Genomic DNA, 144,179 nt, shown 5'->3' with positions numbered 1-144,179 from the left:
TTTGGGAAACACTGCTCTAGGCAAAGCAGGAAAACAAAACAAAATGGTAGCACAAAGCACAGTACTTCTGATAACGGGGTTCCTCCGCTCACACTTAGCAGAACACACACGGTTCAGGTTGGTTTCAGATCAACCAATTCTCTGGAGTGTTCCTCTCCAGACACTGAACACTGACTACCTTTGGAGGCCAATATTTAAGCTCCAAACTATACCCTGGGATGGAGAGAAGGTGGACCACTTCCCACCCGCTCTATGGTTGTCCACAAAAAACCCAGCCCATTAAACAAATTAGCTTTTAACTTCTCGCAGCACTTATGTGCTGGAGGAAAATCTCTGGGTTTTACATCACTGACGCCATGAAGCGCAGCAAAACATATCTTCCAAAACATATCCACAAAATTGAGAGTTATATGTTATTCGGGAGGGTCCTTTGATATTTGGTTGACATCTATGGTTATTGAACTACCTAACAATTGTTATCATCTTTTGAAAGCTATCATAAGTTAGCCCACTGCTACCCAACTGGGGCTCCATTTAAAGAGTAACTGTCTCCAAGACAAAAGGAGCCAGTTTTACTCTTATTTTATCCCTGCTGCTACTTGATTATTCTAGTTTTCTTCTTTTTTTTTTTTCTCTTTTCAAATCTACCATACGGTGCCAGAGATACAGTATGGGCCTTTTTATTTAGTGCTAATTTTTATGGTCTTTACCATAAAGACAATATAAACATGAAGAGCAGCCTAAAGACAACTCCAAGAATCCTGTGAGCAATTCCCCTTTGGTAAAGACCCTAAAAATTAGCGCATGGAGCACAGCAACTTAAAAGTATCTTTAGAACCATATGGTGGACTTTAAAAAAAATCTAAGAAACAAGCAAAATACTCAGGGAAGCAGTGAGAATAAAATAAAAGCTCAAACTGGCTGCTTTTGACTTGGTGACATGTCCTCTTTAAATCTGGTAAGAGTAGGACAAGCTCAGTTGGAGAATGTCCCTTCACACAATTGGTCCGGGAGGTTCTCTATGGTACTTATCAAAGATGGACAATCATTTAATTGTCTTCTGTTGTATCTTTCTCATCCATTCCTTTATGTTCCTAGCAATCACTTTCTTTGTGCCCTAGATAACTGCCAACATTGAATTCCCCTCGTTAAGCCCCTAAACTCTGGTGTCCCTGAATATCCAGTCAAATTTTTTCTGGATGAACACTGTAGGCTTAATTTTTGGGTTAACTATTCTTGACACAACACAACAAAATATATAAAGAAAATCTTAGCTCTTTAAAGTGATTGTTCAAATCAAGAACGAGCTATCAATGCAGAAGGATCAAACAGTTCGGTGCACCATTCCACCTACTTGTTATCCATCTATATTTGCCTTTTCTTCCTTGTTTGACAGCTCTGGATTTATAGGAGCCAAAGTAGGGGGGAGATACATGAACACAAGATGGTGATAGGCTGCGTTGAACTGTTCGGCCAGGCCAAGGGTGCACTTTTTCAATGGGTGAAAATGTTTTAATCCTTCTCGGCAGCACATTGTCCTGTGTAAACTGAAGATATGCTGCAGAGAACATGATGCTCTCTGTGCACAAAATGATTGCATTAACAATTATTCCGTGCACATAGAAGTCCACTCGACCTGTTAAAACAGGCTGTTAAATAGCGTTAATCATTAAAGCAAAACAATCATCAACAGTCCTCATAAGGATTCTGGTGAAGATTATTCCATTACATTTTTGGGTCTTGTTAATAGGTTTGACCACCACAAGGCTAAAGATGAGTTGTCTTTTTTGCTGGGTAAACTCACGCATTATCATTCCAAGTGTTCACAATATAGCTCGGAGCAGCACTGCAAGAACATTACTTTGATGTATGCTGGTGATGATAATGGTAATTCTGCCAGTCAAATAATACTCGAGAAGTTGCTTTCATCTTTCTGTCCACTCGGACCATGTCTCTGGGACCATCCAAGAATTCACTCTTTCTGTAATACGTTTCTTAGGAGGCAGTTCGCATGGCACCCGTCGTGCGGCCACTGGACCAGGGTCCTGCGTAATGATTCCCTCATCTTTAGTACCTTGCAGATCCATTACCCTTATCTACAAAGCGGTGATTCTACCAGGGTACTTTTATTCTCTGTATTATTACTACATTATCCTAAGGATAGTTGTTGTGGATAACCTTTATAAGACTTCAACTTTATAAAAATATCAGTGGTTTAGGCAGAAATCAATGTTGAAGCTCATGGGCACTAATGTCATAGCAAGTACAGGACCACTACGTATATGAACTTTATAATACTGGGGTCTTGCACTAGTACTTTTAGTAAATATAGTTATGGCCTATGCTTATCTCATTTTACATTGTTTTGTTTATTGAGATAAGACCAATAGAATGTACAATACAAAAAAATCTAATGGCCAAATTAACCCCTCCATTCATATATCTCACAGCTCATATATTTATATTTACAGATATTTTTTATTTTGGATAAAATATGTATGACTCATAGAATGTACAGTATTATACAAAAGTTTTGGGCATGTGTAGAAAAAAAAGCTGCAAAGTAAAAATACTTTAAAAAAATAAAAGTGTTAGTTTATTGTTATCAATTAATAGAATGAAAAGTGCACAAACAAAAGAGAAATCTAAATCAAATCAAGATTTGGTGTGACCGCCCCTTGCCTTCAAAACAGCATAAATTCTTCTAGATACACTTGCACAAAATCAGGAATTTTGTCAGATTATAGTTATTATTATTATTTATTATTATAGCGCCATTTATTCCATGGTGCTTTACATGTGAGGAGGGGTATACATAATAAAAAACAAGTACAAGAATCTTAATCAATACAAGTCACAACTGGTATATGAGGAGAGAGGACCCTGCCCGGGAGGGCTCACAATCTACAAGGGATGGGTGAGAATATGGCAGGCGAGGGTAGAGCTGGTTGTGCAGCGGTTTGGTCTCTCGGTGGTTACTGCAGATTGTAGGCTTGTCGGAAGAGGTTGGTCTTCAGGTTCTTTTTGAAGGTTTCTATGGTAGGCGAGAGTCTGATTTGTTGGGGTAGAGAGTTCCAGAGTAGGGCCGATGCGCGGGAGAAATCTTGTATGCGATTGTGGGAAGAGGAGATAAGAGGGGAGCAGAGAAGGAGATCCTGTGAGGATTGGAGGTTGCGTGCAGGTAAATACAGGGAGACGAGGTCACAGATGTATGGAGGAGACAGGTTGTGGATGGCTTTGTATGCCATGGTTAGGGTTTTGAACTGGAGTCTTTGGGTAATGGGAAGCCATTGCAGGGATTGACAGAAAGGAGAGGCTGGGGAATAGCGGGGGGACAGGTGGATTAGTCGGGTAGCAGAGTTTAGAATAGATTGGAGTGGTGCGAGAGTGTTAGAGGGGAGGCCACAGAGCAGGAGGTTGTAGTAGTCAAGGCGGGAGATGATGAGGGCATGGACTAGGGTTTTTGCAGATTCTTGGTTGAGGAATGTACGGATCCGTGAAATATTTTTGAGTTGAAGTCGGCAGGAAGTGGAAAGGGCTTGGATATGTGGTTTGAAGGAGAGATCAGTGTCAAGGATTACATCGAGACAGTAAGCTTGTGGGACTGGGGAGAGTTGGCAGCCATTTACTTTAATGGATAGGTCTGTTGGGGGAGTCAAGTGAGATGGGGGAAAGATGATGAATTCTGTTTTGTCCATGTGAAGTTTTAGAAATTTAGCGGAGAAAAAGGATGAAATAGCAGACAGACATTGTGGGATTCTGGTTAGTAGGGTGGTGATATCTGGTCCACAGAGATGTAGATCTGTGTGTCATTGGCATAGAGATGATACTGAAAGCCGTGAGATTCTATGAGCTGTCCCAGGCCGAAGGTGTAAATGGAGAAGAGCAGGAGCCTTAGAACTGAACCTTGCGGGACTCTGACAGATAGGGGGCGCGGTGAGTGTATGTGCATCCAATTATGCCAAACAAGTAATAATGATCATAATTTTTATATCTAGGTTGAATCACAATCATTACCTCAAACAGAAACAGCTAGGTAAATGTTACACACACTAGGTGAGGTGGATTCACCAAGCCCACCGTGCGGTTGAGTGTTGGTGCAGCAGCTAGGTAGGGCACGCGTGACGCGGTCAGCCAATGGAAACGAGATCAGAGGCAAGCGGAGGACATCAGGAAACTGCAGGCAAGTGGAAGGAGTGCAGGAATTCACAAGCAGACAGAGGACGTCAGGAAACCGAAGGCAAGTAGGTGGCGTGCAGGAAACAGCAGGCAGATGGATGACATCAGGAAACCGCAGGCAGGTAGGAGGAGTGCAGGAAATCGCAGGTAGATGGTGGACGTCAGGAAACCGCATGCAATATGGTGAAGTGCAGGCAATCGCAGGGAGGTAGCAGATAACACTCTGGGGTAATGGGAAATTCAGCAACCAAGGAAGCTGCAGGCAGTCAGAAAGACGTCCTGAAATTTGAAGGCGGGCACAGTGAAGAGATCCAGGAATCACAGGGACAGGTAGCCATCAGAACTCTGGAGTTGCTAAAAGCTGCAGATTAGTAGGAAGAGGGACTAGAAACTGCTAGTCTACTGGAGAAGTCATGGCCTGCAGTCAGGTTGCTGTGCACACACAAACTGCAAGTCTAGTTTCAGATTCAATACCAAGGTCTGAGTGTGTGTCTTTTATGCCCTTAAACAGATCCAGGCAGTTCATCACATGGAGGCCACCTGCAAAGCCTGACATAGAGCACAAGAAAGTTCAACAGACCTGGGACAGATGTAATAGAGCCCAGACCAGGCATGGTTATGTAAAAGGCTTACAATTGAGTAAGGAACAGCAAAACTGTTTCAAAGGTGAGGGTGTGGAAGATTATATACAATGGCAAGTTTGAACACAGCAGCAAAATACCAGGCAGTTATACTGCATCAACAAGATCTCTTCCAGGTAAATATTTCAAAGCAGCATGGGGTTTTAAAAGGACCAAAGATGCAGTGGTCGGCCAAGGAAACCTAGTGCAGCAAATGAAAGACACATCATGGTTACTTCCCATTGAAACTGGAAGATGTTCAGCAGTGTCATCAGCTCAGAACTGACACCAACCAGTGAGACCCCATCTACTGTTCAGAAAGTTCTGGCCAAAAGTGGTTTTCATGGAAGAATTGCAGTCCAAAAGTATTACCTTTGACATGGAAACAAAGCAAAGCGACTCAAAACATAGGAATTGGGGAGTAGATAAATGTCAGCAGGTGTTAGGGACTGACAAATCAATAATTGAAACATTTGGCTGAAACAAAAACTAATTTTGTTCACCAAAGGGTTTTAGAGTGGTACAATAATGAGTGTCTGCAGACAACAGTGAAGCATGATGGAGACTCCCCGTATGTTTTGGGCTACATTCCAACAAACAGAGCTGCAGATTTGGTCAGGATATTGGTGCCCTCAATGCTGAAAACTAAGGTGATTCATTTGCTTCAAATTTATTCTGAAGCAGGACCACAATCCAAACATGCAATCAATGTCATTAATGTATAACTATCCTCATCGCAAAGAGGAACATGAAGTCCTGGAAGTGATGATATGGCTCCCATAGAGCCCTGATCTCAACATCATTGAGTTTGTGTGCGATTACGTGAAGAGTTAGAAGGATTTGCATAAGCCTACATCCAAAGAAGATCTGTGGTTCATTCCCCAAGATGTTTGGAACAATCTTCCTGCAAGTACCTTCAAAAATTGTGTGCAAGTGTGCCTAGAAGAAATAATGTTGTATTAAAGGGAAAAGGTGGTCATTTCAAATATGAATTTGATTTTGATTTCCCTTTTGTTAGTTCACTTTGCATTTTGTTAACTACTTTGCATCATTTTTACCACACATACCTAAAACTGTTGTTCAATACTATAGTTACTTTGGCATTGTGGAATCTGGAAAATAACTCATTCTGGAAAAGATTCGTATAAAATATACTTTTGAGTTTACTAACTGAGGGATAGAGATTTCTGATTCCAATGATGTGTCACTTATTGGGTTTCTTGCTGTAATTTTTATAATGTCACTGTTGTATCTACAGCAGTTCTGCTAGTTGTCTCGATGATGAGCTCTAGGTATTGTCACTACTCAATTGACTCCATGTACAGTGTGCATAGATAGAAGCTGCCAATTAATAGTGGGTCCATGAATTGTGCAAGCTCATAAATATTGTGCGCTACTCAACAGCGGGTCACCATTGAGATTATTAGCAGAACTGTAGCAGATTTATTATTCTTTGCTTTTATAGGACCATCTTACTCGACGATGCTTTATCATCATTGTCCCCAATGGGGCTCATAATCTAAATTCCCCATCAGTATGTCTTTGGAGTGTGGGAGGAAACCGGAGACCCCAGAAGAAACCCACATAAAACAGTCTTTTAGCAAAATTACAGCAAGAAGCCCAATAAATGACACACCAATGGAACCAGATGGTGCAGCAAAAACGTGATGGCTTATTCTATTTTATAGAATCATAGAATGGTAGAGTTGGAAGGGACCTCCTGGGTCATCTGTGCAGGGTTCACTAAATCATCCCAGACAGATATCTGTGCAGCCTCTGTTTGAAGACTTCCATTGAAGGAGAACTCGCCACTAGGGTTGAGCGACCTTCAGTTTTGTAGGGTCGAGTCGGGTTTTGTGAAACCCGACTGTCTTAAAAGTCGAGTCGAGTGAAATCGGCCGACAACCGTGAAAAATCGGGTTTCGGCCGAAGGAAACATTTTTTTCTCTCCCTCTCTCCCTCTCTCTCCCTCTCTCTCCCTCTCTCTCCCTCTCTCTCCCTCTCTCTCCCTCTCTCTCCCTCTCTCTCCCTCTCTCTCCCTCTCTCCCTCTCTCTCCCTCTCTCTCCCCTCTCTCTCTCTCTCTCTCTCTCTCTCTCTCTCTCTCTCTCTCTCTCTCTCTCTCTCTCTCTCTCTCTCTCTCTCTCTCTCTCTCTCTCTCTCTCTCTCTCTCTCTCTCTCTCTCTCCCCTCCGTCCCAGAACAGAAAATTTCGATTTGCACATTCCAAATCACTACTGCGCACAAGCGACATGACGATAGGCGTTCACTCCCCTAACACCTATGTCATCACTCTGCCCACGCTCATTCATTGGCTGAAAAAATGGCGCTAATCGCGTCATACGAAACGCGACTTTGGCGCCAAGATCGCGTACCGCATGGCCGACCCCACACAGGGATCGGGTCGGGTTTCATGAGACGCCGACTTTGCCAAAAGTCGGCGACTTATGAAAATGAACGACCCGTTTCGCTCAACCCTACTCGCTACCTCTCGTGGCAGCCTGTTCCTCTCATTGATCACCCTGTCAAAAAGTTTTCTTTCTAATATTTAATCTGTGTCTCCTCCTTTACGTTTTGCAATTTCTGCACTTACAGTACATAAAATAAGCACCAATTTTAAAATTACACACATAAACTTATTCCAGGTTGAGATATGTGAAGCATGACACTGAGCAATAAATCCCTCATCAATTTATATGCTTTATATACTACATGTGTGTTTTGTGGGCACTTGTACTTGCGGGTATGTGTGAAAGCCTGTTTGTTTGTGTGTAGCCATACAGTATTTAATACTCATTCAGAGATGGTGATGACATGGCTGATGGGTCTCAATACTGACAGCTTGGGTTTGAAACTGCTAGAGCTGTTGTGTAATGAGAAGCAGAAATGCCAGTAATATTTAGCTTCTTGGAGCCCGTGTAGCACATTACTTGGCTGATGTCCTCAAATCTAATTATTATCACTTGTATAGAAGTTACAGAAAGCTGCAAAGAAATCAAGAAGAAGGCATAAACCATAAATATATGAACAGGGCTAAGGTAAGTAGCATTACTATACAGGCAGTCCCGACTTACGAACATTCAATTTACATATGACTGATCGTTACAAACACATGATGTAAAAAAACAAAAACAAAAAACAACTAATACTCACCTTCGCCTTGCTGCACGATGGAAGTCACTGCCTGTTTTAGGCTATGTGCACACATTACGGATTGATGTGCCGATTTTTCCGCACTGTTTTTGCAAAATCTGCAGGTAAACCGCACTGCGGATTACCCTCGCATTTGCCGCGGATTTACCACGGTTTTTGTGCGGATTCCACCTGCGGTTTTACACCTGCGGATTCCTATTCAGGAGCAGGTGTAAACTGCAGCGGAATCCGCACAAAGAATTGACATGCTGCGGGAAAAACATGCTGCGTTTCCGTGCGTTTTTTTCCGCATCATGTGCACTGCGGATTTTGTTTTCCATACGTTTACATGGTCCTGTACAACGCATGGAAAACTGCTGCGGATCCGCAGCGGCCAATCCGCTGCAGATCCGCAGCAAAATCTGCAACGTGTGTGTGGCACCCCAGGAGTCCGGGTACCACAGTAGTGCTGTCTTCCTCTTGGGGAGGGTAGTGCTATGCCTGGAGATAAGTGAGATTCCCTTTGGCAGGTTATCACACACACAACACCTTCCAAATCCAGGCTAGGAGGGGGAGCTCAAAACCCTGTTTTAGGACAGCTTCACTGGATAAAGATCCTGGTTTGGAGGAGCGGGTTCAGTTTGTACAGACAGTCTGTGAGCGAGGACAGACAGGAAAGGAGCAGAGGAGAGATTCAGGGCTCAAAGAGGCTGAGAATAGGCCTCTGAGGACTCAGTGCGCAGAGACCGGGTACCGGGAACCCGAGGCTAGAGTGGAACTACAGGACACTCAGCAAAACCAGAGGGCATAAGATCATACACACATTGCCCAAATTACGCTTGTGGCACAGCAGCATCCTGGAACCTGGAGTCACCATGTAGAGACCCCAGAAAGTACGGCTCAAGCTGCCTGCCATACAAGTACCTGTCCCAGGACAGGAGAAAGAACTGAAAGAATTAGGACCTTGTTTGGACCACTTCAGGCAGCATGGGACTTTAGCAAGAGCAGAGTGGAAGGCTCCTAACCTGACTTGCCAAGGGGATTCCGCTTGTTTCCGGGCTGCCAGGACTCCTATGTATCTGTTGCCGGTGCCCTGGACTGTGGCCTGTCAACTACAGTAAACCAGGTAAAGACGTACAACTTGTGTCCTTTACTCATTTATTGGCAACCGTCATCACTATCATACACCTTAGGACCCCTGGGGACCCCGTGTCACCTGTGGGAAGTGTACCATCAGTGCTGCAATAACATCCCCCAGAGGACCCCTTTAACGCAGCGTCGGTCCCACTATTGACTGAACACCACAGGTGGCATCACGACAGACTTATAAGCACTTTTCCCTTAAAAGACCGTCCCCTTTATTGGGCGCCCAGGGCTATGGACCGGGTCGGAGCCTCCATGACTTCCCCATTAATACCGGACCTGGTACCGAGTACCTCGCTGCCCTGGTGGGCGATTCAACTTCACATAGCCTGAAGCTCATGACATACGTCGTGACATTATGGCATTCAGTGATCAGTGAAGATGCTGGAGATGAGCACAAAATGGCGGAAAGAAGAGGACCAGACGATGGGCATCTTGAGAGGTGATTGATGCATTTTTTTCCTTCTTGTAGCATTGTGTTCAAACCAAGTTTAAGAACACACTTGGGTTTGAAAAGTGTCTGATATCTTCATTGCATTTTTTCCCATGTCCCCCCTACTACACGTTTATCATAGATGTTCTTTGCCTTATGTATTTTGTACTTTTTGAACTTATCTACGAATTTGTAATTATTGGAACTTAAGACTTCATGATTATTTTAACGTCTTTTTGAACAGTGGATCAGAACTTGGATCAACTTCTCCTTTATCTAATATCCCCATGCAGTGTCGTGGATCGCGGGCTTCTGTGCAGATTGAGCTACACTGAGGGGTGAGCTGGTTTCCTTCACTATCCATTCCCTGTTAAAACAAATTTGACATCCCCTCCTTCTGCAGTCACACTCCCTGAGATCACTATTCTTTCAGTGACAAAAGTGTACATGATCTCACTCAAGAAGTGTAAATGTATCTATGGTTCTATCATTGTATCCTTTTTTATATAGTCCTGTTAAGGTGGGACTGGCCCACCATTATAAAAGAAGATTCTCGCATATGGTTGTTGCTCATGATTTTATGCTTTAAAGGAATCTATAGAAATATATGCAGCTGTCATGTTATGCTCGAGAGAGCCACCGGCCAGTCTGTGAATTGCGGGCAGATTTCGGTCCTATTTGGCTGTCTGACAATAAGTCTCAAAGGGTACAGGAGGAGGCAACCCAATATGAACCTCAAGTCAAAGACCTATTAGTCCTTAGACAAGTCCATCACCTCCTCCATTTGAAAAACACCTCAGATGGGGAAGCTGCTTTTCGGTGGAGGAGGATGATGAACAGGTCTGGTCACATGTTCCTCAACCAGTGGCCATTGTGTGGACATGAATCTTGTAGTGAGAAAAGCTGCGCTAATAAGTGAAGGAAAACCTGTAACACTTACTGTATTAAATAGTAAGTGCCACAAAGTCATGTCCTCAACCAATTTAATGAATAATTACAAAGGGAAGCTTCCACTGATTGTTGTCCAGGTAGGTGCTTATTTTCTTCCACCTTCTATTCATAGTAAGCTGGGAGCGGTTTGACACTCTATTCACAGGTTGACATTTATGAGTAGCACCTGTGACTTGCTTTTGGCCATATATTGGGAGTGGTGAACAACAGTACTCAGAAGCGCCAAACGTACTTTGCTTTTAAGTCATTTCCTTCGTTTGTGTACTAAACAGTTGCTTGTAGCAATGTATGACTAAATGAATTCCTCAGACTATCCATATTGATGTGCGTAAATCTTTTCCTGTATGTCTTCTCTGTGTTTTAATGACTAAAATATGACCAGTCTAATGGGTTGTTCATGTCAATATATATATATATATATATATATATATATATATATATATATATATATATATATATATATATATATATATACTGTATATACACACACGTATAAACACACACATATATATATATATATATATATATATATATATATATATATATATATATATATATATATATATATATATATATATATATATATATATATATATATATATATATATATATATTTATATATATTTTTTGCAGGCCAAATGTCCTCAACATAAATTATATATGTCTGTTTTTTTTCTGAGTTCCACATTAACCTTGCCAATGCAAGTCTAAGGGTCTGTGAAGTACTTGGACACAACATTGATGGCATTTCAGTTCAGTTTTCGCTGACTGTTTGCTAGGAGAAGCAGAAACGAATGTGTGGTTAAAGCCTAAGTCTATTCATCCACTAAAGGTGCAGGATTTGAACAGTTGAACAGTGGTGCAGTTACTTATAAATGCATAAGGCCACGTTCACACTAGCAGTATTTGGTGAATTATTTACCTCAGTATTTGTAAGCCAAAACCAGGAGTGGGTGATAAATGCAGGAGTGGTGCATATGTTTCTGTTATACTTTTCCTCTGATTGTCCCACTCCTGGTTTTGGCTTACAAATACTGAGGTAAAATACTGATTAAATACTGAACATGGACTTATAATGTAACTTAAAGACGTTGTTTATTATTATATTTTTGTAATTCATTGGCTTCCTGTGCATAAAGCGAATTAATATAGCTGTACATAGCCACTAACGATGCAGCTCAGGCTCTGGTATTTGTTGATGTGGCTGCATTGCTGACGTCACGACTGCTGCAGTCAATCACTGAGATTCAGCACTGGAGAAATTGTGGTTAGGTATCGCTTTATTTATTATTTTTATGCGAAGGGAAGCAAAGGATTAAAAATAAATACATAATTAAAATGGACCACAGCTTTAACCTATCTCTCCATAATAATGGGCCCAGAATATCTAAGCTTATGCCTCTAACGTTTTAAATAATACTTCATTAGATACAACTGTTATTCACATGATTTTACCTTTTATCCAGGAACATTCTAAAGTGAGTAACAGTAGTTTTTCCAGTAAGGTTATGTGCACATGAACCCACCTAAAAAAGCGCTACCAAAAGTGAACATAATGCACGACAATGAAAAACCACATTGCTGTGCACATGCTCAGTCTTTTGTTACGTCTTTTAAACACTTAAGGGTATGTGTCCACGTTCAGGATTGCATCAGGATTTGGTCAGGATTTTTCATCAGTATTTGTAAGCCAAAACCAGGAGTGGGTGATAAATGCAGAAGTGGTGCATATGTTTCTATTATACTTTTCCTCTAATTGTTCCACTCCTGGTTTTGGCTTACAAATACTGATGAAACATCCTGACCAAATCCTGATGCAATCCTGAACGTGGACACATTCCCTTTGGGTATGGAAACTGTGAAGCGGTCAAAATACTGTAAGTAACATGTTCAACGAGTTGTACCTTGGCAAGTGCACCTTGTGTGCCAATACCCTTGGGCTATTTGAACATAGAGTTTTTAAGGGGCTTTTGCAGCAGAAACTGAGCGGAAATGCTCCAAATCCTCCTCCAAATATCAAAACTCTTTAAAACTTTAAGTTTCTGCTGTGAAATCTTATTCCAAGGGTGTGTTCACACTGATTCTGAGGAACTCAAGTTTTTGAGGTGTTTTGAGTTTTTAGGAGTATTTGGAGAGATCCTGCTCCACTTCTGCTCCAAAAGATCCCCAAAATACAAATCCTAAGACTATGTGCACGCAGAATTTTCTGAGTTTTTGTAGTAGAAACTGTTCGGAAACTGTCAAAATCCTTCTGAAAAATGCAAAATTCTTCAAGAACGTTAGTCTCCGCTCTAAAACACAACAAGAAAACTTAATGAGCACATCGCCTTTGGCACTGAGTTTTTCGAGAAATTTTTGAAGCAGAACTGAGCCTAAATTCTCCAAATTTTCATCCAAATCTCAAAATTCCTCAAAAACTTTGGCCATGATTCATCAAGACCTGTAGGTTCACATTGGTCTACATGATAGGGCAGGGGGGAGTGCAAATCTCCTAATTCATTAATAGTTTAATGCAAAGGGTCTTGAACCTCGCCACAAATCATACTCTAGTCCTTGTTATAGTGAGATTTGTGGCATAGCTGCCGCTTGTCGTGAATTTGACATGCGGGAATTGTCATGCTCAAGTCCCACACACTTTGTCGGAACTATCCTAAAATGGCGCGAAAACACAAAGAATAGAGTGACAGGTTCTTTTAATGGTTCAAATGGGGATAACTGTTTCTAGGTCCTGGTCACCAGACATGGGTTTACAAAAACAAAGAAATGAAGGTGGGTCACGGAGACAGTATAGAGCTATGGTGTTTCCATGATTTGGGAGTTATTCCAACAGCGTAGCTTGCTTTGCTATAAGTTTCTATATTTCCCACTCATTTCGATGGGAGTTAAGCAAACAGCACAGCACATCTGCGTTCAGCTGCTTTTGCAACCTTGTCTTTGCTGGCCAGGACCTAAAAACAGTTCTCCTCATCTCAGCCATGAAAAGTAGAGTTAGCAATAACCCTTTACAGCACATTTGTGGTTTTTGAAATCTCAATACCTTTTACCAGAATATTTACTATTAATACCATAATACTACCATCTTTATGATTAAAGGAAATCTGTCATTAGATTTATGTGGCCTAAACCACAGGCAGCATGAATCTCCACTGCAAGACTGCAGCCAAGTACCGTATGTTTTTCCTTAAACTGCTTTGACATTTCGGAGAATACATAGGAGCTGATTTATCGGGACTGGCATAGCACACGCTATCACTGCTCCAGTTTTGATGGAGTACAAGGCACCAAATTCATAGAGAGGTGCATGTCACTTAATGAATTAGATGCAAGTGGCATGCACTGTGCCAGAAATGCTACTCCTGTCAAAAACACCATCATTTTTAATGAATTTAATGGGAGGCCATGACCATGCCCTGTACCAGCTCATCCTTAGCGCCGCCCATTTTGGCAGAGCAGATTTAAACTGACATGATAAGGGCCAAACGCTCCATTTTTGTACAACTCTGTGTTCAAACTTTTTATTACTCCAGTTATGCCAGTTTTTTTGCGTAAAAGCTGCAGTGAATTGGCTCCATAGTTCAAAGATCTGTCTGGGGAACATAGCTGGAGATGAATCTATTCTGGTGTCACCCTGGCCAACTTCACCCCTCACCTCTCTAGTTGATCTTTCCCTTTATAATGAAAACATTATAACAAGTTTATTAAACAAAAACATAAATTGAGAATCCTGAGAAAATGGTATCAAATAGGGACCTGAAGATCAAGTTGATACGAGTTTGGATCCCTATTTGATACCATTTTCTCAGGATTATCAATCTATGTTTTTGTTTAATAAACTTGTTATTATATTTTTATTATTTTTCCTATAGTTGTGCAAATATTCTGGAAGTTTGTTTTGTGAAGCAGTAAGCTCAGATGCTTTTTGACTATTTATTTTGATTTTTATGTCTGCTCTTAGTATGTAGTAGTGATGAACTTTGACATTGCCGTGTTTGGTGTGTTTTTTTTTTTTTTAAAAGACCGCATATAAGACAATCATCTTTGACAGTTGCAATTAGGTTTTGTCCTGATGAAGAGGTCGTGTGCTGTCCTCGAAACGCGTTGACCTATAAAATCTGTCTAAAAGTGTTAAAAGCATACTGTCTGGCCGTCTATATCCATCAACAGCGCAACAAATGACTGACTATGTTACTCTGGTCATTACTTGGGTGAACTATAGACATAGCATAATGTGACCTGATTCTTTACATTAGAAGTATAGGGGTTATTTTCTGCTGCATGGCCGCAGTAGATGTGCTAATTTGGGTGTGATTTAATATTTTCCGAGTCATTGTGAAAGTGTTCAGTGAGGAGTGCCCTTATGCCTAGATGAGGCATCTGTTGTGAATTTGGATTCTGGGCTCCCCCGGTGGCTACTGGTGGAATTGAACTTGTGACATCATCTTCCCTGTTCACCTGTTCTGATTAGATCTGGGTGTCGCTATATAACCTGGCTTCTCTGTTAGATGCTTGCCGGTCAACAATGTTATCAGAAGCCTCTCTGTGCTTGTTCCTGCTTCCAGACATCTACTAGATAAGTTGGACATTCGTCCATGTTTTGTTTTTGTATTTTGGTTCCAGTTCACAGCTGCAGTTTCGTTACTGTGTCTGGAAAGCTCTTGTTGATCAGGAATTGCCACTCTGGTATTATGAGTTAATGCCAGAGTCCTAAAGTAATTTCTGGATGTGTTTGTTAGGGTTTTCTACTGACCATGAAAGTATGCTTTCTGTCTTCTGCTATCTAGAAAGCGGACCTCAAATTTGCTAAAACTATTTTCCTGCTGCGTTTGTTGTTTCATCTCATATCACCGCCAATATATGTGGGGGGCTTCTGTCTCCTTTTGGGCATTTCTCTAGAGGTGAGTCAGGTCTTATATTTCCCTCTGCTAGCATTATTTAGTTCTCCGGCCGGCGCTGGGCATATAGGGATAAAAAGTAGGACATGCTACCTGGCTACTTCTAGATGATGCGGTAGGTTTAGTTCATGGTCAGTACAGTTACATCTTCCAAGAGCTTGTTCCTATAGAGGCTTATGCTAGTTCTCTGGCCATGGAGATCATGACAGTTTGACCGGCCCACTAAAGGGTTAAAATCCTTGGCTGAGAAAGGAGAGAAATAAGAAGTCTGCTGAGAGTTTTTTTTTTTTTTTTTTTTTCCCTCTGTGCTCTTAATTGGATCACTTGCCAGTCTGTCTATGCTGCAGTCTTTCTTTTTTTTCTCTCTCCTTATAATCTTTGAATGGCTTTGTGTTCACCTGTTAATAATGGATCTTCAGAGTGTAACTGCAGGTTTGAATAATCTCACCACGAAAGTACAAAATTTGCAAGATTTTATTATTCATGCTCCGGTATCTGAGCCGAGAATTCCTTTGCCGGAATTCTTCTCAGGGAATAGATCTAGCTTTCAGAATTTTAGAAATAATTGTAAGCTATTTTTGTCCCTGAAATCTCGTTCTGCTGGAGACTCTGCACAGCAGGTTGGGATTGTGATTTCCTTGCTCCGCGGCGACCCTCAAGACTGGGCTTTTTCATTGGCACCAGGGGATCCTGCGTTGCGCAATGTGGATGCGTTTTTTTTGGCCTTGGGCTTGCTGTATGAGGAACCTCATTTGGAACTTCAGGCAGAAAAAACTTTGATGTCCCTATCGCAGGGGCAAGATGAAGCTGAAATTTACTGCCAAAGATTCCGTAAATGGTCTGTGCTTACTCAGTGGAATGAGTGTGCCTTGGCGGCTACTTTCAGAGAGGGTCTCTCTGATGCCATTAAGGATGTTATGGTGGGGTTCCCTGTGCCTGCGGGTCTGAATGAGTCCATGACAATGGCCATTCAGATCGATAGGCGTCTGCGGGAGCGCAAACCTGTGCACCATCTGGCGGTGTCCACTGAGAAGACGCCAGAAAGCATGCAGTGTGATAGAATTCTGTCCAGAAGCGAGCGGCAGAATTTTAGACGGAAAAATGGGTTGTGTTTCTATTGTGGGGATTCTACTCATGTTATATCAGCGTGCTCTAAGCGTACTAAAAAGCTTGATAAATCCGTTTCCATTGGCACTTTACAGTCTAAATTTATTTTGTCTGTGACCCTGATTTGCTCTTTGTCATCTATTACTACTGACGCCTATATCGACTCTGGCGCCGCTTTGAGTCTTATGGATTGGTCCTTTGCCAATCGTTGTGGGTATGATTTAGAGCCTTTGGAAACTCTTATTCCTCTGAAGAGGATTGACTCCACCCCATTGGCTAATAATAAACCACAATACTGGACACAAGTGACTATGTGTATTAATCCGGATCACCAGGAGACTATTCGTTTTCTAGTGCTGTATAATCTACATGAGGATTTGGTGCTGGGATTGCCATGGCTGCAGTCTCACAACCCAGTCCTTGACTGGAGAGCTATGTCTGTGTTGAGCTGGGGATGTAAGGGGACTCATGGGGACGTACCTTTGGTGTCCATTTCATCATCTATTCCCTCTGAAATCCCTGAGTTCCTGTCTGATTATCGTGACGTCTTTGAAGAACCCAAGCTGGGTTCACTACCTCCGCACCGTGAGTGCGATTGTGCTATAGATTTAATTCCGGGTAGTAAATACCCAAAGGGTCGTTTATTTAATCTGTCTGTGCCTGAACATACTGCTATGCGAGAATATATAAAGGAGTCCTTGGAAAAGGGACATATTCGTCCATCGTCATCTCCCTTAGGAGCCGGTTTTTTCTTTGTGTCAAAAAAAGACGGCTCTTTGAGACCATGTATTGATTATCGGCTTTTGAATAAAATCACGGTTAAATATCAATACCCATTGCCGTTGCTGACTGATTTGTTTGCTCGCATAAAGGGGGCCAAGTGGTTCTCTAAGATTGATCTCCGTGGGGCGTATAATTTGGTGCGGATCAGGCAGGGGGATGAGTGGAAAACCGCATTTAATACGCCCGAGGGCCACTTTGAGTATTTGGTGATGCCTTTTGGTCTTTCTAATGCCCCTTCAGTCTTCCAGTCCTTTATGCATGATATTTTCCGCGATTTTTTGGATAAATTTATGATAGTGTATCTGGATGATATTCTGATTTTTTCGGATGACTGGGACTCTCATGTCCGGCAAGTTAAGAGGGTTTTTCAGGTTTTGCGGTCTAATTCTCTGTGTGTCAAGGGTTCTAAGTGCGTTTTTGGGGTTCGGAGAATTTCCTTTTTGGGATATATTTTTTCTCCCTCTTCCATTGAGATGGATCCTGTCAAGGTTCAAGCTATTTGTGATTGGACGCAGCCCTCTTCTCTTAAAAGTCTTCAGAAATTTTTGGGCTTTGCCAACTTTTATCGTCGATTTATTTCTGGTTTTTCGGATGTCGTTAAGCCATTGACCGATTTGACTAGACAGGGTGCTGATGTTGCTAATTGGTCCCCTGATGCTGTGGAGGCCTTTATTATTATTATTATTATTATTTATTGTTATAGCGCCATTTATTCCATGGCGCTTTACAAGTGAGGAGGGGTATACATAATAAAAACAAGTACAATAATCTTGAACAATACAAGTCATAACTGGTACAGGAGGAGTGAGGACCCTGCCCGCGAGGGCTCACAATCTACAAGGGATGGGTGAGAATACAGTAGGTGAGGATAGAGCTGATCGTGCAGCGGTTGGTTGATCGGTGGTTACTGCAGGTTGTAGGCTTGTCGGAAGAGGTGGGTCTTCAGATTCTTTTTGAAGGAGCTTAAGCGCCGTTTTTCTTCTGCCCCTGTGTTGCGTCAGCCTGATGTGACTCTTCCTTTTCAGGTTGAGGTCGACGCTTCTGAGATCGGAGCTGGGGCAGTGTTGTCGCAGAAAAGTTCTGACTGCGCCGTGATGAGGCCTTGTGCCTTCTTTTCCCGTAAATTTTCGCCCGCTGAGCGGAATTATGATGTTGGGAATCGGGAGCTTTTGGCCATGAAGTGGGCGTTTGAGGAGTGGCGCCATTGGCTCGAGGGGGCCAGACATCAGGTGGTGGTATTGACTGACCACAAAAATTTGATTTATCTTGAGACCGCCAGGCGCCTGAATCCTAGACAGGCACGCTGGTCATTATTTTTTTCTCGGTTTAATTTTGTGGTATCGTACCTACCAGGTTCTAAGAATGTTAAGGCGGATGCCCTTTCTAGGAGTTTTGAGCCTGATTTACCTGGCAACTCTGACCCCACAGGTATTCTTAAGGAGGGAGTTATCTTGTCAGCTGTTTCTCCAGACCTGCGGCGGGCCTTGCAGGAGTTTCAGGCGGATAGACCGGATCGTTGTCCGCCTGATAGGCTGTTTGTTCCTGATGATTGGACCAGTAAAGTCATCTCTGAGGTGCATTCTTCTGCGTTGGCAGGTCATCCTGGAATTTTTGGTACCAGGGATTTGGTGGCAAGATCCTTCTGGTGGCCTTCCCTGTCACGAGATGTGCGAGGCTTTGTGCAGTCTTGTGACGTTTGTGCTCGGGCCAAGCCTTGTTGTTCTCGGGCTAGTGGATTATTGTTGCCCTTGCCTATTCCTAAGAGGCCTTGGACACACATCTCGATGGATTTTATTTCAGATCTGCCTGTTTCTCAGAAGATGTCTGTCATCTGGGTGGTGTGTGACCGTTTTTCTAAGATGGTTCATTTGGTTCCCCTGCCCAAATTGCCTTCTTCTTCCGAGTTGGTGCCCCTGTTTTTTCAAAATGTTGTTCGTTTGCATGGTATTCCTGAGAATATCGTTTCTGACAGAGGAACCCAATTTGTGTCTAGATTTTGGCGGGCATTTTGTGCTAGTATGGGCATAGATTTGTCTTTTTCGTCTGCTTTTCACCCTCAGACTAATGGCCAGACTGAGCGGACTAATCAGACCCTGGAGACATATCTGAGGTGTTTTGTGTCTGCTGACCAGGATGATTGGGTTGCTTTTTTGCCATTGGCGGAGTTCGCCCTCAATAATCGGGCCAGCTCTGCCACCTTGGTTTCCCCGTTTTTCTGTAATTCGGGGTTCCATCCTCGATTTTCCTCCGGTCAGATGGAATCCTCGGATTGTCCTGGAGTGGATGCGGTGGTGGAGAGATTGCATCATATCTGGGGGCAGGTGATGGACAATTTAAAGTTGTCCCAGGAGAAGACTCAGCTTTTTGCCAACCGTCACCGTCGTGTTGGTCCTCGGCTTTGTGTTGGAGATTTGGTGTGGTTGTCTTCTCGTTTTGTCCCTATGAGGGTCTCATCTCCTAAGTTTAAGCCTCGGTTCATCGGTCCGTATAAAATATTGGAGATTCTTAACCCTGTTTCCTTCCGTTTGGACCTCCCTGCATCCTTTTCTATTCATAACGTTTTTCATCGGTCGTTATTGCGCAGGTATGAGGCACCGGTTGTGCCTTCCGTTGAGCCTCCTGCTCCGGTGTTGGTTGAGGGTGAGTTGGAGTACGTTGTGGAAAAAATCCTAGACTCCCGTGTTTCCAGACGGAGACTCCAGTATCTGGTCAAGTGGAAGGGATACGGCCAGGAGGATAATTCTTGGGTCACTGCATCTGATGTTCATGCCTCTGATCTGGTTCGTGCCTTTCATAGGGCCCATCCTGATTGCCCTGGTGGTTCTGGTGAGGGTTCGGTGCCCCCTCCTTGAGGGGGGGGTACTGTTGTGAATTTGGATTCTGGGCTCCCCCGGTGGCTACTGGTGGAATTGAACTTGTGACATCATCTTCCCTGTTCACCTGTTCTGATTAGATCTGGGTGTCGCTATATAACCTGGCTTCTCTGTTAGATGCTTGCCGGTCAACAATGTTATCAGAAGCCTCTCTGTGCTTGTTCCTGCTTCCAGACATCTACTAGATAAGTTGGACATTCGTCCATGTTTTGTTTTTGTATTTTGGTTCCAGTTCACAGCTGCAGTTTCGTTACTGTGTCTGGAAAGCTCTTGTTGATCAGGAATTGCCACTCTGGTATTATGAGTTAATGCCAGAGTCCTAAAGTAATTTCTGGATGTGTTTGTTAGGGTTTTCTACTGACCATGAAAGTATGCTTTCTGTCTTCTGCTATCTAGAAAGCGGACCTCAAATTTGCTAAAACTATTTTCCTGCTGCGTTTGTTGTTTCATCTCATATCACCGCCAATATATGTGGGGGGCTTCTGTCTCCTTTTGGGCATTTCTCTAGAGGTGAGTCAGGTCTTATATTTCCCTCTGCTAGCATTATTTAGTTCTCCGGCCGGCGCTGGGCATATAGGGATAAAAAGTAGGACATGCTACCTGGCTACTTCTAGATGATGCGGTAGGTTTAGTTCATGGTCAGTACAGTTACATCTTCCAAGAGCTTGTTCCTATAGAGGCTTATGCTAGTTCTCTGGCCATGGAGATCATGACAGGCATCCACCTCCTCAAAGAATAGCATTTAGAAGCAAGATGCTTAGATTAGACAGTGAGGCTCCATATGCCAGAATGCAACATCCATAAGGGAGTAAACAGAAATGCACAAATTTAAAATGAAGAAGTGTGGATGAAACGCGCGTCGGGGTAGAGGGACACGGCACCAGCCCCACACATTGTAAGTATATCCAGCACTATTTCAGTCTACATTGCTATATTTATTCTGGGGAGTTTTTAATCGGTTTCAGACATATGAGGATCAGGGACATCTTGATACTTAACCCCTTTCTGACCTCGGACGGGATAGTACGTCCGAGGTCAGAACCCCCGCTTTGATGCTGGCTCCGGCGGTGAGCCCACATCGAAGCCGGGACATGTCAGCTGTTTTGAACAGCTGACATGTGCCCGCAATAGCAGCGGGTGAAATTGCGATCCACCCGCCACTATTAACTAGATAAATGCCGCTGTCAAACGCAGACAGCGGCATTTAACTACCGCTTCCGGCCGCGCGGCAGGAAATGCGAGCATCGCCGACCCCCGTCACATGATCGGGGGTCAGCGATGCTTCTGCATTGTAACCATAGAGGTCCTTGAGACCTCTATGGTTACTGATCCTGGCTAGCTGTGAGCACCACCCTGTGGTCGGCGCTCATAGCACACCTGCAATTCAGCTACATAGCAGCGATCTGATGATCACTGCTATGTAGCAGAGCCGATCGAGTTGTGCCAGCTTCTAGCCTCCCATGGAGGCTATTGAAGCATGGCAAAAGTTAAAAAAAAAGTAAAAAAAAGTGAAAAAAAATAAAAAAATATAAAGTTTAAATCACCCCCCTTTCACCCCATTCAAAATAAAACAATAAAAAAAATCAAACCTACACATATTTGGTATTGTCGCGTTCAGAATCGCCCTATCTATCAATAAAAAAAAGGGAAATTAGACTTACTGGTAATTCCATTTCCAGATAGTCCCTCAGGACAGCACCATGGAGGACGTCCTTCCTTGACCTATAGCGGGACAGGATCATAGAGAGGTTAAAAGGACCCTCCCACCTCCACCCTCCAGTGTTGTTTCAAAGTACCACCGAGGATGAAAATAAATGGTCCAAATGTGCCCTTACAAACATGTCTGTAATAACCATTAAACTGCTTCATCTTAATTTCGAGCCATGGTGACCCGAAGGATAAACGATCTGCCGGTAGATTAATCCCGAATAATCCTAAAAAAACAGAAACATAAGGGAGGGAACTATGGGTGCTGTCCTGAGGGACTATCTGGAAATGGAATTACCAGTAAGTCTAATTTCCCTTTTTCCATTACGTCCCTCAGGACAGCACCATGGAGAATACCAAAGTAACTCTCCCAGGGTGGGTACAGAAGCCCAGGAATCAAAGTCCCAGGCAAAAACCAGACTAAATATATAGAGGATCTGAAAGATAAGAAAAACCATAGATATCTAAAGAGATCCGCAAAGAAAATCACCGTAGTGAGTGTCTGGTATACATCTATAATGGCCAATTTCAGTATGAATGTGGTAAATGAAATAAGCATCAGGAGCAGAGAGTGAGATTCACCCATTGTACCCCAATACCAATAATGAACCACAGCAAGTTATTTATTGTGATAGATACTTATAGACATCACCGCCCCAGAATAGGGTTAGAGAACCTTACTGCCCAGCAAAATATAGTGAAAGTCACAGCCACCACACAATGAGGACTGTACCGACCAATAATAAGCTGCATGTGCTTATAACCCAGGGTTGTTCCTTTATCGGTCCTTCTGGGCTCAGGTTAAGCCTTGGTTACAGACCAGCTTACCGTACTACAAGGAGACCTGCAGGACAGAGGCCCTGGACTGCGGGAAGATCAAACCAATAAGTTAGTACATGGATAATGGCAGAGCATTGGGATGTACGCACAGTACTCATCCAGGAGATCACGTCTATTCCAAATCCTTAGATGTCTAACCCCAAGAAGGGTTATATATTATTGAAACTAAGGAATACACCCTCCGGCAGGTAATATCTCCTGCCACTACCAACGTCTGGCTTCTATTAGAAGCGCTGAAAGAGAAACGTGGGTCATCACTCCTGTATTACTTGATGTTAGACACAGGGAGTCAGGACTCTGAATCAATGAATGTGGTGGTGCTAGTAAAAATCTTCCGACACTTTAAATTATTCGGAACTGCATTTATACGAGTCATTAGTCCAGGCATTATAAGTATGTCAACTTATTTGTCCATATATGCATATTATGCTCATACATATCCCAAGAGGCAATCGTCTCAGGGATCTTTATACACCCAGACTGCCATTGTGGGAGTAACCATATTCCATGGCTGGAAAAAAGTAGGTCTCTTCCCCATTACGGAGGGAGATTATCTACTGTGAGGCAGTGAGACTATGGGGTCTGAACAGTAAGAGCCCTGGATACGGTTTCATTTATCTTAGGAGCCGTGACTGCTGTAAGAGCCGTGAGTATGGGATCCTCTGCCACACGACACAGTGCTGCTGCTTCACCACAAGGTACAGAAGCCAGTGCTGATGTCCCTGGTAACATAACGCAACAGACTTATGGGACAAGAATCTGTCTGATTGCCGAATGTAGAGTTTGGGATGGATTAATAATAACAACAATAATAAACTTTATTTATATAGCGTCAATATATTTTGCAGCGCTTTACAGTTTGACAGTTTCAAACACAACGGTCATAAGTAACAACCATATAATAATTAAAGCAAAATAAGACGACCCTGCTCTTGAAAGCTTACAATCTACAATGAGGCGGGAAAGATACAAAGTACAGGTGTGTATCAATATTTTATTTACAATGATGGCACAACCATCTCAGGGGGTGGGGGATAGATGGAGACAGTGAATGGGCTACACACACACACACAAACATAAAATGACTGATTAGGGAACGTGATAGGCCGCTCTGAACAAATGTGTCTTAAGGGAGCGCCCAAAACTATGCAAATTGTAGATGGTCCTAATATCTTAGGGCAAAGCATTCCGAGGCGCAAGGAATCCTTCCTTTCAACTCGTGGGATTTTCCGCTCCCGGGACAGTAGTATGTCCTTCTATAGGATTATAGAATGTATCAAAATGACGTATGTCATCTTTTAAAGCTAATTATGAAATAGACTTGCCTTTAGCACTCAAGGTAGAACCTACCTGAGAGACCTGTTCCAAACAGAAGAAATGCAGATTTTACTAAGCCAATTCAAGCATATCTGTCTGCTTGACTAAGCCCTGTTGTAAAGAATGAAGTAACAGAAGCTGGATCTGGGTCTAAAACACAAGGACTCCATATCCAGAGTTGAGGCCTAAGACAAAAATGTGAAGTGGTAGGCCAATGATACAATGTGCGGCCACACAACAAGGCACCAGACAGAAGGTCTGATCCAGTGGCTCACAGCCAGAGGCGAAAAAGGCACGAAGCCCGACACTGATACCCCCTGCCTTGCAAAAGGGCACCGAAACCTTATAATGCAAAATGATGCATACAGGACCTATGAAACATATAGGAACTATGAAGCAATATAATGCAATATGATGTACAAATTACTATGAAGCGCTATGATGCATATAGCAACTATGAAGAAATATGGTGCACAAAGGCAATTTGAAGCACTATGATGCATATAGGAACAATGAAACAATATGATGTAAATAATGAAGCAGTATGATGCAATATGATGCATGAAGTAACTATGAAGCGCTATGGTGCATATAGGAACAATGAAGCAATATGATGAATATAGGGACTATGAAGCAATATGCTGTAATATAATGCGCAAAGTCACTATGAAGCGTTATGATGCATATAGGAACCATGAAGCAATATGCTGTAATATAATGCACAAAGGCAATATGAAGCGCTGATGTGTATAGGAACCATGAAGCAATATGCTGTAATATAATGCACAGAGGCAATATGAAGCGCTGATGCGTATAGGAACCATGAAGCAATATGCTGTAATATAATGCACAAAGGCAATATGAAGCGCTGATGCGTATAGGAACCATGAAGCAATATGCTGTAATATAATGCTCAAAGGCAATATGAAGCGCTGATGCGTATAGCAACCATGAAGCAATATGCTGTAATATAATGCACAAAGGCAATATGAAGCGCTATGATGCACATAGGAAACCTGAAGCAATATGATGCACAAAGGCAATACGAGCACTATGATGCATATAGGAACAGTGATGCAATATGACGCACAGAGTCACTATGAAGCGCTATGATGCAGATAGGAACCATGAAGCAATATGATGCAATAGGATACACAAAGTAACTATGAAGCGCTATGATGCATATCGGAACAATGAAGCACCTTGATGCATATAGGAACCATGAAGCAATATGATGCAATATGATACATGAAGTAACTATGAAACAGTATGATGCCACAGAGGCACTCAATATGATGCATAGATGTGCTATGATGCAGTATCATGCACAGAGGCACCCAATATGATGCATAGAGGCACTATTATGCAGTATTATGCACGGAGGCACTCAATATGATGCATAGAGGCAGTATTATGCACGGAGGCACTCAATATGATGCATAGAGGCAGTATTATGCACGGAGGCACTCAATATGATGCATAGAGGCAGTATTATGCACGGAGGCACTCAATGTGATGCATAGAGGAACTATTATGCAGTATTATGCCCGGAGGCACTCAATATGATGCATAGAGGCAGTATTATGCACGGAGGCACTCAATATGATACATAGAGGCAGTATGACTAGGCCATGCCTGAAGGTGCCAAACAAGAGACCAGACTTACACTTTTAAGCAAAAGAGCAATCTATCAGAGTTCCAGATAAATCTCCACTCTGAACAATACATCTCATTTGTCAGACTGACTCCACCCGAAGGAGCTAATTAATGAGCCGCAGCTGGAGGGCAGTCTTCATGGAGACAATGTGCTGAATTAACACCTTGTGTCCTCCTATGGATGGAGTAGTTAGGTTGCAAAGAAAAGTGAAACACTTGCTTATTGAACCAGAAAATGGAAAGCATGCTTCCAAAGTCACTCTGAAGCCCGATCATAAGGCTCTGTGCAGACAAGACCTGCAACTAACTAAATTCCAGTCATGAGATGTAGCCTGGACATATGGCCCCACCATAGCCTAGAGGTCCAAGGCCTAGCTGCAAATGGGTTCCAGGTACAGCTTTGGCACAAAGGCCTGAGACTAGAGTCAGTCCAGAGGCCCCGGCCATCGATGCAACATTAAACCAAGCACTCACCTGTGCTGGCTCCATACCTGCTAGAAGACAGGGGGAGCTGGTAACGCCGAGAGCCTACCGTGGAAGGAAGCGGCGTCCATGCTGCATTACTGCCTGTGCCCCCTTCCGTGTTCCATTGTGGAACGCACGCCGATCAAATGTGCCGGCGCTCCTCTCTGACGTCACTGGGAGTGCAACGGCCTTCTCCACCACACGACTTTTCGGAAGAAGCGGTGTTTTGCCGGTCAGCATCCGAGCCGAGAGCCCCCCCACTGGGAGGAAGCGGCTCTGCCCAGGAGCCCGTCCGCTCGACTGGTCTCTGGGGCTGAGGGACTCCCCACTGGGGAGTTTCCACCCTGGGCTACTTGACAGGGGGAAGGGTTGGACCTGCCGCACGATCCCCCTAAGCCCATTACACAGGCTGATGGCTGAGAAACCTCTCAAAGAGGAGTCGGCCATGGTCCGTCTGACCGGGAAAAGGGAAGGCTGAGATCCCCGAACTCTGAGTCCATCTGGTACAGCACTGATAGCTGAGGGACCTCTACCCAGTGAGGTGTCGGCCACGGACCACTTGACAGGGGGAAGAGAATCCACAGGATATCTTCGCTCTAGGAGCAACCTCTCATACAACCGTCCCTGTAGGGACAGGAAAAAACACTGGAGGGTGGAGGTGGGAGGGTCCTTTTAACCTCTCTATGATCCTGTCCCGCTATAGGTCAAGGAAGGACGTCCTCCATGGTGCTGTCCTGAGGGACGTAATGGAAAAAGCATTAACCTGATCGCTAAACAGCATAGCGAGAAAAAAATTAGAAACGCCAGAATTACGTTTTTTGGTCGCCGCGTTAAAATGCAATAACGGGCGATCAAAAGAACGTATCTGCACAAAAGTGGCATCAATAAAAACATCAGCTTGGAACGCAAAAAATAAGCCCTCAACCGACCCCAGATCATGAAAAATGGAGACGCTACGGGTATCGGAAATGGCGCAATTTTTTTTTTCTTTAGCAAAGCTTGGAATTTTTTTTTCACCACTTAGATAAAACATAACATAGTCATGTTTGGTGTCTATGAGCTCGTAATGACCTGGAGAATCATAATATCAGGTCGGTTTTAGCATTTAGTGAACCTAGCAAAAAAGTCAAACAAAAAACAAGTATGGGATTGCACTTTTTTTTGCAATTTCACCGCACTTGGAATTTTTTTCCCCGTTTTCTAGTACGCGACATGGTAAAACCAATGATGTTGTTCAAAAGTACAACTCGTCCCGCAAAAAATAAGCCCTCACATGGCCATATTGATGGAAAAATAAAAACGTTATGCCTCTGGGAAGGAGGGGAACGAAAAACGAACACGGAAAAACGGAAAATCCCAAGGTCATGAAGGGGTTAAACATAAGGAACTAGGAATTTAGCCAGCCTATGCGCACTGTTAAAAAAAAATCGAAGGTGAGGTAAGCCCACCGGCATCAGGGGCTTATCTACAGGGGAATGCTGTAGATAAGCCCCCGATGTATCCTGAAGACGAGAAAAAGACGTTAGATTATACTCACCCAGGGGCGGTCCCGCTGCTGGTCCGGGTCCTCCCATCTTCATCAGATGACGTCCTCTTCTTGTCTTCACGCTGCGGCTCCTGCGCAAGCGTACTTTGTCTGCCCTCTCTGACCTTTCCGGGCGCCTGCGCGCTGCAGTACTTTGCAGAATGCTGTAGATAAGCCCATGATGCCAGTGCGCTTACCTCACCCACGATTTTGGGGGTGACAGGTTCCCTTTAATCTATTTGTGCAGACTGTTTCTGGTATTTCTTGACACGTTTTGTAATCAGTGTGGTTAAAGGAGTGGGTAGCATATTGTGTCCCTATTGTCCTATTATCTCCATAATTTTAAGAATTTAATAAAATACAATTTTATAATTTTGAATTTTTGCATTTCTGTTCACTCCCTTATGGACATTGCAGTGTAACAGACGGAATAATATAGTATACTTAGCACATTATGATTAGTGGATCATATATTGATAAATGTCCATATGCCATAACACTGCCTGCACCATGTGAGACAGGTAATATGAGATGTCTTGGATCATGAACCCATCCGTTCCTTCTCCATATTGTTCTCTTCCAATCATTCTGGTGTAGGTTAATCTTGGTTTAATCTCTCTATTGAATCTTGTAACAAAACTGGGCGGCTTTTTTCAGTTGCTTTCTAGGGATGAGCGAGCGTGCTCAGATAAGGTGTTATTTGAGCATGCTCGGGTGCTAACCGAGTGACTTCGGCGTGCTCAAATTATATGTTCGAGTCCCTGCTGTTGCATGTCTCGTGGCTGTTCGACAGCTGCAACACATGCAGGCCTAACAAACAGGCAATCCCTGCATGTGTTGCGACTGTTTAACAGCAGTGAGACGTGCAACAGCCGTGACCCCAACATGCTTTTCGAGCACGCCGAAGTCACCCGGTTAGCACCCGAGCATGCTCAGATAATGCCTGATCCAAGCACATTCGCTCATCACTATTGCTGTCCGCTCTGTCCTTCCTGTTCCTAAGTGATACCAGTAGTTTGCATCCTGAGATAAACCTGCTGGATTTCCAACAAAGAAGGCGTCTTTTGATTGTTGACCTTGACAATGATACATCCATCTCCTTGAGAGTGTTCTTGACTTGGCAAGATGCTGTGAATGGAAAGGATTCTGTGCTGATCCACTTTACTTGTGTTCTGTGCGCTTATCTCATATGTAATAATAGCTGTAATTCGTAAACCGTTAATGCAGTATTTTGTAAATGTATTTATTTATTGTACTGACTTGTACAGCGCCATTAATTCCACCGCGCTTTACAGACATTATCCTCCATGAATTAAAGCTGAAGGTCTACACTTCATTCACATCTTGATGCTCTTAGTTTCAGTTCTGCTGTAAATATTGTACAGAGACTAAATTATAAAAATGCTGTCTGGACCTGACGGTACCTAATAATTATATGGTGCCCGTATTTATCGGTTATGAGAGCACATCATATTTATAGTTATTCATGTGCAATGTTCATATTTTATCACTGGAGTTACTACTAAGGAGATGCCCTTACACATTCCTTGGTAAATGTCTTCTGTGTGCAGCTATTAGATGTTTCACTGTATTTAGGTCTTGCTATTAATATAGCTTGTAGTGTCCTCTTCTGCGAGCAGCTATTAGGTGTTATACGACATTCCAGTTCTCCCAGTATTATCACTGCAGTAGTTCAGCTATTGGGATTTGTAGATACTGTATATGGCATGTGGTGTCAGTGTATATGTGGGGAAGGGATGTGTATTTACAGTTAAAGGGACTATCCTTGACTTTTTTTTTTTTTTTACTATGGACCTAAGAACTAACAGGCACTGTTTGTTAGTTGCTAACTACCTGCTTGTTGTGCCGCCACTGATCTCTGCTGGCACAGAGTGGTCACAAACCGCTCCATCGAGAGATTCTACAGATTCCAGTGACATCACGTCAATGGAGCAGCTCTTCCTCCTCCGCTCTGTTGATGGGGCGTCCCTGCCAATGTCATGCTGATTGACAACCGGCTCCCCGCTGCCTAACTGCTGGGAGCCAACTGTTAATCAGCATGATGTCGGAAGTCACGCCTCATACACAGAGCAGAGCAGAAGAGCTGCTCTGCTGACGTGATGCAGATGAATCTCCGGCAGGAGCAGTTAGTGACCACTCTGAGCCAGCATCAGGATGAACAGGCAGGTAGTTAGCAACTACTGGCCTGTTAAGTTTTAACCTCATAGTAAAAAAAAATTAATTAGTCCAAGATAACACCTTTAAGAGTTCCCATTGTGGATGTAAGGAGAGAAATCTAAGCCTCCACTGGTGTACAGGAGAGTAGGCTATATACCTATGTACTAATACATATGTGAGGAATTGAGGGTGTCTGCACCAGCAGACCTTATACATGTCAATTCAGCAGCAGTCGCACCCGAACACTGGAGCACAGGAACGCCCATATGAGAAAACATATACTAATAAAGATCCGGGATAGATGGGTGCCCTGTTGGAAATTTTAATTGGGGCATACGGGCTCAGACTGGCCTTAAAGGGAAACATTAAGGGAACCATCTGCCATTCATCTTCTCTCTCACACCTCCTCCACCCTTTCACAGCTTTCATACGCATGAGAGCAGGAATATGCTGGATCTGGTCTTCTCCTGTCTCTGTTCAGTGCATGACTTTACTAACTCCCCTCTCCCACTCTCTGACCACAAACTGCTTTCCTTCTCTGTCAAGAACCGTCTCCAAACCCAGTACACTCCCACTTACCACACATACAGAAATCTATGTGCCATCAATGCCCAGGAGCTTATGCACAATATACAGTCATCTTTAGCTCCATCTCGTCCCTCTCTTGTCCAGATTCAGTAATGTCAAATTACAATAATATATTGCAGAGTGCTCCAGATGAGACAGGAACAGCTACATGCAGAAAGACCTGACATAGCCAGCGGCAACCCTGGCACATGCTGCAAACACGTTTTCTCCAGTGCTGCTCAAGGTGTGCTGAGGGTCTATGGAGAAAATCACTTTCAGACTTCATCCACTAAAAGTTCATGTTCAAATTGTATAACTATGCTCTCCATTTGGCAAAACAAGTCAACTTTACCACCTTCATCACATCACTATTAGTGATGGCCGAACCCGTGGATGTTCGAGTCCAGCCGAACATCTAAAAAAGTTTGATTCGGATACCCAGATCCTATTCAGATGAACAGGGGGCCCCAACATCCGTTGTTTGCTATGCTGTCATCTGCGTGACAACGTGGTAAACATGGGCTCTGATTGGCTGTAAGATAATTACCGCCGGTCAGAAAGCTGTGGTTCCCACGCTGTCAGTTGACAGTGTGAGCCAGCAGCTGTGGCCAGCAGTAAAAAGGTTACCGCCAGTCACAGGCGTTGGCTGTTGACAGAGTACTAGATAACAGAGAGAGCAGTCACAGCTGATGGGAGTATTCATCAGCCGACACCTATGCTATAAAGTTCTCATGCAGCGATGGGTGCAGTAAGTGAGGTCACCGTAGTTCATCAGCTATGAACTCCGGTGACCTTTCTCATGGGAGCTGAGCGCTACACACTGCAGGAGCATGATTACAATCCTGTCTCCGTGTGAGCCAGCTGGCGTGGATAGCGGTCGCATCACTGATGTGACCGCTATCCAAAATCATCCTGTTCTTCGTGGGAAAGATATGGATTATCTTCACGTAGGACAGGTGAGGAATATAGTTGCTTATTATTTTTATTCTTTTACAGGGGACATGAGCTTCAATGGATTAGTATAACTGCTTTTTTATTTAAAATAAAGATGTCAGGTGTATTTATTTCAATTAAAGGGCTTTATTCTGGCTGTATCGTTTTTAAAATCTACCTATGGGGTTAGTAATGGGGGTGTCTTATACTGTAGATACTTCCACATTACTAACTCCTGGGCTTGATGTTAGTGGCCATAAAACAGATAAAATCAACCCCAAACCTGTTATCAGCGACAGCAGGCATTCGCTGATAACATATTTACCTCCGGTCACAGCTGCTTGCTCACGCTGTCATCTGACAATGTAGGAACCGCAGCTCCCTGACCGGTGGTAACTAAGGCTGCTTTCACACTAGCGTCGGTACGGGGCCGTCGCACTGCGTCGGCCCGACGTACCGACGCATACTGTGAAAAAAATGCCCGACGTGGGCAGCGGAAGCAGTTTTACGACGCTTCCACTGCCCCATTGCAAGGTCCGGGGAGGAGGGGGCGGAGTTTCAGCCACGCATGCGCGGTCGAAAATGGCAGACTAGACGCACAAAAAACGTTACATGTAACGTTTTTTTGTGCCGGCGGTGCACCAAAACACGACGCAACCGTCGCACGACAGTTGCGACGTGTGGCACTGCGTCGCTATGCGTCGCTAATAAAAGTCTATGGAGAAAAAACGCATCCTGCGAGCAACTTTGCGGGATGCGTTTTTTCTCCACAACGACGCATTGCGACGTGCAGTGCCCGACGCTAGTGTGAAAGTAGCCTAACTTGCCACTGATCATAGCCAGCAGTGTTTCTCACGCTGCCACACAGATGACAGCGTGGGAAACAGCCGATGTTCGGAGCGCCAGTGGTGACATCATCGAGGTCGGGATGAACTGTGGTGACCTCAGGACTGTGGGAAAATGCTCATTGATGATGTCACCACTGGTGAATGATGCTGCGCTCTCAGCGGCTCATTCACCAGTGGTTTTCAACCAGGAGGGTCGAATCTTGGCACTGTCCAGGTTGAAAACTATTTAGTCCCCAGACATGGATTATGGTGTGGGACAGAACGACGGACAGGTATGGTATATTGTTGTTTTTTTAATTTTATTTTTATTGCAGGAGATCGAGAGATTCTGGGAATTAGGTGTTGCAGTAAGTATGGTTTAATTCATAATATTAACCCCTTCCCGACCTTTGACGCCACGTAGGCGTCATGAAAACCCGTGCCAATCCGACCCATGACGCCTATGTGGCGTCATGGAATGATCGCGTCGCTGCAGAGCGGGTGAAAGGGTTAACTCCGATTTCACCCGTTCTGCAGGGACAGGGGGAGTGGTACTTCAGCCCAGGGGGGATGGCTTCACCCCCCCGTGGCTACGATCGCTCTGATTGGCTGTTGAAAGTGAAACTGCCAATCAGAGCGATTTGTAATATTTCACCTAAAAAACTGGTGAAATATTACAATCCAGCCATGGCCGATGCTGCAATATCATCGGCCATGGCTGGAAATACTGAAGTGACCCCCCCCACCCCACCGATCGCCCCCCCAAGCCACCGATCTGTCCCATAGTCCCCTCCGTCCTGTGCTCCGCTCCCCCGTCCTCCTGTCCGCTCCCCCCGTGCTCCTATGTCACTCCCCCGTGCTCCGACGCCCCCCCCGTGCCCCGATCTCCCCCCCTTATACTTACCGAGGCTCCCGGTGCCCGTCCGCCTCCTCCATTGGCGCCGCCATCTTCCAAAATGGCGGGCGCATGCTCAGTGCGCCCGCCGAATCTGCCGGCCGGCAGATTCATTACAAAGTACATTTTGATCGCTGTGGTAGGTTCTATCACAGCGATCAAAATAAAAAAAATAATAAATAAACCCCCCCCCTCTATCACCCCCATAGGTAGGGACAATAATAAAATAAAGAAAATATTTTTTTTTCTTTTTCCACTAGGGTTAGGGTTAGAACTAGGGTTAGAACTAGGGGTAGGGTTAGGGGTAGGGTTAGGGTTACGGGTAGGGTTAGGGGTAGGGTTAGGGTTATGGCATGTGCACACAGTGCGGATTTGGCTGCGGATCCGCAGCGGATTGGCCGCGGATCCGCAGCGGATTGGCCGCGGATCTGCAGCGGATTGGCCGCGGATCCGCAGCGGATTGGCCGCTGCGAATTCGTACCAGTTTTCCATCAGGTTTACAGTACCATGTACACCTATGGAAAACCTGTGCCCATGGTGCGGAAAATTCCGTGCAGAAACGCTGCGTTGTATTTTCCGCAGCATGTCAATTCTTTGTGCGGATTCCGCAGCGTTTTACACCTGTTCCTCAATAGGAATCCGCAGGTGAAATCCGCACAAAAAAACACTGGAAATCTGCTGTAAATCCGCAGGTAAAACGCAGTGCCTTTTACCTGCAGATTTTTCAAAAATCGTGCGGAAAAATCTCACACGAATCCGCAACGTGGGCACATAGCCTTAGGGTTAGGGTTGGAATTAGAGTTAGGGTTGGAATTAGGGCTAGGGTTGGAAATAGGGTTAAGATTAGGCTTGTGGTTAGGGTTACGGATAGGGTTAGGGGTGCGTTGGGGTTACAGTTGTGGTTAGGGTTGGGATTAGGGTTAGGGTTGGGATTAGGGTTAGGATTAGGGTTGGAATTAGGGTTACGGGTGTGTTGCGGTTAGGGTTGTGGTTAGGGGTGTGTTGGGGTTAGGGTTGTGATTAGGGTTATGGCTACAGTTGGGATTAGGATTAGGGGTGTGCTGGGGTTAGTGTTGAAGTTAGAATTGAGAGGTTTCCACTGTTTAGGCACATCAGGGGTCTCCAAACGCAACATGGCGCCACCATTGATTCCAGCCAATCTTGCGTTCAAAAAGTCAAATGGTGCTCCCTCCCTTCCAAGCACCGACGTGCGCCCAAACAGTGGTTTACCCCCACATTTGGGGTACCAGCGTACTCAGGACAAACTGGGCAACAACTGTTGGGGTCCAATTTCTCCTGTTACCCTTGCAAAAATAAAAAATTACTTGCTAAAACATAATTTTTGAGGAAAGAACAATTATTTTTTTATTTTCACGGCTCTGCGTTATAAACTTCTGTGAAGCACTTGGGGGTTGAAAGTGCTCACCACACATCTAGATAAGTTCCTTCGGGGGTCTAGTTTCCAAAATGGGGTCACTTGTGGGGTGTTTCTACTGTTTAGGCACATCAGGGGCTCTGCAAATGCAACGTGATGCCCGCAGACCATTCCATCAAAGTCTGCATTTCAAATGTCACTACTTCCCTTCCGAGCCCTGACGTGTGCCCAAACAGTGGTTTACCCCCACATATGGGGTACCAGCACACTCACAACAAACTGGGCAACAAATATTGGGGCCCAATTTCTCCTGTTACCCTTGTGAAAATAAAAAATTGCTTGCTAAAACATCTTTTTTGAGGAAAGAAAAATGATTTTTTATTTTCACGGCTCTGCGTTGTAAACTTCTGTGAAGCACTTGGGGGTTGAACGTGCTCATCACACATCTAGATAAGTTCCTTGGGGGGGTCTAGTTTCCAAAATGGGGTCACTTGTGGGGTGTTTCTACTGTTTAGGCACATCAGGGGCTCTGCAAATGCAATGTGACGCCCGCAGACCATTCCATCAAAGTCTGCATTTCAAATGTCACTACTTCCCTTCCGAGCCCTGACGTGTGCCCAAACAGTGGTTTACCCCCACATATGGGGTACCAGCACACTCACAACAAACTGGGCAACAAATATTGGGGCCCAATTTCTCCTGTTACCCTTGTGAAAATAAAAAATTGCTTGCTAAAACATCTTTTTTGAGGAAAGAAAAATGATTTTTTATTTTCACGGCTCTGCGTTGTAAACTTCTGTGAAGCACTTGGGGGTTGAACGTGCTCACCACACATCTAGATAAGTTCCTTGGGGGGTCTAGTTTCCAAAATGGGGTCACTTGTGGGGGGTTTCTACTGTTTAGGCATATCAGGGGCTCTGCAAACGCAACATGATGCCCGCAGACCATTCCATCAAAGTCTGCATTCCAAAACGTCACTACTTCCCTTCCGAGCCCCGGCATGTGCCCAAACAGTGGTTTACCCCCATATATGGGGTATCAGCGTACTCAGGAGAAACTGGACAACAACTTTTGGGTCCAATTTCTCCTGTTACTCTTGCAAAAATAAAAAATTATGGGCTAAAAAAATATTTTTGAGGAAAGGAAACACATTTATTATTTTCACGGCTCTGCGTTATAAACTTCTGTGAAGCACTTGGGGGTTCAAAGTGCTCACCACACATCTAGATAAGTTCCCTTGGGGGTCTAGTTTCCAAAATGGAGTCACTTGTGGGGAGTTCCTACTGTTTAGGCACATCAGGGGCTCTGCAAAAGCAACCTGACGCCCGCAGAGCATTCCATCAAAGTCTGCATTTCAAAACGTCACTACTTCCCTTCCGAACCCCGACGTGTGCCAAAACAGTGGTTTACCCCCACATATGGGGTATCAGCGTACTCAGGAGAAACTGGACAACAACTTTTGGGGTCAAATTTCTCCTGTTACCCTTGGGAAAATAAAAAATTGTGGGCTAAAAAATCATTTTTGAGAAAAGAAAAATTATTTTTTATTTTCATGGCTCTGCGTTATAAACTTTTGTGAAGCACTTGGGGGTTCAAAGTGCTCACCACACATCTAGGTTAGTTCCTTGGGAGGTCTAGTTTCCAAAATGGGGTCCCTTGTGCGGGAGCTCCAATGTTTAGGCACACAGGGGCTCTCCAAACGCGACATGGTGTCCGCTAATGATTGGAGCTAATTTTCGATTCAAAAAGCCAAATGGCGTGCCTTCCCTTCCGAGCCCTGCCGTGCGCCCAAACAGTGGTTTACCCTCACATATGGGGTATCATCGTACTCAGGACAAACTGGACAACAACATTTGGGGTCCAATTTCTCCTATTACCCTTGGGAAAATAAAAAATTCTGGGCTAAAAATCATTTTTGAGGAAAGAAAAATTATTTTTTATTTTCACGGCTCTGCGTTATAAACTTCTGTGAAGCACCTGGGGGTTATAAGTGCTCACTATGCATCTAGATAAGTTCCTTGGGGGGTCTAGTTTCCAAAATGGGGTCACTTGTAGGGGATCTCCAATGTTTAGGCACACAGGGGCTCTCCAAACGCGACATGGTGTCCGCTAACGATTGGAGCTAATTTTCCATTCAAAAAGTCAAATGGCACGCCTCCCCTTCCGAGCCTTGCCGTGCACCCAAACAGTGGTTTACCCCCACATATGAGGTATCGGCGTACTCAGGAGAAATTGCCCAACAAATTTTAGGATCCATTTTATCCTGTTGCCCATGTGAAAATGAAAGAATTGAGGCTAAAAGAAATTTTGTGTGAAAAAAAAGTACTTTTTCATTTTTGCGGATCAATTTGTGAAGCACCTGGGGGTTTAAAGTGCTCACTATGCCTCTAGATAAGTTCCTTGGGGAGTCTAGTTTCCAAAATGGGGTCACTTGTGGAGGAGCTCTAATGTTTAGGCACACAGGGGCATTCCAAAAGCGACATGGTGTCCGCTAACGATGGAGATAATTTTTCATTCAAAAAGTCAAATGGAGCTCCTTCCCTTCCGAGCCTTACCATCTGCCCAAACAGTGGTTTACCCCCACATGTGAGGTATCGGTGTACTCAGGAGAAATTGCACAACAAAATTTAGGATCCATTTTATCCTGTTGCCCATGTGAAAATGAAAAAATTGAGGCAAAAATATTTTTTGGGGGAAAAAAAAGTACTTTTTCTTTTTTACGGATCAATTTGTGAAGCACCTGGGGGTTTAAAGTGCTCGCTATGCTTCTAGATAAGTTCCTTGGGGGGTCTAGTTTCCAAAATGTGGTCACTTGTGGGGGAGCTTCAATGTTTAGGCACACGGGGGCTCTCCAAACGCGACATGGTGTCCGCTAAAGATTGGAGCCAATTTTTCATTCAAAAAGTCAAATGGCGCTCCTTGCCTTCCGAGCCCTGCCGTGCGCCCAAACAGTGGTTTACCCCCACATATAAGGTATCAGCGTACTCAGGACAAATTGGACAACAACGTCCGTGGTCCAGTTTCTCCTTTTACCCTTGGGAAAATAAAAAAATTGTTGCTAAAAGATCATTTTTGTGACTAAAAAGTTAAATGTTCATTTTTTACTTCCATGTTGCTTCTGCTGCTGTGAAACACCTGAAGGGTTAATAAACTTCTTGAATGTGGTTTTGAGCACCTTGAGGGGTGCAGTTTTTAGAATGGTGTCACTTTTGGGTATTTTCAGCCATATAGAACCCTCAAAATGACTTCAAATGTGAGGTGGTCCCTAAAAAAAATGGTTTTGTAAATTTTGTTGTAAAAATGAGAAATCACTGGTCAAATTTTAACCCTTATAACTTCCTAGCAAAAAAAAAATTTGTTTCCAAAATTGTGCTGATGTAAAGTAGACATGTGGGAAACGTTATTTATTAACTATTTTGTGTCACATAACTCTCTAGTTTAACAGAATAAAAATTCAAAATGTGAAAATTGCGAAATTTCCTTTTTTTTCACAAATAAACTCAGAAATTATCGACCTAAATTTACCACTAACATGAAGCCCAATATGTCACGAAAAAACAGTCTCAGAATCGCTAGGATCCGTTGAAGCGTTCCTGAGTTATTACCTCATAAAGGGACACTGGTCAGAATTGCAAAAAACGGCAAGGTCATTAAGGCCAAAATAGGCTGGGTCATGAAGTGGTTAAAGGAGTCTGTGTAATTTTTTCAAATAAAGGATTTTATTCTGACTCTGTATTAACATATAACTACAGGATTAGTAATGGATAGGTGTCTTAAAGACACCTCTCCGTTATTAAGCCGTGGGCTTGATGTCACCTGACAATACAGAGGTGACATCAACCCCACAAATATTAACCCCACTTGCCCCCGCTACAAGGCAAGTGGGAAAATCCGGGCAAAATGCCAGAATTGGTGCATCTAATAGATGCGCCTTTTATGGGCTGCTGTTTTTAGGCTGGGGGGGGGCCTATATCAATGGCCCCTTACCAGACTGAGAATAGCAGCACCCAGCTGTGAGCTTTAGCAAGGCTGGTTGTCAAAATGGGGGGATCCCACTCCGTTTTTTTAAATTATTTAAATATTAAAAAAACAGGGCAGGACCCCTCTATTCTTGATAACCAACCTTGCTGAAACTGACAGCTGAGGGTTTTGCCTGGTTGGTTAAAAAAAAAATAGGGGAGAATCCACGTCGGGTTTTTCATTCATTTCCTTAGATCACAGGCGGCATTATTAGCGGCAGCAGGTGTCGGATGATGGGAGTAACAGTCCCAAAAGCCCCCACCTGCTGTGATTGTTTAGACTTTATTATAATTCTCATCATTCTCCTCTGCTCACGACGATCACCGGCAGAGCAGGGGAGAATGATGAGAGCCAACTTCAGCACCAGCCACCGGGGAACAGCGCTTACTGTAGCGCTTCTTCCCCGGCGGCTGTCTGTGTGGTACTGATGCGGCGCATAGTTGCCACACATGTGCCACACGTATTACACACACGGACACGGATATCTCCGGTACCGGAAATAAACGGACTTGTGAAACCGGCCTAAAGGGTTGTCGTCTACTAGAAGAACTCCTTCTCTTTCCCCACGCTTGGTCTCGATTCAATAAAAAAGCCTATACTCCCCTCCCCGTGCTTTTCCTGTGGAGTCGGCACTCGCGGTCCCAGGGCTCTCATGCGACTGTATGACACATGACCCCGATGCCCAATCCGCGCTGGCGTCACTTTCCCCGCCTACGTATGAATTGAACATGAAGAAGTCTGGGCTGCAGCTGATCTCTGACTTCCTTTTCATGAATGGAAGGGGAGACAGTGACGCCAGCGCTGATTTGGAGCCAGGCACCGCATGTCATACAGCCGCACAAGAACCCGGGGACCGCGAGTTCTGACAATGCAGGAATGGCGCCGGCATGGGAGGTGAGCTTTATTATTTTATCAGGGCCAAGCGTGGGAAATGAGAAGTTTTCCTAGTAGTTGACAACTGGTTTAAGGGTCCGATTCTTTAAGATCGGCGTTGCACACATCAATCTTAATGACGGGGGTCACTGGAGGTAATGCACCAAGCAGCTCATGTCACAGAAAGAATTGGGCACCTCTGTTACCCGGCATGTGCGGCCACCAGCAATATACTGCAGTTAGGAACTGTAATACTTTTCTATAGTAAGCTACGATTGGCGCAATTACCACGAATCTGATGGGCCCTGTCCATATTGGCATAGCTGGCGGGGACTGGTGTGTTAGCTTCCAAGTTGCGCAAAAATATTGCACCGTCTTAAGGTTTGTTACCACAGAAAAGGCCCCTACATGTTCAGAGGTGTCATATCATAATCCCCATCTTTCCGCTGATGGTTGCATGTTGGAGTTCAGTCCGGCCCTGGCTGTCTTCTTCTGTCCTACACAGTAGGTGTCCTGGATTGTCTCTACACCATACTCCAGAGACCTCTGCACCTTGCAGGACCCTGTGACAACTGCTTCCCATTATTGTCCGCTGTTCTCTGCAGCTTTGCTCAGTAGTAGGCTGTGCAGGGTCTCATTGCTCCAGGGAAGGAGATTTAACCTAACAGTAATGGCGCAGTCAGACGGTCCTAGAAATGGGAACACTGTGCCCGGTTGGCGGCTCTCTTGACCCGAGTGTGACGGCGTCATGTGTCTCTATACAGCTGGGATTCTCAGAGCCACCGGCCAGTCCGTGCACCGCGTTCCGGTTTATACCACCGTCTGACTGCGCCCAACTATATAGGATTTAATACTTACCACGTTTAACTAGGGTGCAGGGGTGGCGCTGACATCTGGGCCCTAGAGCCTAAAATGCCCCAATGGTCCCTTTGGCCCATATGAGACCTGTTGAAGATTTTGCATTGGGGTCAGGAGCTTTATGTTACATCACTGCTACTTACAGAGGTAGATACAAACCACAGGTCCACCCCTCCTTGTGCCATGTGACCAGCCCTGCTGCGGGGGCCAGTACAGTGGGCTAGTCCCGACCACCAGGCTTTATTATGGCAGCTAGTAAATAGGACCCAGCGCACACTGACACCGCGCCGGGCAAGGCAGACAGCTGGGGGCGGAGCCGGCCTGTGTACTCGCTGGCGCTCATTGGCTGCACGCTGTAGGCTGGGACAGGCTCGGCCAATGGCTGCAGGCCGTGCGCTCAGTAATGCAGCAGCAGCCTGCTCTCCTCATCCCTAGGAGTCTATTGTAAGGGAGCAGCACAAAGAACACACTGCACTGCTCACTGCATCACACACTGCACTGCCCGCTGCACAGCATCACATCGCGGACCATGAGCACCAGCATCAGGTACAAGAGCAAGCTGCTGAAGACAGGTGAGATGGGGCCCGGGGGCGTGCGGGGAGCGTGCGGGGCCCCTGTGCTCACAGCCCTGACCTGTCTGTTTCCTCTCTCCCCTCTCTCTGCTGGATGCCGTGCGGCCTCCCGGGTCCCCCACAGAGGAGAAGGAGGTAAGGGCCCCGTTATGTGTGACTGTGCATGCATAGTGCTGCCACGGCTGCGGCTCCGGTACAAGCCCAGGGTGGCGGGCTGCGGTGACAGGTAGACATGGCAGCAGATCACGGCTCCCATCCTAGTGTGCAGCATGGCAGCAGCGGCTCCTCTCCACAGCCCGTCATCTGCCCGGTGCTCGGGGCGTGTGGCCTCCTCACAGGCATACATACTGGCTGAGTGAGGAGAAGCTGTCATCTGGACGAGGACTTAACCCATTGTGCATCTGCTAGGGGGGAGTCAGACTGGGAGGGGCTCAGCGTGCTGGGGTCCCCTAATATTCACACACCGAAGATCCATCTATTATCTATCTATATTTCTATATATCTCGGTCTCTGCACAGTTATATTGCCACTCCGGCCTTTATGACAATAATAGAAGTAACTGCAAACAGTAATATTTAGAATATAATAAAGTTCCGTATACACCTACATTCTATACATACCGCAACAACCCGGCTGTACACCCCGATAATATGGACCCAGACAGAAGAGGCCGCGGTGCAAGAACAGGATCTGGGCCCTTGGCCGCCCAACAGCTCATCCTAAAGCACCACTCCACCTGCATTAGAGATGTTATTGGGCCCCCTTACCTCTTGGGCCCCTGCTCTGTATACATAGTAACATCTTCTGCAACGTGTTCAGTGTTGTCATCACACCCCTAATAATATATTGCCAAGCATACATTGTAACACCATTATCATATATATATACACTCACCGGCCACTTTATTAGGTACACCATGCTAGTAACGGGTTGGACCCCCTTTTGCCTTCAGAACTGCCTCAATTCTTCGTGGCATAGATTCAACAAGGTGCTGGAAGCATTCCTCAGAGATTTTGGTCCATATTGACATGATGGCATCACACAGTTGCCGCAGATTTGTCGGCTGCACATCCCAAAGATGCTCCATACAAGGCAGGATGGATCCATGCTTTCATGTTTACGCCAAATTCTGACCCTACCATCCGAATGTCGCAGCAGAAATCGAGACTCATCAGACCAAGCAACGTTTTTCCAATCTTCTACTGTCCAATTTCGATGAGCTTGTACAAATTGTAGCCTCAGTTTCCTGTTCTTAGCTGAAAGGAGTGGTACCCGGTGTGGTCTTCTGCTGCTGTAGCCCATCTGCCTCAAAGTTCGACGCACTGTGCGTTCAGAGATGCTCTTAGGCCTACCTTGGTTGTAACGGGTGGCGATTTGAGTCACTGTTGCCTTTCTATCAGCTCGAACCAGTCTGCCCATTCTCCTCTGACCTCTGGCATCAACAAGGCATTTCCGCCCACAGAACTGCCGCTCACTGGATTTTTTTTCTTTTTCGGACCATTCTCTGTAAACCCTAGAGATGGTTGTGCGTGAAAATCCCAGTAGATCAGCAGTTTCTGAAATACTCAGACCAGCCCTTCTGGCACCAACAACCATGCCACGTTCAAAGGCACTCAAATCACCTTTCTTCCCCATACTAATGCTCGGTTTGAACTGCAGGAGATTGTCTTGACCATGTCTACATGCCTAAATGCACTGAGTTGCCGCCATGTGATTGGCTGATTAGAAATTAAGTGTTAACAAGAAGTTGGACAGGTGTACCTAATAAAGTGGCCGGTGAGTGTATATAGCTAGATAGATAGTCCTTACTGTTAATACTTCACATTGTTAGGATTTAGGATGTTAAATGGTATAGATAGATGAAGCATATATGTATATTTTTATCTATTTATACTGCTTTACATCCCAAAACCTAACAATCTGAACTATTAAGAGTATGGACTTAGTTGTTTCTTCTACCTCCCAATAAGGCACCTGCTTTGTTCCCTTTGTTGCTGTAGGCTCTAAGCTTTTGCTCAGATTCAGAGCCGGGTTATTATTTATTTTTTATTATTTATTTATATAGCACCATTGGTTCCATGGTGCTGTACATGAGAAGGGGTTACATACAAATTACAGATATCACTTACAGTAAATAAACTAACAGTGATAGACTGGTACAGAAGGAAGAGGACTCTGCCCTTGCGGGCTTACATTCTACAGGATGGTGAGGAAGGAGACAGCAGGTCGGGGTGGTGCGGTAGCTCCGGTGGGGTTGAGGTGGCAGTGTGGTCATAGCAGGCTGTAAGCTTTCTTGAAGAGATGGGTTCTCAGGTTCCTGAAGGATCGGAATGTGGGGGATAATCGGACATGTTGGGGCACAGAATTCCAGGGGAAGGGGTACATTCGGGAGAAGTCTTGAAGGCGATTGGGTGAGGAACAAACAAGTGGGGAGGAGAGAAGGAGGTCTTGGGAGGATCTGAGATTACGTGAGGAAAAATATCGAAAGATTAGTTTGACGATGTACCCAAGAGAAAGGTTATGGATGGCTTTCTAGGTCAGTGTTAGTAGTTTGAACTGGATACGCTGGGGAATTGGGAGCCAATAAAGGGATTTGCAAAGAGGAGAAGCTGAGGAGTAGGGAGGAAAGAGATGGATTGGTCCGGCAGCAGAGTTAAGGACAGAATGGAGAGTTGCAAGAACACTAGAAGGTAGGCCACAGAGGAGGATGTTGCAGTAGTCGAGGTGGGAGATGACAAGGGCATGCACAAGCATTTTAGTAGAGTGAGGATTGAGGAAAGGATGGATTCTGGAAATATTTTTGAGCTGGAGGCGACAGGAGGTAGTGAGGGCTTGGATGTGAATTTGAAGGACAGCAGAGAGGTGATGCCTGGGCCAGAGAGGTAGATCTGAGTGTCATCAGCGTACAGAGGGTACTGGAATCCATGGGACTTTATGAATTGTTCCAGGCCAAGGGTATAGATGGAGACGAGTAGGGTTCCTAGGACAGAGCCTTGAGGGACTCCAACAGAGAGAGGGTGGGATAAGAAGGTAGTGTATGAGTGGGAGATGCAAAATGTGCAGTTGGTAAGGTATGAGGAGATCCTGGATAGGGCAAGGTCTTTGACACCAAAGGAAGAGAGGATCTGTAGTAGGAGGCAGTGGTCTACTGTGTTGAAGGCAGAGGACAGGTCTAGAAGGAGGACTATAGAGAATTGTCTGTTAGCTTTGGCTGTAAGTCATGGGTGGAAGACAGATTGTACTTTGTTGAAGAGCGAATTACATGAGAGGTGGGAGGAAAGTTCAGCGTGAACATGCTGCTTAAGGAGTTTGGAAGTGAATGGGAGTGATGGGGGCGATAGCTGGACATAGCTTTTGGGTCGAGATAATAGTTTTTGAGGATAGGTATTGTTGTGGCATGTTTGAAAACAGAAGGGAAGGTATCAAAAGTTAGTGATAGGTTGAAAAGATGGGATAAGTGTGGTGGTGAGCTTGGGGAGGAGCTGGAATGGGGTCAAGTTCACAAGTGGTGAGGTATGTAGGTAGTTTCTGTTACTTCACCGATGCCAGCGTACATGGTCATTCTAGACAGCATTGTCATGTATAGGAGCCCACTCTCGATACACTGTGCAGGTTCTGTGCATGGGTATCTGCACACAACAGTGTCCAGTATGTAGTATATACAGTATATACATACAAAATATTTCTACACACATACATCTGTACTATCTGCAATATTAGGCACTGTAATAGTTAGTCCAGTTCCAATCTATTGCTTGTATATAGATATCATATCTCGGGAATGTCTTGGATGAAAGAATGGATGTTTGTAGTGACGGAAATGTGCAGATACGAGGTCATACACATTTGGTATCTTTTAGTAAGATACAGGTGGTGTATTGTTTGGATCTATTACTAATATAATGCATGTGTTGAGCAGAAATGCCAAACCGTTTATCATTAGCAGGAATGTGGGCCCTGGAGCTATATCACTCATCGAAAACATTATGGATAGGGCCAGAGCTGGGCTATACGTGCTAATCTCTATGTAGCAGTGGCATTATATCACTTACTGGGTATTATAGCCTGCGGTACGAGGTGAGGCCTTGATGGCCGGGTGTAGTGATGCCGTCACATTGTCCTTGAGTTATCATATCTTCAGCTATGCCTGTTTTCTTTTTCCTCTATTTGTAGCCTTTTTTTTGGTCCAAATAACAATGTCAGTTCGATTTCTAAGTGTTGCAGTAAAATTTGCATTGCTTAAAATAAAACCGCACAGTACCAGCCGCAAAGTTGTTTTCTCTATATATTGGTTTATTACAACTGCTGTCTATGTGAACATTTATATGAGACAGTCAGAATTCATCCAATATCACAAGGATGTGTGCAGTTTTAATGTGAATGGTCACAATGTGGTTTAAACCACATGGTCAAAAAAGCCTCATATAAATATACCCTCTATGCTCAATAAATATCTCCCTATGAGACAGAGCGTTGGGATGCTGCAAACAGCATCTCTCGCTCTGCTGGACCTGGCCCAGCGCCCTATGATACCATCTGATCACTAGAGGATGAAGCCAGACCTGCAGCGATCAGCTGACTGCCGGGCCAGCTTTAGGATAGAAAGTGTCAAGCTCAGACGGCCTCATGCTCAGCTATGTCCATGCATGAATGGTTGCCCAGCACTAGCTTTATGCTGGTGGGTAAATCTCGTACTGCAGAGCTGTATTTGCCTCTTCTAACAAATGTGGATCCTTATTTCAGCATTTAAAGCGTTATTCCCAAAATAACTAATTATCCTTTATTCATAACAAAGTGGATAAACCTAATGATGTAGTCTCGTCATGAATATAGTTAAAGCGCACATTCTTGACCTCTGCTCCATTGATTGTCTATGGCACTGCTGGAAGAAGCAGAGTACACCACTCAGCTGTTTCCAGCAGTCCCATAGACAATAAGTGGAGCAGAGGCTGAACATGCGTATTTCTAATCCATTCAAATCAGTACTGCATGGGCCCTGCTCAGAACTGTGGGATTTCCAGTTGTCATATAAATAGGATGAAATTATTCACAATATTTTGAGATATGTCTGAGTTATATCTTATGTGCTTATGCTTACATTTTTCCATGGTTTTGTATAATATTGTGTCTGCACACTGGTGTCTTAAGTTTTTAAAGGGTTTTCCCAAGATTTGGTTAAAGTAAACCGTGACCTGTGGGAGGGCTGAAGTGGCAGCCGTAGAACTGGGGTCACGTTTGGTAGATGGCACATCAATACTTCAACCAAGAAAACAATAACTGGAGTCAGGGACAGTAGCAGCAGTGCTGGATATGCATCGATTTAGCAGCTTAATACTTGGTGTTTTATTATTTTATCATATGGCCCCAACTCTGGTAAAATGTTAAACCCTGGAAAGCTCCTTTAGGATATAAGTGCAAAACTGTGTTGAAGACTGCAACCTCTCGTGTTTTTAACGCAATCAAAATAGTATTGCAAATCAGCAAAAACATGCTTTTTATTCCAGCCGCGATGGATACATATGGCCTCACCCCTATACAAGTCTTAGCCATTCAGACTTGTCTAATTCACAATTATTTATACTATTTTTCTCCAAAATGTAGATCTAAAGCGTTTGTGAAACTACAACTCCCAGCATGTTGTGGTTGTCACAAGTTGGAAAACTTCAATTGGGGAAAAACCACACATATTACTTAGGCCTTCTTCACACACTCTATTTTTATATAGCTGTAAAAGCTTGAAAAAACACTCGTGGCGTCTTCATGGTCATTTTTGGCAGTGTTTTTTTATTTTGCAATACTTGAAAAACTCCAGAATAAATATGTTTTAAGTCCTATAGAGAAGCTTTAAAGGGAACCTGTCACCCCCAAAATCGAAGGTGAGCTAAGCCCACCAGCATCAGGGGCTTATCTACAGCATTCTGGAATGCTGTAGATAAGCCCCCGATGTATCCTGAAAGATGAGAAAAAGAGGTTAGATTATACTCACCTGGGCGTTTCACACACTTGCTTCCACTTGCTTCCCCCAAGGAAGCAAGTGTGCGAAACGCGCATTGGGGTCCTTCTCACCGCATTCAGGTACAGGCTGGCTCAATATATTGTCCTCTTTCTATTCCCCTATGTTGCAAATTTGCTCTATGTGTCCTTACGTTGGTTGCATATAGTGCTGCACAATCTCTGTATCTACTAATACCCTATTAGGCAACATCGGCTGTGTATTCCCCAATTTGGGGGTTTACTGATGAATACTAGTCATGTAGGTCGGTTCTCTTGGGTGTCTATATTTACTATTTACTGCACTTTAGCACTATGCACTTTGTAGTGATAGGACTATTTAGAGGATATTTCGAGTCGGCTGCCATTTTTTAGGCTACATTCTGTATTGTACTTTGGCACTTGGCACTTGTCTCAATTATCTGTTGGACATATTAAGTCCGCATTTATATATATTTCATCTTATCCTCACCAATTAGGCCATTGGGACTTCTTTATGACTGTATTAATTTGATTTTCTGTACAAACTACTTACCAGTATCCTGTGGTTTTTTGTCAGTGCCTTTTGTATTGTCTATTTGTTGCTTTCCTGATGCGGTACCAGGTTGTTCTCTATCACTTTTTCTGTTGCATCTATTACCCCTTCTTTTATTATGGTCTTCTAAATATTTATAATTAAAGTTCATATTACCTTTAATTAGCTCTTGTGTCCATTTGTTTTCGGTTTTCTGTATTGTATATGGCAGAGCGTGGATAATTGTTTTGCCCCCTTTTTTGGATTATGAATATGTAGACGCTATAAAAATAAAATGATTATTATGTTTGCGCAGGTAAGCTACTCTGTGGATTTTCTGGAAGGGAAAAAAACGGAAATCTTATCCAACCATCTAAAAAAAAAAACCTCCTCAGTATCAGGCTGCATTCACACATCCATGTGACACGTCTGTGTGCTGTTTTTTTTTTCTCTCAAGCAACGTATAAACCCATAAAGTTTTGTACATCCATACACTCATCCATTTTAAAAATGGATCCATGTGTCCCAGGCATGAGCCTTAAGGTACCTTCACACTAAACGATTTACCAACGATCACGACCAGCGATACGACCTGGCCGTGATCGTTGGTAAGTCGTTGTGTGGTCGCTGGGGAGCTGTCACACAGACAGCTCTCCAGCGACCAACGATGCCGAGGTCCCCAGGTAACCAGGGTAAACATCGGGTTACCAAGCACAGGGCCGCGCTTAGTAACCCGATGTTTACCCTGGTTACCATTGTAAATGTAAAAAAAACCAAACAGTACATACTCACCTTCTGCTGTCTGTCACACGTCCCTCGCCGTCTGCTTCCCGCACTGACTGTGAGTGCCGGCCGTAAAGCACAGCACAGCGGTGACGTCACCGCTGTGCTCTGCTTTTACTTTACGGCCGGCGCTCACAGTCAGTGCGGGAAGCAGACGGCGAGGGACGTGACGGACATCAGAAGGTGAGTATGTAGTGTTTTTTTTTTTACATTTACAATGGTAACCAGGGTAAACATCGGGTTACTAAGCGCGGCCCTGCGCTTAGTAACTCGATGTTTACCCTGGTTACCCGGGGACTTCGGCATCGTTGGTCGCTGGAGAGCTGTCTGTGTGACAGCTCCCCAGCGACCACACAACGACGAAACAGCAACGCTGCAGCGATCGGCATTGTTGTCGATATCGCTGCAGCGTTGCTTAATGTGACGGTACCTTTAGTGTGAAGGTACCTTTAGAGAATGTACTATTCTTATCAGTTTAGTGCATCAGACACGGCCATTAAAGCCTATATGGATCCATTAAACGTGGGTTTTTTACCTGCTGCCGCATCTAATGCAAGTCTATCTGCACATAAAACTAAGGGTACGAACAAGAGAAATTGACATGTTATGGATTTGAAACGCGCGTCGCAGGTCAGCTTATGCTGAGTAAATAAGAAGCACAGTGAGCATGCTTTTCTTTAAATCTCATCTACTTTAATGCAACTATAAGACGTGGCGTTTTTGACACCTTAAAAATACACAGCGTCAGAAACTCATCATGGGCGCACAGCCTTAATTGAACGGTGCTATGGATTTGACATCTGCATTATGTCAATTTATACTATAGATTTTTTTTACTGTGAATATTACCTTTTGCAAGGAAGAGGATAAATCTAGAGTAACCAGCTCCAAAATCTGCAAAATATGTGACCTGTTTGGATGTAGCCTAAGTCCTTCTGCATACAGGCAATAATGTAAGATTTTTCGTAGTGTTTATGTTATTCTCTTACATTTGCATCTGTTTTTTTTCTGTCGTTTTTGAAGTCCTATAGGAAAGCTTAGAAGAAAAAAAAAATTAAAAAATCTTATATCTAGAAAATGCGGGGCCAAAAGTGATGCCAAAATGCCAGAAACCAAATTCATTGCATGTAGTGCGTTTTATATTTCAACACATCTGGATGCAAGATAACTCGCAAAAACATGAAAAAATGGCCCAAATAATGGGATGTTCCTCTAAAAAAAAAAAAAAAAAAAAATTGTGTATGAAAGCAGTCTATAACTGGAAACAGAAGTGGATTGGATGTATGCAGGGAGAGCTAATACGCCTTCCACGCTTGGCATGGCTCCACGAATGGCATTTCTTTCCAACCTTTCCATATGCATGGAGTAGTTCTATGGATTCTCCATGTGGGAAAATGATTTGTGTAGTTTTTTCTCTTCGCCACGACAGCACCCACTGAGAGAGGGGATCCGCCCCTAGGAACAGGAAACCCTACGGAGAGATAAAAGGGGCGGTCCCCCTCGCTCCCACAGTTTGGTTTCCTGTTCCTATGGGAATCCACGGAGAAGAGGATGCCTAGCCTGGATGCCGCTTGCGCGGTTTACCTGTGAGGACGGCAAGGGCTCCAGAGCTGGAAGCAGCGTCGGGGGTCCTGGTGTCAGCTTCCCCCCTCTGCTGGCAGACGCTGTGAGGCCAGGGCTGGAGAGTGCTGGCTCACAGAAATTCATCCGGAACGTCTGCGGGGAGTTAGCGCTGTAGTTGGGGAACGCTGCGCCGTCCTCGGCGAGCGCTTATACAGCGTGGAGCCCCAGTATGCCCCCCGGAAGTATAAGCTAAAAGCTTCCGAGGAGAGGGAGGAGACGGCGCCGGCACTGGTGCCGGTGACAGCGCGGGCATATGGAATATGGCCGCGACCCGGAAGTGATTAGCACTTCCGGGTTCAACAGGAAGAAGATGGCGGCCCCCATGTGAAAAGGACGCCGGCAGTAACGCTCCGGCGTCCAATATGGATTCGGCACAGGACCCTGCGATGTCTTCTATTGAGGCCACCGCAACTACTCCTCACAGCCATACCAGCAGCAGCAGCCACTCCAAGCGGAGCGGATCTTCTAAAAAGAGCAAGCCTCTGCAGTCTCCTCCTCGTCAGCCGGTACCTTCACAGACGCTTCACTGGGGTGAGTGTACATCTACCCTATTAAGCTGATTGCTGTCCCCTCTTCTCTAACACTCTAGGCAAAATGTACTGAAAAAACGAAACACAAACAGTGTGCGATATGTCTTCAGCCCCTTCCGGATAGTTACACAAAGAAACGCGTCCTAAGGGGACAAGAGAGTATGTTTCACCCATATCTGACCAATCTTCCGAATTAGAGAATGCAGATTCGGATATTTCTAGGGATTATGTTTCCTCGGATGAGGATCAAGATACGTGCTTCCCCACCGACAGTATAGATAACCTGGTGAAATCCGTCTGTAACACTATGGGCATCGAGGATTCTAAGACCCCTAAAACACAGCAGGACATAATGTTCGCTGGGCTGTCCGAAAGGAAAAGACCCTCCTTTCCGGTGATAGCAGCAGTAAAAAATTTAATTAAAAAAGAGTGGGAAAACCAGGGGCAGAAGGGATTACCACCATCTTCAAAGAGACGTTATCCCTTTAATGATGAGGAATTCTCGACCTGGTCAAAAGCCCCAAAAGTAGACGCAGCAGTGGCTTCCACATCTAAAAAATCCCTGCTACCTGTGGAGGATTCAGGTTCACTACAAGATCCTCTGGACCGTAAAGCCGACTCTCTCCTTAAAAGAGCGTGGGAATCTTGTGCGGGAGCCCTAAAACCGGCTGTGTCAGCTACATGCACCGCTAGGTCCATGCTAGTCTGGCTAAGTGACTTGGAAGAAGGACTTAAAAACGGTCTCTCTAGAGACAAGTTGAGAGCCTCTATACCTTTAATTAGGGGTGCTGCAGCCTTCCTGGCAGACTCATCTGCTGACTCAATACGTTTAGCGGCCAAGTCGGCGGGGCTGACTAATGCAGCACGTAGAGCCCTGTGGCTTAAGGGCTGGAAAGGCGATCCCCAGACAAAATCCAAATTGTGTGGTCTTCCATGTCAGGGTGAGTACCTATTTGGTACTAAGCTGGACGAGATCCTGACTAAAGCAGGGGAGAGGAAAAAGGGCTTCCCTAATAATAATTACCTTCCATCTTATAGGAGGGCGTTCCGAAAGCCCATGTTTAACAAGAGGAAGGATTTCAAGAACCAAGATCGCTGGGCCACTAGAGACACCAGACAGAGAGGAGCACTTTTTGGGAAGCGCCCTTACAAAACTGAGGAAAAACCCCGTTAGAACAGATCTGCCTGTCGGAGGTAGATTGTCTTCCTTCTCAGATCAATGGCAGAAAATAACTTCGAACATTTGGGCAAATAGTATCATCACCTTCGGCCTAAAATTAAAATTTTCCCGAGTCCCGCCGGACTCATTTCTATTGACTTCTTTAAAAACCCAGTTACAACAGGAGGCTTTGGAGCAGGAGGTAATGAACCTTCTAGCCAAAGGGGTTTTGGTGGAAGTCCCATTTCTTCAGCAAAAAAAGGGGTTCTATTCCCCTCTATTTTTAATCCCAAAGCCAGATGGATCTTTCAGAACCATATTGAACCTTAAAAAATTGAACACCTTTTTGCAGAATCAAACCTTTAAAATGGAGTCTATCCGATCCACCATAAAACTGTTGTCTCCCCATTGTTTTATGACGGTACTCGACCTAAAAGATGCGTATTACCATCTGCCAATTTTTATAGAACATCAACAATATCTCCGCGTGGCGATTGTGTTGAATGGACGTATACGACACTTTCAGTATACAGCAATGCCCTTTGGACTATCAATAGCTCCAAGGGTATTCACTAAGTTAATGTCGGAAGTAATGTCATACCTAAGAGTAAAAGATACCCTCATAATTCCGTACCTTGATGATCTTTTAGTGGTAGGAAGTTCCCCTTCACAATGTCACCAACGATTGTGTAATATGGTCTCGTCCCTGCAGAGGCTAGGGTGGTTGGTGAATTGGGAAAAGTCTAGACTTCTTCCAACTACTCGACAAACATTCTTGGGAATTATAATAGACTCCATAAGCCAAAAATGTTTCCTACCACAATCCAAGCAATTGACAATAAGAAATAAGGTACAGTCGGTAATAGATAAACCTCTAATATCTTTAAGACAAGGCATGTCCCTCCTTGGCTCCTTCACGTCATGTATCCCAGCAGTACCATGGGCCCAATTTCATTCAAGGTGTTTACAATATGCAATTTTACATGAGGAAATAAAATTACAAGGTCATCTAGACGGTAAAATTTCCCTTTCTGAAGACGTAATTAAATCTCTATCCTGGTGGCTAGAACCAGATCACTTGGTTAGTGGGGTCCCCTGGGTAGTTAAACCTTCAAACACAATATTCACGGATGCCAGTCCTAGTGGTTGGGGAGCACATATGAGAGATCAGGTAGCCCAAGGTCTATGGTCGGTTACGGAGTCAGACGACTCATCTAATATAAGAGAGCTGAAAGCTATCCATCACGCTCTTTGTGAATTCCTTCCGCAGCTACACGGAACACATACAAGGATTCTGTCAGACAACATGACATCAGTAGCGTATATCAATCATCAAGGAGGAACAAGATCAGGAACACTCATGTCTATAGTCGAAGACATCCTAACTATAGCCGAGAAACATCTACTGTCTCTATCAGCACTACATGTCAGAGGAGTGGACAATTCAAAAGCGGACTTCCTCAGTCGCCATACCCTCCACCAAGGGGAGTGGGTTTTAAATCATCGAATCTTCAAAATGATAACCGTAAAATGGGGTTTACCAGAGGTAGATCTCTTCGCTACAAGAGACAACAGGCAATTAAAAAAGTTCGCTTCAATGTTCCAATCCGACAAACCCGATTTTCTCGATGCTCTCCAGGTACCATGGACATTTCGGAAAGCGTATGCCTTTCCTCCTCTGATACTTCTACCAACAGTAATCAGGAAGATAAGAGAGGACAAAGCCAATATAATCCTGATTGCCCCATTTTGGCCAAAGAGACCATGGTTCTCCCTGCTCAGAGCTATGTCCATCTCAGATCCATGGATTCTCCCAGAGGATCAGGATCTTCTCTTCCAGGGGCCATTCAACCACCCTCATGTGAAGGGTCTACGGTTGACAGCCTGGAATTTGAGAGGCAATTGTTGAAATTAAGGGGTTTCTCTGATCAAGTGATTAATACTCTATTATTAAGTAGGAAAAGATCCACTACTTCTATATATGTAAGAGTATGGAGGAAGTTTCTAAGTCTTTATCCATTGGCCTTGTCAAACGAAATTCCTATACTTAACATTTTAGAATTTCTCCAGAAAGGACGTGACTTAGGTCTTTCAGTTAATACCTTAAAAGTACAAGTCTCTGCTCTAGGGGCATTGTATAGTCACAATGTAGCGGGTGATAGGTGGATAACTAGATTTATTTCAGCCTGCCAGAGGTCAGAACCAGTTCAGATTCCCCGCATACCGCCTTGGGATGTTAATCTAGTCCTTGAAGCCTTGACAGGTCACCCATTTGAGCCACTACACTCAGCTCACATTAAACACGTTACTCTCAAAACTACTCTTCTTGTCGCATTAGTGTCGGCAAGAAGAGTAAGTGACATGCAGGCACTATCAGTAGATCCTCCCTTTCTGTCAATATTTCCAGATAGAATCGTCCTGAAAACAGACCCTTCCTACCTACCTAAGAGGTGTACTCAATTTCATAGATCTCAAGAAATTCTTCTTCCTACTTTTTATGATAATCCTACAAATCAGGAAGAGGAGAAATACCATACCTTAGATGTGAAAAGGGCTGTAATGACTTACTTAGACAGGACTAGCGCCTGGAGGAAGAGCAGGGCTCTCTTTGTTTCCTTCCAGGGTCAAAGGAAAGGAGCTGGTGTTACTAAAGGCACATTATCCCGATGGATTCGGGAGGCGATATACCTGGCCTATTCGTCTAAAGGGGAAGATCCACCTGAGACTGTAAAGGCACATTCCACCCGGGCGATAGCATCATCCTGGGCAGAGCGAGCAGAGGTTCCAATAGAACTCATATGTAAGGCCGCAACCTGGTCTTCGCCTGTTACCTTCTATAGTCACTATAGATTAGATCTATCTGCTTCCACTGATTTGTGTTTCGGTAGATCAGTTCTTAACACGATAATCCCCCCCAAATAACTATCTCTGAAAGTCTCTCAGTGGGTGCTGTCGTGGCGAAGAGAAAACACCGGATTACGTACCGGTAATGCTCTTTTATAGAGCCACGACAGCACCCCTTCACTTCCCTCCCTTATATATATTAATTTGCATATGAGCACTGATAAGGGTGATTGGTTCTTGTAAATATACGTGATTAAGTCAAAGATGAAATGTTAATATAGAATGACCTACTAAAACTTGTGGGCGGTTCCTCGCAATCTCTGTAACCCAAACTGTGGGAGCGAGGGGGACCGCCCCTTTTATCTCTCCGTAGGGTTTCCTGTTCCTAGGGGCGGATCCCCTCTCTCAGTGGGTGCTGTCGTGGCTCTATAAAAGAGCATTACCGGTACGTAATCCGGTGTTTTCTATGTTAAAGGATTGGAAATTACCACTTTATAACCTTATAAAAGAGATTTACTAGATGTACTGAAGCAACGCAGCCCATTCTAAAATAGGTGTGGTACCCCCCGACCAGCCCATGAATGCTCTCCTGCTTACATTGGCAGAGGAGCCAGGATGGAGCTCCATAGCTCTATTACACATGCGGAGCTGAAGTATTGTGTGTGCCGTAAAAAGTCTTGTATGTAAATAATTGACAAAATGAAGTTATTTTTGGAATAAACATTGTTGTATTTGTCAATTACAAAGCATTATTATCATTGGACACGTTACACCTTTCACAGGCTTTGATGGGTCAGAGCGGCTGTTCCTGATTATCCAGCCAGCGCTCACTGTTTATCTGGCACGACAGCATTACTCCATGACTTGTCTCATTGTAGTATCCCGAGAAGAGCTGGGTAACACCTAGAGAGCTGTGTCGGGGCACGTACGTAGGGGAGCCTGGCCATGAGGATCATATACGGAGTTTTATAGGGAAGAGGTTCTATATGTCATTATAGGTTACCCCTTGTCTTCATTTTACATTGTTTTTATTATATTATTATTTTATTCCTTTTATTTTTATAGAGATGACTTTTTAAACTCTTTGATACATCGATTTTTTTTGTCTAGAATGACAGATATTTCCTGCTTCATGTGAATGAAACAATTATTAAAACATATGGGGAAATGCTTTGGTGCTTCTCCTTTAGTCAGAAGAGCAGATTTAAGGCTTTGAGACTATAGGTTGTATTATAGTTATTTCCTGTTCGACTGAGGCCATGTTCACACATTCAGTATTTGGTCAGTATTTTACATCAGTATTTATAAGCCAAAACCACGAGTGGAACAATCAGAGGAAAAGTATAACAGAAACATATGCACCACTTCTGCATTTATCACCCACTCCTGGTTTTGGCTTACAAATACTGAGGTAAGTTCTCACCAAATACTGACCGTGTGACAGTAGCCTATGTTATTGAACTTCTGTTATAGATTAGGGGTTAAATGGAAACCAAATGTAGAGGTGGCCGTGAGACGATCTGACCACAGATAGGATATTTGGGTGAAATCGAAGTGGAGCTTCGATTTCTCAAACGCTTGTGATGTTTTCCTATACACTAGGAATTGCCTCTCCAACAATGGCTTGTATCCTAAAATTTAATGGAAATAGAGGTCTATGAAAAATGTAATGCGGATAGCAACCCCCTCGTCTTCTCTCCTTGTACCTTGTTTCTCACGTATAGATTACATTTCGGTACTAATATATACAGACAGGCCCAAAACATCACTGATCTAGAGGAGATCTGCATGGAGGAATGGGCCAACATACCACCAACAGTGTGTGCCAACCTTGTGAAGACTTACAGAAAATGTTTGACCTCTGTCATTGCCAACAAAGGATATATTACAAAGTATTGAGATGAACTTTTGTTAATAACCAAATACTTATTTTCCACCATAACTTGCAAAATAAATCAGACATGGTGATTTTCTGGATTTGTTTTCTCATTTTCACTCTCTTAGGCTACGTTCACATTTGCATTGTTGTGTGCTGCGTCGGCGACTCAACGCACAATGCACGTAAAAACGCATGCAAAACGCAGCGTTTTGTGACGCATGCGTTCATTAGCGCAAAAAAAATGCTACATGCTGCGTCCTATGCGCCCTGACGCTTGCGCCAAAGAAACGCATGCGTCACAAAACGCAACACAACGCATGTCCATGCGCCCCCCATGTTAAATATAGGGGCGCATGACGCATGCGTCGCCGCGGCTGCGCCCGACGCAACGCAAATGTGAACGTAGCCTTAGTTGTGGTCTGCCTATGATGTCAGTTACAGGCCTCTCACATCTCTTTAAGTGGGAGAACATGCACTTTTTTTTCCCCACTGTACATTTGAGTTAACTATTTGCCAACATCCATTTCACCATATGCAAATGGAACAAATAGAGAGGAACGATAGGGTGTGTTGAAATGCAACATTCTCAATCAGTCTCCGTGAACATCTGCCATTGAGGGAGATTGGAGAGACCCCTATACACAATGGCATTTATGTAAAGGGGATGACCAGTTTAAGGTGGATTTACAGATCCGTGTATGAACTGGCTGCGGATCTCCTGATCCAAACTCAACGGTTTCATAGGCCAATTTGAATATCTCTGTCCGCACTTGGACCATGAATCATAAATGTATTAACAGGGCTCACTTGAGTGTTTTTCCTTCCTGGGAGGGGCAGGTGTGGTTGATGTGCTAGGTTTTATGTTCACAAAAATGATCTGATTAAAATAAAAAAAGGGTTGTCTGAGATTAGTAGAAGGTGTCTTTTTTTCAGGCACAGCATTAATCAGTCCATGATTCTGTTTGGTATTACAGCTTATCTTCGTTCAAGTCAGTGAGTATCAGTTCTAGAAGCGGCCCATGGACAAGTGTTGCCTGTTCCTGGACAACCCTTTTAACATTTCAGAGACAGTTGGACAATTTCTATAACATTATATACAATCTAAGCCTATGGGTTCATGTATGATACAGTAATAGGACTTCAATAAAGGTGCATAGGACCGCTAATGTTTCTCAATATACAGTGCCTAAAAGTAGTATTCAACCCCCTGCAGATTTAGCAGGTTTAATAAGATGCAAATAAGTTAGAGCCTTCAAACTTCAAGCAAGAGCAGGATTTATTAACAGATGCATAAATCTTACAAACCAAAAAGTTTTGTTGCTCAGTTAAATTTTTATAAATTTTAAATCTAAAATTGTGGGTCAATTATTATTCAACCCCTAGGTTTAATATTTTGTGGAATAACCTTTGTTTGCAATTACAGCTAATAATCATCTTTTATAAGATCTGATCAGGCCGGCACAGGTCTCTGGAGTTATCTTGGCCCACTCCTCCATGCAGATCTTCTCCAAGTTATCTAGGTTCTTTGGGTGTCTCATGTGGACTTTAATCTTGAGCTCCTTCCACAAGTTTTCAATTGGGTTAAGGTCAGGAGACTGACTAGGCCACTGCAACACCTTGATTTTTTGCCTCTTGAACCAGGCCTTGGTTTTCTTGGCTGTGTGCTTTGGGTCGTTGTCTTGTTGGAAGATGAAATGACGACCCATCTTAAGATCCTTGATGGAGGAGCGGAGGTTCTTGGCCAAAATCTCCAGGTAGGCCGTGCTATCCATCTTCCCATGGATGCGGACCAGATGGCCAGGCCCCTTGGCTGAGAAACAGCCCCACAGCATGATGCTGCCACCACCATGCTTGACTGTAGGGATGTATTCTGGGGGTCGTATGCAGTGCCATCCAGTCTCCAAACGTCACGTGTGTGGTTGGCACCAAAGATCTCGATCTTGGTCTCATCAGACCAGAGAACCTTGAACCAGTCAGTCTCAGAGTCCTCCAAGTGATCATGAGCAAACTGTAGATGAGCCTTGACATGACGCTTTGAAAGTAAAGGTACCTTACGGGCTCGTCTGGAACGGAGACCATTGCGGTGGAGTACGTTACTTATGGTATTGACTGAAACCAATGTCCCCACTGCCATGAGATCTTCCCGGAGCTCCTTCCTTGTTGTCCTTGGGTTAGCCTTGACTCTTCGGACAAGCCTGGCCTCGGCACGGGAGGAAACTTTCAAAGGCTGTAAAGGCCGTGGAAGGCTAACAGTAGTTCCATAAGCCTTCCACTTCCGGATGATGCTCCCAACATTTAGCATATTGGCTTTTTCCTCATCCTCATCCACCATTTCCCCCAGACTATTTTTAAGGGGGCCAACACTTTCATTTTTTAGTTTCTTACTATTTATGTAGTTAAAGAATATTTTGGGATTATTTTTACTCTCTCTGGCAATGAGTCTCTCTGTCTCAATCTTTGCTGCCTTGATTTGCTTTTTACAGAATTTATTTAATTTTCTGTATTTATTTAATGCCTCATCACTACCTACTTCCTTTAATTCTCTAAATGCTGTCTTTTTGTCACTAATTGCGACCCTTACAGCTCTATTTAGCCATATTGGTTTCCTCCTATTTCTAGTATGCTTATTCCCATACGGTATATACTGTGCACAGGTCCTATCCAGGATGCTAATAAACGTCTCCCATTTTCTTTGTGTATTTTTATGTCTCAGGATATCGTCCCAGTTAATTGCACCAAGATAATCTCTCATCCGTTGGAAATTTGCCCTCCTGAAGTTTAGTGTCCTTGTCACCCCTCTACTACACATCTTATTAAAGGATACACGAAAACTTATTATTTTGTGATCACTATTCCCCAAGTGACCCCCAACCCTTATATTTGATATGCGGTCTGGCCCGTTGGTTAATATTAGGTCTAGCAGTGCCCCCCTTCTTGTTGGGTCCTGAACCAGTTGTGAAAGGTAATTGTCTCATAGTTGTAAAAAACCGATTACCTTTGCTGGAACTGCTGGTTTCTGTTCCCCAATCTATTTCAGGGTAGTTGAAGTCCCCCATAATAATGACTTCTCCTTGAGTCGCAGCTTCATCTATTTGCTTTACGAGGATATTCTCCATTGCTTCCATTATTTTTGGAGATTTATAACAAACCCCTATCAGTAATTTATTATTTTTCCCCCCTCCCCTTATCTCCACCCACAGGGACTCTACATTTTCATTAAATTCACCTATATTATCACGCCTGATGGGTTTTAAGGACGATTTTACATACAGACACACCCCTCCCCCTCGCTTATCTGTACGGTCATTTCTGAAAAGGCTATAGCCCTGCAAGTTAACAGCCCAGTCATGGCTCTCATCCAGCCATGTTTCAGATATCCCCACCATGTCATAATTATGCTCCAAAAACATTAGTTCTAATTCATCCGTTTTGTTGGCGAGGCTTCTGGCATTAGTATACATGCACTTGATGTTCCTCTCTGTACCTCTATTCTTTCTTAAATTATTAACTGTTCTAACCCCACCCCCCATGCCACCGCCTCCCCCAACTTCCTTATTTGTGCCCAGGTCTCTATCTGCCCTATCTTCCCCTCCTATAAATTGAATACCCTCCCCCCCAATCCCTAGTTTAAACACTGATTTGTCTTTATCCTGAATGAACCGGACCAGAAATGAAAAAATTCGATGTTTTGAAGTATTCAACCCTAGAACACTTGATTCTGTTACCTTATGGAGCCTTCACGACTGCACAAGAAGGTTGGGAAGCCATGTAATGGAGAGCCAAATGACCTCCACACCACATTTGGGCATAATTAGTTGAGACATGTTTTATTATCCCTGACAAAAAAAAATTTATACTGCAAGCAGCTGTATTGAATAATGTGGCAGGTGTGAAAGAGGCCTAAGGGTATGTGCGTCAGTAGGTGACAGATTGCAAAAATGAGTTTTTTTTTTAGATAATTGCTGGACAAGAAAAATCAGAATCGAAATATGAACATAAATGTTATGACCAGATAGTGGTGGGTCCCATGTTATTCAGTGGTAATTCATCCCCCTGCACGATTTATATACCGGCAACATAAATGTGAGGTTTAATTAGATGCATTTTAGATTCAAGATTGTACTGTGGACTGAAAGGTTTGTCTCATGAGGACAAGTTTCGTCATGGGATGACTAGAATATGTATTGTAAATATGACATTGCAAAAGGTTTATCTAGGAAATTCTTAATGCAATAAACATTGATCGCCTCCTGGAACAGCTCCACTTCCCTGGTGGACTCCTCGGTCATTGTTGATTTCCCATGAAACCAACTAGCTACGTAAATTTATGGCCTCCGTGGTCTTGTGCCTCACATATAAGCATCACCGCGGAGGCCATTGATAACATGGTTAGGCGGTAGGTGGTCAACTCCAGGGAAGTAAGCAGAGACCGACAGTGACCACTGAAGCAGTGATGCTGGAACAGAATGGGTTTGATGCGTAAGCAATATTTATTTTTTTATATTGAAGCATTTCTTGGATTACCAAAAAATAACTGCGTTATATTCTGGACAACCTGTTTAATTTTATTTCTAAAGCTCTTTAAAATATTCTAATAGATCTTAAAAAAAATTTGCTTCCAGAGTGAGATAAGTACACAAACAAAAGCATCAAAATTGGCGACCCTGTGATCGGAATAGTTACCAACCACCATGTTCTACACGTGGAAGTCATGTGGACTTCTTGAGACTCCCTGTTATTGTCCAGAGCAGAGAACGACTCATAAAGAGCAGCTCTGTCTCTGTAGACCAGGAGTGGGGAACATTAGGCCCCAGGGCCATTATTTACAGCCCTCGATGACCTTTTATCAGGCCCCCGAGCAGATTCTCATGGACCGCATTCTTTGGCAAGGAGCTGTATTTTGATTGCCACAAGTTCATTAATTTCTTCTTTCTCTGTTTGCACACACACGCAGTGTTCACTACTGAACATTGAAGGACATGCAATGAAAGATTACATCCTGAGACCAGGGCCAGAATCAGGATGTACTTTGTGGGTGGAGTTTGTATGGCCCCCGGAGGATGGTATAAATATCCAAATGGCCCTTGGCAGATAAAAGATTCCCCACCCCTGCTGTAGACCATCCCATCCTTGGGAAAATAGTGTGAAACACAACTTGAGAGCTTAGGGGGCTACGATTGTTTCCCTTACTGCCCAAAACAACTACATGACGGCATGGTTGAACATATGTTTGAATGACTGGCTTGTAATATTTGGCTTTTCCAGAATTGGTGTTACTGCCGGTTTCAGAAGACAGCACATTGGTGACAGTCCTTTTGAAGATCTACATGAAAAATTGCATCTTTTATGACAAATGAAAAAAGTGCATCTCATAAATATCCCCTTATGGAAATCAACTTTCTATGTAAAGCCTTTATAGTGACCTTTAGTGCACATAGGCCCCAGTATAAAGCATTAAGTAGAGAAAAAGCACCCTGAGCCTATGAATAGTCAGACGATGGACATCCACTAACGCCCCCCAGGGTTTCTCTAGACTCGTAGAGTATAATGACCTGTGGTTATGGACCAAGGTTGTGACTGGGCGCCAACATTGAAGGAAATAAAGTTATATGAAAAAGTTTGGGCACACCTATTAATCTTAAGCTTAATGTTTTATAAAAATTGTTTTTTTTTGCAACAGCTATTTCAGTTTCATATATCTTATAACTGTTGGACACAGTAATGTTTCTGCCTTGAAATGAGGTTTATTGTAGTAACAGAAAATGTGCAATCTGCATTCAAACAAAATTTGACAGGTGCATAAGTATGGGCACTGTGGTGTAGTGACCCCTGTGGCAACCAGGGGGTGCTGTGTGTGCGCTGCAAGATGCACTTAGAGGCATAATTCTGATGAGACAAAGTCCGGCAGTGTTGTGAATGGCCGATATGTGTCACAGAGGGAGTCTGCGTGGTAAGTCTGATGCAATGTTGTTGTTCTGGGACCTGTAGTCCCTCAAGAGTTTGTATAGTTGTAAGGGAGACTTACTAGGCTAGTTGTGTGAGATGGGCGGGACAAACTAGCCACACATCCACACTCCCACCTGTGGGAGTGGTTAGTACTATATAATGTGACTGAGGTCTGGTCACATGGTCTTGGAGTGTGGACCTGAATGGTCTATGCCGGAAGGTCCTGGAAGCCTGTGTTGGAAGTCCTGGAGAATAGGATTCCTGAAGAGCACATGGCAGGGCTCTGGACCTAGCACATGCCAGTGTGTGGGACGGATGGAGATCCGTGTTGTACTGACCGGTGTCAGAGTAAGAAACGTCTGAAGGATACCTCTGTGGAGGAGAGGTATCCGAGAAACCTGTGCGGCACCAACAGGTAACGGAAAGGGATCCGTGTTATGCTAACCGGGTTTAGAAGAGAGAGACATTGTGTATGGGGCACCTCTGAGGCCAAGAGGTGTCCAGGAACCTGTGAAGGTCGCCAGCAGGTAACGGACGAGGTCTGTGTCGTATGCTGACTGGGGTCAGAGACGAACTGTGGTGAAGTTGAATACGTCCAGATGCTGTTCAAACTGTTACTAAGTTCCTGTGGATGTGGTTTATGTTGTGAGAAATAAACCTAAAAGACTCTGTTTTGATAGAAAACCGTGCCTGAGTGCATTAATCCCGTGCCAAGCGAGTGTCCCCCAAGACACGTAGTAGGCGCTATGCTACAGCACCCTTATCATTTTCTTGTTTTAGATACTCCTACCTACTTTTTACTGACTTACTAAAGCACTTTTTTTTGTTTTGTAACCTCATTGAGCTTTGAACTTCATAGCCAGGTGTATGCAATCACGAGAAAAGCTACTTAAAGTGGCCACTTGCAAGTTGTTCTCCTGTTTGAATCTCCTCTGAAGAGTGGCATCATGGGCTCCCAAAAACAACTGTCAAATGATCTGAAAACAAAGATTATTCAACATAGTTGTTCAGGGGAAGGATACAAAAAGCTGTCTACGAGATTTAACCTGTCAATTTCCACTGTGAGGAACATAGTAAGGAAATGGAAGAACACAGGTACAGTTCTTGTTAAGGCCAGAAGTGGCAGGCCAAGAAAAACATCAGAAAGGCAGAGAAGAAGAATGGTGAGATCAGTCAAGGACAATCCTCAGACCACCTCCAGAGAGCTGCAGCATCAACTTGCTGCAGATGGTGTCACTGTGCATCGGTCAACTATACAACGCACTTTGCACAAGGAGAAGCTGTATGGGAGAGTGATGCGAATGAAGCCGTTTCTGCAAGCACGCCACAAACAGCGTCGGCTGAGGTATGCAAAAGCACATTTGGAGAAGCCAATTTCTTTTTGGAAGAAGGTCCTGTGGACTGATGAAACCAAGATTGAGTTGTTTGGTCATACAAAAAGGCGTTATGCATGGTGGCAAAAAAACACAGCATTCCAAGAAAAACACTTGCTACCCACAGTAAAATTTGGTGGAGGTTCCATCATGCTTTGGTGCTGTGTGGCCAATGCCGGCACCGGGAATCTTGTTAAGGTTGAGGGACTCATGGATTCCTCTCAGTATCAGCAGATTCTTGACAATAATGTTCATGAATCAGTGACAAAGTTGAAGTTATGCAGGGGATGGATCTTTCAGCAAGACAATGATCCAAAACACCGCTCCAAATCTACTCAGGCATTCATGCAGAGGAACAATTACACTGTTCTGGAATGGCCATCCCAGTCCCCAGACCTGAATATCATTGAACATCTGTGGGATCATTTGAAGAGGGCTGTCTATGCTCGGCGACCATCAAACTTAACTGAACTGGAATTGTTTTGTAAAGAGGAATGGTCAAAAATACCTTCATCCAGGAACTCATTAAAAGCTACAGGAAGCGACTAGAGGCTGTTATTTTTGCAAAAGGAGGATCTACTGGCACCTGGTGAGGTGCCCATACTTTATGCACCTGTCAAATTTTGTTTGAAGGCAGATTGCATATTTTCTGTTAGTACAATAAACCTCTTTTCAAGGCAGAAACATTACTGTGTCCAACAGTTATTAGATATATGAAACTGAAATAGCTGTTGCAAAAAAAACAATTTTTATAAAACATTAAGCTTAAGATTAATAGGGGTGCCCAAACTTTTTCATATAACTGTAAATGGAAGATGAGGTAAGTATTGCTCATAGGTGGTGAAATACCTCTCTGTTTTCACATTCCTGGTAGCTAGTTGTTAATTAGACTTGTCCAAGGTCTCGTCTTTTGTGTACAGGAACACCTGAGGAAAAGTGATGCTACAATTGATGACATAGATTTCTATAGGATAATTCCCAGTCATCCTGCTCAGCAGTTGCTGTGCCAGATTGGTCCTATAGCCAGGTAATTAAAAACATATTTTGGTAAGGCTATGAACCCTGGACTGATCTACAAAGTGCACAACTTTTCATCAGTTGTGTCCAACTCAAGCATGAAACAACCAGCTCAATAAAGCTGATAGATGTAAACCCAGTCTTAGTTTCTCAATCCCAAAAATGAGATTGAGCCTTTACTCCCATGCCTAGATTATCCAACCTCTATAGTAATACTGTATAATTGTATTGATAGTTGTGGTGTCAAATGTGAAAAATTTATGGGTTTCTACAGAGTTTGGAGTTGATGTCAGATATGATAAGTGTAGTTTGCAATTCTAGTGCAACCTGCCTAGCAGCAAAGTCTTCCTGGAAGTTTCCTTCAGAAGTTGGTCGGCGTGATAAGTTTTAGCCTTGTTATAAGTTTACAGTGCACACGTTCACACAATCATGTAACTTCATTATTACTGACAGTTGCTAGAGGGCTGCCAATGACCCAAGTACTGACACGTCGGAATCATTTTCTTTCAGCATAAATGTGAAGTAACACCAATGGCTTTTACTCATCGCTAATAAGCTGGAAGTTCAGGATTGGCAACCTTTCATGTGCTGATCGCTCCATTGTGACATTCAATATGAAAATCATATAGCACTAATGTCCATTGGACTTACACCTTCCGAGCTTGGGTCGGCTGTGTACTTGTGTTGTAGTTGTGTTGACACTTCTCTTTGCAAGCTTTGTAATTGTTGTTTCCTACATTTTGGGGACTCCGGAAAGGCACTGACCTTTGATTTATGTAACGTAATTTATAAATGAAAGCTGTCATGAGTGCATAGCCAATATTATTTAGACTTTGTATATAAGTTACTTAGAAGACTAAAGCGCTCAATGCCAGGCAAAGTGTTGCTTCATATATTGGCTCTACCACCTTACCAGCCAAGCCTTGGCCACACTTGCTCAATATATACCTTGGCATTCTCCTATTACATTTATTTGGGTAATAATGAACATTGCCAGCCTGGTTATTCTACTGATAAAGATTGCCAGAACATGGACTGGCTTTTGCTACAGTCCAAATCCCCTCTCATGGACGGTCAATGGCTTCAGGTTAAAACTTCAAAATAATGTGCATTGATGCGACTTTGGGTGGGAGACATTTCAGCCATTGGGCTAAACGTTTCCACCTGCAGTTTCGCCAGCGGCTACATGATTTCAGGTGCATGCTAACGGCCAGCACGGAGGGTTCACATGTGCCAAGAGGTACCCTGTTATTATTTGTACTATTTTACAGCTTTATTATTTCAAATTCCTGAGAACTTGCCTAGATTGTCCTGTCTAGACAGTTATAGCTCATACTTCCCATACCCCACATCAAGCTGATTACAGCGCTCCTGCTGAAGGGCAAATGTGTAATGTGCTAGTCGGCATAGAAGCCATAACTGAAATAAATTACCTTTCATTACTATCTAGATCACTACCGTGAGATTGGCCATAGCCCCAGAGTAATTGTTCTTGACTACTTTCGAAGCTCTCCTTCAAAGAACTCCTTTAAGGAGCTACATACTCCCCTCTACCCCTTTCATGCATTCTAGGCCGAAACAAGCGCGTGTGTGACTTGGTTGGGAGGAATAGTTGTTAGCAGACAACTGTCTAATGTGTATGGCCACATTTATATGATCCTCTGCGCCTTCATTCTGTCCAAATACTCCAGGATGTATAGAGACCTTGTAGTTTCAGTGGTGAATTGAGTGTGCCCCATGTTCATAAATTAAGAGCAGTCCCAGATCTTCCTGTAAGCTTGTGCCTATATGTATAGAGACCGTTTTTGTTAAAAGGGCATACATAAAGCACATAGTAATAATTATTGAGATTATGAGATTTAATTACTCCATGTAATCATCCATTAAGGTGAAGTAGGTGATTGGTGTACCCTTCAGTGCATAGTTATAATGTAGTCACATAAACACAATAAATATCCTTCTTCGTGTACCCAGATGTTTTGCATTCCAGGAAGAAAGTACAACCATGAAATAAATTGTGTCATGCTGGTATGATAACAATGTATGCAGCATCAGGGCATAACCGGTGTGGGAGGAAGAGTGTATGGAAGGTGAAGAGGTACATACACTGGGAGAGGAGGCCTGATTCTAGTCTGGGCATGATATACAAGTAAAGTCATTGAAGCTTAGCGACTTCTACTGGCATTGTCTGTTTGTATAGTTTTGGTTCATTGTTTTTGTGGGTAAAGTGTTAAGTTGTTTGTTGGGTATGTTTATAAGGTCAACCATGTATGCAGATACAACCCCAATTCCCAAAAGGTTGGCTCGCGGTGTAAAATGTAAAAAGAAAGTAATGATTTGGAAATCTCTTATAGTCATATTTTATTCACAGTAGAACAAATACGGTATTAGAAGTAGAAAGTTAGACATTTGTCCTTTACATTATTAAAAAGTAACTCATGTAGAAATTGATGGCAGCATATTCACGCAAAAGCTGCCAGCGTATACCTAAAGGGGTTAAACCGTCCATTGCTTGAACAACCCCTTTGTCTCTAACACTTATACTCACCTTCTAGTGGTGTCCACCGTCTCCCCCAGGGATTGCGTAACATTATTATGTCATGCAATCCTTGCAGCCAATCAGCGCTGACTTCACTATCCCCGCCTTTGGATGTGTCATATATCCGGAGGAAGTGAGAGAGCAGCAGCTCTGACTTCCACCGCATGTATGTGATTTGTCCTAAGGTAGGGATAGTGAAGCCAGCGCTGATTGGCCACAGGGATTGCATGACCTAATAATGTTATGCGATCCCTGAGAGAGCCAGTGCCGACACTGCTGGAACAGCAGCGGTATCGGAGGTGAGTACAAGTGTTATTATTTTACAAGGGGGAAACATAGGGAGTAGTAGTGGACAGCCACTTTATCCATTCATATAGGCACCCATTCACCCGACGGAGGCCAAAACAGTGTTTTCTTGGTTTCTGCTTGGCTGGTAAGCATTGGAAAACCTTTCATTTGCTTGGGAGCCATAGCAAATTACTTTTTTAAACAGAAGACCACTGCAAAACATTTACCAGTGAATCTCTATGGTGAACAGATACCATGTCTGTAGTCATACCTAATCAGCATATATGCCTAACACTGATAACAAACAGTGTGCACTTATCCTAATTCGCTGACTCTTTCTGCAAACCACCAAGATGCAAAATTACAGAATCTTATGCATAATTACCTCTGTTTTAGTATAATGAAAGCGTCCTTTATATCATGGCTTTAATGTGAATCTATCACCGAGTTTTAGCCTTCTAATATCCGAGAGGAGCATGATATAGAGAGACCCTGATTCTAGTTATGCCTCACTTACTGGGCAGCTTGTGTGTAGTTTTAATAAAATCATTGAGATTATCACGAGAGGAGCAGTAAGGGTATGTGCACACGTTGCGGTTTTTACTGCGGATCCGCAGCGTTTTTGATGCTGCGGATCTGCAGCAGTTTTCCATGCGGTGTACAGTACCATGTTAACCTATGGAAAATAAAAACCGCTGTGCACATGCTGCAGAAAAAAACGTGCGGAAACGCAGCGGTTTTTTTTCCGGAGCATGTCAATTCTTTGTGCGGAATCCGCAGTGGTTTGACACCTGCTCCATATTGAAAAACAGGTGTAAAACCGCAGTAGAATCTGTACAAAAACCACGGAAAATCCGCAGTAAAACCGCAGGAAAAACGCAGTGTTTTTGCCCTGCGGATTTATCAAAATCAGTGTGGAAAAATCCACACACGAGTCCGCAGCGTGTGCACATAGCCTAAATCTACTACCATGTAGTCCTCCATATTCATGAGCTCTCTATAACCCTGTCTTCACCACATGATCAGAGGTGTGGGTGAGGTACAGATCTCCGCATTCAGAGAACTGCTAGATCTGCAGCAAATAAAACAGGGATTTTATCAAAACTGATGCAAACAGTCCAGTAAGTGACACATTGCTGGAATCAGGGTCTCTACCCCTGCATCATATTGCTGTCGTATGGGGTAGCAAAAACTTGATGATAAATTTCCCTAAATAGTGAATATACACATGCCTTACCATTATCAACCATTTAACTCACGTTGTAATCGTCCAAGACCTTAAACTCCTTTACACAAAATCCCTAATCCCCTCTTTATATGTCTGGGTTTCCGAGTTCTGCTGTCATTTTAAAGGAATTTGTACTTGATGTGACTTTCTTAGTAAGGGAATGTAGGATTTCCTGCTCCTTGTCCTGGCATTGTTTATCCATAGATATAGATATATAGCAATCGGCTTTCTAGGTTGTCACCCCTTAAGAATGCACTAAGTAGACCTAGACTTCCGTAACTTCATTCATTTGCCAAATAAGTACTAATGGGATTGTATAAATAGCAAAACGGGCCTGACTGCAAGGAAAGCAATCTGCACATTAATAAATGCACTGCACAGGAGGTACATGACTTTACTTACCAGCACAATCTGCCCCAAATGTTACCTCCTAATTTGTTCATTTGCTGCAATTGGACAGGTTTGTAGGCCAGGCTTTAATAAACCAGAAACTCCATAGCAACAACTGTATCTATAGCGATAGTGATAAACTTTTCATGATTGCAGAGTTATTAGGGTGGAGATGCAATTTTAGATAGGATATTTTGACTGGAGTCGTCTATTGTTCTTGGCAGGCAGCTGGAAAAAGAAGTGCGGTAGAGGAAAGAAAGGTATAATCTGGAAAGAAGAACCGTATATTCAAACAAAGGAGCGCAGCCATATACAGAGCCATACACTGTATGCTGAGATTCACAAACTGTAGTTTGTAGGAAAAAGTGTAGTAAAAATTTGAATATTACAATGTGACCAGGAATGGAACAAGTCACAGCTCAAATCCGCAAAATGTCAATTTCTCTTGTGAGTACAGTGAGTTTTATCTGCAGATTTTGCAATTAGACTCGCATTAGGTGTGGAGAATTCACAGGTAAAAAATTCATGGACGTTTTTAGTGTGTTTCTTCTTTTGAAGCGCACATGTAAACCACACATGGCCGTATCAATAAAGCTTTGTCAAAGCCAAATACCAGGATATATCAAAAACACAAAGACGCTTTATTTAAAACAATACATGCCAAAACATGACAAGAACCACAGAGTCAAAAATAGAGTCAAAATGCTTGAAAAAATGCAGTCAAAAACTCACTGGAAAACCACAAGTAACCTAATTTAGCAATTAGGTGTAGGAAATCTGCAACATGAAAAACTCAGCAAATACTCACCTTGTGAATTTTACTCTACTTTCTTCAGCTTTTGCTGAGTTTTTGATGTTGCTGGTTTTCTGCCGCATTTTTGCACCTGTTAGATAAAATAGGTTACTTGCATTTTTTTGAAAATACATAGCTTAAAAAACTCAGCAAAAACTCATTGTGGGAACTTAGCATAAGGCCATGTGCATACGGTCAGTATTTGTTTTAATTTTTTTACCTCAGTATTTGTAAGCCAAAACTAAGAGTGGGTGATAAATGCAGAAGTGGTGACGTGTTTCTATTCTACTTTTCCTCTCATTGTTCCACTCCTGGATTTGGCTTACAAATACTGAGGTAAAAAATTGACCAAATACTGAACGTGTGTCTGTGGCCTCATGGTCCCAGACCTAAAAACTTGACTTAAATTCAGTCGTAGGCCAGATTCACGCTGCTTTCAGGGCCTCCATCTGAATCCCTTTAGACTTGCCCTTATGGAGCCAATCAATGGGACAAATGGGAGTACAAACGTTTTCCTTTCCTTTTTTTTGGCGATGTTTTTCATTGCAGATGGACACTAGATCGTAGTTGACTACTCTGAAAAAACGGAGAGCAGATGGAGTTTGTCTCTTTGTAAACAATGGCTCCATTAGGTATAAAGCTGAATTTCAGCTTCCAGGGATTTACCTTGAAGCCATGACGGCATGGTAGAGAAGAGTTTGCTTTATTTCGGGAAAGATATTTAGAATTGAGAGTCCTGAGTGGTTGATACCTTTTAATGGCTAACTAAAAAGATGGTAACAAATAACAAGCTTTCGAGACTACTCAGTTCTTCATCAGGCATAGACTAAAGAAATTCTGGAGAATCACATATTTATGCACAACACATCACAGAAAAAAAAAACATGGATGAGACAGGTGACCTGTAGCAGAATTACCATGGGTGATAAACAGTTATGTCCATAAATATTGGACCAGTTCTTAGATATGGAATGTTTTATTGTCCTCTGATTGGGGTCTGGTTCTGATGTGATGACCCCACATGGTCCAAGGGGCAAATTCCTTAGTTGATATAAAAAGACATAAATCCATGCGACACATTAATTCCTGCACTAAGACTGTCAAAGGTCATCATCAGTTTATATTCTCCTGTCTCTCTGAGATTTGAAGTTACCTTTTAAAACAAGTAATTTCATGTCCATGGTGCTATGATCGGAGAATATGGGAATATAAACTGATGATGACCTTTGACAGTCTTAGTGCAGGAATGAATGTGTCCCATGGATTTATGTCTTTTTACATCAACTAAGGAACTAAGGAATTTGCCTCTTGGACCATGTGGGGTCATCACAACAGAACCAGACCCCAATCAGAGGACAATAAAACATTCCTTATCTAAGAACTGGTCCAATATTTATGGACATAACTGTTTATCACCCATTGTAATTCTGTTTCATGTCACCTGTCTTATCTATGTTTTTTTTTTGTGATGTGTTGTGCAGAAATATGTGATTCCCCAGAATTTCTTTTAGTCTATGCCTGATGAAGAGACTTGAGTAGTCTCGAAAGCTTGCAATTTGTTACCATCTTTTTAGTTAGTCATTAAAAGGCATCAACCACTGAGGACTCTCAATTCTAAATATTTTTCTGTCTACTGGCTAACACGGTACCAAGATATATATCTTTCCTGTATCTTTATTTCGGGTGAATTTTGCCTGAGTTGTATTGGGAATATAACCTTATGGATAGAGCACTCTCCGAATCCTTTCCTATATTCTGGACTCACACCCACTAATTAGCGTGACCACATTACTTCAGCCATTGTGCTTTGAAGCCAGCCACTTGTATATAAGGTTCTTAATTTGGGAAGTCATTATTCTTTTGGAAATGAGGTGTGGCTGTGCGGTCGTCTCCTAAGTCACACTGCCAAGTGGAAGTAAACATTCAGCTCTGCAGGTTCTGCATTCCTCTCACCGCCACTTGGGGAATGCTGTGTTATTGCTGTCAGAGGAATCTCCTTAGAAGTTCTTTGCGCTGGCCTCCAGCATGGACAGAAGAGGAAACTGTAGCTTTGTTGGATTTGTAAATCCAGATATCCCACCCAAATACTAAAAGGAATGAACCCATTTGGTAGTAATTATAATAATTTACAATTCAGAGAAGTGTCCAAAATTCATAATGTAAAAAAGGTGTCTAGCTATGCACATGCATAGATCTGCATTATTGCAACGTTATGGATAATAGCAGCCCCAAAAGGTCCTCTCACACATTAGATAGCCATCATTGTAGGAATTATCAGTAGATCACAAACCTCATAGTCCATTATGTTGTAGATAGGACAAAAATCCATAAAAGCTGTATGGCAGCCCACCTGAACAAATAATAACTTAAAGAGTAATTTCATCACTGGAGAGTAAAGGCCCAATTCATGAAGGTGATCACATCACAATTCTGGTTTAATCAATTTCAAATATCGCCACATTTTTGCTTATCTCTAAACAGTCAAATATTTAGCAACTTTTGGAGTTTTTAGGCCAGTTTCGTACAGATTTGTCAAAATGGACAGAGTTTGGGTGGATCATGGCGAAGCTGGCCAGCAACTTCTTCAATATTTATGCAGAAATTCCACCAGGAATGTACTCCGGTCCCTGAGTGTAGTAACCTTCCTTCCAGAGGTGAACGGCACAAGTAAAATGCACTTTATTCATTAAGAGGCATGTGGCTTTTAATGTATTTAGCGGACCTTACTCCAGCAGTGTCTTCATAAAAGAGAACCTGACAGCACAATTTTGTAATGCAAAGTCACTGTAGTACAGATTTTATTGAAACCTTTGGTGAGGTAATCCGCTTTGCTGTTCTTCTTTAATCACAATTTGAAGCAGAGCGATGGAGTCTGTGTCCATTTTGTTGGCGTTAGAATAAAAAGGACTGACTCCACACCTAAAATATATAATAAATTGGGTACAGTAGTACAATGCAGGATGTGCTGTAAATGTTTTCAGAATAATTTGGGAAAGTTATGAAATGTCCTATTAAGGTCTGTTCTGTTCCTGATCTAAGGATCTTGGCTTTTAGTTGGGATGAATCTGTGCTGCACTTTATGTACATGCTCAGTAGTGACTAGTGCTGTGGGGTCGAAGTCAGGGAAATTGAGGAGTGTGAGTCAGTGGTTTGGCTTACCGACTCGATAGCCCTAGTTTGAAATTTTCTGTTAATTAGGTTTCGGTGCACAGTGGCCAGACTGTACACTGGGTCTTCTCCTCCCTGTCTATGATTCCCCGCCCCTCCATCTGCCTCTGGTCTTTGAATAACCGGTCACTACTTTTTCAGTGACCTGCCTCCTCTGTTCTGAAAGAGGTGGCAGGCGGAGGGGCTGAGGAATCATAGACAGGAAGGACAAGACCCAGTGCACAGTCCAACCCTTGTGCGCCAAAATCTAATGAACAGAAAACTTGAAATGTTGATTAAAAAAAGAACAGCATAGTGGATTTCTTCTCCAAAAGTATCAATTTAATCAGTATTATAGCACCAATATGGCCACGTCTTTACTTTACAATACAAAATTGTGCTGTCGGGTTCTCTTTAAGACTGGAGTATGCAATGCCATTCTTAATTAGCCCAATGTATAGAAAAAAGACTTTTCAAATAGCCCTAATTAAAAAAAACTTGAATGTTTTGTGTCTACAGCTCCTGTTCAGATCTGTGCATTTCATTGATAACAAGCTACAAATAACCCCGATGTAATCTTATATACATAGTGGTCCATTACTTGTAGTATTGCCCCCGATGACGCCACATAACCACAGCGATACGCATGGGGTCTAACCGCCCTGACGTGTTTCATCGTATACATTTGGTTCTTGGATCTCATATTATGGACCTGATCTGGGTGTATTGGCTAATTACCTATAGATACTTTCTACACATATATGGACCTTTCATTTATATAGTTATACTTCTCTCATCTAGTGGACTGTATTGTTGTTGATATTTTTTTCCATATGATCTATATACGCCATACACTTTTTGCTTGCACCTTATTTATGCATCGCTTTTATTATGTACCGTATATGTCAGTTTTGGCGGCATCTTGTTTTTATATTAGTGCTTGTATTTCGGTCTCAACAAAATTTGTATATTTTTATACAGGTGTGCTTATCATTGTGTCATGCTCTTTTCTTTTGGTTGTACGTTAATTTTTGATTACTGATTTAGCACCCATTTCATTATTAGCTGTTTTGTAATTGATCAAGAGGTACACGTCTCTTATTGGATTTGTTTCATCTTACAGATGGATTGTAGCAGCAGACTATACCGGGTTTGTTTGTAGGCTGTTACTATGGGGACGCATAGATCTGAATGGGAGCTGTAGAGACAAAACAGGAGATTCCAATTTAAAGAGGATGTCCAGTACTTAGGATTGATGGCCTAACCTTAGGTAGGTCATTAATGTCTGATTGGTCGGGTCCGACATCCAACACCCCCGCCGATCAGCTGTTATCGGTATCATTGGGGGCCGACTGCTGGAAATACTCACTTGTGAAGCTCCTCCATCTTCTGATAGTGGCTGAGGCTTGGTACTGCACATCCGCCTCCTATTCAAATCAATAAAAGGCGTATGAGTAGTACCCTGCGGTGGCCACTATCAGAAGACAACAGCTCCACAAATTAGTATTTACGGCCACCACCTCCGATAATAGCTGATCGGGGGTGCCGGGTGACGGACCCCATCTAATCAGACATTGATGACTTACCTTAATGATAGATCATCAATACTAAAGTAGTGGACAACCTCTTTAAGGATGTATGAAAATCCACATAATTTTTCACTTCCTTTTGAAAGTGGCTCCGGTTTTTATTCTGTAATCATCATAAACATGTACAACCTTTTCATATCACTGATCTTTGGATTTCATTTTGTGCTGTAGGACAGCTATGGATGATTTCTTGGTCTATATCTCCCAGCTGATAAGAGTGATGATGCTACATTGAGGTCCTTTATATATCCTTTTCACCCCATACGGATGTGTCACACAGGAGCTGGCTTCATGAATGGCTTCCTTTTTTAGTACAGACATCCATCCATACTTCGGAGTCAGGACACTTGGAGCACCTGGCTGTACTGAGAGGCAGCTTTGTGTTATGTTCCTGTGCCTGTCGCTGCAGCTGCTCGGCTCTTATGCAGCGCCTGTCACCCACTGTCCCTGTCCTATAATGCTCCAGTGTTGTAGTCTGAGGCATCTTGTCTTCTTCACTATGGATGTGGGCGAATACTAACAAGGCTACAGATGATGATGATCATTGCTGAGGACATTTCTGAGTGTACACATTACTAGCTTTCTCAGGGTATACTGGTCTGTGAACTATACGCCCAAGGCTTCTGTAACCTGTATATTACTGCTTAGATGCCATATTGGCTTCTGGTTTCTTGCCAGGGATACTCCTGCACCATAAATTTCAGGAGATGCCACCGTCCTTGTCTTGAGGTGTGTCCATTTGCTGGAGGGTAAGGTGTCTTATTTATTCAAGTTTCAATGTCATATCATAAAAAGGAGCTCTCCTGACAGATCTCTCTTATGAAGTATTTCTATTTTCCCAATTAAATAAAATTTCTAAACCATCTTTTCTTATAACTCTGGATAGTGCTCTTGTCCTGTTATTCCTCTTGTCAATTTCGCAATGATTGGACAGTGTCAGTGTATAGGACACAACCCCAACATCATCCAGCTCATACATTTCTAGGAGGAAAAATAGAGGAATGGAGAGATCTAAGAAAAGGATGATTCGGAATTGTTATTTTAGAGGGAACTGAATTATTAAAGGGAATCTGTCACCTACTTTTTCTCATATAAGATGCGGCCACTGCCATTAGGGGCTTATCTTCAGCATTCTTTAATGCTGTAGATGAGCCCCCGATGTAACCTGAAAGATAAGAAAAACAAGTTGTATATTATACTTACCTGGGGGGTCCGATGGGCGTCACGGTTCGGGGCCTCCCATCTTCATGCGATGACGTCCTCTTCTTTGCTTCCTGTCGCAGCTCCTGCGCAGGCGTACTTTATCTGCTCTGCTGAGGGAAAAGTAAAGTACTGCAGTGCGCAGGCGCTAGGCTTGTCGGACCTTTCCCGCCGCCTGCGCACTGCAGTGCTTTGCTCCTCCCTCAACAGGGTAGATAAAGTACGCCTGCGCAGGAACGCGACAGGAAGCAAAGAAGAGGACGTCATCGCATGAAGATGGAAGGCGCCGGACCGCGATGCCCATCGGATCGGACCGCACCCCCAGGTGAGTATAATCTAACTTGTTTTTATTCTTTTTCAGGATACATCGGGGGCTTATCTACAGCATTACAGAATGCTGTAGATAAGCCCCTAATGGCGGTGGCCGCAGCTTATATACGAAAAAGTAGGTGACAGATTCTCTTTAACTAAACAGCAGAGATGATCAGAAAGGTTCACATGGTCCTTGTCAAGCAGCCACTTTGGTAGTCCATGTCTGCCGCTCAGACCCTTGTGAACTTCCTCCTACCTGCCGGAATCCTTGGTGCCTCTTCTGATTTGTATATTATATAAATACCACAGGACAGAAATATTTGCAAGTGAAACAAGTGTGATTTATTGGTGCAGCCAAAATGATCTGTACATGAAACAGGCCGATGTTTCTGTCAAAATATGAGAAGGGACCGCTACATGAAGGGTCTTGATCAAGCAGCCACTTCGGTAGTCCATGGCTGCCAATCAGACTCCTATAGACTTTCACCTACTGTCTGGAATCCTTGGTGCCTCGTCTGATTTGTAGGCCTAGAACGAAATCTTTGTTGTGTTGTGATGAACTCTTGACATTGTGCTGAGCCTACTAAGTGAAAGAGGCACTGGGGATACCAGCCATGTGGATGAGGGTCGCAGGGATCTGGTCAGTTGCCACAGACTACTGACATGGTGGCTAGACCAGGGTCCTTCAAATCTTTTTCATCATCTCTACTATACAGACATATGTATAGAGAGCTGACAGGTTGTTCCAATTCCTTGTAATCTCTGACAAGACTGATTTCATGATACTTGTTCATAAGATGACTGAAGCTTGGTGGCTCAATGGATAGCACTGCAGTCTTGCAGCGCTGGGGTCATGGGTTCAAATCCCACCAAAGATAACATTTGTTTGTATGTTCTCCCCATGTTTGCGTGGAGAGTGGATTTCCTCCCACACTCCAAAACCATACTGATGTGGAATCTAGATTGGTCCAGTGGCAATAATGTCTGTGAAGCGCTGTGGAATTGAGAAGTGAGAAAAATAAACAAAATCTTCAGGAATAGTGTATTCCATTAGTAATAGTTTTAGTGCCGCATGGTTATCAGTTGCTATCACTGTTGCTATTAACACATCTACTGTACATGGGTTGTAAATTTCCAAATACTTTAATGTTTTAGGCTGGTTAATTGGTGCTCCCCTTGAATTATCTTTCTATGAACTTGGCCTTAATGTGAGAAATATAAATTAGATTGTGAGCCGAATTTGGGACACTATCGACATAAAGAAAATATGTTTCTCTTTGAAAAGTTGGGTGTTATCTGGCCCTCAATAATTCTATATGATACATGTTTACAAATTTTGTTTGGTTTTAATTATTAATCTACACATCTGGTAGGAAGTTATTGGTGATCCTCATTTCTTAACCTACTCCTTGGAAGCACAATTTATGTCTGCACATACACATTAAATTGCTTTTGGCAAAAAAAAAAAATACTTGTTTAGTCAACAGCTTCTCCTCTTGACCTCCTGTTATATTTCAAGTAGAGTAAGGCGTTGCTGGACAGTTCTGGCGGCGGCCTATCTCCTTTAGGATAAAGAAGGCTTGGGCACAATCCTTTTGTTATTGACATCTGCGGTTGGGGGAAACGTACCAATTTATGTTTATTTCATTAATTCACTGCCTGTTTTGGATATTATGGGCTAATTCATTGTTGAATTTTGTAAGCAGTGAGTGGAGGTGGATATCGTCCTCTCCATGCAGTCTTCGTATACAGCCTATGAACGCCATGTTGTTAATCTCTTGCAGACTGCAGGGTTTGATGGCTTCGGAAGTGGTTTGAAATTGGGCTCTCACGAGGGCCGCCCTCAGACCCTTACTACGGTAAGAAGACCCATGTCCACCTGCTCCTTGACTCTGGGTCATCCCCTTGGCTCGGCAGGACCTTTTACCTTCTACTGAGCACCTGTTCCTTCCCTGCACAGCTTTCCTTTTTTACCCTAGGTTGTAATGCTGCACTGCGAATTGCTCCAGCATACAACGTCTCCCTTCTTCTAGCATGATGTTCACACCTATCTTCCTTAGTCTTATACCACACTGCACTTCCTAAATGTTTGCTTTGTATTAGCCTGTGCGTTCTCTTTTGGTGGTGCGTACCTTCTACTTACCTTATGTCTTTTCTATGACCATTACTTAACACATTTTGATTCTAGGTTGCGGCAATGAATTTCACTTGGTCTAATGAAATGGCAATGTATGCTGAGTACTCTACATTCTATACATGGAGAATACTGTGGATTTGCTTGTTAAAAATAAAATAGGTCAAGAATGAATGAGCCGCTTTTAAAATGCTGATATGATCTAATATTGTTGCGGTATATGAGAGATGACTAGATTGAGTATGTATAATAGTAGTAAACCATGCGATTCTGTGTCATAACCTTCCCTGGGGATACAACACCTTTTTAGGTAGAAAGCTTTAAGATCTTATGTAAAGACTGGATACTGTCTTTGTGCTTCTTTATAAGTATTCGTACCAGTTAAGTGGAAAGAAACACCACAGTTAAACCAGTGTGCAATGGTGCCCAAGGAGTGGGATGCATACAAGGGTACAGTAAGGCCCTGTGCCCCTCTGAGAACCCCATTGTGGCTTGTGCCACATTGTACTGTACTACAGACATGTCTGTGAGGCCTATGATCCATATTCATATATCATTGGCCTGTGCATAGTTATCAGTGCTTTGGACTTCTATTTCCCTAGTAGACTCGGGGTATGTGCACACTACGTCTTTTTCAGCCTGGAATCCGTCTGGGAAAAAAATGTGCGAAAACCACAGCGAAAAATAAACATAATGCACATCAATATAAAAATGACATTACTGTGCACATGTCCAGTCTTTTGTTATTTCTCGTAACTGCTTTGAAAACCATGAAGCAGTTAATAGAAGCAGCATGTTAATTTTTCACCATACAGCATCATGTTATCCATAGTACTTCCCGTTTACATTCAGTGATGTGCTAATGCTAACGATTTAGTTATTCCAGCATAAATGGTCCAATTACCCAATGTGCCATTGTTTTGCTTGTTCATAGCGTGATTACCGGCATATTTACATGGGGCTGATCATCGGGAATGAACCCTCTTACGAATGCTGGTTTGCCAATTGTCAGCTCATCTAAATGTACCTTAAAGAGGTTTACCAGAACCTTAACATTGATGGCCTAACCTTAGGATAGATCATCAATGTCTGATCGGTGGGGGTCAGCTGTTCCCGGTGCCTGTATAGTGGCCCCACCTGGGTACTGCATATGTGTGCCCCAATACTAGGCCGCAGCCACTATTCTGTTGACAGAGCTGTGCTTTGCCGCCCTGCAACTGAGCAGTTCCAGCTGTCACCGGGAACGGCTGGTCAGCGGGGATGCCAAGTGTTGCACCCCCACCGATCAGACATTGATGACCTATCCTATGTATAGGCCATCAATGTTAAAGCAAGGGCTCATTAAAAAGGTTGTCCAGGACTTTGAGTTGCACAATAGGGGAGGACAATACACAACACTGATCACCTATTTGGGCTACTCTATGTCTATAAGTGGACATCAAAAGTTAGCCCCAAATTAGTCCTCTGTACTCAGTATACAGTAGATGCAGTTTCTTAGGGCAAATGTGGGGCAGGAATTTCATTGACATGAAAGAATAGTTACTTTTAGGCTGTTAGAGATACCATTTCCAATAATAAATTCCTCCTGGACCTTTCTCGGTGCAATCTGTTATGATGGTACTGCCCTGACACAGTGGGATAGGAAACTATGTAGCAAACCCATAACTCATATCATTGAAAAAGATTCAGGAGGAGTAATACCCTTGAAAAAAGTGCATGAGGACTGAAATGTGTGTTCTGTAGTATCTCTAACTTTGCAACAAAGTATCGGATTAATGATGCTTATGACTAACCACTAATTGGAGGTTTCCGTCATGGTCACTATTTTCCCCTTTGCCCTGTCCATTTTTTTATGTTATATTTGAGGTTGCACCTATACTGAGTGTCGGGAATTTTTTTTTGCTATCTGGTGAGACCCAAACAAGTCATCATGTGGCACCTAACAGGGGGATTAGACGGATGAAGTGCCGAACATATTGTTATTGGCCCGAACTTAAGGTAACCACTTGGAGAGGTAAATGCAGCTCATGGGAAAATGTCTCAGGCAGCTGAGCCAGAAGTCTATGACAACAGTCATTATCACTGGAATGCCGGTGCAATAGAGAACCAGCTCAGAAATGAGAGGATGCACAGCTAATTATTATTATTTTTAGCTTCATGCTGCCAGAAAAATGCGGTACTTGTAAAGCAGTTTATGTAAAGTGCCGTGTTACAAACCTGCACTGCATGACAATAGCTTGACTGTCAGACCAGTATGGCGGCCTTCTTTATGTTTGCCTGACTATTTGTCATATATGCTGGTTTTCTGTGGAAAGATGTATAGCGAAGTAGAATCCTATTCCTGGCATGTAATAGTGCTGCCCTCTATAGTACAAATCTTACATTGCGGTAATCATTAGGTAAACCTGTCATGTAAAAAAAACCCACCATTAACCTGTAGATATGGGGTTAATCTGCAGGTTAATAGCGTTCTGAAGCCATGCAGCCGTCACACAGAAAGTCCGGCTGCTGGGAGGAAGTTAACTTTTCCTTCTGGCAGCCTTCGGCTTTCAATCAGAGTCACCACTCAGGACATAGTTAGTGATGGCTGTAAGACTCCTCAGGCACTGACTGACCGCCGCCTCTGCAATGTATCACCACAGAGCTGGCTGTCAGTTCTCAGTTCCTCTGGGCGTATGTGTTTTGTCTGAAGGTGAGGCGAGTGAAGCGGCCGCCGATTGTCTGCAGGGGTCATGTGACGTAGTTTGTGCGATTAGCACAGACACAGAAAATGTAGAAGATGGGGAAATTCCTTTGTCTTCTCTGCATCTGTGCTGCGAGAGAATCAGAGCACAGCACCCTGACCCCGGCCTAACAGTTGCACCCATCTGCCTTTCCCAACAGTTCGATACCTGCTGTTGAGCTGTACATAGAGAAATCCCTTCGTCCCTTGGTTTATAGCTTGTTGCAGATGTTAGAATTTTCTAGGCAAATCTTTTGTAGTGTGAGCAGAAACCGACGTAAACATGGGGAGAACATACAAACTCCTTACAGATGTTGTCCTTGTCAGATTCAGTCACAGGATCACATGCTCGATACAGATGTGAAATAAAACTAGAAATCAGACATTTTCACGGCAATTAAATTTCAGACTATGGCTCCCATTCATGAAGCTGTTTTTGACAGAATACTTTTGCAAAACTTGAAATATCACAACATTTTTAACAAAAATGTACTCTAGCCTCTGAATTTGGGGCATCTTATACCAGAGATCCCTTCATAACAACTAGAGCATAAAATGCCGATCTTAAAGGAGTCAACTGGAACTAGTTTATTTATTTTTCTACAATGGGCCTAAGAACTAACAGGCAGATAGTTGCTAACTACCTGCCTGTTTTTCCTGGCGTCGGCTCAGAGTGGTCACGGACTGCTCCTGCCAGCGATTTTGCTGCTTCACGTCAACAGAACAGCTCTTTCTCTTCTTTACTGCTGTGTCGACATGGGGAGACTGTCAACCTCATGCTGATTGACATCTGGCTTCCTGCAGTTAGGCAGCATGGGAGTCGGCTGTCAATCAACATGTCATCAACAGTGATGCCCCATCAACAGAGCAGAGCGGAAGCAGCTGCTGTCAGGATGACGTCAGAGTAAGCCGCAGAATTGCCAGCAGCAGCGATCTGTGACCACTGAGTCGGCTGAGATTGGCAACCAGCAGGTAATTAGAAACTACTTGCTTGTTAATTCTTAAGCCCATAGTAAAAAAGTAAAATAGTCCTCGATAACCCCTTTAAAGACTTATATATTTACAAGGTGGGGCCCTGTTTTTCCTATAAAGAACTGTGAACTACCTGTTTCCTTTAAACTAGCTGTACTCCATGATAAAATGCCACCTGCAGCTGAAGCATCCTGAATACAGTCTCCATAAAACTCCATGCTACCCACAAATCTGTCGGCAGTGAGATTCTCCTATTAGTAGAAGCCCCCCTTTATGGTCTGGGCAATGAGATTCTCCGATTAGTAGAAGCCCCCCTTATTCTTTGGGCAATGAGATTCTCGTATTAGTAGAAGCCCCCTTATGCTCTGGGCAATAAGATTCTCCTATTAGTAGAGCCCCCCCTTATGCCCTGGGCAATGATATTCTCGTATTAGTAAATGCCCAGAGCATAACGGGGGCTATGAGATTCTCCTATTAGTAGAAGCCCCCCTTATTCTCTGGGCAATGAGATTCTCGTATTAGTAGACGCTCCCTTATGCTCTGGGCAATGAGATTCTCCCATTAGTAGAAGCCCCCTTATTCTTTGGGCAATGAGATTCTCGTATTGGTAGAAGCCCCCCTTATGCTCTGGGCAATGAGATTCTCGTATTAGTGGAAGCCCCCCTTATGCTCTGGGCAGTGAGACTCTCCGATTAGTAGGAGCCCCCCTTATGCTCTGGGCAATGAGATTCTCCGATTAGTAGAAGCCCCCCTTATTCTTTGGGCAATGAGATTCTCGTATTAGTAGAAGCCCCCTTATGCTCTGGGCAATAAGATTCTCCTATTAGTAGAGCCCCCCCTTATGCTCTGGGCAATGATATTCTCGTACTAGTAAATGCCCAGAGCATAACGGGGGCTATGAGATTCTCCTATTAGTAGAAGCCCCCCTTATTCTCTGGGCAATGAGATTTTCGTATTAGTAGACGCTCCCTTATGCTCTGGGCAATGATATTCTCCTATCAGTAGAAGCCCCCTTATTCTTTAGGCAATGAGATTCTCCTATTAGTGGAAACCTCCCTTATTCTCGGGGCTATGAGATTCTCCTATTAGTAGAAGCCCCCCTTATTCTCTGGGCAATGAGATTCTCCGATTAGTAGAAGCCCCCCTTATTCTCTGGGCAATGACATTCTCCTATTAGTAGAAGCCCTCCTTATACTCTGGGTAATTAGATGCTCCTATTAGTAGAAGCCCCCCTTATGCTCTGGGCAATGAGATTCTCCTATTAGTAGAAGCCCCCCTTATGCTCTGGGCAATGACATTCTCCTATTAGTAGAAGCCCCCTTATGCTCTGGGCAATGACATTCTCCTATTAGTAGAAGCCCCCTTATGCTCTGGGTAATTAGATGCTCCTATTAGTAGAAGCCCCCTTATGCTCTGGGCAATGAGATTCTCCTATTAGTTGAAGCCCCCCTTATGCTCTAGGCAATGAGATTCTCCTATTAGTAGAAGCCCCCCTTATGCTCTGGGCAATGAGATTCTCCTATTAGTAGAAGCCCCCCTTATGCTCTGGGCAATGAGATTCTCCTATTAGTAGAAGCCCCCCTTATGCTCTGGGCAATGAGATTCTCCTATTAGTAGAAGCCCCCCTTATGCTCTGGGCAATGAGATTCTCCTATTAGTAGAAGCCCCCCTTATGCTCTGGGCAATGACATTCTCCTATTAGTAGAAGCCCCCCGTATGCTCTGGGCAATGAGATTCTCCTATTAGTAGAAGCCCCCCTTATACTCTGGGTAATTAGATGCTCCTATTAGTAGAAGCCCCCCTTATGCTCTGGGCAATGAGATTCTCCTATTAGTAGAAGCTCCCCTTATGCTCTGGGCAATGACATTCTCCTATTAGTAGAAGCCCCCTTATGCTCTGGGTAATTAGATGCTCCTATTAGTAGAAGCCCCCTTATGCTCTGGGCAATGAGATTCTCCTATTAGTTGAAGCCCCCCTTATGCTCTAGGCAATGAGATTCTCCTATTAGTAGAAGCCCCCCTTATGCTCTGGGCAATGAGATTCTCCTATTAGTAGAAGCCCCCCTTATGCTCTGGGCAATGAGATTCTCCTATTAGTAGAAGCCCCCCTTATGCTCTGGGCAATGAGATTCTCCTATTAGTAGAAGCCCCCCTTATGCTCTGGGCAATGACATTCTCCTATTAGTAGAAGCCCCCCCTTATGCTCTGGGCAATGAGATTCTCCGATTAGTAGAAGCCCCCCTTATTCTCTGGGCAATGAGATTCTCCTATTAGTAGAAGCCCCCCTTATGCTCTGGGCAATGACATTCTCCTATTAGTAGAAGTCCCCCCTTATGCTCTGGGCAATGAGATTCTCCGATTAGTAGAAGCCCCCCTTATTCTCTGGGCAATGACATTCTCCTATTAGTAGAAGCCCCCCTTATGCTCTGGGCAATGAGATTCTCCTATTAGTAGAAGCCCCCCTTATGCTCTGGGCAATGAGATTCTCCTATTAGTAGAAGCCCCCCTTATTCTCTGGGCAATGAGATTCTCGTATTAGTAGACGCTCCCTTATGCTCTGGGCAATGAGATTCTCCCATTAGTAGAAGCCCCCTTATTTTTTGGGCAATGAGATTCTCGTATTGGTAGAAGCCCCCCTTATGCTCTGGGCAATGAGATTCTCGTATTAGTGGAAGCCCCCCTTATGCTCTGGGCAATGAGACTCTCCGATTAGTAGGAGCCCCCCTTATGCTCTGGGCAATGAGACTCCTATTAGTAGAAGCCCCCCTTTATGGTCTGGGCAATGAGATTCTCCGATTAGTAGAAGCCCCCCTTATTCTTTGGGCAATGAGATTCTCGTATTAGTAGAAGCCCCCTTATGCTCTGGGCAATAAGATTCTCCTATTAGTAGAGCCCCCCCTTATGCCCTGGGCAATGATATTCTCGTATTAGTAAATGCCCAGAGCATAACGGGGGCTATGAGATTCTCCTATTAGTAGAAGCCCCCCTTATTCTCTGGGCAATGAGATTTTCGTATTAGTAGACGCTCCCTTATGATCTGGGCAATGATATTCTCCTATCAGTAGAAGCCCCCTTATTCTTTAGGCAATGAGATTCTCCTATTAGTGTAAACCTCCCTTATTCTCTGGGCAATGAGATTCTCGTATTAGTAGACGCTCCCTTATGCTCTGGGCAATGAGATTCTCCCATTAGTAGAAGCCCCCTTATTCTTTGGGCAATGAGATTCTCGTATTGGTAGAAGCCCCCCTTATGCTCTGGGCAATGAGATTCTCGTATTAGTGGAAGCCCCCCTTATGCTCTGGGCAGTGAGACTCTCCGATTAGTAGGAGCCCCCCTTATGCTCTGGGCAGTGAGATTCTCCGATTAGTAGAAGCCCCCCTTATTCTTTGGGCAATGAGATTCTCGTATTAGTAGAAGCCCCCTTATGCTCTGGGCAATAAGATTCTCCTATTAGTAGAGCCCCCCCTTATGCTCTGGGCAATGATATTCTCGTACTAGTAAATGCCCAGAGCATAACGGGGGCTATGAGATTCTCCTATTAGTAGAAGCCCCCCTTATTCTCTGGGCAATGAGATTTTCGTATTAGTAGACGCTCCCTTATGCTCTGGGCAATGATATTCTCCTATCAGTAGAAGCCCCCTTATTCTTTAGGCAATGAGATTCTCCTATTAGTGGAAACCTCCCTTATTCTCGGGGCTATGAGATTCTCCTATTAGTAGAAGCCCCCCTTATTCTCTGGGCAATGAGATTCTCCGATTAGTAGAAGCCCCCCTTATTCTCTGGGCAATGACATTCTCCTATTAGTAGAAGCCCTCCTTATACTCTGGGTAATTAGATGCTCCTATTAGTAGAAGCCCCCCTTATGCTCTGGGCAATGAGATTCTCCTATTAGTAGAAGCCCCCCTTATGCTCTGGGCAATGACATTCTCCTATTAGTAGAAGCCCCCTTATGCTCTGGGCAATGACATTCTCCTATTAGTAGAAGCCCCCTTATGCTCTGGGTAATTAGATGCTCCTATTAGTAGAAGCCCCCTTATGCTCTGGGCAATGAGATTCTCCTATTAGTTGAAGCCCCCCTTATGCTCTAGGCAATGAGATTCTCCTATTAGTAGAAGCCCCCCTTATGCTCTGGGCAATGAGATTCTCCTATTAGTAGAAGCCCCCCTTATGCTCTGGGCAATGAGATTCTCCTATTAGTAGAAGCCCCCCTTATGCTCTGGGCAATGAGATTCTCCTATTAGTAGAAGCCCCCCTTATGCTCTGGGCAATGAGATTCTCCTATTAGTAGAAGCCCCCCTTATGCTCTGGGCAATGACATTCTCCTATTAGTAGAAGCCCCCCGTATGCTCTGGGCAATGAGATTCTCCTATTAGTAGAAGCCCCCCTTATACTCTGGGTAATTAGATGCTCCTATTAGTAGAAGCCCCCCTTATGCTCTGGGCAATGAGATTCTCCTATTAGTAGAAGCTCCCCTTATGCTCTGGGCAATGACATTCTCCTATTAGTAGAAGCCCCCTTATGCTCTGGGTAATTAGATGCTCCTATTAGTAGAAGCCCCCTTATGCTCTGGGCAATGAGATTCTCCTATTAGTTGAAGCCCCCCTTATGCTCTAGGCAATGAGATTCTCCTATTAGTAGAAGCCCCCCTTATGCTCTGGGCAATGAGATTCTCCTATTAGTAGAAGCCCCCCTTATGCTCTGGGCAATGAGATTCTCCTATTAGTAGAAGCCCCCCTTATGCTCTGGGCAATGAGATTCTCCTATTAGTAGAAGCCCCCCTTATGCTCTGGGCAATGACATTCTCCTATTAGTAGAAGCCCCCCCTTATGCTCTGGGCAATGAGATTCTCCGATTAGTAGAAGCCCCCCTTATTCTCTGGGCAATGACATTCTCCTATTAGTAGAAGCCCCCCTTATGCTCTGGGCAATGAGATTCTCCTATTAGTAGAAGCCCCCCTTATGCTCTGGGCAATGAGATTCTCCTATTAGTAGAAGCCCCCCTTATGCTCTGGGCAATGAGATTCTCCTATTAGTAGAAGCCCCCCTTATGCTCTGGGCAATGACATTCTCCTATTAGTAGAAGCCCCCCGTATGCTCTGGGCAATGAGATTCTCCTATTAGTAGAAGCCCCCTTATGCTCTGGGTAATTAGATGCTCCTGTTAGTAGAAGCCCCCTTATGCTCGGGCTCTCAGCAGTGTCTGAATAGTTATCCCACCCTGAGTGCTCTTGAATGTGGAATTCAAATAAACATTTCTCATGACTCGTAGATTTGCATTCTGCTCTGGTGACCCTTGAAATTATTACCAAAAAATCATTGTACGTATTTAGACATCACTATTCTCTGTGGGAAAAAGCTGCTGAATTGTGAATGTACTGTGCAGTCTGTTTCATATGTGGAATTTAGCAGTTTGCAGTTCATTTATATGAAGCAATGAATAGCTTGTAAAGTTAATTATTATATTTTTGGCATTGCTGCATTAAGAGAAGCAAAAGAAAAAGCAGTTGGCAACTGACCTGACCGCAACTGTGCAAATCGCAATTAAACGGTTACGTGATGACTGCTGGAAATGTGAGACGTAGCGTAATCCTAATAATGTGTACATCACACACTGGTAAGATTCCCCATATTAGGCCACGTTCACATATTCAGTTTTTTACCTCAGTATTTATAAGCCAAAACCAGGAGTGGAACAATCAGAGGAAAACTATAATAGAAACATATGCACCACTTCTGCATTTATCACCCACTCCTGGTTTTGGCTTACAAATACTGAGGTAAAATACTGACCAAATACTGCTAGTATGAACTTAGACTTCCTACCTAATTTCATATCTGGCTTAAAAAAGGTAGTCTGTCAGGTGATTTTCAGTGATGTATGCTTTACATAGTGCTTGCTGATCTTTTTCTGTACAAGTAATTTTATTGTTGTACTCTCCCACTTTTGCCTGCTATGAGCTTGTGAAGCTCTAAGTACTCTGCTCGCTATATCGTGTGCCTCCTAGCCTTCCATATGCTGATGAATCTGTGAGCTGCAGGCCCATCTGTGCCTTTACTTGGTCTTACAAACCAACCCTGCCGCTCTAGCACATACATGTTACAGAGAGCACGGCGCATGCGCTGTGATTCTCCCATTGAAGTGCTCACACTATGTCCTGTCACAGCGCCTGCGTACTATACTCCCAATTTGTAGGTGTGATCAGCTCAGTCCTCAGATGCTTCTGTTGGGAGTATATACTATTTCAGACATATATTACTTACATCCCTGAAAATGACCTGACAGAATAATTTGAATTATTTTGAGGCAATGGAACTTTCTTAATAGCAGCTGAACGTACAAGGAGGGTGGACCTCCGCCATGTTGGTGGTGGTGTCTTCACTAGGGTTGAGCGAAACGGGTCGTTCATTTTCATAAGTCGCCGACTTTTGGCAAAGTCGGCGTCTCATGAAACCCGATCCGATCCCAGTGTGGGTCGGCCACGTGGAACGCGAACTTGGCGCCAAAGTCGCGTTTCGAATGACGCCTTCCCCGCCATTTTTTTGAGCCAATTAATTGTGGGCAGCGTGATGACATAGGTTCCGGCTCCTGCGGCATCATAGTGCTATGTTACGTTTTCGGACGTAGTAATTTCCGGAGTCAAAAAATAACATATGCCTTGCACGGAGAGAGAGAGAGAGAGAGAGAGATTGAGAGAGAGAGAGATTGAGAGAGAGAGAGAGAGAGAATATAAAAAAAATAATTTCATTGACATACATTGGGTTTCGTGTTCCGGGTCCGGAACCCGACTTTACAGTAGAATCGGCCGATTCCATACGATCCGACATCCGAGAAGGTTGGGTTTCACAAAACCCACCTCGATCCTAAAAAAGCTAAGGTCGCTCAACCCTAGTCTTCACCATTGCGTTAGAGGTTGTGCTGTACTACCAAGTTTTACTGCTGTGCAGTCCTAATGCCTTAACTTCTTATTTTAGGGTCAAGTACTTTAATGGGGTAGTGAGTAGTGATGAGCAAACGTGCTCCGATAAGGTGTTACCTGAGCATGCTCAGGTGCTAACCGAGTGTCTTCAGCAAGCTTGAAAAATGTGCTTGAGTCCCCTCTGCTGCATGTCTTGTGGCTGTTTGACAGCTTCAACACTTGCAGGGATTGCCTGTTAGGCAATCCCTGCATCTATTGCGGCTATCGAACAGCTGTGAGATAAAAGCCAAATCAGAATCTCAATTTGCAGACACAGTGTTTCAGGTAATTGCTCCTCATCAGTGCAAAGTAAGAGAACTGATTTGGCTTGGTGAGAGGCTCTGGACTGAGGTCTAAGGGGTAACGTTTATTCTTGTGGAGATTGACATCCTGGCCTTGGCATGCCAAGGTAAGGAGGCTTATTTGCTTTATACCTCAGTGCAGAGCCTCTCAGCTAGCCAAATCAGGTCTCATACTTTGCACTGACAAGGAGTCCCATAATACCCCGAAACACTGTGTCTGCAAATTGAGGCTCTGATTTAGCTTTCGTAATAATTATAGGGGATAACTCAGGAGACTCTTTGCGTGGAACAAGACAACTACAGGACACAGTTTTATAAGTGGTAAAGTCTATATTATCACAGGGTGATTCAAACAGGTGCAGAGAGAAACTCAAGTCCACAACACTTGGTGCAAATAACAAACGCAGCTTAGCAGTCTATAGGAAACTTCAGAGGAAAATGCAATCACTCAGAAAGTCTATGAAGCACAATTTATTCTTGAGGATACTTGACACGAATAAATCATTGTCTTAGTCCAGGCACGGATAGATATGCTTATTAGGCAGTTCAAATCATATCTTATCTCAACCAGGGAGGCCTGGTTAATAGTCTCAGGTTATTGCAAAGCAGAAACAGCTTACATGACCAGCAAATGCAGATGGAAGTAAACACGAACAGCAGATGAAGGAGGATTACTGGAAACTTGTGTATGCAGCAGGAACTCAGAGCAGAGTAGCAGGATCACCACACAGGTTCACAGGAGCAGGTATATAGCCAGGGAGTAATCAGAGGTCAGGAGCTGGATGCAAGGCAGAATACTCTAGCACAGACTGAAGGCTGGGGTGGAGTTTTATAGCAGGAAGACACAGTGCACATGAGACCAAAGACGCCATCTTGGAAAAGGGCAGTAATGCACAAAAGGTAAAAAATGTTCAGAGTCCTGACAGCTTTTATCCTAAGTCACATTTCAAGGCTTGTTAAAGGGTCTATAATGACTTTTAGGATTGCTGCTTCCAACAGGTGGCACTATAGAGTTCAAGTCCTCTTCCTCTCTGAAGAGGCAATTTGCATATACCCAAAGGGGCACTTTTATCCCCATTACAAAATAGGAAACCAGTGCTCATGCCCGCTCCCTTTGGTCTCTATAGGGCTACCAGGAAAAAGCCAAGTGCAGCCCAAAGAAGTTGTTTTTGCTGTTTTTGTTAGCAGTAGTGCAGTCAAGAAGTGCCACAGTATGTTCTACTGGCTTAATCCTGTTGAAGTAATTTTAGCAAGGTGGCTCAGTGGTTAGCACTGTTGCTTTTCAGCCGGAGGTCCTTGGTTCAAATTCAACTAAGGACAACAGTTGAATAAGTTTTTATGTTCTCCGTGTGTTTGTCTTGATTTCCCCAAGGTTCTCCGGTTTCCTCCCACGCTCTAATGACATACAGTTAAATTGTGAGCCCCAATGGGGACAGTGATTAAATGTCTGTAAAGCGCTGTGTATTATGTTAGCGGTAAAAAAAATAAAAATGAATCACAACAAAAGATTTAATCTACAGATACTACATACTTTATGTTCCCGAAAATACAATGGGGCATATTTATCAAGCTAAAGTCTGGTGTAAATTGCTGCAAAAAGTCTTTCATAACTTGTGCCATATTTATTACGCATTTGAGACACTTTTAGGCTATGTGCACACGTTCAGGAATTTTTGCATTTTTTTCGCTATAAAAACGTGATAAAACTGCTAAAAAAATGCATAAATTAAGAATCCTATTATTAGAATGCAATCCGTATTTTTTGTGCACATGCTGCGTTTTTTTCCACGGCGGAATCGCATTCCGGAAAAAAAACGCAGCATGTTCATTCTTTGTGCGGAATCGTTGGGATTCCGCACACATAGGAATGCATTGATCCGCTTACTTTCTGCATGTGGCTATGCCCACCATGCGGGAAGTAAGCGGATCATGTGCGGTTGGTACCCAGGGTGGAGGAGAGGGGACTCTCCTCCACGGACTGGGCACCATATAATTGTTAAAAAAATAATTAAAATAAAAAATCATCATAATCTCACCTTCCGGCGTCCCCGGCAGTTTTCCCGCTCCTCGCGATGCTTCCGTTTCCAGTAATGCATTGCGAGAATGACCTGTGATGACGTGCGGTCTTGCGAAACCGCTACATCATCTGAGGTCATTGCCGCTAGGCATTATTGGGAACGGGAGCTGCCGGGAGCATCGTGAGCAGCGGAACGCTGCGGGGGACGCCGGAAGGTGAGAATATCATGATTTTTTATTTTTTTTAACATTAGATCTTTTACTATTGATGCTGCATAGGCAGCATCAATAGTAAAAAGTTGGTCACACTTGTCAAACAGTATGTTTGACAAGTGTGACCAACCTGTCAATAAGTTTTCCAAGCGATGCTACAGATCGCTTGGAAAACGCTAGCATTCTGCAAGCTAATTTTGCTTGTAAAACGCTAGTGTTTAGCGGGAAAATGCATGACAATTCCGCATGCGCTTTTCCCGCTGCAGGGAGTTCCGGAATTGCAGCTGAAATTTCCGTGGCAATTCCGGACGTGGGCACATAGCCTAAATGGGTTGTGTGACTAGGGGGCGTGACCTTGCCTGAAAAGGGTGTGGCTTATGAAAAGGGCGTGTCTTAAGTGATATAATGCACTAGAAAATGTGCCAAAATCACGGCAAACATTGCTGGCACAAAGTAAGCCAACTAATTGGTAGTGTAAACGTAGGCTAGAGAGCCATAGAGTGTGATATATTGAACCACTTTGATAAATATGGTGCATTTTAAGATTGCCTAGTCTAAGTTTTCAGTGTCTAACAAATAGATTTTGATAAATCTGCCCCAATGTCTGCTCTCACCAATTCCTTAAATCAAAGCTTTTATTAAACATTGGTAGGTGTCTACAAAAAGTCCCGACCTAGCCCCGACCTATTGAAGCGCGCTTTGAAAACCCATCTCTTCAAACAAGCCTACCACATCAACTACTCAGTAAACCAACTTTGCCCTGTTCCCTCCTTACAAATATTATTCTTAATCTGCACCCTACTATTCATCTGTCTCCACACCCTCCATACACATGATAACTGCACTTCATACTTGACTATTGCACTTAAACACACGGGATGATGACCGGATCCTGCAGCTTTATATGAAAATCCCTATTTATTATAATTGCCAGACCAGAAATAACGAGCACTTTTCACCTATTGTGTCCCCCCATTTCCTTGTAGATTGTAAGCTTGTGAGCAGGGACCTCACTCCTAATGTCACTGTTTAAATTGTCTTAATTTGTATTGAATTTATTGTCTGTACATGTCCCCGCGTAATTGTAAAGTGCTGCGGAATATGTTGGCGCTATGTAAATAAAAATTATTATTATTATTATTATTATTAATAATAAAAAGTGAGCTATAGACCTCGCACAAACGGGCATGGCCTGAGGACGTGTAGTGATCACATGGAGCCGTTGTTACCGCTTTTTGTATATTTTGGAATAAATCTGAATTTTGAGAAATTGGCGAGTGCCACTTTTTGGATACTTCTTCTGGAACGCTGTTTGAACCCTTTTCAGGCTGACACCATATGGGTGAAGTGCTTCATATGGAAGTGCTTGCAGAGCATGGCCAACATCGCCTTCTTTCCACCAGGACTGGAACACCACTAAAGCATGATGACATATTTAGGAGACAATCCCTAAAAGTCACTTCTAGATCTAACATCCGGGATAGGCTGTGGATGAGTTTCTCTATTACAATAAAACGGTAAAGTCAAGTTGTTCAGTGCTGAGGCCAGGTTCTCTGGGGTTAATGGGCCTTTTCCTCTTCTGTCTCTCCCGTTATCCGCCTTCCCTGCTTCTTTCCAATGGGAAGTTACAGGAAATTCCAGAGCCGAGGCTGGGGAGGGCAGTCACACATGCTGCAGCTTCCACACACATACATATACATATGGTTATGGTCAGTGGTGGGAGGGGATGGATGGGTGTGTGTATACTTGGCGAGGTAGCTCTGTACTAGCGGCTGCTGCTGCTCGTGGGTATGGATGCCATCATAATTCAGGAACTTTTGGCCGAGAGATTGCTGTCGCCCAGAACTCTGACACAGAGAACATACCCTATGAAGCTGAAGGTAATTTAAGGGGTACAGCTAGTAGGGAAGTGGGTGACGGCAAGCAAGAGCTTGGATCTTCTAAATGAATATGTATTTTATGTTAATACTTATGTATGTAGATAAGAGTGTTAATTCTTCAATTCCACACTTTGTACAATGCTATCCTCTGTTTTGGAGCTTCAGCATGTATGCTCTTGGGGAACGCGTATTTACATGGCTTTATCAGGACTGTTTAACTTCGGTAATAAATAACTAGATAGAGGAACAGTCATTTTCTGTGCACAGGAAGAAGTGGAGAAGAGGGGGGTGACAATGTTACTGTAACATAACTGAAATGAGGCTCACAAAGGACATGGAGGGGCCGAGCAGCTGGTAGAAGAAGAGACTGAATGAATGGGATCAGTTGAGTCCAGAGACCTACGCTGGGCCATGGGCTCCTTACATGTTGGATTGTCATATAGTTCACGTAGGTGCCCCTTTTATGGAGCAAACAGGAAGTTTTACTTAAAATAAAAAACATTGACAAAGTTTTTTTTATCCATGATTTCATGGTACTGCCTAAAATATTCAAGTATATTAGCAGGTTATATATCACAGTATGTGTTATTAATTAATAATTACCGTATATTAGAGCACATTATAAATGATGACAAAATGTATTTCCATGAAGACTTAAAAGGGTTATTTCTATCTTCACAGATGGATATTGTCAAAAAGTACTTGTAGAAGCCATAAGCAAGCACTATTACAATTTACTGCCTATTAAAATTTGTAGCCATTCTTGAGATATTAACACTTCTTTTCTTTTGTTTACAGCTTGTTACCTACGAGACCGACCACCGCTGCTGTCAAGCTTGTAAACACTGTGCTAAAGATGTCTGGGATTAGGATATAACAGGACGCTCCGGCGATCCCGGCCAGTTTCAGTGTTTACAAGCTCAATAGAACAGAGCGTCTATGTTTAGCTGTTTAGCAATGGTGGTTGTTCAAGAAAACAATGAGTTGAAAATTGTTAATATCTCAAGAATGGCTAAAATTTGAATAAGCAGTAATTTGCTAAATTGCTCATGTATAATTATTATCTGAAAGTACCCATTTATGAAGACTGGAATAACCCATTAAATAAGAATTTGGAGACTAACAATATGCCATTGTCGGATTGTACTGTTCTTGACAAGTCTTAATTCACTCATCTGGGGGCTTTAGGCCTGCAACTTGTGTTGTAGTGCTGGGTTCTTGGGTGTATTTGTGGGGTGCATCTGGTGCCTATGTAGTCCCAAAGGTATTATTGCTACATAACAAGACAAGAGCTGCAATATAGTACTACCACTACTGGAGACACACTTTGTCTACTTCAGCCATTGACTAGATCTGAAGGTCTAAGCAGGACAGGATGGAGAAACTAGAGATGAAAAGATTAGATATTGAAGGTTGGGAAGATAAGAGGTCTGAAGGCCTTGCATCAACATTGTAGTTCATATCCACAGTTAGGTTCTTATGGTCGTGGCAAATTTGCGGTAATAATCGATGTGTTTTTGTCTGAGAAGCTGTTAGGTTGTCTCATCACACTTGTATAGCCCAGTAAGATAACACTGCTTTGTTTGGCCACTGACCAGAAGAGTGTCTTACAGAACGCTGCTAGAGAACTCGCCATCTTTGCTTTGAATGTTTCCAAATACATTTTTCTCTAGCAACATCACAAGAATTTATACACTTTTTCTAGATTGTTGGATGCCAAAAATATCTGAATTATTGACTTTGTGCTTATTGCAATCTTATCCTACTGATGATCAGTAATTTGGAACTTTGGGATTTCACAATAGAAGTTTCATCCTAGAATGTACATCTCTCTTCTAGGGTAATCATTACTATTGTTTGCTTCCATAGGACCAAGAAAAGCAATATGTTGGGTTTGCAACATTACCCAATCAAGTCCATCGGAAATCTGTTAAGAAAGGGTTTGACTTCACTCTCATGGTAGCAGGTGAGATGATCTTTCTACATCCTATGTTTCTGAGCATTTGCAATCTGTGTTCTTAGATAAAAGTCATTATTATCATTTTCATTTTGTTAGATGACCTTAAATTTTCCTGTGTAGTATTTTGCATCTTTATGATTGTAAAATAAGAAATCTGTGCTTCAAGGGCATTTGCACCAAAGTGCAATATTTTGGCAGCTTGTCAAATACAATCAGTTTGTAATATCCACACTGCGAGGATTCAGCTCTGCTAGCTGGTTCTATCGGTCTACACGTGATTGGATGCATGCAATTTACATACTTACAGTTACCTGCAGACTGGATTCTAATTTGCTTCTCTCAATAAAACATGATAGTAGTGAATATGAGAAGCTAGTCAGCATGTGACGACTATTCCGATCAGATATACAGGGCCGATTTCTAACCGTGTGCATGCTGTACCACTTGTTATCATTGTATGTAATCTGAGAGCATGAAGTGGGGGGCTCAGAGCCTGATTCCAATTATGTATCACTTACTAGGCTGTAAGGCTGTATGTTGCTGTTTCGGTAAAGTCAGTGCTTTAGCAGCAGGAGATGATCATTACAGGACTAGGTGTCTGGTGCCTCCCAGTCAACTGCTCTGTGTAACTCCGCCCCCACCACTGATTAGCAGCTTTCTCTCAATGTACAGTGTACACAGAAAGCTGCCTATCAGTGGTGTGATTGGGTTATACAGGGCTCAGCATTCTGAGCACTGCAAGATTTGCAGCAGATAAAAGAGTAATTGTATTCAAATGATGTCATGCAGAACAGCATACATCACTGGGCTCAGGGTCTCAGTCCCTACATCATGCAGATTACAAAGCAACAACCTGGTGTCAGATTCCCTTTAATAATTTCTGATAGGCAAAATTGTAAAGTCCTAGTAAAAATAAGCGACTTTCCAACTTACTACTTATTAAAAATCCTCAAAAAATGGAGGGATTTTTAATTCTGTCTGCTTGTTGCTTAGGTTATTGGCCGCCTCTGCAGTTTGAGCAGTGACCGTTCTCCTAAGCAAGGAGCACGACATTTACCAGCTCTTTTGTTGTACAGCTTGTAAGCGCTGCTCCTAAGTATGAAAGGTCACACCCTTTGGGCTAGCAGCGCAGCCATGCTATAGGTCCGAACAGTAAGTCTTCAGGATTGGACCTTTCCTTGGCAATCAGGAAGCCGTGAGGCTGAAGAGCGGTGCGTTCCTGATGATAGGATTACAAGATAACGCCTGTAAAGTGCCTCACAGCGGTATTTCATTAGTAGCCAAGTTGTTGAATGACCAATCAAAATAAGAAAGTAGAGTAAAAATCATAAAAGTTGTGTTTATTAGAGATGGGCGAATCGATTCGTGTGACTTCAGTCATTTGGCCAGATTAGTAATCTGTGACTTCTGGATGGGAGGTCTGTGAAACTCCTTACCTCCTGGCATTTTTGGCACCCCTTTTGATTCTCGAGGCTGGCGCAGCGTCGTATGTCCATCACGCCGCAGTTGTAACTTTGTGCCAGCTCGGCTAAAAAAAAAAAGCCAGGAGGTAAGAAAACTTGCAGACGTCTCATCAGTCGGTGACAGATTACTGGCCTGGCTGATAGACTGTCTATGCAAATCAATTCTCCCATCCCTAGTGTTTTAGTAATTAATGATTTTCTTAGTGCTATAGATATTAAAAGTTTAGGATCCATATTTTTATGATGTCTTTGTACGAGAACTATTATCTGATTGATCAAAATACAAGCAAAGTTCAGGTATCTGTATCTAGTTATTTAAATGTCCATTTAGTGGTGAAAATTGGTTTAATAAATGTTCATATTTCTGACTTCCAGGTGAATCCGGCCTAGGGAAATCTACCTTAGTGAACAGCCTATTCCTGACGGATCTCTACAAGGACAGGAAGTTGCTTAATGCAGAAGGTTCAGTATTTTAATTTCTTAAATGTATTCCTGTTATTCTATATGTATTAATTTACATTGTATCATATGTCCTGCTGGGTAGCTATCTATAGCTGCAAATACTACTGTCTAGAACAGGGGTGGGCAATTCATTTAGCGGAGGGGCCACATGAGAGACCATGACCACTGTGGAGGCCGAACCACTAGGCTAAAAGTAATGCTGCACAATATTATTATATTAATTATAATTTTATATTAGTAATCATATCACTTTATAATAAGCAGAATTAAACTGGATAGATAACACCTATCCCTATGTATCATATGGGCTCACACGCAGCTCCCTTATATACAGCATGAGCCCTCACTTAGCCCCCTATATAAAGTGAGTCCACACACAGTCCCCTATATACAGTGTGAGCCCCTATATACAATATGAGCCCCCACACAGCCTCTCTATATACAATATGAGCCCCTATACACAGTATGAGCCACACACAGCCCCACTATGTACAGACACACATTCCACACAAAAAAAACACCATATATTTCCCTTGCTCCGTCTGCTCAAGTCTTTGCTGTGTGCACTGACGCTCCGCACAGCAGGCGTGATTTAGTGACATCATCATGTCTGCTGTCTTAGTCGCACGTGCTGAAAGGTTGAAGAAGGAGCTGACGTGGAAGAAGGAGCTGACTGTCCATGCTCCACCATTATATTCATCTTTACCTGCATCCTGATCATGCAGATGCGGTGAAATCGGGATGCCAGATGGGGGAGGACAGCAACATCGTGTGTGTTTTCGGCCCTTCATCGGTTTCGGGCTGTGGCTGGACTGAAACAGCCAGAGGGCTGGATCTGGCCCATGGTCCACATTTTGCCCAGTTGTGGTCTGGCATATTCTTGTTTTTTGTGCTCTCCAGGAGTGGGATGGAGGACTGAGGAATGATTTCCACTGATAGTTCATTTTAAAATCTTTCCTAAAATCTTACCGTCATGATATGTGCACAATTTTATAAAATTTCTCCCCATTTTATATCCGAAGAGTATGGCAATACCATTACTAGGCTTTATTATAACATGCTTTAAAAATGTATTGTAATAAACATGCAGTGTGTAGAAGTTCATTGTAAGAGCTTGTTACTAATCTGCAGAAAAGTCTACCTCAAGAGCTAGGCACAGCGGAAACCGTTGAAATGTTAAAAAAATGCTTAGACCCTTTTCAAGAACAAAACTATATAAATAAATACTATATAGAAATGTTTGATGTTCTTTTCCGAAAGTTTAGTCTAGAGGATCGATAATCGGGTTCAGGAGGGAAAAATTTGCCTGTTTCAGGTGGTCTGGATCATACAATGTGGTGGTACATATACCCCTTCTTATTATAATTTCCCATCCCTCAGTAGAAAATGTGTCTTTTTTCAGCCATATTGAGGGGGTTATCTGGGAATATTTAATTTTCCTACTATGTGTCTAAGAACTAACAGGCAAGTAGTTGCTAACCGCTGCCATTCTCTGATGGGACAGAGCGGTCACAGATTGCTACTGCTGGCGATTCATCGGCTTCCGCTGATGTCAAGTTGACAGAGCAGTGTCTTTTAGTTCTGCGCTACTCTACTGACGGGCCGTAACTGTTGACGTCATGCCTGCTGACAGCCGATTCCCGTCGACAGCTGGCTCCTTCCAGTTAGTGCTGACAGGGATTGGATAAATAGGATATATCATACCTAACAGACCAGACATTCAGAGTTTCCCACTCACACACCACCTCCTCATCTCGCCTCCTGTCGGTGTCCCCCCAAGGTTCAGTTCTAGGTCCCCTACTCTTCTCCATCTTCATCTTCGGCCTAGGACAGCTCATACAGTCCCACGGCTTTCAGTATCACCTCTATGCTTATGAAACACAGATCTACCTCTCTGGACCCGATATCACCTCCCTACTAACCAGAATCCCACAATGTCTGTCTGCTATTTCATCCTTCTCTGCTAGGTTTCTAAAACTTAACATGGCTAAAACAGAATTCATCATCTTTCCACCGTCTCGCTCAACCCACCCAGCAGAACTATCCATTACAGTAAATGGCTGCCCACTCTCCCCAGCCCCACAAGCTCGCTGCCTCGGGGTAATCCTTGACTCTGATCTATCCTTCAGACCACACATCCAAGCCTTTTCCACTTCCTGCCGACTACAACTCAAAAAATATATCCCAGATCCATATATTCCTCAACCAAGACTATGCAAAAACCCTATTGCATACCCTCCTCCTCACCCGCCTCGACTACTGCAACCTCCTGCTCTGTGGCATCCCCTATAACACTCTTGCACCCTTCCAATCTATCCTAAACTCCGCTGCCTGACTAATCCACCTATCCCCCCCCACCACTATTCTCCGGCCTCTCCTCTCTGTCAGTCCCTTCACTGGCTCCCATTTGCACAGTGACTCCAGTTCAAAACCCTAACCTTGGCATAAAAGCCATCCACAACCTGTGTTCTCCATACATCTGTGACCTCGTCTCTCGATACTTACCTGCACGCAACCTCCGATCCTCACAAGATCTCCTTCTCTACACCCCTCTTATCTCCTCTTCCCTCAATCGCGTACAAGATTTTTCCTGTGCAGCCCCCCGTCCTTACTCTGGAGCTCTCTACCACAACATATCAGACTCTGCCTACCGTGGAAACCTTCAAAAGGAACCTGAAGACCTCCCTTTTCCGACAAGCCTGCAGCCTACCATAACCCTCGATCCACAAACCGCTGCATGACCAGCTCTACCTTCACCTACTGTATCCTCACCCATCCCCTTTAGACTGTGAGCCCTCGCGGGCAGGGTCCCCTCTCCTCCTGTTCCAGTCGGTGATTCGTTTTGTTCAAGATTATTGTATTTCAATTTAGTGCTGAAAAAATATCCTTCCTATGAAACACATAAATCTTTATTGCTATACATTAAATATACCCCATTAATTAAAATAGTGGCTATTTAGTGGCAACCCTTTAAACTACTTTAACTGTGTATTATTACCTTACCTTGGACCTTTTGTTGTTTTCCTGCTACTTTAATTTGCACCAGTTTTGGGCATTATCCCTGTAGAGTAGATGGTTAATTGTGTCTGGACTGACTGTAGCTACATTTACACATTTCTATTTTAATTAATGGGGTATTTTTAATGTAAACCAATAAAGATTTATGTATTTTATAGGAAGGTTATTTTCTCCCTGCAGTTACGCAATCAGAATGACATCAGCAGTCACGCCCTGTCGACAGAGCAGACCGGAAGAGGAAGAGTTGCTTTGTTAACGTGGAGCAGCTGAATGGCTGGCAGGAGCGGTCAGTGACTACTCTGAGCCGGCAACAGATAGAATAGGCAGTTAGTTAGCAACTAGTTTTTAGACCCATAGTAAAAAAAACGTCATGAACAACCCCTTTAACTATATATCTATGTAACTAAGTCTCTACATTAAAGGGGGTGGTCTATCATTGGGAATTTGTAGAAGCGGAAAAGAATGCGTTTGATACTGGATTGCAAGTATGCAAATCCCATAAGAGCGGTCACGTGACAACTGTCGGTCGAGTGGAATAGAGGGTAATCCTAACAGTGTGCACATTACACACTGTTAGGATTAAAATTGTTAGGATCCCTGCCTAATTTTAAACTTGGCCATGAAAGTAATTTTAAAACTGCAAAGACTTTGCTACTCGGCAACCTGACATCTGCTACAGAACTAGATTGCAGTATACTCCCAGGTCTGCAGTACTGTGTTTCAGCCCCAAATCATCAGCACATTTCTTCTGTAGCTATGAAACCATTCATCATTAGGCACTTGATCCATTATAGCATTTGAGCCTATTCTTTTGTCACATTTTTGGTGTTTTGCGCATTGTTTTTGGTTTGCACCATAATTTATCTTTTTATTTGTGCCCTTTTTAAGTCTATTTTATGTGTTCACCTGCTTGTTTTTAGTTCACCACTGTTAAAAGTTTTTTTAAATGTTTTTGCCTGATTAATCATTTCTGCCTTTCATAGAAGTTGCAGATGTATTCCAGTCCTCTACTTCGAGTGATTTCATAAGAAATGCAGAAATTTTTGTGACTTTTTTTTAAAAATGTTAGTGAATAGCACAAGATAAACCAAGAAGAGTGAATTAAAATAATCCTCAACTGAATCTGATTTAGTTTTATAATCTGCTTGTTTTAATGTAGAAAGAATTAGCCAAACAGTAGAGATTCTGAAGCACACGGTGGACATTGAGGAGAAGGGTGTAAAGCTGAAACTGACCATTGTGGACACCCCTGGCTTTGGAGATGCAGTGAACAACACGGAGTGGTAAGAGATCTGTGCTCAGCTCAGTGGGAACATCGCTGGACAGGAGATCTGACCTGACATTTTCTTTTTCTTCCTGGCACAGCTGGAAGGCCATTACTGACTACATAGACCAACAGTTTGAACAGTATTTCCGGGACGAGAGTGGACTGAATCGGAAAAACATCCAGGATAATAGAGTGCACTGCTGCTTGTACTTCATCTCACCGTTTGGCCATGGGTGAGGAGGATGTGGGGTTCATGATGGATCCTGTAAATCCAATTATTATATAGATAATGATAGTCACATATGAAATCTAGTTTAAATAGGAAAGGTGGAGTTGCTATGGCAACCGTTCAGATTTCTAGCATTTTAAAGAATGATGGCAAACCTCTAATACGTTTCCATGGTTATCACCACTGTTTTCCCTACACATTCAGCTGCATTTTTCTGTATCTGCATTTACGTATCTGTCAAAACATTAGAAATATTCACAGTTCCACATACTGGAATTTGGAGCTGTGAAAATCAGTTATTTTCAAATACTATATAATAGTTATAGCATATTGTTAGAATATGCCATCATTTAGTGCCCAGGAAAGGTCCCATTCTCTATCTCTCTCTTTCTTTTTTTCTCTCTTTTAATTCAACTCTCACTCTTTCTTTGTCTCTTTCTATCTATCTTTCTTTTTCTTTCTCTTTGTCTCTTTTTCATTTTCTCGCTCTCTTTCTCGCCCTCTCTCTTTCTTAAAGGGAACCTATCACCCCGTTTTTTTCGGTATGAGATAAAAATACTGTTAAATAGGGCCTGAGCTGTGCATTACAATAGTGTAGTTTGTGGACCCCGATTCCCCACCTATGCTGCCGAAATACGTTACCAAAGTAGTCATTTTCGCCTGTCAATCAGGCTGGTCAGGTCGGATGGGCGTGGCTTCTTCCCCCAGATATTGCGTAGTTTTCCGTTGGTGGCGTAGTGGTGTGCGCATGTCCAAGGTCCCCAATCCTGCACGGGGGGGTGAAAATAGCAGCGATGTCCGTTATTCCATTGGTGGTCGGTGGGCGCGGCCATCTTCCTTTGGCCGCGCGTGCGCGTGCGCAGAAGCGGCGCTCTGCTGGCCGCGGCTTCAGGAAAATGGCCGCCGCGATCTCCATCTGCGCACGCGCGGCATCCCGCGGCCATTTTCCTGAAGCCGCGGCCAGCAGAGCGCCGCTTCTGCGCACGCGCGGCCAAAGGAAGATGGCCCCGACCACCAATGGAATAACGGACATCGCTGCTATTTTCACCCCCCCGTGCAGGATTGGGGACCTTGGACATGCGCACACCACTACGCCACCAACGGAAAACTACGCAATATCTGGGGGAAGAAGCCACGCCCATCCGACCTGACCAGCCTGATTGACAGGCGAAAATGACTACTTTGGTAACGTATTTCGGCAGCATAGGTGGGGAATCGGGGTCCACAAACTACACTATTGTAATGCACAGCTCAGGCCATATTTAACAGTATTTTTATCTCATACCGAAAAAAACGGGGTGATAGGTTCCCTTTAAACTCTTTCTCACTCTTTCTCTTTGTCTCTTTCTATTTTTCTTTTTCTTTCTCTCTCTCTTTTTTTTTTGTTCTCTCTTTTTTTCGCTCTCTCGTACCACAAGTAATATTTCCATAATTCCAATTTAATACAATATTGCCTCAGCCAGTAATAAAATGTACATGGTAAAGTATAACTTTTTGTTAACATGAAAACCTATGGGTATCAGATTGCCAAAAAATAGCATCCTTTGTGGCATCCATCCAACGTTTGCATTTTTTCCCATTTTTAATATCTTGCTGCTGTTTAATCCCTAAATGCCGCTTTCAATCTCTGACAATGGCATTTAAGGTGCTCAATATGGCTGATATGATATTTTCATCTCCCATCGCCATTCACCCTCCACCGCTGCCCAACGTGGGGTGCCGATGGGTTGTAATTACAGTCAGGGGCTTGCAAATCTTGGTGCTCCCAGCTGTGCCTCATAACAGTCCATCATTTACACTGTATACTGCAATACAATATATAGAGTAAGCGAATAAATCACAAGATTACTAACGAGACTAAGAAATAAGGTAGAATAAAAGTTCTTTAAAAATAAATAAATAAAAACCATATATATATATCTATCATTGTATCACTTCTCCCAGTGTTATACCAGTGTATAGATAAAATAAAGAAATAAAGAGGCAAACTAACAATTTGGTATTGCCACGTCTGTAAAAGTCTGATCTATCAAACTATAAAATGATCTATGCAGTGAAGCAAAAAAGAACAAAAAATGGAACACCAGAATTGCTGTTTTACTTCTGCACAAATGTCAAGCTGTTTTTCACTACTTAAATTAAAAATTTTTTTTTTTTACAAGTTTTGCTGTAAGAATTTAAGCAGGGTGGGACTAATAAGTTAAAATATAACAGGCGGGTGTCTATACATGATGAGGATTTAACACCCGATTTTGTTTATTCATCACATCTTCCCCTGATGAGTCTTGAAAACGAAACGCGTTGGGAAGCCTGAATTCTGGGGTAATATGACTTCATGGTGATCGATGTGGGGTAATGTATGGAATTTGCATGTTTTGCCTCCCCCATTCATTTGACACCCTCGATATGGTGGATAAAAGAGTATGAGGTGAGATTGTTCCCTTTTGTACTAGTGGTCTAAGAAGGGCTACCTGATTTGTGTATGGCCTAAATACATGGCCGCATAGTTTTTGTTGAAGCTTGAGGAGTTTGTCTCCTTTTAAATGTGTGTAATATTGTACATGTTTGTGATTGTGTCTCTGGTTATATTTAGTTTAAGTATTCACTTTTGTTTTTGTTTTTTTTGTTTGTTTTTTTGTGTCTATAGTGTACTTATTTTCTTCTTGGTGTAGTTCATCTGGACTTTTAATAACTTTCAATTAAAGGTTATATTTTAACTTATTAGTCCCACCCTGCTTAAATTCATACTTTTTGGACTGGTGGTCATAGTTTAATTTTAAGTTTTGCTGTAATCATACTGACTTGGAAAATCTTCTGGATAGGTCATTTTTACTGCACAATGAGTGCCATAAAAACATACCCCAAAATCAATGTCTGAATTGCTTTTTTAAACATTTCATCACGCCTGGAATAATTTTTTGCCAATTTTTAAGTACTTTGTATGGAAAAATGAATGGCGTCAATCAAAGCTAAAACTCGTCTTGCATAAAAACAAACCCTCATATGGCTTTTTTGACAGGAAAAATAAAATGTATCTTGGAAGAGTGGGAGAAAAAAAAAAAAGTGCAGGAACAAAAAATCGTCACATGATGAAGGGATTAAAGACCCAGAGTTTACATGACTTCGATCAGGCACTGTGGGTGACATCGAAAATTTGATACCCCCAAGAATCTGATGTATGTTATCTCATACATGGATTCATTTCCATCCATTAGTCACGCTGCAATGTTACAGAGACACTGTGAGGCATCCCAGTGTACCCCATGCTGAGATCCTGAGCATTAGCTGCTAGGAGGCCATTAGGTGACCTCTCTGTGTTTTCTTCCCATTTGTGTCAGGCTGCGGCCAGTGGATGTGGCTTTTATGAAAGCTCTGCATGAGAAGGTTAATATCGTTCCGCTGATTGCCAAAGCTGACTGCCTGGTACCCATTGAGATCAGAAAACTGAAAGATCGGGTGAGTATTTGGAGAACTGTGTTTGTTAAAGGGAAACGGACAGGTCTGCTGCATCCTATCATCTCTGGCCATTATTATTAAAGGGAACCGGACAGGTCTCCCATTCTCTCGAACCCACAAGCATTTGTATATTCCTTTATAAATACCCTTCCTAACAAGCACTTTCTCCTAGACGACACAAAAACAGATGTTTAAAAAAAGTTTTTTACAGTCCGTTTTTAATATGCAAATAACCTTTTGACTAGTCAAAGGGGCGTTACAAATAAAAAATGGACAGTAAAAAGACTTTTTTAAAACATCTGTTTGTGTCATCCAGGAGAAAGTGTATTTATAAAGGAGTAAACAAATGGTGGTGGGTAGGAGAGCATGGGGCACCGCTCAGGTTCCCTTTAATGATAATGGCCAGAGATGATAGGATGCAGCAGACCATGGGTACTACAAAATAAATTTTAATTGGGCAATGAAAATTATGTACTTACGATGCTGCGTACTTGTATGCTCTGTTCACTGTTGTGGTAGTCTCTTTCCATTAGGTTTGGTTTGTGTATGAATGGTCAGAATATTAAGGCAATGTGCACACGTTGCGGATTAGGCTTAGCAATTTCTGGTGCGGATTCTGCATCTCTTGGCAGAAAACGCAGGTGCGGATTTGTCGCTTTTTTTGTGCAGATTTGTCGCGTTTTTGGTGCGGATTTGTTGTGGATTTACTGCTTTTTTTACCCCTGTGGATTTCTATAATGGAATGGGTACAAAAGCGCTGCAGATCCGCAAAAAAGAAATGACATGCTACTTCTTTTAATCTGCAGCGTTTCCGCCCGGAATTTTCTGCACCATCAGCACAGCGGTTTTTTTTTTCACATTGATTTACATTGTACTGTAAATCACTTGCGGATCTCCAGCGTTTCTGCACCGTAAAAAAACGCTGCAGATCCGCAGGAAATCCGCAACGTGTGCACATAGCCTAATGCATGCAATCTAAAGTAAAGGGGAACCCTGAAGACAGATCAGTTCATGGGGACAAAATGGATCATCTCAAATGAATCATGATGAACCTGCAAAAATGGAAGTCATGATACCAGAGTGAACAAGGCCTTATAGGGGTATTTTTATGTTATGAAATTGGTATAGGTAGTTAGCATGAAAATAAGCACGTTTGTAATTGACTGAGTTTTTCTATCTGCTGTCGTTCTGCTATGAGAGCTTTTCTCATAAATTGTTTAGAGCTCTTTACATTGGAGACTGACTACCTGAGCCTAGCTGAGTATGCACAGTAGCAACATTAACTACTGAGATCCAATTCTCCTCTCTCCAGCCCATTCGTTCCTATACAGCAGTAAGCTGCTCATCTCCCCCTCCATGTCAGCCTGAGGTGATGTTATCAGTCCTGTAAAATGACAAGCTCCCAGCCCACACCTGTTGCGGCTTCCAAAACTGTCCTTCTCACTGTCACTGCTCTCACTTTCCAGTTTTCGTAATAACTACTACTTTCTGGAGCAATGTGCTTGTTGAAAGACACTAATATATCTATTTGCCGTTAAAGTGATATCAGTAGACTTTACAACAAGCCACTGACTGACCGCAGTGTGTGACAGTAGCACCATAAGCTCAGCAGAAGGACAAACTGCTGAAGCAGAACTGTCAATCAGGAAGGAGTGCCGTTCTCCCAGCAACAAGGGAGTGAAGAAAATGGAGACCTGTGCACTGCTGAACACTCATGTTGAGAATAACCCTTTAAAGGGATTATCTGAGAATTTGCATTGATGAACCGTCTTTGGGACAGGCCATCAATGTTTTCTTCCTTTTGGAACAAGTCCTCAGAAGGGTTTTGCACTCTTAAGAAAAGTGATCCCCAAACACGTTATACTAGTAAAATAGCAAACAGATCAGGTACTCTTACTCACTGGGTCCAGCACCAGCTCTCTATTGCTGCTCCAGTCTCTGTGTTTTGGCTGCAGTGTACATCACCACTGCAGTCAATCACTGAGCTCTGTGGTTTTGCAGTTTGCTGATGTAGATACGAGCCACTGAGCTTAGTGATTGGCTGCAGTGGTGGTGTGCTCTGTTGACATGACGATTTTGCTGCTGCCAAAACACAGATACTGAAGCAGCAGTTGAGAGCTGGTGCTGAAGCTCGGGAGGGTGAATACCTGCTCTGTTTGTTATTTTACAAGTATAAAAGCACTAGTGCTAAATGTCTGTAGCTACTTCACTTAAATACCCAGCACAGCAACATCCTTTTTTTTATATAAGTGGAACTAGACAAATGGTCACATTGACTTTATATCAAAGTTTCTTATTAGGAAACAAGGCTACAGAAGTTAATAAATTCCAGCAACATCCCTGAGCCTTTCCATGAAGCTGTTGTCAATTTTATTTCCATTATATTGACATGTTTCTGTGAACTGTTAATTATTATTAAAGGGTTTTTTTTGCTTAGGACAAAAATTCATCAACGATAAGTTGATAAAAGTGCCCCAGCAATCAGCTGTAATCCAAGGAAACAAATTTTGAAGTGTCCATTTTCCTTGCAGTGCCACTATAGAGAAAATAAAGCATTACATAGGCAGGATCCTCCAGAGCAAGACAGGATATGTGTAATTGCTCCTTGGCCAAGAGATGAGGATGATCCTGAACAGAAAACCCCCTTTAGATAACAGGAATCACCGGGCGTTTGAAAATGGTTTTTCTAAACTGGGCATCCCGAGCTTGAACTCATTTCTCATGTTTTTCAGGTGAGAGAAGAGATTGAAAAGTTTGGAATAAAAGTCTATCAGTTCCCAGAATGTGACTCCGATGAAGATGATGACTTTAAACAGCAGGACAAGGAGCTGAAGGTGAACAGAACAAGCGATATTTTTTCTTATCTCCTTAATAATATATTTTGATGTATAGTATAGTACATATTATTTTACACTGTCCTATATCTTGCCATCTACCACAATGAGCCGGTGCAGTATAGTTTTCACCTAACTAGTCTTACTGCTTTTAAGTCTGTGTACGATCGTTCTGTTTTCGCTATGAATTTATCAGTTACTTTTCTGTTACAGGAGAGTGTACCGTTTGCTGTAATTGGAAGCAATACAGTGGTAGAGGCTAAAGGTCAGCGGGTACGAGGTCGCCTCTATCCATGGGGTATAGTGGAAGGTAAGTTAGAACTTCTAGTGTCACTGCCAGTGTGAGGATTAACCCACTTGTCTTAGATTCTATCAGGGTCTATACAAAGTTTTAACATTTATAGTGAAATAATCTAATGGGTAATCAAGTCTGACCACTTTTTTATTCCTACATGTTTTTTTTTGTTTTTGAGATATATACAAACATACGTTGTATATATCTCAGAAGTATGAAGTATGGTCCAGGGATGGCTCAATAATTTTCAAAAAAAGGGCCATATAAGAGACTGTGTGGGGGGCTGAACTTAATTTTGCTCATTATTACTGTTGTATTCCACTTACTTTACTAAAGGCTCCCTGATCCATCATTGTATTCACTGGTGTATGCAGAGACTAGTGAAAGTGAGACGCTAGGCTGGGGGCGGCTGGGTGGTGACACCACTTCATCCAGTTCTTTGGCTGTCACAGTCCGTGGGCCGCACTTTACCCATGTCTGGTCTATTCTGCACATAGCAAGCCTAAGGTTCAGGTTGTATGAGTAGTACAAAGCTATAAAGTGAAAGAGAGCGCTTGGTTTATTATTGCACATGGACATATGGAAGCCGCGCTTAGATGAATAGGATATGAGTAGACATTGTTGCAGCAAATCTGTATGTGAACATACACTTATGATATTTTCCACTTTGAGACAGCTTTTGTCTATGTTTTTTTTTTTTCAAGAGTGTATTGCTCCTAGCCTCCGGCTTTCCTGTGGATAGTGCGCTCCTGAAGACTGATAGTTCGGGCCAGTGGCATGGTTGCACTGCTGGTCTGAACCATGCATTCACCCTCACAGCTAGCAGAGGCAGCTTTAATTCTGCAGCATGAGAGATGGCGCAGGAGAACTGAAGGTGGGGCTATCCAACAATCCCACCAGCTTCAGAATGCCTTGAGCAGGCTCTGAAGCAATGTTTCTCAACTTCAGTCCTCAAGACCCACCAACAGGGCTTTTTTTCAGGATTTCCTATGTATAGCACAGGTGATAATTGCATCACCTGCTCAAGCATTAATTCCATCACCTATGCAGTAGTAAGGAAATCCTGAAAACATGACCTGTTGGTGGGTCTTGAGGACCGGAGTTGAGAAACATTGCTCTAAAGTATAGAGCCTTGCCTTGGAAACTGGCCACTCAGAGATTGCAGAGTGGTGGCCAGTAACCTAAGCAGTGGACGCTAGAGAATTACCATACCCTCTCTTCTTGAGAATAGAGGGGATTTTTAATAACAAGTAAATTGCAAAGTTGCTTATTTTTACAATCACTTTGCAATTTTAACCACATAAGAACTTGGGACGACGCTTTCAATGCCTTTTCAAATTACAGTTAAATGCAGAGGTGGATATAGGATTTTTATAGTAGAGGAGGTTTTATGGCTTTTGACATAGACACACTTAGATAGTCCACAGATACTTGCACAAACACACATACTATGACACCATTAACACATATCTGGTTATATACTCTGTATTTGTCACAGTGGGTGTGCACGTGTGTAAGTATGATTGTTCTATACGAGGAGCTTTAAGTTGCATACTGAATGTATCATGTACACAGCCGAAAGTCAGGTAAGTGGCGGCCAGTTGTGTGTGTGGTGACCTTAAATACATGGCATGTTAGAAGAAACAGGAATTACAGCCACTATATTTAGAAGCCATAACAAAAAAAAGAACAATTCTGCTTTTATTTCAGCTGTTTGATGTATGAATAGCAAAGCATTATGTCTATGAACAAAGCTCTGATTACAGCGGTGATGGCCACACTTCCTCTCCTTCTCAGACACATATTTTTCACAATGTGCTAAAAAGCCTTTGTCTGCTGCCAAAAACAATCAAAACATCTTCACATGTCATGTGTGATCCTACTTCTTTTAATCATTTAAAGAACCACTGTCTTATATCCTGTTCAACCTGTAATTGCTTCTAATACCGTTAACGATCATAGGCCCAATTCATCAAAGCTTCCACCCCAAAATTCTGTCATAAAAGCTTTTGAAAAGTCACAAAATTTAGGTGCAACTTACAGTTGTGCCAAAAGTTTGAAACTTTTGGTGTTTTCAGAACAGCTTTTCCCAGCACCAACTGAATGGGAGGAACTAAAGCAGGGCTGGACCCCACAGCTCATCTTAAAGGGAGTCTGTCACCCCCAAAATCTTATATGAGCTGCGGCCACCGGCATCGGGCTTATCTAGAGCATTCTGTAATGCTGTAGATAAGCCCCCGATGTAACCTGAGAGAGAAGAAAAACAAGTTACGGTAGATTATATTCACTCAGAGGCGGTCCTGATGCGGTCCGGTCCGATGGGCGTCGCAGTCTGGGTCCAGTACCTCCCATCTTCATACTATGACGTCCTCTTCTTGCTGCGGCGCATGCGTACTTTGTCTGCCCTGTTGAGGGCAGAGCAAAGTACTGCAGTGCGCAGGTGCCGGGAAAGGTCAGAGAGGCCCGTCACCTGCGCACTGCAGTACTTTGCTCTGCCCTCAACTTGCCAGACAAAGTACGCCTGCGCCGTAGCCACGGCAAGAAGACAAGAAGAGGACGTGATCTTATGCAGATAAGAGGCCCCGGACCGGACCGCGACACCAATCGGACCTGGACCACAGCGGGACCGCCCCTGGGTGAGTATAATATAACCTATATTTCTCATCTTTCAGGTTACATCGAGGGCTTATCTACAGCATTACAGAATGCTGTACTGTAGATAAGCCCCTGATGCCGGTGGTCGCAGCTCATATACGATTTTGGGGGTGACAGGTTCCCTTTAATTCATGACAAACTCTGGCATTCCTTACGTTCCCTACTTCAGAAATCTCACTCCAGTATCTGACTGTAGTGAGATTTCTGGTCTAGCTCACGGAAGGGCACGCCACTCATCAGACGTTCCAGATTCATGAAGAGGCGTGCAGATGTTCATGAATCAGAAGTCTTGATGAATCGGACCCTTTGAGTATAAAAGTATTGGAAGGAGCTCATGCCTACAGATAAGTGTGATAAAATACATTAGCCTGGCATGGCCAATAACAGGAAATAATAGAATTGTTTAAAGTATTCAGCACATGCAGATAAGATGTAGTGCAGATATGATGTCCTTTAGGTCCAAGTAGTATTGATCTCATTCACACTTCTATGGTTTCTTCAATGTCCTCGGATACACGAATGTGAAGAGCTGCAAAACCTGCACTCATGTAGAGACCAAAGACCGCATACAGATTCCCAACACTCAGCAAGATTATAAGATATGTGGGACATTCCAATGTTCCTCTTCCAATGTGGTGTACTTAATTCTATGCACTATATGTCCTACTGGGGGTCTCTAAGTGGGAGGAACAGGACAGAAGCTGAGAGCAATGATCAGGTCTTATCACCACACGATTACAGATTTAAAAAAAACATTTACCAGTGGCTAAACATTTCTGATGTCCAGGATACAACATAAACAATATGAAAGTTGTCATACTAAAAGGCAGCTTTAAAACACAAAAACAAAGCTACAGAATCTGAGGAATCTGCTCCAGAGACAGTGAGGGCACCAGGCCTCTGATCTTAAGGTACCGTTACACTAAACAACTTACCAACGATCACGACCAGCGATACGACCTGGCCGTGATCGTTGGTAAGTCGTTGTGTGGTCGCTGGGGAGCTGTCACACAGACAGCTCTCTCCAGCGACCAACGATCAGGGGAACGACTTCGGCATCGTTGAAACTGTCTTCAACGATGCCGAAGTCCCCCTGCAGCACCCGGGTAACCAGGGTAAACATAGGGTTACTAAGTGCAGGGCTGCGCTTAGTAACCCGATATTTACCCTGGTTACCATTGTAAAAGTAACAAAAAAAAAATAGTACACCGGGGGACGTGACAGACATCAGAATGTGAGTATGTACTATTTTTTTTTGTTACTTTTACAATGGTAACCAGGGTAAATATCGGGTTACTAAGCGCGGCCCATTCTTTGAGCTCAGTTTGTTTGTTTATTTAAATGTCCATTTATTATGACATGTCGCTGTTTGTTTGTGCATATATTTGTGTTTCTTTAAAAACTTTGTTATACCATGCCTGAGGAAAAGACCTAAGAAGTCTCAAAGTTTTCTGTGTAACATCATTTATTTTATTTTTATTAGCCATTAAAGGGTATCATAACTACAAGAATATCTTGTTTTTCCCACTGAGAGCAGTCTTTTTTCAACTGACTAACACAATACCACCCCCTTTTTTTTTCTTCTATCTTCTCACAGTAGAGAACCAGGCACACTGTGACTTTGTAAAGCTACGGAATATGTTGATTCGGACTCATATGCATGACCTCAAGGATGTTACGTGTGACGTACATTATGAGAACTACAGAGCCCAGTGTATCCAGCAGATGACAAGGTAAGGTGCAATAAAATAATAATGGCGCTCTCAGGAGATACATGGAATGTTCATTCTATACAAATCTAACTGCTCGTTTTTAGCTGGACTTAAATGGGCATTGAATCTGAAATACAAGTTGTCACACATTTTTACCATAGTATTTTATATAGTCAAGCGTGAAAAGAAAAGTTAAATTACCATTTTCCAGGTACTAGTACTTAACATGGGTTGTCAAGGCATGTACCTTTGGGATAGGTCATCAATATGAAGTCTGACAGCAGGCACACACACAGATCAGCTGTCATAAGCTGATTAGTGTGGGAGTCAGATGGCAGATCTTCACCAATCTGATATTGATGACCTATCCTCAATACTAGATGACCTGACAACCTCTTTAAAAGTAGCTCACATCTGCGTATATAAATTAGCTGAGATTCTCAGCCAGAAAAGTTGTTGAGTGACAGGCGAGTGTCATGTGTTTTTTTTCTCACCTAGCATCTGTATGTCATGTGAGTGCTATGCGAGTGCGCTTTTTTTTCCTCACCTAGCATCTGTATGATAGTGGTACAACATGCGTATGCAAGTTGTATGCAATTTGTTTTTAATAGCAGCTTTTGCATACAGTAATTCTCTGTCACTTCAATCTAGTTTTCGAACTAATAAAACAATCTTACATACAGATAGATACTTTAAATAGGTGATAGTAAGAAATATGGCAGTGAGATATATAATTAGTGCAGTGCTTGTGTAGTTTACTGTACTTAGCTAATAAATGTATTGTAGTTAGCTAATAAATAAAAGAAAAAAAATGGTGTGGGATCCCCCTTATTTTTAATGTACAGCTGAGGGAAAGCAGACAGCTGGGGCTGGTGTTATTATTCTGGGAAGAGGCCAATATCCATGAAGCTTCCCAGGCTATTAATATCAGCTTACAGCTGTCTGCGTAGCCTTTACTGGTTATTAAAAAAGGGGACCCCTCAAAAAAATGACATGGATCCCCCTATTTTTAATAACCAGCAAAGGCTAAGTAGACAGCTGCAGGCTGATAATAATAGGCTGAGAAAGGGCCATGGATATTGCCCCCCTCCTAGGCTAATAAGACCAGCCCTCTGCCGTCTCAGAAATGACGTATCCATTAGATGCACCAATTCTGTCGCTTAGCCTCTGGTCTTCCCGCTTGCCCTGGTTTTGGGGTTCATGTAAGCTCTATAGTGTTCGCTGACATGAAGCCCAAGGGACAATAATGGAGAGATGTCAGACACCCCCATCACTAACTTCTTAGTCCAAAGCAAAAAACACACACAAAGGTCCTTTAATTGTAAAAATCACTCCTTGACCCTCTTTTACCAATTTATTACTTTAAAAATATAAAATAATCCAAAGGGGTCCTCCGTATATCCGTCCCATGACGATCCCCGACTCTGCTACATCCGGATGCAGTTTCTGAGCGGTGACATTAGTAATGTGATTTCTCAGCATGGCAGCTGGAACACAATGACTGTAGTGTGTAAATCCGGCTTCTGTGATGCGCGCTGATGTCAGTAAGCTTATCGTAGTTCATAGTCGATGAACTGCAGTAACTTTACTGACGTCACCGCATAAGAAATATTTCATGCTGCGAGCGATGATGTCAGTAAGTTTACTGCAGACGCCTCTCCATCATCAACCCCTAGGCTTGAAGTCAGCGGACATCACACAGCTGACATTTTTTTGGACCCCCTTTTTAATAACCAGTAAAGGCTACGCAGACAGCTGTAGGCTGAGAAACTTCATTGATATTAGCCTCTTCCCAGAACAATAACACTAGCCCCCAGCTGTCTGCTTTTCCTAAGCTGGGTATTAAATATAAGGAGGACCCCATGTCATTTTTTTTCATTTAATCTTATATTTAATAGCTAAATACATGTACAGTAAACTACCTGAGCACTTTATTTATTCTGACTGTTCACACCCTGAATTTACTGTACTTGGCTTATGAGAAATTTGGACGGCATATGCATGGTCTGTGTGCAGTGCGATTAATTTTTTTTCTTCTCGCATACTTGCATTGGTGAGTATCGGCCATTTTACGCAGCTATACGTAGCATTCTGCAATTATTTTTCTTGCCCCAATTGCAGATGAGCAAAAACTCGCAGATGAACACTGCCTGATTTAATAACATTGGTGCGAGTGCAATGCAATTTGTTTTGCTCACATTGCACTTGCCGATTTTATACGCAGATGTGAGGGAACCCTATTTTTTAACGGAACAGGGTTACTTGACAGATTTATAATAGTATAATGCATAAACCAAATATTTTGTAGCCTTTGATGAATTGAGAGGCTATAAGAATATTGCCAAAGTCCCCTCCCATCTAATTTAGCATCTTCCATCAGTTTCCTCTTGGCCTCATGGATGGTTTTGTGGCCTCAAATTATGCATTATTGAAGGCTTATTATAAGCTAAATAGTTCTGAAAAAGCCAACTTGTATTTTAGACTTGGTGAGATCTAAATCACTTATTGTATTAAGCATCTTTGTGACTTACATAGAATAACCCATAAACTTATCCCGGGATAAGTTTGTTCCGTAAAGTCTGCTGAATGTTCCCTCTACTCCCTTTAAAGTCTGTAGTTGCTCTGCTTTGGTGTTTCTTGATGTGGTTACACAGTATATGCTAAGAACACTGCCGGGGCAGAAGATACATGCACTTACTGTTGGGTAGTTGTCTTGAATAGTGACGGTGTTTGAATACGACGTGAAAATAACTTATCAAACTTTGCAACTTTGAAAAATTATCTCTAATCTAATGCAAAATATAAAAATAAATCAGTAAGACTGAATATTGTAAAATACTGGCTCACACCCACCCCTGATTGAATAGCTTATTCCAAGGGAAAGTCATAAATCTTTAACTCCCCCAAACATCTTTAATTCCAGTATTGCCCGGGGTAGAGCTGCTTTAGCTGTGCACTCATCAGTGAATTTCCCTTATTTATTTTACACACTTTTATAGCACCATTAATTTCCATAGCATTTTACACAGCTCATCATTTCTGTCCCCATTGGGGCTCACAATCTAAATTCACTATGAATATATCTTTGTTAGTGTGGGAGGAAACCGGAGAACACGAAGGAAACCCACGCAAACACGGGGAGAACAACTCCATGCAGATATTGTCCTTGGTGGGATTTGAACCCAGAACCCGGGCAATATAATTCAACAGTGCTAACCACTGAGCTACCGTGCTTCACTATTGCATATTTCAGGAGTACAATACATTTTAGCCATCATTTTTACATGACTAAAATGCATCTTGTGACGCGAGGTGTGCTGTGTCTGATGACAGTACTTGAATCTTAGACTCTTATGAGCTAATTTATAAGTTTTGTTAATGTCTCATTCCAAAATAACTGGTTTTGAGTAGATGTATAGAAAGTTAAGCCCAAAGTGCATAACCACATGCTGGTGGTTTACTTGGCCTTAAATTTAGTGACAGGTTTGCCTTAATGGGGTTGCACCGTTTTCGTCAATAGGTCTTGGAATATTGATTAGTTCCACAATTGGTTGTATTAAAAAATAAACGTCTCTGTGCAGAGATAACCTTATGAATGTGCCCATGCTATGTACTGTGTTATTTGCTTTGTCAAACTATGTTGAGTCCTGCATGTTATGGTCGCACATACACAGTTTTTCGCAGGGAAGAAAGCGTAAGTGAATATACTGGTGAGAAAGCAGGGACTTTCAGCTGTTTGTGTGTGTGTGTGTGTGTGTGTGTGTGTGTGTGTGTGTGCAGTGTGTATGTGTGTGTTAACGCACTTCCCTGTCTGTTTGTTTTATCACAGGAGTGAAGTGTTACCAGTCAGTGACCTAAGAGCTAAGATGACTACCAGAGCTCGTCCCTCACTGACTTTATTTATAATGAGCTTACAGAGAAATGTGTTCCCTAACACTGAGAGTCCCTGCCTTGTCACCTGTATATTCACTTATTCTTTCTTCTATGGCTTTGGCCAGGAGCTGTGTATTCACGACCAAGGAACGTCAGCATCTTTACATGGATGGACACAGCAAAAAAACACAGTACATAGCAGGGGCACATAGATCAACCCCTTTAAACCTAAATGTCCCCATGAGATGGCTGTCGACTGAATGCTTGAATAATATTTTCCGACTCCCCCATATACATGACTGTTTGGCTTGGCTTGGTGTTCATGGTTTCCAGTGTGGGTCAGAAGTTGACCACTGTCAGACACCTCTGGCAATGGTTTATTTCCTATGAAAACAAAAGGATCAAAAGTTTAATAATTCCCAATTTTCCTCTCTCCCAACACTGAGTTAGAGGGAGAGATATAATGGTTAGCTGGCCCCACCGAAAGCTAACTTTAATGTTCAAGGAGCCTTAAGTCATAATTCGAAAACCTTCCATTTCTCTTCTTCATTTTAAGCAGCAAAAACTACAGAAAAGCTGCACTGTGTGAGCAAGGCAGAAATATCTGGTATTTGTATCAATTGTATTCTGATTAAGGCTTGGTATTGGTGGTAGCTCGAATTCTTGGCAGGCTCTAGGCAAAACGTTTGGGGCCTTACCCTTACTCATCCATAGTAAGGTGCTTGGACAATGATTTCTTGTGTGCACAGTTATTAGCACCATGAATGTGATAAGGTCATAGATCAGTGCGTTATATTTATTGGTAAATCCTGTCGTGATCAAATAAAGTCCTTGGATCCGAAATGCTGGAAAATTCTAACTTTAATACAACTAACATAATAATGCTTCTGCCATCACAGAGCTTACAAATAACTTATCTTATAACCATATTAACCTACAGTCTGATACATATTCAGGTCTGCATTATTACATTTTATCACTTTTTGTCTTTTAAAGGCATGAAGAAGTTTTGAACACAGCAGAAAGGTTAGGGTTAAACTTAAGTAACATTTTGCCGCCGAATGTTCCCATTATATGCTGTCTAATGATTTAAGGCAATTTAATAAAACATTTAGGGTCTTACTAATCTGTATGAATGTCTGCTCCCCTGTGGCTGTATGTTAGAAATAGAGCCTGAAGTGACTGTCATCCTGACGCTGTCGTTGGCCGTCATATGATATGATCACTTGACCGCATTGCTTTGGCTTCTTCAGCTTGGAATGTGGCATTTCTGCAAAAAAAGAGAGCAGGATAAGGAATTGAAAATCTGCAGTATGTTTTGAATTGTGCACAATTTGTTCCACTACATGTGGATAAGGATACGCCATTCACATACATTCTACCTAAATTGCTGCAGAGAGAGTCATCACTTAATATACTTTGCTTCATGTCTGAACATGGCCCAACTCTCTTCTGTCTGCAGCTTCTGAAATATGAGCTGTACAGTATCAAATAGGACTGTAAAAGGAACTTACCTAAGATGTGCTTTATCTTTAAAGGCGATGGACTCCTTTGACATTGAAAAAAATAGTTTTACATATATTAATCCTTACATTTATTTCTTAATATATTACTAAGTTTCAGTCTGCGATCTTCCTTTATTCATTTTCAAACCCTTTTTTATGCAATTTAGAGTGTGATCCAAGTTTTAGATTTTCCTCTTGCGGGAGTGTCTCTCCCAGTAATATAGGCTGGATATAATATATGTGTGTATCCAGAGTTCTGCTGTCTTCACTTGCTTTTGAGTATCAGCACAGCTCCAGAACTGCACATATTTCCTCTTCATGTGCTTTCGTCTTGTTCTATAGCCTGTTTTCTCTGCCCTACCAGAAGCTTTATAACTGACCATGCTGCAGACATATTTATATTATCCCCATCCCTCCTGCTATCTCTAACACTGAGAGAAAGAAGGGGAGAGGAGAAGATACAAAATCAGGAGCTCTGACAGATTTGTATCTGTATAGTTCAGCTATATAGAAGGACTTAGAGTCAATGACCAGCATAATTGAACATTTTTAGTGAAGACAATTTAGAAAGTTACGTAATTTTGCATTTTAGAAGCAAATGAACAATAAGAAAAAAAACTGTGCAAAGGAGTACATGGGCTTTGAGTGCTTGGTTGAGCACGCTGTGCAGTTAAACACTGTGCAGGGCCTATATGGAGTGGAAAATATGCCCAGTGCTTTAAACGGAATGTGTCATGTAAAAAAACGCTATTAACCTGTATATGTGGGAGTAATACTTTTCTGACATCATGTGGCTGCCGCACTGAGAGCCCCACTGCCAGGGGATAATGAATTTTATTCCCTGGCAACCACACTCTTTCGGTCATAGGGGTGCACGACTCTGATGAGCTGGCTGTGAGTCATTGTGGGGGATCAGGGTTGCCACCACCGTTCTCTCTGCACTGAGCAGTGAGTGAAACCGTTCTGGTCGCACCCCTGTGGAATGAATGAGCATGGCCGCCGAGGGGAATAAAGTTTATTTCCACCCAGCAGTGGGGCTCTCAGTGTGGCGCCACAGTGTCACAGTGCTAATACCTGCAGATTAACCCCATATGGGCAGGTTAACAGTGTTTTTTTTTACATGGCCTTTTATGGATAAATACCAGCTACTTATAGTGTGCAAATCACATAGTGTGTGGAAGCTATTGGCTACAGTAATACAAAGGAAAAGTGCCATCTTTAACTATAGGCCTTCATGAAATCATTTCATCTTCAACTTGCTTATCTGTTCACAATAACAGTAATTTTGACCAGGGGGTGCCCAAACTTTTACATGCCACTGTATAGTGACATAAAGCTGCTAATTAATGCTGTGGTCAGGGTTGGACTATCCTGCATGTGCCAAGTTGTCTAAGGGCTCATACTCACTTGTGAGCAACTCGGATGAGTCTCGCATGTTAATACCCGGCGCTGCTGCCGGCACTCAGATAGGAATACATGCAGCCGCACGCTCCGCTCCCGAGTGCCGGGTATTGCCGTGCGAGACTCATCCGAGTTGCTCGCAAGTGAGTATGAGCCCTAAGAATGATAATCTCCTAAAAATGCTGATTGTATTGAAGCAGCAGAACACAGCCCAGTAAGTGACATCTGACATCAGGGTCTCTGCTCCTACGTTCTGGTGCTCTCAGATGACATAGCAAAATCCTGCTAACAGATTCCCTTGAAGGGTGACTAAACATTTCAGATACTTTTCCCATGGTATCTCCACTGTTTAGTAGTTTGGAGTGGTGAGGGTCTAGCATCTGACAACCCCACTGCTATGTCAAAATAAGATTAAGAGTGTCCAAGTTATTCTCAAACTTGAGCAGAGCAGGGAAGGAGCTCAACAGAAAGTCTGTGGGTTCTAACACCACCCTGCTCGCTTGCTAAGCTGAATGCTCTCAACTTTCAATTTGTACATTCAGTTAGGGTCTCAGGACATGGACCCCCAGCCATCAAAACTGCTAAATGGTGACTACAGTATAACAAAACATTTTTAAATGTTTAGTTTCCATTAAAAGTCACACTAAATGTCAGGTTTGTTAAAAGCACATAAAACTGTTCTGCATGAAATACATTTTATCTATTAGAACTTTACAAAAATGAATGACTCCCTTGACAAGAAGCTTTAGGTACATGAAGTCAGCTAGGGGATGATATTCTATCAGCAAAGATGATATGTAAGTAACAATGACACCCAAACAATTCATCTTAATTGCTTCCTCATTGCTCACTCTTGTCTTTTGCAGCAAACTGACTCAGGATAACAGGATAGAGAGCCCCATCCCTATCCTTCCACTGCCAACCCCAGACGCAGAAACAGAGAAGCTCATAAAAATGAAGGATGAAGAGGTATGTAATATGCGCTGTCCTGCTCGTTGAGCTGGACATGATGGTTGGCGTAGGATGATGAGCCTTCCTTGTTATTGCCATATGGTGCATTACGACGAGTAGTTCATCAGTAAACATGTCACCGATAATTAGATGAGTGAGCAAAACACTTGTTCCTAAAATGAGTTGATCATATATTTCTGCAAAAAAAGTTATTATTGTGCTATATGGGGAGAGAACGATTGTTTTTTTTTTTTTAATCAGATATTTTATTGTGCAAAATAAAGACATCAGTATCCATACAAATAAACGGTACATTTGTGTTTTTGATTTAATAGAAACCTCCCTTCCCCCCCCCTCCCCCCTCCCCTCTGAAAACCCAACTCCGCCCAAACATTACTCCTGGAAAGAAGAGAAAAGAAAAGATACAACACATACATATTATAATATATGTAACTTTTTACCACAGTCACTTAATTGTTCCCATCCAGCCATGGCTGCCACAGCTTTTGAAAGAAGCCCATTCTGTTCCTTTTATTATATATACTTTTTTCGAGCTGGACAATATGATTAGCCTGTGCAATAAACTCCCGTCTAGTAGGAGGTTCCTCCCTAATCCAATACCTTGCAATCACCTTTCTCGCAATGAACAGTAATCTAGCTATAGCCATTTTGGTAGTTTCGTCGGTCAGGATTTCCTCCACATACCCAAGTACACAAACCTCCGGATCCCTGGGAATCGAACACGCATAGATCACCCCAATTTGGTTCAGCACAACAACCCAGAACGCAAATAGTCTGGGACAAAGCCATAACATGTGTAGTATGCCCGCCTGAGACTGAGAGCACCTAGGGCACCCAGAATCGTCTTTCAATCCGGCTTTAAACAACATATCAGGTGTCCTATAGGCCCTATTTATCACATACAATTGTGACATTCTCCCAGGTTCACTCATTGATAACCTGGGTACGTATTCTAAGATAGATTCCCACCTATCATCTTCTATTTCCCCCAATTCGGCCTCCCACTTCCCTCTGGCCTTTATAGGGTAATCTAGTAGAAATGTGTGTAGCAGATCCCCATATACTTCGGATATAGCCCCTTTTGGTCCATTATTATTTAATATAAAGTCCAACATTAGATCCTTCTGGATCACTATAGGCCCCCTCCTCTTCTGTGCCTGAAATGCGTGTTGAACCCGTCTGTATTGGTATAGTTTTAACCCCGGGAACTGGAACTCTTGCTGCAGCATCTCAAAAGGCTTAAGGCTCCCATTCTGCATCAACTGACTTATCAACCCAATGCCTTTTTCTCTCCACTCCCCCCAATCCTTCCATATGATTGCATTCTTGAAAGGAAGGGTTATCCCAAATAGGTGAAAATTCTGTGAATCCCTCAACCCCTCTTATTCTTTTAAGCGTCTGCCATACCTTATGAATTAAATTTATAGTGTGAAGACGAGCCCCCAATTTCTTGAATAGTCCTGCTTCTAGGCCCTGACCCAAGGGCCACATGCCAATAATATACATCAGACTGTTATGACCCCGGCCTTCCTCAAGCCCTTTCCCCCATCCCCTAAGATGTTGGCTCTGCGCCGACAAAAAATACAACCAGGGATTAGGCAGGGCAAGTCCCCCCTCGTCTTTAGGTCTTTGCAGTATCTCTTGCCTAATTCTCGGGCACCTCCCACCCCACACTAACTCTCCAAATAATGATTTAAGTCTACGGAATCTAGTTCGTGGGATCCAAACCGGAGAGTTATGTAAAAAATACAAAACCTGTGGCATCACAACCATCTTAAGAAGGTTTACTCTACCCACCACCGACAAATGCAGCTTATTCCACGCTGTGATTTTGGCACGTAATTTGGTTATTAATGGCTCAAGATTGAGCTCCTCAAATCTATTCAAAGGGAGAGACACCTGGACTCCTAGATATTTAAATTGTGAAACCACCCTTAATTTTGTTCCCTCTTCCACCTCCCTAGTACAATCCACTCCTCTATCCACCTGTAAAACACCTGATTTGTCCCAATTGATAATCAACCCTGAAATTTGCCCAAATTCTTCAATTAATGAAATTACATTCCTCAAAGGTTCCCCAGGACCCTCAAGAAAAAGCAGAATGTCGTCAGCATACAGAGCAATTTTTTCCTCCATTTTCCCATACACAAACCCTTTTACCAACTGAGACCTTCTGATAGCCGCTGCCAGAGGTTCCACCGCTAGAGCAAACAGCAACGGGGACAGCGGGCATCCCTGCCGCGTACCCCGAAACAACTGAAAACCATCTGACAGTGCATTGTTCACCCTGATTTTAGCCACTGGAGAGGAGTACAGGAGCCTCACCCACAATACAAAAACCGGCCCAAACCCAAAGCGACTCAGGACCGTCCACAGGTATTGCCATTCAATACTATCGAAGGCTTTATGCGCATCGAGGGAGACCACCACCCTCCCCCCAGCATTCTCCGCCGGTATCTGCATATTAAGAAATAACCTTCTCAAGTTGATGGCAGTGGATTTATTAGGCATAAAGTCCGATTGGTCCGAATGGACCACCTTTTCTATCACCCGGGTCAGTCTGTTCGCCAAGGCTTTAGCCAAAATCTTAACATCTGTTGTTAGGAGTGATATTGGTCTATATGACTCCGGCAGTCGTGGGTTCTTCTCAGGTTTAGGGATGACCACAATAATGGCCTCCCTCATGGAATCAGGCAATATTCCCCTCTCCAGTGACTCCTCAAAGACCCCCAACAATCTGGTCAACAACTCCTCAGAAAGGACACCATAAATCTCAACAGGGACACCGTCAGCCCCCGGAGCCTTCCCCCCCGCCATGGGCCTCAAGGCACCCTCCAACTCCTCCACCGTAAGCGGCCCATCTAACCAATCTCTATCCTCAGCTTCTAATCTAGGTAAACTTGCCTCCTCTAGAAATCTGTCAATGTCACCTTCTCCCTGCCCGGTGTGCGATTCATACAGTTTGCTATAGGATCCCTTAAAACCATCTAAGATTTGGGCCCCCTGTGTTACAATACTACCATTCTCTAATTCTAGAGCATGTACGTGTGACGAATCCCTTTGTGCAGACGTTACCACTGAGAGAAGGTGACCCACCTTCTCTCCTTCCGCGTAAAAGGCCTCTCTTTGAAAAGCTCTCGCCCTTTCTGCTTTGCGTAGATGTAATTTGTTTACCTCCTCCTGAGCCGTTTTCATACGATTCACGGTGTCCTGTGAACGTAAATTACTAAGTGCGGCCTCTGCTGCCTTCAATTCCTCCAATATCACTTTGTCAGCTTCTCTTGTTTGTGTTTTATGTCTAGATATCTCTTTAGATAATATACCCCTCAAATAGGCCTTCATGGTGTCCCATACCACATGTTTCGCTGCACTACCATCATTAAATTTAAAGAATTCCTTTATCTCTTCCCTGATCTTCCCCATATCAATAATTTGCAACCAGAAGGGATTCAACTTCCAACCCAATTTAGCCATCCCCCCAAGGCCGTCAATTTCAATTGTTACTACCACTGGACTGTGATCCGACACTATTCTAGGCAGATAATCCACCTCTTGTACCAACCTATCCATTTCTTCGTTACCTAGGGCCATGTCAATACGAGATAGAGAGCCGTATGTCGCTGAATAGCATGAGAAACAGTATGTATTAGTATTGCGCACTCTCCACAAGTCTTTCCATGCCACTTCTTTCAAATAACTACCAAACGCTGTCAAATTCCCCTCCTTCCTCAACATAGCATGCTGCCCCCTATCCCAAGGATCATCAATGATATTGTTAACGTCCCCTATTATAAGTAATGGAACTCCTCCCCACCTACCAGATATATTTAGGATTTCCTGTAGTTTTTTCCCTGAGTACGGTGGAGGAATATACACCGACACGACACATACCAGTCTAGCAAACACCTTACACACAAGGAATACGTACTGTCCATCACTATCTATTACCACCTCTACCTCCTCGAACGGTACGCCTGTATGCACAAGGATTGACACTCCCCTAGCATAGGCCGAGAATGTCGCATGGTAAGCCTTCCTCACCCATCTTTTATGCAATATACCGGTTTTTTCCTTTACTAAGTGAGTTTCTTGAAGGCACACCAGCGAGGGTCTCTGTTTTACAATATACTGCAAAATAGCCTTACGTTTTGTAACATTCGATAATCCTCTAATGTTCCAGCTCAAAATTTTAACTCTATCTCCCATCATTTTGCATAATTTTAAACCTTCTCTTCTTCTTTCCATTTGTCTTCTTTACCCCCCTAAACTGAGCCCTCCTACCCAAACCTCCCCCCCAGCCCCTCATTATTACAAAATAACCCCTGACCCTACCCGACCCTTCCCTCAATAACTTCTCCCCCAACAACGTTATAACAATCAACGTATAAACTCCTACTCCCTCTCTGTATGAGAAAGGGGAACGCGCTGTTGCTATCCCAGCAGTGGCTCAAAAGCCGATACCACCACAAATAGATTTCCCTCTATCTTCCAGTCGTTCCTCCCCCCGCCCTTTAGAAACAGGATATAAAAACAGTTGCGCCGCCGAACACAACCTTAGCGCACAAGGACCATACCCCAAATTCTTTTAGTAACAGATCACTATTAACCATCAACTCAATTTTCTCTCCCCCATCTATCACAATAGCCAGAAGACCACATTTGACCCTCCTCAGCGGGTCTTTTCTGCTCCAATACGTTTAGCATTCAAGTCCAGCCAATGTGACACTTCCTCAGGATTTTGAAAAAAGTGAACCCTGTCCATGGCCACCACACGTAATTTAGCTGGATACAGCATAGAATAGGCCAGTCCTAATTCACGCAAGCGTCTTTTAGCCTCTCCAAACTTCATCCTGAGCTTCTGTACAATTGTAGAATAGTCAGGATATATAGATACACGGTTACCGTCAGTGGCGTAACTACAAAGTTATGGGCCCCGGTGCGAACTTCCAAATGGGGCCCCCCCCCGCCATAAAATTCAATGTAACCCCCATAGAATACAATGCAGCCCCCCTCATAGTATAATGCAGCCCCTCCATACAGGGGCAGTGAGAAAGACACGAGCAAATGGTGACTAGGGGGCAGGGGAGAGGGCACAAGTGGGCAAGGAAGACAGGCACAAGGGGACACATGGGGGCTAGGAGGCAGGGGAGAAGGTTACAAGGGGACTAGTGGGCAAGGGAGACTGACACAAGGGGACAATGGAGACTGACACAAGGGGCACATGGGGACAAGTGGGCAAGGGAGACTGACACACAGGGCACATGGGGACTAGTGGACAAGGGAGACTGGCACACGGGGACACACGGGGACAAGGGACAAGCACAAGGGGACAAGGGAGACAGGCACAAGGGGACACACAGGGACTAGTGGGCAAGAGACTGACACAAGGGATACAAGCACAAGGGGACACACAGGGACAAGTGGGAAAGGGAGACTGACACACAGGGACTAGTGGGCGAAGGAGACTGACACAAGCACAAGGGGACAAAGGAGACTGACACAAGCACAAGGGGACATAGGAGACAGGCACATGGGGACACACAGGGACTAATGGGCAAGGGAGACTGGCACATGGGGACACAAGCATAAGGGAGACAGGCTCAAGGGGACACACGGCCCCCTGACCTGCCAGAGCCGCTTGCAGCTGTGACCGTGGTAGTTACGCCGCTGCCTCACACACACACATACTACAGATATCACACACACACTACAGATATCACACACACACACACACACACACATCATACTACAGATATCACACACACATCAGTTATCACACACACACTACAGATATCAAACACACACTACAGATATCACACACACACACACACACACACAGACATACTACAGATATCACACACATACTACAGTTATCACACACACACTACAGATATCACACACACACATACTACAGATATCACACACACACACACACACACACACACACCAGAGATACCAGCTCATATACACAACTCACAATCTCCTCTCTGGTACAGGGGTGGCTGATGTAAACCGGCTGCAGCTCCTCAGCTTCTCCTGACTAAAGCGGCTCTGTCGCGCACCTCCCCCCTGCTCTCGCCTTCTGTCCCGGGGTTATTTTGGCTTTCTCTTAAATACGATCTCATTCAGAGGTACATGAGATGTATGAGGGGGAAAAAACAGATTGAGAAGCTGTCTCATCGTGATGACTGGAGCTGCTTCCTGTCTCTCACGTGCCCCGGCTGCCCCCTTCCCCTAGATACGCCTCGGACTGTTGCTGTGCAGGAGGAATCCCCTGCACTGCAATATGGTGTTGGGTGCCAGCACAGCCCGCACAGTGGTCTATCCAGCACAGCCCGCACAGTGGTCTATCCAGCACAGCCCGCACAGTGGTCTATCCAGCACAGCCCGCACAGTGGTCTATCCAGCACAGCCCGCACAGTGGTCTATCCAGCACAGCCCGCACAGTGGTCTATACAGCACAGCCCGCATCTCTCGCCCCCCCCCCCCGAGAATGCCCCCACAGTCCAGTAAAAAAACAAAAAAACACTCTCCTTACCTTTCCTCTTGCCAGCGTTGCTTCCTGCTCCGATCTCAGGCTCGGCTGCAGTCTGCCCGGGACACAGCAGGTGCGCGATGATATGACGTCATCGCGCACCTGCAGTGTCAGAGGCAGAGCGGGGAATGATGGGAGAGGGAGCGTCTGTAGACGCTCTCTCCTCCGTCATTGCATTTAACTGTACCGGTGTCATAGACGCCGGTATAGTTGAATGCGACGGCGGGGGGGGTGAGTCGGTGGCGGCGGATCGAGCAGCCCATGACTGGCACCGGCTCTTCTGGCATTTGCCAGAAGTGCCCGATGGCCAGTCCGGCCCTGCTCTGACCTGCCGGCCTCGGGCCCCTGACCTGCCGGGCCCGGTCGCAGTGGCGACCGCTGCAACCGCGGTAGTTACGCCCCTGTCCATACTGTACAATGGCCACACATAGTGCTCTATACTGTACAATGGCCACACATGATGCTCCATACTGTACAATTGGCCATACATGATATTGCCTACAGTATAATGGCCACACATAGTTACTCCTACACACGCGGCTGAGCTCCGTACACATTGCACATGCGGCTCCCCTCCGTACACCTCGTACACACCCGGCTCCGCTCCGTACACCTTGCACACACGGCTTCGCTCCGTATACCTCGTACACACACGGCTACGCTCCGTACACCTCGTACACACACGGCTACGCTCCGTACACCTCGTACACACACGGCTCCGCTCCGCTCCGCTCCGTACACCTCATACACACACTGCTCCGCTCTGTACACCTCATACACCCACGGCTCCGCTCCGTACACCTCATACACACACGGCTCCGCTCTGTACACCTCATACACACACTGCTCCGCTCTGTACACCTCATACACACACGGCTCCGCTCCGTACACCTCATACACACACGGCTCCGCTCCGTACACCTCATACACACCCGGCTCCGCCTTGTACACCTCATACACACACGGCTCCGCTCCGTACACCTCATACACACACAGCTCCGCTCCGTACACCTCATACTCACACAGCTCCGCTCCGTACACCTCATACACACACAGCTCCGCTCCGTACACCTCATACACACACGGCTCCGCTCCGTACACCTAATACACACCCAGCTCTGCCTTGTACACCTCATACACACCCGGCTCTGCCTTGTACACCTCATACACACACGGCTCCGCTCCGTACACCTCATACACACACGGCTCCGCTCCGTACACCTAATACACACCCAGCTCTGCCTTGTACACCTCATACACACACAGCTCCGCTCCGTACACCTCATACACACACAGCTCCGCTCCGTACACCTCATACACACACGGCTCCGCTCTGTACACCTCATACACACACGGCTCCGCTCCGTACACCTCATACACACACAGCTCCGCTCCGTACACCTCATACTCACACAGCTCCGCTCCGTACACCTCATACACACACAGCTCCGCTCCGTACACCTCATACACACACAGCTCCGTTCCGTACACCTCATACACACACGGCTCCGCTCTGTACACCTCATACACACACGGCTCCGCTCCGTACACCTCATACACACACAGCTCCGCTCCGTACACCTCATACTCACACAGCTCCGCTCCGTACACCTCATACACACACAGCTCCGCTCCGTACACCTCATACACACACGGCTCCGCTCCGTACACCTAATACACACCCAGCTCCGCCTTGTACACCTCATACACACACGGCTCCGCTCCGTACACCTCATACACACCCAGCTCTGCCTTGTACACCTCATACACACCCGGCTCTGCCTTGTACACCTCATACACACCCGGCTCCGCCTTGTACACCTCATACACACCCGGCTCCGCCTTGTACACCTCATACACACACGGCTCCGCTCCGTACACCTCATACACACACTGCTCCGCTCTGTACACCTCATACACCCACGGCTCCGCTCCGTACACCTCATACACACACGGCTCCGCTCTGTACACCTCATACACACACTGCTCCGCTCTGTACACCTCATACACACACGGCTCCGCTCCGTACACCTCATACACACACGGCTCCGCTCCGTACACCTCATACACACCCGGCTCCGCCTTGTACACCTCATACACACACGGCTCCGCTCCGTACACCTCATACACACACAGCTCCGCTCCGTACACCTCATACTCACACAGCTCCGCTCCGTACACCTCATACACACACAGCTCCGCTCCGTACACCTCATACACACACAGCTCCGCTCCATACACCTCATACACACACGGCTCCGCTCCGTACACCTCATACACACACGGCTCCGCTCCGTACACCTCATACACACACGGCTCCGCTCCGTACACCTCATACTCACACAGCTCCGCTCCGTACACCTCATACACACACAGCTCCGCTCCGTACACCTCATACACACACAGCTCCGCTCCGTACACCTCATACACACACTGCTCTGCTACATCCACACAAACCCCTCCTGACCTCACACAAAAGCTTACCCTCCTCCAGCATGATGACAACCAGCACTGCACTACTGTCCTGCACTACACGGAAGCCCTTGATCATGTGACTCCGACTCCTCCCCTCCTGTGACCTCATCCTAGGTCCTGTGCGCACAGAGCAGCTGCAGCCATAGTTGTGGTGTGCGGCTCTCTGCGGTGGAGGGGCTCTGCTGCGGGACAAGTGCAGTCCCACCAGTGATCGCGCATGCACTGAGAGAGTGCACGCGCACCAGGGCCTGTAAAGAAGGTTTATAAAGGGCCGGCGGCCCATTTTGTAGCTCAGAGTTCTTAGGGGCCCCTAAGCACTGCGGGCCCCGTCGCAATTGCGACCCCTGCGACCGCGGTAGTTACGCCCCTGGTTACCGTCAATAGTCAATTCCTCCATATTCCTGGCCTTCCGTAGCAGAATATCCCGATCTCTGTAATTTAGGATTTTAGCTAGAAAGGTCCGTGGGGCGGAGCCAGGGGGCAGAGGTCTAGTCGGCACCCGGTGAGCTCTTTCAACCGCAAAAAGGAGAGAACGATTGTTAGCGCTCATTTTATCCCCTTTATAGTGTCAGCGGACCGCTAAATGCTTGTTATATAGTTGCTCACTAGGGTAATTAACAGGATGAGTTTGTCATATCTAAATGCACCTTAAATCTACAACATACTGTGCTATAAAAGATTTTTTATCTCTACTAGTGATGAGCGAATGTGCTCGGATCAGGCGTTATCTCAGCATGCTCAGGTGGTAACTGAGTGTCTTCGGCGTGCTCGAAAAACATGTTTGAGTCCCCGCAGCTGTTCGACAGCCGCAACACAGGCAGGGATTGCCTGTTTGTTAGGCCTGCGTGTGTTGCGGCATATTTTTCGAGCACCTCATCTGAGCACATTCGCTCATCACTAATACCTACTTTAGAAGGCAAGCTACTATGATCCACAAAAATTGTAATGTTCATGAAGGACTGAATTTGTCTTCTGTTCACATTTAACCTGTGACAAAACTGAAGTCCTTTTTGTTCTATGTACTAGAACCATCAGACCTATAGATTCCACTGTACTATTAACTGAGATGTAAATAAGATTTACGTGGAGCGAGTGATCAACTTTTATTCTGTGACCAGTACAGTAATGCTACAACTTGATACAGGTTTGAGATGGTTGTAGCTTGTATGTGTTGCCACTAGGTGGCACACTGGTTCAGTGATCGGACTAAGTGTTTAGTGTTGAAGACTACACGGTGGGATAATCACCTTCCTGTGCCGTTAGGAATGGTTTCAGAATTATTAGTTGATACTGGGGATTAGTCGTAGACAAAGCCTTGATGATATGGTGTAGGTATGAATATCCATGAAGAAAAACACATTGAAAGTATATGCACTGTAATATTGCATTGTAAGGAATACACAGTGACACGGAGTGTAAAGCTGTCATATGAGATAAGAAGAAATGTCTGCTTTTTGTTTTTGCAAATAACAACACATGTCCATGGGCTGTAAAGCCGGCCATACACATTAGATAACTGTCGGCAGAACATATTTTTGGCCGACTGCTACCTCTCTCAGCTCCTCATACCCACAAGCACTCGTCTCAGCCACATGAGCGTTTGTGTTTTAAACAGGGACAGAGGAGGAAGCCGCTGCCAGACGCCTTATATCAGATGGTCTACCACTCCCACCGAAATTGGTAGATTTTAATTTTCTTTTTACTACAGGCCTAAGAACTAACAGGCAGGTAGTTGCTACTTGGTTGTTGGGCCCGATTCCAATCTCAGCAGCTTCCACTGACGTCACGTCCACAGAGCAGCTGCTGTTGACATTGCAGCCCGGAAGAAGAAGAGCTGCTCTGTTGACGTGGAGCAGCTTGATTGCCCTCAGGAGCGTTCACTGACCGCTCTGAGCTTGCGCCAGGTTAGTATTTAGGTGGCACGTGTGTGTCAAGTTCTTCTGGGAGATCTGGGGTTGGGAAATCGTTACATATTGTGAAACTCAAGTCTTCTATTTTTCTATTTAGCCTGTGTGTTTTGTTTCCCATGTTAAATGGATTTTATTTCTTTTGGTGCTGAAGAGGTTAACGACCCTTTCTATGCTGGTTCAGCTGCTCCTGACCTGCTCATTTCCTCTCTCTATAAAATCTGGCCACACCTTCTTTTCCTCGCCAGTGAAAGTTTATTTCCTGATTTGTAGTTGCTGTGCCAAAGTTGGAGATAGTTGTTGCTGCTGGAGATTGTTGTATGCTGGTTTTTGGGTGTAGGTTTTCCTCAGTGTTCTATTGCCATTTGGTTTTTGTACTTTTCTACCCCTCCCTATATTCCTCACTACCTTTGGTGAGTGTTGTATAGGTTAGTTGCTTTTTGTTATCCTTGTTTGTCTTACCTGTTCACACACTAGCATTTTTGTCCCAGGCCTCCTGAGGGAAGGGGTGGCGACAGCTTAGGGTATAAAAGGAGAACAATAAGCCTGGAGGCCCAAACCTCCTCACCTTTAGCGGTACCTTTGGGAGCAGGTATAGTTAGGGTCTCCGCTCCAGAGATGGTGCAGGGCCCCTTTCCCCAATCTTGTACAGTCATATTAGGTTCATTGTATAAAAACAAAGTCTTGGACAATCTCTTTAACTGATATTCAAGTAAATGGTGCTGAGTTGGAACAACACACAGCCCTGGGACATGAGTGCCCATGTTTTTGGAAAGACAATATTTATTTTCTTCTACAACCTCTTTGAAGCCTTAACATTTAAGATTTGGACATAGTTGATTTTAAAAGGTTTGTCCAGGATTTTTTTTTATAAATGGGTTAAGAGCAAGAAATACCTGTTAAATGCGCAAGGCTCCAGTGCTAATGCTCTATGTTCTGAGGCAAGTGATTGGCTAAAGTAGTCATATGCTGTTGTATAGTAAAAAAAATGTCAGGGACCAGGAGTGACAGTGGATTATACTGGTTAACCTGTTTTTTTTAAATTATATATTTGTTCCTTATTTCTACCCACAGTAGACGTTAGCAGACTGATGTAAATTAGATTTTTGTGTGTCAAAATGAGCAGGTTCCACTGAAAAATATCTACAGTAAGAGTATAGCCACTTTATCCAGTGTATCTTATAGCTTACTTTCAGTAAGTAGGGGTGGTACATATTAATTTTCAGGACCTGGTCAATGAGCCACATCAGTTATCTGTGACCGCCAGACAGAAAGACCTGTGAACTGCCTCCTACCCACCGACATGCACAGGTCTTCTTTTGATTAGCTGGCCTGGCACGAAGTCACATGTGAGTCACATTGCAACGATGATGTTGCACACGGATGCTAAGAGGTGAGAGGCAGTTTCTGTGTTTTCCGTCTGGCGGTATGGAGCACTGATGTGGCCGCTGCATCAGGCCCTGAATTGATCACCATCTCTATCAGTAAGATAATGTTTTAGGTTTTCACCCTAGACGAAGCCTCAGCGAAACGCCCGTTGGTTGTGTTTTCCTGGGTCGTTATATGTTTATGATTTGTTATGGCTACATCTTTTATCCATTAATATTTTGATTGTCCTCTTTTTGGCTGCTGAAAGATCCATCTCCTAATAACTGGCTGTACTAAACATTACTTATGCCTTTTGATATTTTGGTGGTATCCTTTATACATATCCATATGCATGTATAGTGAAGTAACTGACATGACTATTTAGCCTATCAATCACTAATAAGCCATCCGCTTAACATGCCCTTGGATTACCTTCCATGATTTCCGTCATGACAGCTATCTGACAGGCAATTTCTGAATGATGCATGTTTTGGCAAGTAACTAGTTTGGCTAATCAATACCTACTGCTATTCTTTATAGACGGTGTCACATGAATCTAATGTTTTTTTTGCCATTATAATAGCCATTTACTCCATTCACTCAACCAAATGAATTTTTCATAAGCCTGTTATATTTGTGCTCTCCTTTTTATCCTAATTGTAATCTTTTCACATATATACTGTCATAAATGTTATTTATTAGTCTTTTTCTTTCTTGACTTGCCCTTTTTCATTCCATTTTTTTTAGAGATTACTAATGTCCTTATGTTTATCTGATTCAATCTTTTTTTGTTTCTTCCAGCTGCGGAGAATGCAAGAAATGTTGCAGAAAATGCAGCAGCAGATACAAGAGCAATGAAGATCCTATCCTGTTGGCACTTATTCCTCACATTGCCTGCTTCCCAACCTGTCACTTCAAGGACCAGTTTGGAGATGGATGTGGTACCCTTGGACTCATTGCAGTATCTTATTTATTGTCCTCAAATACCCGTCCAATATGAACTCCTCCCTGTTGGCTCATCCCGTTTCTCTAGAACGTCCCTTCATGGAGCCAAGCACATATCAAGCTGAAGTCTGCTCTCTGTTACAGCCATGATCATCACCAATACATTAATGAGTTGCAGCATATCCATCTTTTACGCCATATTCGAGGTGTTGACAGGACGGCTGCAGCACCCATGGACCTACTGGGTGATAATTCCTAAGTATCCTGCATCTTCCACAAGGCTCTGTCCTTAACACAGAAGGGATGTTTTTTGGGAAGGGAGGCGGCTGAGTAATTGTTTTCTACCTACACATTACCCCTGCTCTACAAGAAGCTTGTGTTTTTTTTATTTGTACAGTGTTGCAGTTTCTTGGACTCAGGACTTATTTTTTTTGTTGTTTTGCTGTACCAATGTTTACTCAGTTACTTGACCAATAATCCGCTAATTATTAGAGAGCACCAGACGAAGTATTGCAGTGCGATGGATGCACAGAGCTTACACTGGGTTTCGCCATAAGACGTCATCAGGTGCAGGCAGCGCTCCAGAATTCTCCAGCAGGCTGCGTTCATCCATTGAGGTGCAGTTGCTGCATGTAGATGGATATTAAAATGATAGCTTTTTTTATTTGGACTCTTCTCTCCAAAGAAATACCTTTCCAGCATTATTGCAACCTCATTGTACGGACACCGCTTTAAATGGAATCTGTCAGCACAATTTTACTCCTGAAACTAGTGGTATGACGCTATAGGCACTAATGCAGCAATGAAAACGATTCCAATTTAGTAGTAATCTGATGTGGCAGTGCTGAGAAATCAACGTTAAAACCACATGGAAAATAGCCTGACAGTTCATTGGGGGCATGTTCATACACTTGTTGGGCCTGGACACCCCCCCAGTGCACTATCAGACTAATTTAAATCCTGTTTTCTCAGTGCTGGCACATCAGATTATTGCTAAACCTTTAATTTTTTTGCTAGAACCTATACAGTCATACCATTGGTTTCAGCAATAATAAGTTCCCTTTAAACTTTTCAGACATTCATATCTACAAACAGCAGTCGTCTACTGTGTTATTAGTGAATACTTATACGATGGTTGCCTTACTAAATACACTTAGTAGTGAAAATAGAGTATATTTATGGCCCCAGCTGGAAGGGACCAACCATATCACTATTCTTGTGCACTACAGATTGGGGCTGATCACATTTCTGGAGCTTTTTGCTTATTATGTTCTTCTGCGCCTCTGTTACCGTAGAGGTGCTCACATGTAATGTCTTATTTAATTAGATCACAGTTGGATTATGGGTTAGATGCATTATTTTACTTTATATACCTTATATACTAAAGTGCTATGGCGCCCAATGGGACATTCACATTGGCAGGTAGGGTGCTCCGTGGTCCATACTCGTCTGGAAAATCACACACATTGCTGGTGTTTTCCCATGTGGTTTAGGCATGACATTTCCAACAATATCAGAAGCTGTGTAGCCAAATTCGAGATTGCAAAATCATGGTAAATGCAAGCAGATTTGCCGAGCAGCTTTTGACCGTACGCCGCACATTCTCCTAAATTATGATTATCCAATTAAGTTTTTTTATGTGCGTTTTACCAATTATCAACTAATGGAGTAATCGATTTCCTTCTTTCAGTAGCTGTGGGCGCTACACATCGTTCATATAGATTTCTGGTAAAGGACAGAATAAGACTAGGGCTGCACCTATAAAGTAATCAAAACCTTAATTAGCGATTTTCATCAGATTTCCAACAATTTTTTGTTTTCCTCAATCGCAGAATATATAGCTACCACTTTTTAAATATGCTGATGCAGCAATGATTCTGGGAGGGTTCTCCATGCATATGATGGGAGACTCAGCGTTATGTATGAAATCAGAGACATACAGAGATAGTCTAAGCCTGGTTTACTACTCTGGTAGCCATGTTACTGCTCTCGAGCAATAATCCATAGGACCCGAAGCTGAAGGTGGCCATACACATTCATTAGCTGATGGTCAAACACTATTCCTTGGACCCAAACACACACGTGTATGCTCGGCTCAGGTGGGCACGCATGGGTTCTGTATGAGAGAGGGGAGTGTCATTGTCAGACACCTCTGGTGGTGGATTATTGGCTTTGAGAAAGGATCGGCATGTTGAAATTCAAGGGAAACCAAATTGTCAGGTTTCATTAAATTAGTCTAAAGTGTTTGGCCATCTCCAAAGTCCTGCTGGCCCCAGATCATGAATGGTTAAGAAGAAGGGATTGAGAGCTGTGTCATGCACTCTGCATAGCCATCATTTTTCATATTCTCGTAGAATTACCATGAGAGAATAGTCTTCTCCTGGAGATCGTGTACACACTGTCCACAGCTCGTCACATACAAATGTACTATGCAGTTACATTAAATACCTATTTCTATGCCATTAGTTTTCTGTTGTGTAGTTATCAGTGGCCATTTTATTCTTGGCTTTATACGCTGGTATACACAAATTCATTTCTATAGGAAAAGAAACAAGTTCCTTTTATCCTATTAGGGGCATTAAGGGACACAAATAATACCCCTAAATATAGACATCAGACATAAAACACAACTGATTATTTGCTTGGTCGTTTTGATCTAAGGTTGGATTCACACATGCCATTTTTGACACCGTTTTTTAAAGGATTTTTTTACCAGCTTGAGTATGTTAAACTGGCTATATGAAAGATGTGAAAAACATTTTTTTATTATTTTATCTCTCTACGTTGCTGAGATATTAGCTTGTATAGTTTAGGTTATAATTTATTATATATTTCAACTGGGCCTTACTAGAGATTTTTCTCTGGGGTATGTACTTCTTCCCCTGCATGAGGGGTTGACTAATCATAAGCAAGCAAGGACACACAGGGGAAAAAAAGAACAGAACTTTGCTGAGTTATGTCACTATAATCCCTTCCAGATTTTATCTCATGGCAGTTAGTGTGGGGGAGAGGGTCAGAGCTGACAGCACTGTGAGATGAGATCTGGAAGGATTTTTAAAGATCCATAACTCGGCTCTACTGTATCTCTACATTGTAGCTGCAGTCATTTTTTAATTACAAACACTTCCATATTTCATCTCATGGCAGCCAGTATCGAAAGGGTAAGAACTGACAGCACTGTGAGAGAAGATCTGGAAGTGTTTGTAATGATTCATAACTAATCTTTGTTGTATCTCCAATGCTTCATTCAGCCGTCTGTGTTACATTCATGTATCTGTGTGGGGTACGTATTTACCATTGCAAACAATAGGAGAAGCTTTACAATTTATCCATCTGTGTAAAACACCGATGACACACCGATAGTAAAAACGAGCACACGGACCATACATAGTTGCAAAACACTGATGACACCGGTATGAATTTTTCAAATATGTGTTTAAACATGGACCTGTGAATGAGGTCTAACAAATTATAACCTACACTTTGCAAGATATTATGCAATGAAGAGGTGAAATTAAAAAATAAAAACTACCGTACGTTTTCTTCAGCTCTGCAGCCACTATTCCATGATGTGGCCAGTTTAACATGCTCAAACTGATGAAAGGTTCTCTTTAGTAAGGAAAAGGGAAACTATTAGGCTGGCTTCACACACAACGTTTTATCCTGTTTGTTTTTTTACTTTTGTCTATAGTGAAATACTAATCGTACTACAAACTATTCATTTTTTTCTTTTCCTTTTTTAAAAACGCAGCATATTTTTGGGCCTTCTCATGCTTCTTTCTTGTAAACGGTAGAAAAAAATGCCACTAAAAACATATTTGAAGGCGGTCTTAAGGAAAGACTTTGCTTTCTACTGTTTGTGCCCAGTTGTGTATAAAAAAGGAACACTGCTTTAAAAACTACATGTGTAAATCCAACCTTAAAGGGGTATTCCTATCTCCAAGATCCTATCCCAATATGTAGTAGGTGTAATAATAATAATAATATTAACAAGTTCCTCCAATCAGAAATGTACTATGGTTCTTCTGATTCGCTGTCTCTTTCCTCGTGTGCAGGCATTGCAGGACCTTAGGTATCCATGGGTACGATCACTAGCAACTAGCTATCTGTCACTATATCAGTGGTCGTAACCATGGATACCTAAGGTCCTGCAATGCCTGCACATAAGGTAAGAGACCAAGCAAATCAGAATAACTATACTACATTTCTAATTGGAGGTATTTGCTAATATTATGATTACACCTACTACATATTGGTATAGGACCTTGAAATGGGAATACCCCTTTAAAGGGATATTACCGTTACAGCAAATAAATGTTATTATTTGTATAATTAAGTTATACAACTTTCCAATATACTTTCTGTGCCTATTGTACATGATTTTCAGAATCTCTACTTGCATTTACTGTTTACTTTCCCGGAGATTGAAATCTGTCCTGTTATATGATGGACACGCGGTTGTCAGAGTGGTCACCCCAGCTCTCATTGTGTAAATCTGGCTTTATATCTGCGCCTGATTTCTAAATTGAAAGTGATGCAATATATCATGTATACAATTCTGTATTTACTCAAGGTATTTCATGTATACAATTCTCTATGTGAACCATCTACAAAAATGTCACCAGACTTCAAGATTTTATACTGTGGGACAGAATTGGATGGAATTAGCAAACTTGATGATTCCATTGAGTAAAATTTAAAACTGCATTATTAGATGTCAGATTCTATGATTTTTTTTTTTTACTCCTATCGGCCCAATTTACTTTTGCATTAGTTAGTTTTTGGTGTGTTTTAGTCTGCTTTTCATTTGCACCTAATTCTGTTAATATGCGCCTTTTTTCAAATCTGTTTTAAATGTGTTTGTATGTTTTTTTTAATGATCTCCATTATGGGTAAAATTTAGGTTTTCCAGATTCCAGTTATCCTAGATTCTTCTTTTTATATGCCAGTTACTTTGGTTCAATTTTTGTGCCATTTTGCAAAACATGCATTTTTTTTGCTCAAAAAAGTCACAAAAAGGATTAAGACAAATATAAAGACCATTTTTAACTTTTCGCAAAACCGCGCCATTTTGATGAATTTGGCATAGGAAAATTGCAAAATAATAAGTGACTCAAAAAAAAATAATCGCAAATTATGAATTGGGCCCTATGTGTTTGTCTACATGTATTCTTTCTTTTTAGTCAATTTTCTGCTCTACCTTACAAAGGGGGAAGCCATGCTTTTCAAGAAAAAAAGGAATACTAATCCCCAAAATCTGCCCTCCGCTCTGATGTGATCACTTTGATGATCTCTGCTGGACCGGAAGAGATGGCATGGCCACCAGTGACCAGACTGCTGAGGCCACTGTTTGGCTGCAAGGAGAGGTGGCGAGTGGTTGGGATGTCATCTCTTTCATTCCGGCAGAGACCTTCCGGAGGATAGATTTTAAGGGTAAGTATGCCTTCTTTTTCTTATCTGTCTTCCCACTGTAAAGTTTTAAAGAAGAGCAGAAAACCCTTTTTAATACCTGTTTCTCAAAGACATTTTACCATGCTTTGAAAAAATTACTATCCCAGAGCTGTATTTGCCCAACTCATCTCTGTTCGTCTACTTACTGCAAATATTTGATAATCCGGCTCTTGTCAAGTCCTGTGAAGTAAAAGAATTTTACTTGTAATAGACTTTCCGATGAAGTTAGATGACATATGAGACTATTTATTATTCCTCATCGACTTATTTCTCAATTTCTAGACTGGTCGGTATAAACTCTTATTTGCAGAATAATAGGTACATAAGGTTATAAACTAGAAATTTTAACATTAGAGCCTCCACATTCTTCCATACTTGTAAATAATATTAATAGACATTGACTAGTTGACATTCTTATATTTTGGGAATGAAGGGGTAAGCAAACCCACTGCCTGTTAATCCGGTGCCTCTGTCACCTTATATGTAAGGTGGAACCTGTGCCCTACTGTACGACTGTCTAAAAGTTACCCGCCTACTACAGTGCATATCCACCCAGTGATTATTTTGTTATACTGATTGTTGCCGTAATTAATGTTTACAACCTGAGAATCCTAATAAACCTACATAAAAAAATGTGATCCCGTCTCTTCTGTAATATTCGGGACCTGCCGACATTTCTTCATCTTATTGTGCATGAAGCCACATAGAGATCCTGGCAAATTTACTTCAATAATTGTCAATCAAAACAAATTGGATGCATGTGAAATATGCAAAGGCATGAACATGATCATTAAAAGTTTTTTTTTTTTTTGGTCTTATAATTGTAACTGAAAATCAAAGCCACGAGGTTGGACATTAAATGCAACGTTGCTGCAGTGTGTTAACACTTTCGTTAGGCTTCATTCAGACATTTTTATTTTTTCACGTACAAGGGCTATCCGTGTTTTTCCCAGATAGCCATTCACATGTCCGTGATGAGATTTTTCGCAGCTCTTGCAAATTGCAGAGATATTTTGAGTCGAGTGTTTGAGCAGAATCTACTATTCAAGTCTATGGGTCCATGAAAAAATGGAATCAAAGTGTGGCCCGATTTTCATGGACTGTTACATAAGAGATGGTGGAGAAACTTTTTTTTTCTCTCCACGTACTAGAGAAACTGATGATACTCAGACTAAAGTCTGATCAGAATAATTGGTCCGTTTTTCTCGTATGTGAGAAAAATGGACGTCTGAATGAGACCTTAGTATAGACTCTCAATAACACTGGTCAACGCAATTTTTCTGGCAAAAGGTTTTAAAACATATTTTAAGTCAATTTTGGCTGCTGATTACGAATATGAACTCCGTTTTTGGCTATCACATCAGGATTTCGAGATATTTTTAATTTTTGATGAAAATTACTCCTAATGTTTTATGATAAAAACACATGATTTTCGGTACTACATTTTATATATTTTTAGTCAAGGAATAACAAAGATTACAAAGTCTATGTAAAGCAAATCAAATATACGTACAGAATTAAACTACAAAATATAAAAACACATATATATGGCACATAGATGAATGACAAATGGTAGTTATCTAAACTTTCTTTTCTTGGCTGATCTGTGATGTACAGCTTCTGGGTTGTCTCTCACCAAGCTCCAGCAATAGTCAGCCATCTTATGTGAGTCCCACCGGCCTTGATACCGTTCTTCCATTGTTTTAATGTCCTGATGAAAACGCTCCCCTTGTTCATCGCTCACATCCCCAAGGTTCTCTGGAAAAAGTCCAAATGGCTGTGTAAATAGTGAATCTTGATACTCATTCTACATCCAAGATTTTGCAGACTCATTAGTAGCTCTTCCACAATGTCTTCAGAGTTGTCTGCTTTCTTATTCCCTAGAAAATTCTGCACCACATTACAAAATGCATTCCAAGCTCTTTCTTCTGTCTCATTCATTGATGTGATAAAATTTGGGTCTCTCATAAGTGTTCTTATTTGAGGTCCATCAAATATTCCAGCCTTTTTCTGCTCTTCACTAAGACCAGGAAAAGTTGAACATATATAGTTAAAGCATTCTCCACTGTGATTGAGAGCTTTGACGAACTGCTTCATCAATCCAAGTTTTATGTGTAAGGGAGGAAAGACAATGTCCTTCCTATCCACTAGAGGATCATGGATGACATTCTTATCGCCAGATGCCAAACTGTCGCTGAGGCCATTCAGTTTTCACCCAATGCTCTGCTGTAGCTCTCCTGGCCCAGTAGCACAGAAAACAAGGGTGTTATCATAACAAATGGGAATTATGCATGTTCAAAGAAAACAAAGATATTCTCACATTTATTGGGAGACTAAATGAAAACTAAATTTACCTTCGTAAACCGTATAAACTGGCATTTTTCATACACTACTTATATTTATCATGGAATTCATGAAAATGGGCTATATACCTATAGCGCAAAAACGTGATGTGATAGAGAAATTATAATATTAGATTTGAATTCAGCACCCTCAAATTAGTCTAAAACTGTTCTTAAAGTCCATGCCAGAATTTATTTTTTATTTTTTGTAGACCAGTGTAATTGTGCCCACTGTCATAGTAGTATGTGCCCAATAGTGACCACTGTCGGGAAGTTTGCTGAGACATCTGGCCAACATAGGGACCCTCTATATAGAAACCTCTCCTTATACCTTTCTTTGCTGTAACCGTCTGTATGGAAAAGTGCAGTCATTTGCGCTTTCCTATTCATTTAAACAAACGGTATGATGGCACATATCTGTCAGATGGAGGCCAAAAGAATACACTTTTAACTTTCATCTGGGGAATGGTTGTCTATGGCAACATTACATCGGGAAAAACTCAGTACGTATACTGTAGAGCAAGTGCAAAACCGCAGTGTGTACACAGCCCAATCTCTGAGGGAATATGGCAGCATATATGCAGTCCCTTTTCAGTGCCACCCTGTTACTGAGCTCCAGCCTCTCTGCTTTAAACAAAGGGAACTGACTATTGAGTCCTCCACTTTTTCCTAACGGATTTCCTAAACCACTGCTCCTATCTTTAAGGAGCTCTTTAATTCTTTGGCGATCTCGTCATTCTTTATTATGTATACTGCTAAAGCACCAGAATGGTAGTCACTATATTACCGCAATATCGATTTGAACAGTATCCATCATGGAAACCAAAAATGTTACATTTATGTCATAAGTTGTTCCTTGAGGAGGAAGTGGTTTGAAGATTATGTGACAGACTTGCGCTCTGTAATATCAGCTGAGTACAGAATGTCTTCTGGTTTCCTACCCCCTGCCACAATGATCACATAAATGCCTCCATATAAGGAGTATATAAGCTGTATACCCAAATATATTCTATGAGAATGCTACATATAACTTAGCAAATCACAATAAACAGTTGATCATTAAGGCAATGTTCATATTACGTTTCTGACTCTTGCTGAAATCATCCTTAGGGTCCTATTTACTTTATTTTCACACACTAAAAACTTTATTTGGTCACTAAATTTGGTTTTGCTTTTTTGTATTTAAAGATCCAAATCATTTTTTTTCCAACCCAAGAAGTGTACCATGGGGGGAAAAAGTGAAAATACTTGGGCTACATCGTTGGAAGAAGCAAAGTAAAGCCACAAATTTATATGGTGGAGGCAATCCAAAATTGTCCGGAACCGGTCTCCTAGAAACAGGTTTGGGTATCCCGAATTTCATCATGCTAGCTGTACCCCTGAACGACCTTCTTAACAGCATGAAGACTTCGATGGCCAAATTTTGAAGCAGAAATGGTGTTCCAAGTGTTGAAACTCAGGGCTACATGGCTATTTTAATGTGGAACACAGGCCTGTGAAGCTGCAAGCTAACGCAGACTCCCTGTCTAGACTTCTCTGGTGACTGAAAGTGCCAAAATCCCCCAGCTTTGGGTGGGGGGGGAATATACCTTAGCCTGTCCCTGCACTCCCCTAATGCCTTAAGCAGGTCCTTGCCCCCCTTCACTGTCACCTTACACTGCTCTTGCTAGTGCAATGGCCGGCAAGGGCGTGAGCCTCACCACTGCAGATGGTCCATCACAGGGAGTGGTGACAAACACAAGACAGACAAGGTATGAGGTTCGTGATAGGGCAGGGGGAAGGACCCACTTAGGGCATTAGAGGAGTGCAGGGACAGGCTCAAGTTGGAGCTCAGGAGGTGTCCCATCCATCATTCCCTATCGGTAGTCCCTTCCGCTGACTGACCCCCTGCTGGGTGATTACATTTTGAGACATTATCACCAAACTCCCCTGATCCCTCTTGCTGAGAGGACACTGAGACTCAGGGTTTACTTGTGAGGGTTGAATCCTGCCCCTACTCCCAGGTAGCACCTTAGCCAGACTGTTACCTGACCATGTCTTTGTCTTTCCTCTCTGCTACATGCCCGCCTGGTATCTAACTTCAGACCTACTGACTACTTTGTCTCATGGCTTGTCCATCAGCAATGACTCAATGTCACATAGCAACTGAACTTTGCTTTTTTCGCCAGCATAGATCCCATTCACACGCTTTGTGGTCATGTGGCGAACATGTTTCTAGTGATTCAAGATCTGGCTGAAAAGCACTAGAGTCTTGAATCTTCACAGTCCCAGTTGCAGGGCTAGGTGGCTAGCTTTATGAAAATGCTCCATAGCTCTTTGCTGCCAGTAGAGACTGCGATGTCTGCATTTTATGACCTGCAGTTGGTCTCCACCAAACAAGCAGTGGCCCTCCTTGATACATTTTTGAGGGACAGAAACCTGTTCAGGGAGAGCTGTAGTCTAATTTTTACCCCTCAACCCCAGTTTTTAGGGGATGTGTCCCAGTGGTTAGGAATAGTCATGTCCCTAATGTGGGGGCCCTCAGACTTGGGCATTTTCTTTGTCCCCACAAGCCCCAGAACGGTTTTCAATTGACACATTTTTTGAGGCCTTAGGGGTTAACTATGATGAACCCAATAGAATCCATGTTGCTGAGGCTAGGATCATGAACCTGACTGGCACAAATCATTAAGGAATTTGTTGCAGCTCTGGGTTTGCTGGAATTTAAATGTATTTTTTCCTTTGGTCCAGTAAAAGTTAATGTCAGTTTCTTGCTGGCAGCTTCTTTTCAGCTGTCAGCTGATGTTGGTTGGTAACCACTCCCACCTCCCTTTAAATAGTCACATGGCCCATCAACTGATGGTCGGTTGTAGAGTTACTTCTTTGAAAAACCATTAATGAGCCTTAAAATAGAAAGGTCTGAATTAACTTTGCCAAAAAAATATCTAAAGAAGCCAGTCCAGTTCTGAAAAAGCATTGGACAGATGAAACTACGATCAACCTGTACCAGACTGATGGGC

General features: G+C 43.2%; 1 protein-coding gene across 5 annotated transcripts; it reads left to right on the top strand.

The window, feature by feature from the left end:
- The first annotated feature begins 40,530 nt into the window (after window positions 1-40,530).
- Window positions 40,531-139,476, top strand: SEPTIN5 (septin 5). Of its 5 annotated transcripts, XM_077293406.1 has the most exons (13): window positions 40,531-40,718; window positions 40,843-40,853; window positions 94,925-95,021; window positions 96,854-96,940; window positions 101,118-101,241; window positions 101,324-101,458; window positions 104,793-104,910; window positions 107,643-107,744; window positions 107,958-108,054; window positions 112,292-112,427; window positions 117,276-117,305; window positions 120,052-120,154; window positions 133,244-139,476. In XM_077293406.1, exons 1-13 carry the CDS (start codon window positions 40,676-40,678, stop codon window positions 133,298-133,300), a joined length of 1,140 nt encoding a protein of 379 aa, XP_077149521.1. In that variant the 5' UTR covers window positions 40,531-40,675; the 3' UTR covers window positions 133,301-139,476. The 5 variants fall into 5 exon arrangements, with proteins under 5 accessions (XP_077149521.1, XP_077149522.1, XP_077149523.1 ...); XM_077293407.1 differs by lacking the exon at window positions 40,843-40,853 and having other exon boundaries at window positions 40,698-40,718; XM_077293408.1 differs by lacking the exons at window positions 40,531-40,718; window positions 40,843-40,853 and adding an exon at window positions 77,652-77,722.
- Window positions 139,477-144,179: the final 4,703 nt, after the last annotated feature.

Source organism: Ranitomeya variabilis, chromosome 1, assembly GCF_051348905.1.
Source record: "Ranitomeya variabilis isolate aRanVar5 chromosome 1, aRanVar5.hap1, whole genome shotgun sequence".
NCBI classification, from domain to species: Eukaryota; Metazoa; Chordata; class Amphibia; order Anura; family Dendrobatidae; genus Ranitomeya; species Ranitomeya variabilis.
Note: the sequence above shows the minus strand (reverse complement) of the source record. Positions and strands in the feature narration are given on the sequence as shown.

Coding starts and splice junctions, on each gene's coding strand:
- SEPTIN5 (XM_077293404.1), top strand. CDS start 92,966: ATGGATGCCATCATAATTCAGGAACTTTTGGCCGAGAGATTGCTGTCG. Junction 104,911..107,642: donor TCAGAAAACTGAAAGATCGG/GTGAGTATTTGG, acceptor CATGTTTTTCAG/GTGAGAGAAGAGATTGAAAA. Junction 107,745..107,957: donor AGCAGGACAAGGAGCTGAAG/GTGAACAGAACA, acceptor TTTCTGTTACAG/GAGAGTGTACCGTTTGCTGT.